Raw genomic sequence first — 118,262 nt, 5'->3', positions numbered from 1 at the left:
CTGAAGGTACAGAGAGGAGTGAGTTAGTTTGAGAGACGATGCAGGAGTTTGTATGGATGGGTGTCTGGGAGGGGGTAGAGGGGTAGAGAGAGAGAGGAAGAAAAAAAAGAAACAGGAGGGCGGGAGGTGACAGGGTGACAGGAGTCTCGGATGGGGTGGCTGAAACTTTTTCACGCTTTGTGTTTGGACGAGAGGAGCAGAGACGAGGAGACAATAGCTGCTCGGTAACAATACAGGAGATTTTCACTGTGATTTATTTTTTTATTATTTTGCACATTTATTTCATCATAAAACAATTCAACAAGGAGAAAACAACAAATTCATCCAAACAGACGCATAAAAATGAATAAGAACATACATTTAATATATATAAATATTTTTGAGATGATTCACTTCTTGTTTCAGGACAGCACTGACTAAAACCTGAAGGAAAAAAGTGAATTATTCCTTTATTGTTTCTCCAACATTTAATTAATAATAATAAAAGTCCACCTTTGTTATTTTTGTTATTCTAAATGTAGCAGAATCAAAAAGAGTTTTACATTCAGATCTCCCTCTGCAAATGACCAGATTTAAGGATGGAGACCAGCGTGTCAGTCAGCAGGAACTCCAAAGTCTCAGTGCGCCATCTTGTGGTGGTTCATAGAAGACAGGCCACTTGGATAAACTGCAGGAAGATGAGGGACACTTTCCGCTCATGTATTATATTTGTTCAATCAGAATAAATCTGGATAATTAACACAGTTATCTTCAGGGCAGAGTAGCAAACTTGTTCCTTGAGACTTGGACGCAAATTAAATATGTGGCAAAGTAACAAACACATTCAAATCTCAGGTTCTGACATAATAAAATCCCCCGACATGATCCAGAATGATGAAGTTCTGGAGAGTCAAACCACAGCTAATCCTCCTCAAGGCAACAAACAACCAAACCGCAAGTCTTTTAACAACCCACTCAGTAGAAATAGCATTAAAATTACATACTTTATTACCTCTGAAACAAAACATGTTGTCCGTGTGGTAAAACAGATAAAAGTGAGAAATCCAGCTCGATTAAAGAGCACGTTACTGGATATATGAGGACGATGTAACAGTCCTGTTACATGAGAGGAAACGTCACATTTTATCTTTATTCTTATATGAATAGTAGAGATGAAGTCCAGTTGTCTAATCGAGGCTCTGAGGACAGAGGATGTCTTTCACTGAACACACTGTAAAACCAGCTGAGGCAATGTGATTGTGATTTTTGGTCGATGTAGATACAATTTATTTGATTATCTATTTAAAAAGTTTGGGTTTTTTTCTCCCTGGAGACAGGCATGAATGGGGACCTTTCATTTAATCACTTTAAAATTGGTTCTTCTGTGGTTTTCTTGTAATGTTTTTAATGTTATTTCTTCTTCCCCTTCCTTTTTATAGCACTTTATAAAAAGCTATTTAACTATTTGATTGCCTTTTACGCACTTCATCTTCACACCTACACAATTTAAAATCTCGTTTGTCATGTGATTCAGGACGGTTGAAGAAAAGCCCTTGAAGGCTCACAACTTGACTTAAAAGCTGCTTATGAAGACTTTTAACTTCAAAAGGACGAGTAAGTATTTTTAGTAGCGGCCCACAAATTCCACTAAAAAAGAAAACAATGCATATCTGTCTCTTGATACTTCTTGACTTTCCCATCCAGTCTGTGGCTAAAACTGTGACAAATTCAACCTGAGACTTGCTCTGACAGACTTAACTTGGACTCGTTAAGACATAAACTGGATCTCGGTCCAATTTCGTGTGATGTTTAATGTTCTCCATCTTGTCTTTGTTTCTAAATGGTTTGGCACCTTCCCACCTGTCCAGCCTCATGCGTTCATATTTCCCCAGCTCGTTCACTCTGCTCTGATCTTCTTTCAGTTCCTCCCTCCAACACTTTGCACCACGAGTCACAGAGGCTTCAGTGCGGCCGGCCCCGCTCTCTAGAGTGCCGTCCCTCAGGGACTGCACCGGCACACATCTGCTGCTTCCTTTAAGAAGCGAATGTAAACGCACCTGTTCAGACCAGCCTTCTCTAACACTCCTTAATGTGTACACTACCATTTTGTTTTACTGTTTCTGATGTGGTTTGCCGTTCTTCTATTATTATTATTATTATTATTATTCTCTTCTTTATGTATCGACTGTTTATATTTGCTTCCGGCTGAAGCGTTCATCAAATAAATATCACTCATGACCAGACACACATTGGCAGGAAGAGACTGCTTGGCTTTCTAACAAAATAGCTCTTTATTAAAGGCATTAACATTCACAATTCACATGTAGGATGCTGTCATTTCAGAGCACAGCCTTCTAAACATTTACATCGTTTGACACAGAAAAATATGTTTGTGCATCATGATTTTCAGGACTATCTGGTACTTAATTTCCTTACAACAAAGTCTGAGACAACAGACACATTATTCATGTCAAGTAACAAACACAAGTTTGGCTTCAGTCACGGCTTTCTTTGTTAATTCATTTTTAACTCCGCACGTTAAAAATAGTCCAACAAAGAGCTCACTGTGTCAGTCTGGTTTCACTTCACTCCCACCGACTTCTTCAGGTTCCTCATGCAGCTCAAAGCTCCTTTATCGTTTCTTATCATGTCTCCGATCTCCAGTTTACAGGCCGGGCACTGTTCCGCCACGGCGCACAGAGCTTCCTCCAGCGCCCCCTGTGTGTGCTGGTCGGGCAGTGCGCTACACTGACCGAGCATGGCGAGTGTGTGTTTGAGCCAACCTTCCTCTCTGACCAGGGCGATGATCCAAGGCTGAGCGCGGACGCAGCCTCCCAGAGCCTGCAGGCCCAACCTCCAGAGCTCCGCGGCCTCGTCCCAGCTCTCCGCCCAGCTGAGGCTCACCTTGACCGGGCCGGAGCCGGAGCCGGAGTCCAGGGCGCCGCGGAGGAACCGGAGAGCCGCGGAGAAGAAACGCCTCTGACTGGCTTCTCCTGAAAAATAAGAAATTGTTAGTTTTATGCCTCTGAACCAAAGATCACAATAACAGACATTTTGTGAACTGTCTCTTTAAAGACAAGCTCAGTTTACAGCCACAACTCTGCCCAACTTAGATCCCACATGATCTACATTCCCACAGGCCTTTTTCGAAGCGAAAGGAGGAAACAGGCAAAGGGTAACTAACAACATTAGTGATGGCTGCGTTTAAATTTGGGTTTGCCGGTTCCACAGTCCTGATATAGCTTTATTCACAGAGGACCTTTTGACACGTCACAGCCGGAAAACACAAATTAATGACGGGTGATTTACATTTATATGCGTCTGTTTCAGGGTCCCGGTGGTGTGAAGGTTAGCTCACTGTCACCTGGTTTCCTTGTATATTTTAAGAGAACAGATTCTTTTGTTAATCTTATTGCTATTGCCTGCGATTTTTTTTTGCGCTTAAATGTGAAAATGTCTGATGCTACTAAGGTGTCAGAAAATACTGAATAAAAACATAAGCGCTCGCTCAACATTGCAGGTCTGCTGTACTACACTATACCTAACTGAGCTAAAATTAGCATCGCAATCAGCCAAACACAACTGGAAAAGGTAGTGAGCGTGTGATTAAGCAAAACAAAAGAACACATTTTCACCTGAAGGAGCTGATTTGAGTCTGCCAATCATTAATCCTAATGTGCAGTAATTTGCTGCGAGCACCAGCAGATGAGGTTTATGAACCAGAACAGGAAGTGCTTCACTCAGAAGGGCCTCCAGCGCTCTGAAACACGGGTCCTTCCTAGACAACAAATCAAAAAAAAAAAAAAGAAGAAAAAAAGTACGCCATCATGAGCAAACTGTTGTTGGTGTTGACTTGAAAAGTACAGATCATTGCAGGCTTCTGATGAGTGTTTCTCCTGGTAAAGCGGCTACCTGACTCTCTCTGGCTCCGTCACGGTGAAGTTCAGGAGGGCGGAGCAGGCCGTCTCCATGCTGGGGTCCCTGCTCGACCCCACCCCACTCTTCCCCTTGAGGGAGCTCCAGCACTGCGACAGGAAGTCCACCAGCAGGGCCGGGGTGTCGAGGGTGAGCAGCACCTTCCTGGGACCTTCCTCTGCCGACAGGTGACAGAGAGCTGGGAGGAGATACCTGAAGAGAGAGAGGAGGATTTCAGAAACAAATCTATGGATACATGTTTCTTTTAAATGTATTGTTATGACTGATTCTTTCCATAATGTCACCTTTACCTCAGAGCTTCTTTGCCCGTCCACGTCCCCCCTTCCTCTCTGACGGACATCTCGGCCATCCAGTCAGACAGGCCCTGCTCTGGGCTCTCACCCTGCAGGTGGCTCCGGCAGTATCCGATCAGGAAAGGCAACAGTCCAGTCACTTCCTCCTTCAGACAGGAAGTCTCCTCGGCCAGCCACGAGCACAGAGAGCGGAATGTGGCGAAGATAAAAGGGTCACCATAGCGACTCGGATCCACCTACGAGAACAGGAAGAGTATTAACGAAAATAATTAATGTTCCCCAAGAAACCATAACAGAACCTCTAACTACTAAGTAAATCATATATCATTTATACTCTCTGGTTCACTGGTATAAAACCAAAGTATTTTTAACATGTACCAGGAAATGTTTCACACATGCTGTTTGGAAATCTTCCTGGTCTGCCAAAATATTTAATTCCTACTTTATTCCCCTGGCAGTGCATCTCGGCTCGTTATTGTCCTGCCAAGAATAAAAACAAGCCTTTTTTGCTTTCTTATTGCTACATTCCAACATAATAAAAAATAATCTATAAAAGAACAAAAGAGAACAATTTCTTCTTATTGAAAGGAAAGAACAGGGATCCAGTCGTAACACTGCCTGCTAATGAACAGATTTAACACTTGTTTGGAAGTGGAGCTGTAATTATCAGCTATTTTCATTAGTGTTTATTTCCTTGTTAAATGATTTTGTCACACATAGCACATCAGAGAACAGGGGAGAATGTAATTTAGAATGTCTTCATTTGTTGCAGTCAACAGCCCGAAACTAAAGAAATACTCAGTATACTGTCGAATGTGATGCGGTAAATCGTCCCGTGTGGAGAAGCTGTCGCCAAGAAATGTTTTTATGACTTCAAACATTAATCGGAAAGTAAATAAAAATCTGTCCCTCACATATGACTCGTCTTCTTGTTTATCAGTCTTTCTGGTGAAGACTAGTTATCTGTGAGTTTTGGTTGTGTGCTGTTGTGATGTCCCGTGTCCTTTTCTTATTGTGTTTGTGTTTTTACCCACTTCTGAACATCAAAATTCCCCTCGAGGAATAATAAAAGTCCAAACTGATTTGTGAGTTCCCCATTGCAAAATAAAACCCCCTGTTACGTTGTCAGCTACAGTACAAACTACACTTATCATTTACTAAACATTTATCCACCACTCATAATTCCTCGGGGAAGAACCGTACATTTTTTTGGCACAGCACGAGGAAGAACCCTTTTGTGCACAACAAGTGATTATATATCCAGAAGCGGCAACAAGTAGCTTTCTGGTATCAACAGAGGCTTAAGCGTCTTTCCGCTCACCTGCTGCAGGTGATACATTAAAGCAGAGAAGGCTTCCTCCAACACCCCGAGGACCTGCCTGCTCTGCTGCAGACTGAGAGAAGAGGTGGAGGTCTGAGGAGGAGGCGCGGTGGTCTGTGACACACCCTGACAGCAGGCCTGCTCGATGGCCGCCTCCATGATTCTGTAACAGCCTGTGATGAAGAAGAAGACGACGACTGGCTTTAAGTTTTCACAAGGAATCAAACAATAAACAGAACCTGTTAAGGTGGATCCTGCTTTACAAGTTACACTATCTCAAATAGGTACATTACCTGTGAGTGTGTGCTGCAGCTCCGGGCTCAGTTTGTTTCCAGGTGGTTCCTCCAAACCCATTCTGACCTCCACACAGGCCCGGTTCACCAGCAGGCAGCAGAACTTCGGCGGTCCTACCAGCTCCCACCCGAACAAATCCAGCAGACAAGCACTGAGGCGCAGGATCGGCCCGATCTGTCTCGGCGTCAACTTGGCCTGCAGCATTGGTCTCAGAACCCCCCAAACACGAGCGACGACTCCCTTCAGCTCCTCGCTCTCGAGTGACGCTCCTGCTGGGGGGAGAAACTGCACCAGCTGGGCACACATGTCCAGTTTGGGCTGATCTTTGGCTTGACAGAAGTCTTTGGAGAGCCTGACAAGAAGACTGAGGAGTTCTGCAGGGTGTTTACTCCACACTTTGTCTTTGGTTTTGCCGGAGAGGAGGCAACCAAGCAAGGCGAGCCCCTTCTCGTGGCTGAAAGTCTGGTTTTGCTCCACTGCTTGGCACAGAGCAGGAACAGCACCCCTGCTCAGCAGCTGGTCAGGACCTCTGGGTAAGGCACACACAGCTGTGAGAATCTGGTAGCAGTCGGCAGCCATGGCCTCATCCAGCTTGGAGGAGTTAGAGCTCTGTGGAGATGATGAATCTTGGTTTGCTTCACTGCTGCTGTCACATTTTTGCTCACTCTCTTCACTTTTCTTGCACTCTCCTGCTGATTTTGCCAAATTAGCAGGACTACTTTCTGTGTTTAAACCCCCTGTTGACTGGCCTTTAGAGTCTGGACTCTGTTGGCTCATGGGACCATTTGCTAAAATGCCCAGCAGGAGTGGGATGGTGGTGAGGAGCTGGGGGTGGGAGGCCATGTCTGGGTCTGTGCTCAGGGCAGCCAACAGAGCTGTTCCCAGTGAAAGGAGCTCGTGTGGTGGTAAGCTAGAGTTGTCGTTCCGTCTGACTGCTGTCACCAAAAGTCGAGCAGGAAGGTTCAGGCCCACGGCCTCAAAGATGCGCCTCAAGGTGGGTTTGTCAAGCTGGTTTGCTGGGCACAAGCGAGTTATCTGAAGACAGGGAGAGGAAACGCAATGATAAATATCAGTGCTGAGATCTGAGCAGCAACCCTTAGACTGGTTGCACTGCTGGTTTTTTCATTTACGTGCACCCAATAATACATTTTCACTTAATTTCTCACACATAATGTAAATGATTAAAAGGTGCAAATACATGTTTTTCCTCCATGTTTTTCTAAATCACAGCACATGCAACAAGAAATGACACCAACCTCAATTGTTAACAAATACACTGCTCATATTTAGAGGTGTACCGATGCCACAAATGAATATGCTTTGTTGCACTTGAAAGATTTCTGAGTGTATGTGCAACCAAAATAGTTGCACCCTGGAGCGCTGTATTTGAATATGCTTGTAAATACTGACTTGCCTTATCATTAGTTACACCTAGCTGCATTAAAATGAATGCAACCCCTGCTCTGAATCCTACCTTCATGAAAGTTATTATGTTAATTTTCTGTTGGTTTAGACAAGTGTTTATTCAACTTAGTCATTTTTCAAGGTGTCACTCATCATTCTGATGAACTATACCGCTTTATACCAAGGTACTTATTATATTTTTCATAGTTCTATCAATAAACATAGACTGAGGTTAATACTGAAATAATGCTTTTCATGTAAATGTAGTTACCGGTTCTTATTTGGGCTGTAATGAGCAACTGCTGTAGAGTAATCTGTTGGTTTTTTTGATGGACTAATGGATTCATCAAACCTCAAGAAGCAATGAAGAATCACAGCTCAAGGCTCTGAGAAACAGCTTTGTTTAGTCTGACAAAACAACCCCAAGCTATTCCATTTCCAGTTATGTAAAATAGAGAAAAGCTAATATTACATGTTCTTATATTTTGACAAGCAAGAAACTGAGGATGTTTGGCTTTTTTATTTTAAATAAATGACTTAAACGATCGTCAGAATAGTTGAAAATGAATTCCCTTGCCATCGACTGATCAGTTTATTGACTTAATGTTCCTGCACCACTTACAGATAAAAGGAAAAAAGGAAAAAAGGAGGGGAATCATTCCCAAGTAACTCCTAGTCCAAGCCTATATTCTGTCATTTGTACTCTTAACTGCATGCATTTAAACAAATACTGAGCAGATGACATTTTCCTCTCCTTTGTGTTTTCCTTACTCAACCAAACACTCAAGCAAATATGTTTCTAGATGTCATTCACAAATATTAATAACACAAGCTACACATGTATTAGCTTTACAAGCAAAACGTTGGTAACATGAAATTGCATCCTGAATGTATCCTTGACGACTCACCAACAGAAGAGCAGCCAAGGTCAGACTGTCATTTTTAGCATGTTTGAGTGCATGAAGGCATCTCTCCAACACCTCTGTCTGGGCATCAGTCAAACCACCTCCTGCATCCATCTCTGAGCCTCCTCCACCTTCGCCTCCTCCCTGCTCCTCTATTGCAGGAGGCTGACTGCTCACCTCCACACTGTCAGCCATTGTGACCTTGGTAACTGTGGCCAAGAGAGGAATACGAAGTTAGCAAACAAAACTTAAGATGAATTGAGAATGTGACTGGTCATGTCATCCGCCCAACACCGGTGAGGGCAGCAGCCTAATTTAATGATTTCCAGGTTGTTCGTCGAGTGTTTTTTTAAGTAACGGTTAGCACGGATTTACAATTTAGAATTTGAAATTGGTAAACGTTTATAAAAGAACTTACTTTATTGACAGCCTTTCACACGCCGCAACACCTCGTGAGCCTTCCCGGAAGTGAACTGTCAAAATAACGCTGCGTCAGCCAATGAACACCGTCCAACATGTGCAAGGAACCAATCACAAGAGGGGTACTTGGAAGGCGGAGACGCCATTTTGGTCAGTGCTGAAACGTCGCAGAAACGAAGGCGCGCTAATTTTGTTAAAGGTCACGGAAGACTTTCCTTCGTCTTTCGTTCCGATTCACACACGAATTACGGCACATAAATGACAGGAATTCAGCAGGTTAGTTGTTTTTGTGGAGCTGAACCAGTTCGCCATTGACAGCAGGTCGGCAGGCGCATGACGGAAGTAGTCGGATTAGTGTTAAGCGCCTTCAGTTTAATTTAAGATGCAGTATGTACATTAATACAATTCAAGTAAGTGTCTGTGTGATATAACTCGAAGCCTCATTTGATTCATAGCATATTTATTCCTTGCAGTGTCGTTAAATCAAATTATTGCGCTTCTTTTAGCCGCGAAACGCTCCAACGGTTTTCGCCGACCTGCTTTATTCTGAAATACCTCCCACCGGAAGCAGTATATATATATCACTCTGACAGGCTTGACGGCGGTCACACAGTCACATCAGCTGTACAGGAGAGGAGAGGAACACTGACCTAATTAAGTGTACAGGAGGGGGGACAACAACAGCGACGACACAACACATCACAAGGACCGACCGAAGTGAGAGCCTGCGCCGTTTCCTGTGCCTGTAAGTCCTTGCTCCACTTTTCTGTCTTTTAAAGGTGTCGTGACAATTCCCAGTAAAACGCACAGGGTGAATCCGTGTTCGCGCACACGGTGTGTAGTGGAAGCGAGTGCCAGCAGCTGTTAGCCTCAAGGTGCTTTGGACCGGGGTGATCCCGGATTATACAGGTGAAATACCTTACGGTGCTCAAACTCAACCTTCTTGTTTCAGCACTGGGACGAAGGTATGCGTTGTAAAAAAAAAAAAAAAAAGAAGAAGAAGCGAAACGAAGAGCAGGTAGAAGAAGCGAAGTGTCATTATTGATCCAGCTGGCTCTCGTGTGTATTTCAGTGATAGTGCAGTGGACTACGCAGGCTGTCGCTGTCGGCCTTTATTAAATTATTTGACAGTTTAAGACTGCAAGACTTGAATAAACCCTGACTCTTTTATTCAGGCTGGTTAAATACATAATGCACGAGCCCACCATTTTGTATGAAACGTCTCAGAGACAGTATCCCAGTGCTTTTTGCTCATGCACTTCATCTTGATTGACAGGCAGTCATTCATGCACTTGTTTGCACTTTAATCAGTCAGTTAATCCATCAGTCAATCAATCAGTAAATTCAGCCACCAATCAGTCATTTTTATTGAGTAGAGTGTAGTCAGACTTACTGTTTTTGGAGCCGATGCTGATATTAAGGATATAAATATTCAGATATGTCTGCAGATACACATTTTGCACACACACATTTTGCAATGAATGCTCAAATGTGCTGGTCAAACACTTGTGATGGAGATATTTGATGGAGGCAGGATATTTTACAGGTTAACAGTAAACTTTATTGTCGGAAGTGACATTAGTGAACTGAGACCATGAACTTCACCTGAAGTGTGACGATTATAAATCAACCCGTAGCAGCATGTTCTGCACTTTGTTCTTCTTTAAAATGAAAAGGTTTTCATATACGCTGATGCAGATATATCTGTGAAAGGCCAGTATCGACAGATAATATCAGCCAGCCGATTTATATTGGTCGGGTTTGAGAGTAGAGCCTACCCAACAATTATTTTAATCATGGTTAAATGTGTCATTAATCATATCTTTGTTGTGGTAAATAATAATTACAAATCCAAAAACACCAGAGCCTGAAGCGAACTGTTGTGTTTAGTTGGATCAAATTAAAGTAACGTTTAACCAACATATGATTGAGATCAATGAATGACTTTCATATTTTATATTAGCCCTCTAATCAAATATCCTCGACAGTTAAGTCTTTATGGGGGTAAACACACTTGCGGCATAACAAAAACAGAGACATTAAAACCGACTCATCCCTCAGCAAGCAGCATTCAAACAATCAATTACAAAGAGGGACATCCAGCAGCAGTAAAAACAGTAAATGAGTGTAGTAAATGAAAGCAGATGTAAATGGGTGAAACCAAGAAGCAGTACAGGCAGTGTTGCTTGAAATAATATCAAGAAAAGATCAACAATCCATACTTTTAACACCATCCCTGCGTGACAATGTTGAAGCTTTGAATCAGCGAAAGAAGCTAGAATGTTTTATAGAAGGATTATTTGACAAAAGAAGCAACAGTACAAGGCAGCACGGCACAAATCTATGACTAGTTAGAGATTAATAGAGTATGTTTGTATACCATGAAAGGTTTTATTCAGTTGTAAGATTAACCTTCAACGACCTGATCGTGCATTCATGTCTTGTTTAACCTCCGATCTTATACACAGGAATTTATGTCCCTTTTTTGCAATCCATTTGAATATTATCCTCGGATTAGACTAGATGTTGCTCTAAGGATGTTTCTGTATTCGTCACAGCGAAATGCGAGGGTTGTCATTAATTTGTTTATTTCCCTTTTCAAGGACTCTGCCTGGGAGGAAAATGAAAACAACTTAACTTCCCTTCCATGTAGCAGGCAGAAGAACCTGTGCGTGGGATTTGGTGTCATTACTGAGAAAGCTCCACCAACCTGTCTGCCTAGTAGTCAATGCTGAACACTGACAATTGTGCTATTGACTGCTGAGAGAGGAAGCGGAGGAAGAAACAGCTGAGAGCAGAGAGAGAGAAGACTTGGCCTTTCCGGATATAAGAGGGGTTTTGGTCACAGAGATCATTGTTTTGCAGGAGCTTCTCAAGGGACGGGTGGCTATTCAAACATCTATAAAGGCCGAGCTGTCATCAGTCCAGGTGACCGGGTGCACCTGAGCGTAACTACTTCTGCAAGCACTCAGTCACCACCAGCCTGTGGGCATTTACTGCACAGTGAAAAAACAAATCTGCTGCACTGTGACTTGAGCGAGGAGGAATAAACGTGACTGAATCCCTCAGACCTTTTTTTGCTGGATTATTTTTACCTGGAGCTTTTTTTTTCTTTCTTTTTTTTTTGTTGTGGCTTACCTGGGAGAGACAAACAGGTGCAGGAGGACAAATGACTGTTTTTGGATTTGGGACTTACTGAGTCGTTGATAACGGCACTGAAGGAGGCTGCTGTGGCTTGAGCGTCTGTGTGCAGGAATGCTTATTTCCATATGGAGGCAGACCATACAGGTTAGTGTAAGCAGTGTGTGAGAGCTCCTGATGTGTGCACGATAACAGTTATAACTGTGGTTGAAGCAATATACCATTCTCAGGGTACGTGATTATCATATCCTGTACCCTCACTTATCTGTGGTTTTGAATTCTGCTGTGTTAGTGTAATAATTGACCAAGTTTCATGTGTGGCAGTACACTTTTAAATGAAATTATAGGGAAGCATTTGTTCAAACAAAAATACATGCAATTAAAGGTCATTTCAACTGTATGAAATGATAAAATTATTATGTAATAATGTAAAACTGTATTGGGAAGATACTGCTGCAACCCTCATTATGAAACATATACAGTGGGGTCCGAAAGTCTCAGACCATTTTGGAAATCTCTTAACATTCTCACTTAAACATAAAAACAATAAGAAAATGTGAAGATTCAGAAAGTTTATGAAGGAATCTGAAGTCAGATTGCTATTTCGAGCAAAGGTGGGCAAAGAAATACCAGGATTTAGACAAACTTCTTCCTGCAAAAGTTGTAGCACTGCAAAAAAAGTCTCACCATCTGCATGACTTAGATACTAACCTGCTGAGATAAAGTAAGATTATATCCAGCCATATGGATATGTAGCATCTAGCCAACATGCATTTACAGACTGCCTGTTCAGCAGATGTTTGTGAAAGCTGCTTGACTTTTTTTTTCTTCTTTTTTTTTTTTTTTTTTTTTTACATTTACCACATTGCTCGATGTTCTCATGGTGAGACGTGGAGAAGAGGTCTGCTGACGTTGTGAACACAGTGTCCCAGGACCTGTACTGTTCACTCCCCCCTGCCTCTTTTTCTTTTCTTTTTTTTTTTTTATATCCCCCTCAGCTGTAGAAACTTGCAGGAGAATTGGAGAAGGGGCGGTGGGCAAGTGCAGTATGGCTGTTTTTAACTATACACATTCCTCAAATTGTAAGTCAGGCTCACCAAAGAACAGAATTTATCTATTTACCTCAAGAAAACAGATTCAACGAAGCAGAACATCATAATGTTAACTCACGAGTTCAGTACAGCAAGCTGCATCTTACTGCTCCCTTTTTGCTCTGATGGATTTTATTATCGTAACTAACTGCTTTGAAATTGGAACTTTCTCATCACACTTCCTGGAGAAGAGGACATGAAGCATTAGGGAGTTCACTCAAGGATCGGGATGGCATGTGACTGTGTCTTGGATGTAATTTAATGATCAAGTAATTTTTTGCATCCTGCGTGCAGCTGATTCTGATTCATCTTTTACACAGAGTGACTTAGCGCTAACGTCACTGGGGACTCGGACTAGTGAGGGATGTAATTGTGTAATAAAAATGCTGTTTATGATTGTTGCACAGGAGAAATAATAACATCCTTCCTTAGAGCAACCTTCCAAAGTGTAGTTACTCATTTTCATGTTCAGTATAATCATACTGGCTGAGTAATAGGCTGCTGCGCCTCAAGACTACACACCAGTACCACATAGATTGAATAGATTAGATCATGTATATTGCAGAGTGTGATTGGCTGTGCCTCTTGCTAAGACAAAGTGACAAAACTGATATCACATAAGGTTGTAAATGTGGTCGTGCTTTTCCTTTCCTCACTTCTGCGTCACTTCGACTAATCGTTAAAAGGAGGAGGGAGCTCACAGGATTGTGAGTCATGTTGCTGTCAACAGGATATCAACAGAATGTTGCATAAACAAAGAGACTTGATGTGTGAACAGGGGATTTTCTTTCTATGTCAACATTCTCATTTAGTTTTATTTGTCCCTCTGTTTTCGATGGTACGGTGTTTGTTATGACCATCTTTTAATGTTCAGCTCAAATGTGTCACATACATCTTGTTGTAAAGAGGCCAACATTTCTTGTAATAACTATTCCTCGCTCTCTCTGCAGAGAGGCTTCCGTTGAATCTTATTTGCATGAAATTTTGTTATCAAGTTGAAGTTTTAGAGGCCAATTAATTCAAATACATGGAGTGCTTCTCTAAAGAGCTGGACAACTGCTGTCTGTCAGTAATCAAGACAAAGGAGGAGGAAAAAGCTGAATAATTCATATCGGAGAGGCAATATGGTGGAAATTATTATAATAATACTAAAAGGAATACTTTGCTGATAATTTCACTCATGTAAAAAGCAAGGACATCATAAAAAGGCTCACCGCCAAATGGAAATTCAGTCATTAGCTATGCAGATGGAAAGTTTGAAAGTTTTTTTAGTCTGCAGAACATTTCTGGAGCTTCACAGCAAGTCAGTGTTGCAGCATTTTCCTGAACAACTGAAGTAGATGGGGACTTGTTTTAAAACTTAAAAAAAGAGATCCCAAATTGATTTGAATGCAGGCCGTTTACACCCCATTTTAAGTTGAAATCGTCACTGTAGCTGCCAAACTGAAAATGTTAGCATGCACCCTGTCAGAAGTGGATAGACGAGCTTGATCGCATGTCAAGGGCTTTATTAACGTGTTTCAAATCAGTTTGAGATCTCAGGGCTTCAGGAGACTTGGAAAATGCCAGAAAAGGTGTATGGATCTATTTCATGTTCCTTTATTCAGTGTTTTTTAAAACAAGTCCCCATCCAGTTCAGTTGTTCAGGAGAATACTACAGTGATGTTTTTCTGTGAAACTCCAGAAATGTTTTTTGGATATGAAACTTGACTTCCCATTAGCGAGATGTTGAGGAAATAATGAGTGAGGTTTTTGTGTGTGTGTGTTTTGGTGAACTTATCCTTTAACCAATTATGTTTCATGATCCAATTCCATTAAGTAAATCACACGTATGTTCATACTAAAATAGTTTTTCTGGTCTTCTTGCATTTTAGCGTTGTGTTTGAGGAGCTGAGCCTGTGCAGGCCCCAGAGGCGGCCATGTTGGATCTCTTCCTCAGAGTGCTGGTGTTGACCCGTCTTCACCCGTCACCTCTTGGCAGCACCCTGCTGCCAACCTAACTCCTCGCTCCCTCTCTCTTCCCTGCATCTCTTTCTTCCGCTTCCTGGCCAGGAGAAAGGTAAGCGTGACGAGTTGGTGAAGGTTCTTACGCGAGCATGGCGTGTTTTACATGTTGTTTAATAGGCGTGCTCGGCTACTTTTGGTATTTAAAGTATTAACCACACACTAATGGTTGATGGGAGAGGACTGAAAAAATGGAATGTTGGCTTACTTAATGAAGTGAATGTCAGTAGTATTAAAACAACTCAGAGGACCTTTTTGAGTTTTTTTTTTTTCCTTAAAAATGATTTTCTTATGAGTAATTGTAACTGTGCTTTTGTCAGAATACCACGTTCAGTTCTTGTATACCTTGCACTGTTAAAGGAAGACACACAATTATGGAAATGGACTTAATTGCTTTCTTGTGAAATGTCAATTGTCAGCACATTGTAGTTTTACAGTTTACGGTTAGAGTTTGATCTTTCGACAGACAAAAGCTAGCTGTTTACCCTTGTTTTGTGCGATGCTAAGCTAACTTTCTGCCAGCAAATTAGTATATTTTTCAACTTTTTATTTTACATATTTTCTCGCTGACTTTGCTATATAATCCAGATGAATTATAAAAGCATACTAACATAGATCGGTTTCCCTTCCTTAGGTCCTTGGTCCTTGTGGAAAATGTCCTATGCACACCACAAGCTGTTTAGCTGGAGCTTACCTCAACTCCTTCTCCTGCCGCTGACCTACCTCTGGCTCTTTGCTCCTCCCACAGGTAAAATAAACCCATCCCCACCTGAATTCACCGGGCAAAACCACACTTGTTGACTGAGAACTGATAAGGAAATTCACATCTGTGTCTCTTAAACAATGAGCTCTCATCTGCACTTTAGGGTTGCACGCCTTTGATTGCTCAAGGTGGGTGTAAGGATGTTTGAAAAGTTTTAGGTAATTAGTTAGTGTTTACTGTTCTGCTAAACTCAGGCAGAGAAATGGAAGACAGTTGGCACCCCTACTGTGTGTATGTGGGCTGTCCTTCTGATGCCACCCCGCTCAGTGGGTTACAATGTGAAACAGGACAATAGGGTCTCTGTGTGTAGACATTGTGTATCTGTGTGTATTGAGGGGCGGGGGACAGAGTGGACAAGGGGTGGGTTGAATAAACTGAGGCCAAAAGGGTCCTTTCTCAAACAAACTGTACGGCTTTTGTGTGTTTTGTTTTTGGCAAGACCTGTGTTTTTCCAGACTTGAGTTACACTGACTGATAAAGTCAACCTCAGCTCCCTCGTTGCCATGGTAGCAGTTGTAGCTCGATCGGAGATGTTGTGATGATGAACTGTCTATGATTTTTCATTTCTCTGTTGAGGCCACCATAATTGTTGATGGCCTTGCCATGAGCAGGACAAGCACTCGACGGACTGATCTCGGACTCAGATGAATCTGAAGTTATATGGAAATGTTGTTACTTCTGTTTTTTACGGAAGAAAAAGGGTGAATTTTAAAGTGTATAATTCTTGAAAATGTCATGAATATACGCTTACCCCACTTGATACTATTTAAAGGAATATTTCTGAGTTTTCATTCTGTTATTACCTCTATGTAGTAGTAAGCATTGTTGGTGGTGGGGTCCACCATTTCTGCATGGGATTCACATTGCCTGCCTCCACATTAGGAATACACATGATATAGTCTAGCATGTAATCCAATGTTGCTCTTTGTAATATCATGTTGTCAATATCGGCATCACTGTTTGTTGTTCACTCTCCCACAGTCGTATCAGAGCTTTATTATGTGAATACAAACTAAGTGTTGAAGTGGCAAAACACGAGGTGTGAAGCCGTCAAATACATTTATCGCCAAGGTGAGAACTGAAAACAACTACCTGTCAAAAATTATTTGACTTGTATTTAACCAGACAAGTCATGCTGATGCCTCTTAAAGGAAGAGAAGTGGGGGCTAAAAAAATTAAATCTCAAAGGTTAAAAAGCAACAGTACACATCCAAAAATTCCAAGACACAAACTATTTGCACACAAGTACATGACACAAGAACTGTGTGTATGACATACAGCCAAGCACACAAGCCTAAAACTCAAGCTAGAAGACAAAAACAAACCCAGAACAAGAGCATCGTACACAAAGGCAAAACGGGTGACAGTGGCTGGTGGAATGATGTTCAAAGGAAAATTATTCACTGACATCTGAACACACGTTTGTTTCATCCTCTGTTGTATTTTTTTATCAAAGAGCAACTCAAGAAGAAATGCTGGACACACAGAGGTCAACCAGGACTGAAACCTTGAGGATTATAACTTTTTACAAACTTATTAAAAAGGATCAATGATAGAAATGCCATGTTCTGTGTGTGGGTATAAAAAGTAACTTCAGATTTTCTTGATGCACTTCAAGGAAAAAAGCATTTGGCTGCATGCAATCACACCATCTTTTCTCCATGTAGTGGAGTACACTGATCAAAGGAGGCAGCTAATAAATGACACAAGTGATCAATCCTGATATTTGCATTTGTTTATGATTTTTAGCTTGAGGTTTCGATCCACCTTCTAAAAAAAAAAACTAGTTTATTTTTATTGCAGTTGCATACAAATCACAGCAACTCTTTGTCCTTTTGCTGTTATTCACGGCTCGTTCGGTTTGGTGTTGACATTTATTTAACTGGAAGTGAAATATAACCTCCCATTTGTCCTTGTGTTACTTTAACAGTCTGTGGCATTTAATAGTCGGTGCTGTTTCATTGTGCCTGGCTACACAATGCATCTCTCATGTGGGACAATGACTGGACTGAAATGAGTTAATTTGATACTTGAAGGGCTCATACTCCTGCTAACTACCAGCGCACTGCAGTGCTGATATGAGTCTGATATGGTCTGGCTCGGAGGATGGAGTTTTGCTCGTACTGCATACTGTGCTTGGGGTTTTAATCAGTGTCTTGTTTTGTCAGGGAAAAGCCTCACTTCCTCTCTCTGCTGCTGACTTGGCTGACTGCTCAAACTGCGACTGCATGTCGGCCTTTCTGAGAAATGTTCAGTCAAAGCCTAATCTGTGAAAAGTCTCGCTAGTTGGGACCGGAATTCGCTGTGGGTTTTACTTTGCCCCTTTGCCTTTGACAATGCCAAGAGTGCCCAACAATGCCCTGATTGATATAAACAAGGGAAATCTTGAAAAGCCTGGGAATCGCTGCCCGCTGGCCGAGCTGTGATGCCGCTTGTGGCAGATCCTTTTGATCAAATTAGATGCTTCTCTAAAGTGATTCTAGAATTTCTCTGCTGGGAAATCATTTCATAATCTTCAACTCTATCATGAGTAGACATCCATCCTTTTAATAATGACCATGTTGCAAGGGTATGGATCTTTTCACGGTGAATTTTTAAACATCAGTCAGTGAAATACATTTTGTTGTCTCCCTCCTGCTGTCCCTGCCCAGGTGTGTCAGCCACTCTCTGCCGGGTGACCGGTGGGGTTCTGGGGATCCACTGGAGCAGCACCATCTCTCTCGGTTGGCACCCTCTGGCAGACGGGAGAGGCGGGGCGACGTGTTGGGAGGCCTGCTGCTTGAATCCGAACTGCAACGCAGTTTGGAGCCTCGGCGGGCGATGTGTGCTTCTCAGCTGCACACGAGAGAGGGGTTGCCTCATCAGCTCCCTGCCCGTGCCCCACCAGGAGTCCCTTGGCCTCCTTCAGCTGCTCTCAAAGGTAGAGAAAGACTACATCTAGACCAGATTTTAAAATGCCTTTTCAGATGGCACTCTCATTGATGAGGGGTGACGCAACCAGGAAAAAATAATTAACTAATAGCTGTAAGTGGACTTGGATCTTGACTTTCTATCAGCATGAAGCCAAGTAGATAATGACTGATTTTTAAAAATGTTTTGGGTGAATTTATCCTTTGTTGTGTCACATAGAATATTTCCAGTGAGAAAATGTTTTTAATTGGGAACGAAGAAGAGCACTGGCATCAGATCTGGATTTTTTTATTGGCAGATACCCTGAGTGAATATGTATTTATAGTAGTTCATACATTATTTAAAAAATGTTGTTCTCTCTTGCTTTGTTTTAAGGGTCCCGTCTTAACAAGACGTAGAAGAGCTCGTCCAGCACAGAATGTAGGGAGCCGCGCAACGCACTCAAGAAAACCTACCAGCACGGTAACTTCACAGAATATCATTCATTTTTCAAAGTTTGTATTGATTACTGCATTGTTTACATGTGTACTTAATTTGTTAGCCTTATGTACCAACACTACCTGGAGTCAGCCAATATTCTTCCCCTTTCATTCTTCTCACCCTCATTCTTGTAATCACACTTGACATGTAGTTGGAATAAAGAGCTGTTTTTTCTGTCTTTGAAAGAGAATTAATTAGCCACTAATTTGATATTCAGTTGTTTCAGTCTCCTCTTTCTTTTTACTTGTTAAATGTGCAGATTGGCTGCTTTTCTTTGTCATGTATAATTGTAAATGGACTGTTGCACAAAAGAAGCAATCTGAAGATGTGACTCTGGGCTTTGGGGCCAAACAGTTAATGGATTATTTGTAAAAACCTTTTGGCAGATTAATGGATACTGAAATTAAACTTTAATTGATGCTCTGGTGGAGTATACAAATAGAAATTAATAACACAGAAACACGAAAATGGAAATGTGAATAAAATGGCTCCTCGTTTTCCCATTATCTCATTTTTTCAGGAAAGTCCCAAACCGGAAACTGCTCACCTAACCCCAACATTTCCCAGCACCATCACACTTCTTCACACGGCCCAGAGGAACCTGAGCCAGTCAGCCAATGGGAGCGCAGACACCGCTCAAACTCCATCACAGCAGAACTCCACGGAGGACACCGTCGACACTGCTGCGTCTTCCAATAGCAGCGATGTCAGCACACCCACAGCGCCTGCTCTCATCACAGCTCCAACTCAGGCTGGTACGGAAGCCATTATCTGCCCAGACAGCGATCACCTATTTTCAGCTCGTTCAGTAATATATCTTGTCCTCATTTATTAATTATGAACTGATGTATAATGTAGCAGCACTGTGGTTTTGCAGCCTTGGAGGAAGATATCACGCGACTCTCGCGTCCTTATTTTGAAATACATCTTTATCCTTCAAGTTTGCATTTTTCTGTCTCGCACACTGAAATTTTGTCTTTGTCTATGGCTCGGCTGATGTTTGACAAAATGAAGATGTACTTTGCCCGCAAATTTTATGGCAGACTGCTCAGATGTTATTTCTCTAGATGAAAGCAGTAGGAATGTGCTGAGACATGCTGGGCTTGTACAAACAGGAATAACTTGTATGGTCAGTGTCTACTCCCTGAAGGATGATATCTCAATTTAACTGGGGTTAGAGAGAACATCGCACCAGTGCATATGCAAAACAAAGCCTGGCATTCAAGTTAAAATCTTTTTCAGCTGTCAATGTATGTCCTTCAGGAAGCAATTACATGCTGAGCTGATGTAAGTTGAAACAGGAGTTGTGTGAAGGTCAGCTGCATTTCATGTGGAGCTTAGATTTGCATACACAACAAGAACTTGTGATTCTGAAAGACAACATCTCACAATGCCGTCGTGTCCTTATGCAAATTACAGTTTGTCTTAAAGAGAAACTGATTTTACACCATGATCAGTTAATAGTCATGTGGAGTTCTGCTCCGCCTGTGGGAACAGTTGCCTTATATCTCTTGTGGTTTTGAAAGGAGTCTGATGATGGTAGAAGTTTATTTTTTTTTCTGTTGCATGTCAGCATGAGCTTGGAGACTGAAACATATTCACTGGAAAGCCTGTGTTACCAACTGGGCTGTGGAATGGGTGAAATACTACAGGTGTTTCTGGGCGGAGAAGGTCTAGTGAGATGTATCTGATAACGCCATGTTGGTGTTGTTACTAGAACATCATAATTAATGTTGCTCAAGGACCCTAATTTGAGAAAGTGATGACATCTGGAGGCAAGCTGTTGTTGCCAAACGGTTGACGTATAGTGGTCTCATTCAGGAGACGAGTGTTTGTGTCCTGTCTCGAACATCATATTATACGGTTCACCTACTATTTTTACACTAAGTTCACTCCTGTTTTTCCTTTTTCCTTCCCTGTTTTGTTTGGTTTAGGTGAGGAAAAGACTTGGATCAGGTTAAGAAAACATGGTTGGGAGAAAAATATGTGTTTAACGTTGGTTTACGGTTTATTTTAACCCAGTTGCAAAGCTGGAACATTACAAAAGTTTTATTGATCAGTTGCGATGATGGTCCTGGAGCAACATTGATAATGATTCGAGGAACAACACCAACACGTTGATATCAGACAGTGGGGGTAAAAACATTGAGCTGCAATGTAGGAGCACTATTTCGATATTTGTTTAATAATAAAATGCCTTTATTTTACATGGCAATAATTGTTAAAATGACCAACATAGGTCTTCATTTATCCACAAGTACTAGGATGCATTTTTTCCGTCATTTTATTTGGCACTGTAAAAGTATTTTGTAAACTGATCCTCCTCCGGTCTCTGAGCAGTTTTTATACTGTCTTTGTTTCTTCTGTGTTGTTTTCCACGACAGTGAGGGAGCTCGTGGTGTCAGCAGGAGAGAGTGTGGAAGTCACGCTGCCCCGCAACGAGGTCGAACTCAACGCCTTCGTGGTCCCGACATCAGCAGGTAGAAACCATGACGTTGTTATCCAGAGTGTTGCAGTTTATCACCAGAAAACAAAATGGAGACTCGTCACACAGATGCTTCCTGACGTGTGCGTAATTGTCATTAACATGTCGCACCAATTTACTACACATGGATGACGATCTAATTCTTTTCTAATATATATATATATATAGATGAAACTGAGTCATATAAGCCCTCTATGTGGCTTAATTGCAGACTGACTGTCATCAAGCATGTTGAGGTAATTTTGGTGTTCCTTGATGGAGTTATGAAGTACAACCTGCTTGACAAGATGTTTCCCTGAGTCACCATTTGCATACTGTATGTCACATCAAACACTTCATATCCACACAGGAAAGATTATTCAGCTATCAAGAGAGGAATGCACGTCATACTTCTGTTAATCCCTTGATCCCTCCTCAACAAGCTCTACTGATACTGAAATCTCTGAACTGGAAATTATCCCTATCTGTGCGATTTTAATTAAGTGCAGCCACAGTTTTGTTTAATGTATTTAATTTCGCTGCGTCTTCACAGGGACGAACTATGCATTTGACTGGCGTCTGATAACTCATCCCAAAGATTACAGCGGAGAGATGGAGGGGAAGCACAGCACGACGCTTAAACTTAGCAAGGTAAAGACGACAGGTTTCATATTCATGTTCGGCTATAAATAAAACATGCAGCTGGAGGAGCTCTGCAGATTTTAGAATCGGAAGGTTTCAGCTGTGTGTGTAAAAAGACCACTTCCTCTTTCTGCTTTGCCTAATTTGCTTGCTCTCTCCTCTCTCAGCTGACTGTGGGCCTGTATGAGTTTGAGGTGACGGTGGACGGGGACGGGGCTCATGGAGAGGGTTACGTCAATGTCACAGTCAAACCAGGTGAGGTTTGACATTCAGCAACATCTCATTTATCCTTTTAGTGGTTTTCAGAGTTGTTTGAAGGGTTGATTGTGCATCTCACCCTGTCTCAAAACAAAGTAGGGTTTCTGTAGACTTTTAATCACAAATGTATTTTTTTTTTTAATTTAATATATGATCTTGAGTATTATTTCATGGCTGTATGTAGCTGTTTGTACTGTGCTTTCCTTTATAGACCTTTTGGGCTTGATAATGACAGAGTCTAATTTGTACATGCTAATTCTAATTAAACAAAGCAGTTATATGATTGGCTGTGCTGCTGTCTTTCCTAACTGAGTGTCAATAGTATGAAATTCTCCATGCTGACTGAATAAACACTGATCTTTTTCGCTGGAAGACGAGGCTGCCTTCCTCCCACGCACAGTTGTATTTTAAAGGCTTATGCCAAAGCAGCCACTGACTTTTCATAGCGCCTCAGTCACAAATGTAGGGCTCAATAAGCGAGTTAATTTCTTGTTTTCCACCTGACAGAGCCACGGGTAAACAAGCCCCCTGTTGCCGTAGTTTCTCCGAAGTTCCAGGAGATCTCCTTGCCAACCAGCTCTACGGTCATAGACGGCAGCCGTGAGTGTCTCACATGACAAACAAGTTAAACACCAGTGAAAGGCTTTGAACATAAAATATGTTGCCATTCCCCTTTCCCCCTGTGCCTCTCAGAGAGCACTGACGATGACAAGGTGGTGGCGTGGCACTGGGAGGAGGTTAAAGGTCCCCTGAGGGAGGAGAAGGTCTCTGCTGACACACCTGTCCTCACCCTCACCAGCCTGGTGCCTGGGAACTACACATTCAGGTACAGGTGGACCTTGCACAACAGTGTTTGAACTTTGAGTCCTGAAGTTTCAGAATTCAGATTTTTAGATGGACACAATAGGTGTGTTTATAAACATCCCACTGAAGCAAGCAGTTGATGGCTACTTGAATACTTGGCTGCGTATCTCTATATTCAGTATGTCTGTTGTAATTAAAACATTCCAAGGAAAGGATTCTTGGCCGGATGTACGCCAGAGATGTTGACGGATACATCGGCACCAAATCAAGTGTTAACTTTATCTTTTACCCGATCAATTTTAGCTTCCATTTATTCAGTTCTCATCATCACTCGGCCGGTCTCCGGATCCAGATTATCTTTCCATTGTTTTCAGATTTCAGGGAGTAAGTTTTTAATGACTCAACTCTTCCGTTGAGTCACACAGGCTGTCCACTTAGAAGTTAAACTGTATTTGGAATTCAACTTCAGCATCTTTGTATTCTTTCAGTCTCATATTTGGCCTTTTGTTTGATTTTTTTTTTTTTTTTTTTGAGCATTTCCACACTTTAATTTCCTACTTCGCTTATTGCACTTGTCAAGTGCAGCTCATTAAGTTATACTTTCCAAGTAGCTGTAGAATGGCAAAAACCAAAGGCGTCTGTGAGTGCACACATTGTCTCATGTGATTTCCCTCTGATTATCTAATGAATGTCTTTCTTCAGTTTGACTGTGACGGACTCAGACGGAGCCACAAACTCGACACAGGCCACCCTCTCTGTTAACAAAGCCAAGGACTACCGGCCTGTGGCCAACGCTGGCCCAAACCAGGTCTGAACTATCCTCTAGTGTCATGGCTCCCTTCTTTAATGGCTGAAACCACCATTATTGTTGAACTTATGACCGTGAAATCAGGTAAACAAGTCATTGTTAGCTGGTAACAAGTAGCTGATCTTCTTTTTTCCAATCCAGGTCATCCAGTTGCCACGTAACTCCATGTCCCTGTACGGCAACCAAAGCACCGACGACCATGACAACCTGTCCTACGAGTGGTCCCTCAGCCCCGAGAGCAAAGACAAGGTGGTGGAGATGCAGGTGAGAAATCTGGAGTGTTAATCATTTAGTTAATGCATCATTAATTTTTTCCCTGACACCGACATCTTTCTGTGCTTTGCAGGGTGTTCGGACACCGATCTTGCAGCTGTCTGCCATGCAGGAGGGAGACTACACCTTCCAGCTGACTGTGACGGACTCATCCGGTCAGCAGGACACCGCCCAGGTCACAGTCATCGTGCAGCCAGGTAAACAAAAAAGAATACCACCTGAGAACGTTCAATGAGTATCATCAGTGCAGGTATTAATTACAGTACACTCTTAACTCACATTTTTATGATAGTGTATTTAACCAGTGTGCACTTCGTGTTTGCTCTTACTCTTTCTCACAGACTATACACAAACATACACACGAAATCTTAGGAGTCATACAGAGTAGTAGTTCATTAACTTCCCTCTATAATGTGTGAAGCTGATGCACTTAAACTACTGCTACAAGACTCTATTTGCTTAACGCTTGCTTAACAGCGTTCTGACTCAATGAATGGGAGGTGTATGTGTATGCTCAGCCTGATAAGAGCCCAGTGTAGACCACAGAATGCAAACACACCGGCAAGACGATGTTCAGTGTTTAAACAGGATCTGTCATGTGAACTCACATGCACCTGCAAGGTCAGGCTATGTCAACCGGTTGAGTGATAATATCTGAAAGAAATGTCAGCGTGTTGTTAGTCAGAGACTTTCAGAGGATAAAAAAACACTCTGACCTTTATTTTCACCATCATATTCTGTTGAAATGATTATAACGTTGCTGATCCGAACGCAGTTGTTGTTTTTTATCTAATGAGCCCCTTTCACGGCTGAACTCTGGATAATATGCGGAAAACTAGATCAGGATATTGTCCTCATTTGCTTTTTCACACATGCAGCACATGACAGGAGATTGTCCGACGTGTTCACACAAGACTACAGACTGCTCCATAATGATGTCTGGTTTTGCGTTGATATCAGTACTACATGAGTTTGGACATATCTGCAATATCACTTAAGGAGTGGAGAGTAATATACAGGCAACCAGATAAGAGTATGAAGCAGTTACACTGAAAGGTATTCTCAATTTTAGTAACAAAGTATTTGGACTTTGTTACCTCCCACCTCTGAAAGTGATCAAGCAACCAAACCTGTTAGCCGTAGGATCAAATTTAAACTCACTGTATGAAGGGTAACATTACACCATCTTCATATTACAGTTTATAATCCATCTGCCAAACTGTTGGTAGGTAGAGAAATTATGCATTTTGACCAAGTGAAGATTTTATCAAACATAATTTTTACCGTTTGAAATTCTTTTTGTGCTTTGTTGGCTTGCACTAAACATCGAAGAAATATGTATTTTTTAGTTTCCTTTTAACTCTTCGCCCTCCAGAAAACAATAAGCCGCCAGTAGCAGATGCAGGACCGGAGAAAGAGCTGACGCTGCCGGTTGATCGGACCACGCTGGACGGCAGCAAGAGCAGCGATGACCAGAAGATAGCCACCTACAGCTGGAAACAACTCAAGTCAGTCTCAGACGGACTAATGAACAGCAGAATACAGTTAAACAGCAGTGAACAAAATAAAAACTGTTCCTTCTACAGCAAAACTCTGCTTCACATTCTCTCTTTGTGTCTCTGTCCGTCTGTTCCTCCACCAGGGGTCCCGACGGTGTGAAGATCGAGAATGCAGACAGCGCTGTTGCCACGGTTACAGGTCTTGAGGTCGGCGTGTACGAGTTCACCCTGACGGTAACGGATGAAAGGAAGCTGCAGAGTAGCGACACAGTCACGGTCATCGTCAGAGAAGGTTAGGAGATTTGTGTGTGTGTGTGTAAGTGTGTTTGATAATCCGTCTCTTCTAGCCAGCAGGGGCATGGAATCAGACAGGTGAGGATTATAGATGATGTTTTTAAATATGAATTTGTAATTAAGGAAGCATGCAGAATTTTGAAGCTTTACAAGAACTTGTCCGTGTGAGCTTTTTAAAGGTGCTACATACGACATTTAGCAACATCTAGCGATAGCAACGTTTCCAGGAAGTCTCTCATAATATCGGTAACAGCTAATTAACTATCATGGCTACTCTAACCTGTAACATTATGCACATACACATTGAGTTACTTGAAGTCAAGTTGGAGCGCTTTAATGGCCTGTAACATGCAACTCATGTGCAATAACATGCACACACGACCAGCCTGGCTACCAAAACAAAGAATAGAGAAGCGTGCATAACAACAAACGTACAAAGTTAGACTTTATTCTCTGATCTTTTAGTGCAGGGCTGGTTTTTCATTAGTTGATAATAAAAATGGTGACGCTCCCTTTGGGTAATTACATGGATTGGACATAATAATATTTACTATGAGATCACAAGGATCTGAATGCTTTTGTGCTGCTGTCTTGTTGATTTGAGACCTTGGCAATGGCGCATTAATGCAGTTAAAACCTCGGACTGTCCTGTTGGATTGGGGGGGGTCACTCCCACAAGAGTAAACACCTGTAAAGTCTTGTTATGATGTTGGAAGATAATAGTCACATCTACATCTACTATGTTGCCAGTGTTTTCCCAAGTCTTTATTCAGTGGGGTTTTTTGTAATGTTTTCCACCAGAGCTGGACCAGCCGCCAGTGGCTCACGTCGTGTCGAGTCCGTCCATCGCTCTGCCCGTCAGGACCGCGACTCTGGATGGATCTCACTCCACCGATGACAAAGGTGGAGTCAGCTACCTGTGGACCAGAGATGATAGCAGCCCTGCCGCTGGGGTGAGATGATAAAACTAAACTAACCTTGAAACTAACGTCGCCAAAAAATTATGAACATTTTGTCACTTCCTTATTTTTGTTTCTTCGATAGGATGTCCTGAACAACTCTGACCACCAGGCAGTGCTGTTTCTGGGAAACCTGGTGGAGGGGAAGTACAGCTTCACCCTGACTGTGACTGACAGTAAGGGACAGACCAGCAGTAACAGGGGCTCAGTGGAGGTCAAACCAGGTAACACACATGCAGGCACAAACCTACAGTCTATACACACCGAGAGACACTTTCATAGTGGTGATGGACCTTTTTTTTTTTTGCATCTCTTTGTTGTTGTTTTTAAGCCCTTTTTTCAGTATAAAAGAGAGATATTGAAAATTAAATTACAGGATTTTATCATGTAATACCTCAAAGGATTTATTTGAGTTATTATGGCCTTCTGTCGGCCCGTGCATACAGATGGTGTCTGTTGGGAACTAATAAAAATGTCAGCATTTCATTGGAAACTGCTGATGAAGGCTTCAAACTGAAACATCGGCATCGGGCCAAAATGAATATTTCTGAAGATATGACAGGCCAATAAATGTAGTTCTCTACGTTTTCTTTGGCCCAGTAATTGTGTTTTAAAAAATAAAAAATAAAAAACCTGCATCACAATAAGAGCAGACGTAATAACATTTACAACAATAACAATGTGTTTCTCAAATATGTCATTCTTTCTTATAATCTAGATGATTAAATGTCCCACAGAGTCTGTTTTATTCCACCAGTGCACAAAATGAGTCACTAGCTTTTTAAAAAAAAAATTCTAAAATTCTTACGTATTGCCCCTTTTTAAAGAAGCGTATTTAGGTGGCATAGCTCTGAGTTAGTGGTGGAGTTATGCACTCTACTGAGTTTCATTCTTGTTCAGTGTGAAATCAACAGGCCAATTCTTACCTATTGTTATGAACTAATGCCAATTCTCTCGATAAACTTGAAGTACCGTTATGGTAATCTACAAAATAAATCTTTACAAAATTACATTTTAATCCTTCGAAAAGAGAGATTTGATGTTTTCTATATTATCTGAAAAAAAGAATATGTACATATATCAGCAGTCGGCCGGAATGAGTTGGAAAATATCAGCATGCCAGATTTTGGCCAAAATCAAATATCGTGCCTCCCTGGTTTCCACACAGCAAGAGACTCAGCAACCAACAGCAGAAGGTTGAGCGGGTCACTGTGCAGCATACGGTGAACAGACACAAACGCAGCCAGAAACTAATCCGTCTCTTGGAGCTCTGGCCTCTTTCCCAGATTTCAGTGTCAGATGGATCCAGCCTGCAATCAGCCTGGTTTTCCCATGTCAGTGTCTCCCTCTCCCTGTTTCTCTCCCTCTCCCTGTTACATTTTCATTTCCCTTCCTCCCCCTCTCTCTTGTCCATGACTCTACTGTGTTAATCATCTATTTTCTCACCTCTCTCTTTCTCTGTGTTTATCAGACATGTGGGCACGTGACCTGGTGGAGCTGGTGCTGGAGGTTTCTGTATCACAGGTCTCTCACCGCCAGCGTGACATGCTGCTGCGTCAGGTCGGGGTTTTACTGGGCGTGCTCGACAGCGACATTATTGTACGAGAGATCAGTGCATTTAATGAGCACAGGTGAGACTTTCTGCACAGGAATCATATTTTCTGGATTCATCTTTGTGGCTGGACATGCCTATAACAAAGGATTTTTCCCTCTTCCTCCCTCTTTTAGTACTCGGTTGGTCTTCCTGGTGTCAGGCGGTCCAGGGCGCCCTCCTCTGTCTGGCCGCAGCGTTGCACTTGGTCTGCGCAACAAGCTGCACAAACAGAAGAATGACTTTTTAATCTACAAGGCTCGACGGGTGGATACAGTCAGTGAGTAGAAGATAAATATAATTTTTTAAGAGCCACATACAAATTGGGAAAATGAGTAAAGAGAAAGGAAAATGTGGTTTGTGAGCAGTCCAAAGCATCAGCGCTGCTTTGACCTCATAACCTCTGTCTCTTAAGATGATGATCAGATAATGACAGGACTTAAGTTCAAGTCTCTAACATTTTTGAGCTGTTGTTTTCACCTCTGCACCTCTCCTTTTCCCTTCCCTCTTCCATCTGTGGTAAAACCTGTTTTAAAATACTTTCAGTGCACCTTCTGTGGGTAAATGTTCTATAATGCGCTTATTGTTTGTCTGTTTGCTGCGAGACAGTGCTCTGGTTTCATCTGTTGCTCTTCTTCCTCAGTCTGCCAGCTCAACTGCTCGGGTCACGGCGAGTGTGACTCGTTCACACGACGCTGCGTCTGCCACCCTTTCTGGATGGAGAACTTTATCAGAGCTCAGCTCGGTGATGCAGAGAGCAACTGTGGTGAGTTTATGAAAGATCCCCCTGTATGAAGACATACATAAAATATTTTCAGTGTGTCTTACGTAGTTCTTGCTGCAAAAAGTATAATTACAAGATTTAAATCTTTAAAATGGCACCTACTCCTTCTTCCTCCAAAATGTATGAATTTGCAGTTAATTATAATTCACTGGAGGCCACACTTGTGCCCCCCAAATATTGGAACAGTATTGGCCCAAAAACTATTTGTGATGTCACAAATCATGCTTTAAGGTCCGCCTCTTAAAAATCAAATTTTCAATGAGCGCTCAGCAACAAATATGAAAACAGACTTCTAGTGTCAAACGTCATTTATGGACTGAAACTGAAATGTTGAACTGTAGGAACAAGAAGAAAAACACATTTTTGACAGTTAGTGCTTCAGATGCAATGTGGCAGTTTTCTTTCTTCCACATTAACATTACATATTAAAAACTTGATATTCTTTTTTCAGAGTGGAGCGTACTCTACGTGACCATAGCATCCTTCATGATAGTGGTTGCAATAGCAACATTTGTCTGGGGGATAGTGTGTTGCTGCAACAGGTGAGCACAATTTCTGCAATATTAAATATTCTTGAAATTATTACTAAATGTCTTTGATCACGTACAGTTAATGTTTAATTTCCATTAAACTCTTGGGATTATATTTTGTATTCTAACTGCCTCGACACCAACTGATGTCTGGTTTGTTTTTTTTATTCCCTGAAAGACGTAAGAGCAAAGTGCGCAGAAGCAAAAGCAGGTATAAAATGCTAGAAGCTGATGAGCAAGACAGTCTGGAGCTACAGCCACCCAGAGTGGGTAAGAAACACACAAAAACACCGTAGCTAAAGCCACCATGTTGTTGTTCGCCATTCTCGGAATCACAGGTGACATCTCAGAAAATGTAAACCTGTATCAGCTGTAATGTTGTACCAGCATCTCAGACCAAAACTAAAAGGGTCAACCCGTTTCCTTCTCTTCATCTTCTCCTCCGAGCAGCCCGGCTGAAGCCCGTCACCGCTCCCACCTCCTCCGCCCTCATGCACTCGGACTCTGACCTGGACAGTGACGACGGGCAGGGCGGAGTGCCGTGGATGGAGCAGGAGCGCGGGCATCTCCTGCGGCCACAGAACGGCTCCCTGAGGAACGGCCAGGGCCCGGTGAGGGGCAAAAAGCAAAGAGACGAGCTGCTATAGCAAGGGAGGAGGGGGGGGGAGCTCGACGCTGCCCTCTAGCACTCACACCTCCTCCTCCAGCTGTCTCACCCCCCCTGCTCCTCACTCTTCCTTTTTCTCTTTTGTTGGTCTTTCAACACAAAAACCTCACACCTCTCATCCATGAGGACAGACTGTGTGATAGCTGGATTTATGAGGAGGAAAAAGAGGAAAACCATGCTGGAAACATGCTGTCCCACTGTCATGGAAAAAAAACACCACTGTACTGAAGTTCCCCTGCTCCGACTGAGCCAATCCTGAGGGGGAAAAAAAACTACAGTTTCGCTGAGAACTAGGGGTGAGCACTGTCCTATTTGAATGGATATAACGTTAGACCCCTATTATTTAACACAGAGACATAAAGAATGTACTGTTACCCCTCTTACTGACGGTTAGAGACTGGGAGAGGAAGTAGCGGAGTGACTTTCTCAGCTTCAACGACACGAAAACCAGCCACTTTGACACGCTGCTCACACCTTGCCTCTCGTAGACACGCATGTGCACACTCAAAGAAGTCCTATTCACACTGTTCCAGGTCAAACTGATGCTACCAAACACTGCCATGTTAAAAAAAACAATGGTTAACTCTGGCAAAACACAACCAAAACAGAGCTACAAAAAAAAAAAACACAACAACAAAAAAACAAGAAAAGAAGTGCATGAAGAGCGACAGATTGTCACTCTGCTCTGATTTGATACTGGAATGATCGCCTGCATGTTTGTATGTTGGGTGTATGTGTGAATTTTTTTTCCCGGCTGCTGAGCCAAAAAGATGCTTCTCCAGAGCAGTTTGTATGTTTTTACGTCTACGTAACAGCACTCAGAGGCAGAAGATCCTTTAGAAGAAGGAAAGAAAAAAAACAAGAAAACGCCATGCTTTTATTCTGAAGGCTTCTCTGTGGATTAAATTCGCTGGAACACACACTGGAATAAACAATGTTGATGAGTTCTGTCCCAACGGACACAACAAATGGGATGGACGTGAACCTGCTTCCTCACTCACCTCAATGTTCATTAATGCTTGAACCATGAAGACCACTTATGTTTTGTTTTTGTGTTGTTTGTTTTCTTTTTTTGCAAACAACTTTCAGGCTGTGATTAGACGTCGATGCACTTTGATTCCATGTCAGTCAGCTTCAGTCACATGTTGTCTCTTGTTGGTTGAAAAGAGGAGATCTGTGATGGTGAATGTTGGAAGGTTCAGCCATAAACAACACAGGACTTTACTGCGTTCAAAATGAATAAAATACTTGATTTCCTTGACTGTAAAAGAGGAATTTTGTAAGACATGGCCAGAATTTTAGTTTGAAGTATACAACGTTATCAACAGAGCTTGAAGAAATGTCAGTTTTGACGTCATGTCAACAAGTTCAATGTAATGTTGCAGAGATGTCTACGTAAGTTAGCACCACATTCAGCTGGGACATGCAGTATGTCTGTGGCAGTCGTTACGTTTCACATGCTCCTCAGCTGCTCCATAGCTAACTGAGCTGTGAGCTAATTAGCCAGTGGCAGCGAGTTACAGACGAGGATTGATTGCAAAGAGCAGCACTTGTCGGTTACATGTTGCCTACTGTGTTTTGTTTTGTATGTTTTTTTTTTAAGCTACCTATAAAAATTCTGGCCATATTCTACAAATTCCGCCTTTTTTTAAAGATCAGATGAATGAATATATTTTAGGAAATGTGAATTCAGCTCAAGTCCAGAAGCACCTCAGTAAACGTTACATAGCTGTAGGCTTGAATGGAAGTATGACTGGGTAATTAAACAGCTTCTGTGCAATATCAGCTTCAACCAGTTACAGTTTGTTTGATTAAAAACAGGATACGTGCTTCCCTTTTGGCAAAAATTACACAAAAAAACAAAACAGAAAAACAGATATTAAAATTGCCATCATTAAACTTCCAGAGTTGTGTGTCTGGAGTGACCTGAAACGGTGTCGAGTCCTGAAAACAAAATGATTTCTTTAATCTGAGGGATGTTTGCCATGAGTGCAACCCGATGCAGAGGGAAGCTGTCAGAACATGGACAAGAAAAAGAAAAGACAGCAGTTTCTCCTGCGTGTCAGTCGTAGCGACGGGCGTTTCTGTGCCTCTTCCCTGCAGCGTCTCAGTGTGTGATTGCTTTGCATGTGAAACCGGCCTGTAAGTCACTTTTTCTTTGGTTGTCGAATGTTTAAATGGTACGCCATGGAGACAGCACAGCTGGTGTGAAATAAGAAATAATCTTAAAACATTTTAAGGGAGGAAAAAAGAAGTCTGTTTCTCACAGTTGCATAATCTCATGCTGATTTCAGTTCTGCTGCAGTAGTGTGGCCGGTATGGAGATGCTTTTTGAAATATCTCTTCCAGACTTGTTGAATTTATCTGGTCATCTTTTGCTAGTGTGAAGCAAATTTAAAATCAAGTGCACCCAAGTGCCAGCTCTAAAAAAAACAAATGCCATCTCTTAAACTCTTTGAGATAATGTCATATTGTTTCTGTGTTTTGCACATCGTAGAAAATTGACTTTTGGAGTCATCGCCAAGTTTATCTGTGAACATTTTCCCCACAAAACACAGTTGATTAAGCCCTTTCAAGGATTATTTTTATTTTATTTTTGATTTTTATTAACTATACAAAACTTCTGTTACATGCACCCTCTACCAGTCACTTTGGGATTTATAGAAGTAAGTGATGACCTTGACTCTGATGGAGTCCACTGTGAAGGCAGACAGAGAAAATGGAGAGCAATTTCAAATGAAGGGACTTTAATTTAAGTTGTTTTAGATGTTTTGATGAAAGACGACCCTCCCCCCTTATTTCCTTATGTGTGACCAGACCTGATGCAACTGGATAATCTGTAAATTAAATAAAATGTTTCAGTTTGTTCTTGAGTTTTCTGAGAGAGGTGTGCTCGTTTCTCGCTATGTTTCGCTGAGTAAAAGCTTCGACTCTGATGAAAGATTGTGGCAAAACTGGACTGTCTGTCTTCATTTCTTTCTTTTTTCAGTGTGCCCTTATTCTCCTTTTCTCTTTCCATCGATGAGAGTTACGACTTCTCACCAGGCTCGACTAATAATCTCATGATAGAGGCAGAGGTCAGTGAACACACCAGAGACATTATTTTCCTCTGAGAGCAGCTTGTTTGTTCAGATATGGAAAAAAATAAATATTTCAGAGTTTGTATTATTACCTCATTAATATTGTAAATATTAAAAAGTTTGAATTTCCTTTCCAAAACTATGCAGTGGCCTTTTATGAGTAAAATTAGATGTGAAACGTGCATGTGCCCCAGTAGTAGAACTACAGTAGTTCCTTACTTCCACCCAAGCTTGTTATTTATTGCATGTATTTCACTAAATATCATTAATCTTTAAACCTCACTGTCACGCCTTTTGTACAGGTTGAATACATTTGTGAATTATATCATTTTTCTCTTTATAAAGACTACAATACTTGGGGTGGGAAAAATACTGACTAATTCTGAGCATCCACAGTGCCATCACAGATGCTTGTTTGCAGATTTACATTGTAATTTTTTATGTTTCATGAAAAAGAGATGCAGTGAGTGAAGCTCCACTCTACCAAGTGCGTCCTCACACCAGGAGAGAGGACAGCCCAGCGTGCATGTAGGAACCTGCAGCACTGAGTTTTTGTGTGAGGAAAACAAAAGATGTAGACATTGTTTGTGAAACAAACACATCTAAATGTGCAAAATCAGAAAGAAACAACAAAAACCAACCTGGAAATTAGATCGCAAGTGCAACTGTGGCTGCAACTGTCATTTTCTCTTCCCCTGACTGCTCTCCACTTGATCGGCTATAACATAAGTTTGTTAGTGATTGGGAACTGCTGCTACATCCAAGGACCAAATTAAAATATCAAATTCTTGACAAACTTTCATTTATTTTTTTGTATTATTAGGGCCTGAGCACTATCTGTGCGAGGACCATATTGTTTCTATCAGTTCAAATTGTTCATAGAGTAAAACCACAAGCCGCACACACACTTTTTCCTTTTCTGTGATCACATTAAAAACATAAACATTAATATTTAAAGTTCAGAGAGCATATTTAGGCTCGGACTGATTTAGCTGAAAACTAACAGGAGAAGTGAGAGAGGAAAAAAGTATTCAGAGAAAAATCTGACCATTACTGGTGCAGCTGAGGAGCCTGTGAACTATCCTGACTAAAAGCCCTTTCGGATTTATTTCAGGTCCCGTTTTCCCCCCCAAAAAAAGGTAATACAATAAGCTACAGATAAAAAAAAATGCATTAAATTAATGCACTTATTTGAAAGCCACAGTGAACAGTTATGAATTAAATGCACGGACAGTTTTACTTAAATGACTATTTTCAAATAAGTAACTGTATCAGAACAAACATTTTAAATAATCCTCCCGATCCCTGTACAAGTAAACCAAATGTGTTCAGTCCTGAGAACATTTAGTGCTTTACAGACCAGTGATATGATTTTAAAGTGCAGACAACAACGAGGCTGCATACTGATCATATAAACTACTGTAGCTGCTCAAAATGACCATTTATCTGTCTGCTTGGTGATGTCACAGGCAGGACTTCAGGTATATTTCATATCAGCGGCTGGTAAAACGTTATAAACCTCTCACTGAGCTGCTGTTAGCTTCGTTTATGTGATAAGAGATGGAGAGAGGCTAACTTACTCAGACATTATTAAACACATGGTTTCTAAATCAGTCATTCCCAGAATAGGAATATATAATGAAGGTAATGGAAGCCCTGCTCTCCATTACAGAAAGAAAATGTATTCATCAAATATAGTTTAAGCTTCGAAAATGCCACTGAGCTTTAAAAATTTTAAAAAAACACAATAGAGTGTAATTCAAAAAAAAGGTTTTATTATGTAAATAACCAGCAAAGACAACAGTGCTGACTGTCTGAGCAGGTGGAACCAGAGTCAACACACACCTGCAGCACCTGAAGGAGTTTCATCAGGAGACAGATCCTCAGTTTTCCTGCTTCAGGTCCTGTGGCGGCTCGTCCGTCACCTGCAGGAAGAGAAAGAGGAACAGTGGTAGTTTGATGTCTCTTTGTGGAGGTTTTGTGTTGTTTTATGTTTCTTTTTAGAGGTTTTGTGTGTTTGTTTTTAGAGGTTTTTGTGTTTTTAGAGGTTTTGTGTGTTTGTTTTTAGAGGGTTTTGTGTGTTTGTTTTTAGAGGGTTTTGTGTTGTTTTTAGAGGTTTTTGTGTGTTTGTTTTTAGAGGTTTTGTGTGTTTGTTTTTAGAAGGTTTTGTGTTGTTTTTAGAGGTTTTTGTGTGTTTGTTTTTAGAGGTTTTTGTGTGTTTGTGTGTTTGTTTTTAGAGGGTTTTGTGTGTTTGTGTGTTTATTTTTAGAGGTTTTTGTGTTTTTAGAGGTTTTCTGTTGTTTTTAGAGGGTTTTGTGTTGTTTTTAGAGGGTTTTATTGGAAGAGGTTTTGTGTGTTTGTTTTGAGAGGTTTTTGTGTGTCTGTGCAGGTTTTAATTGTTTTTAGAGGTTTTGTTTGTGTGTTGAGGTTTTGTTTTTGTGGTAGTTGTTTGTCCTCCACAAAGAGACCTGGGTCTATTTTGATGAGTTTTAAGTCTCCTTGTGGAGGTTTGAGTCTTTAACTCTGTTGTATTTAACCTGAAATCACTTTTCATAATTTATTTACATGGAGTTTTAATTTAATTTAATTCAAAAGTAAATTTGAACATTTACAGGTTTTGTTTTACTGTGCCTAAATGCATTTATTTGATCTAATTCATAAAGTATTTAACATGTGTAAACACTGAGAGTCACAACATTAGAACCAGTAACAGGTGAAATGAATAACATGGATCATTTTGTTCCAATGTCATGTTCGGTTGTGAAGCCATGACTCCTAGCATTCATGTGGATGTCTCTTTGACAGACAGCAGTCACCCAAACACAGCTGCAGACCAAGTACACCCCCTCATGGCAGCAGCACTCCTTGGTGGCAGTGCCCCCCCAGCAGGACAATGTGCCTGCAACACTGCAAAAACTGCTCAGGAACGACCCGAGGAACGTGGGAAAGAGCTCAAGGTGTCAACCTGACCTCCAGATTCCCCAGATCTCAGTCCACCTGAGCTTCCACTGGATGCAGTCAGAGCCAAGAACGATCCATGGGGGCCCCAACATGGATAGGAGTTGGTTCTGGCGCATCCCGTGGATGCTCAGTTGGATTGGGATCTGGAGAATGAGGAGGCCAGTTTGAGACCTTGGGTTCTTTGCCATGAGGGGGTGCAGTTGGTCTGAACGGTGTTTGGGTGGCTGTGTTTGTCAAAGAGGATCCACAGAAATGACAGAAGTCAAAGTTTCCCAGCAGAACATTTGATTGTAACAAGATGATCAATGCTCACTTCACTTGTCAGTTGTTTTAATGCTGTGGCTGAACAGTGTAGATATACATGTTAAATACTTTTCATATTTTGCATAAATTGAGTTTTTAACTATATTATTCATACTTTCACTACACTTTGTCTGACAGCTTCAGTTACTAGTTACTTTGCAGATTCACATAAACAATATTAAATATTCGCTGATCAAACATGATGTATTATTATAGATTAAGTTATCCAGCATTAAAAGCAGAAAGTTGAGAGCCAGTGTGCTGCATTTGGAGGACAATTATTAATCCATTGATTAATTGGGTAGGTCAGTTTACTCGTAAAGCAATTTTGTAGAAAGACAGCTCACTTTGTGGGCTATTAACAGGACTCATAGAGAGTCGAGTTGTAAACAGTGAGAAGGCTTGGGCTTTCGTATACATTTTATTTCAAGATATATATATTTTTTTATATCCAGTAGCTGTAAAAACACTCCTTGAATCCTGTGGGTTTTGAGGCGGGGCCTAAGTCTGCTCTGGTTGGTTGGTTCACACAAAACTGATAACCAGGTTTGCCTGACAAAACACTAACAACTGAACTGCTGTTACTGAACTTTTGTGCTTAGAACTCTCCGTGGTTAACTGGTTGTTGTAGCTTAGCGCGCTCAACATTGTTTAGCTAACACTGTTAGCCTGAAAAGCTTCATACTGCGATGTTTCTCCAGCAAAACAACAACTTCAGAGGCTTCATAAAGCTGATCAAACACTCTCTGAACGCACATTTGTGCGCTCGAGTGGAGATGAACCTGAACTGAAAACAAACCTTCAATACACTCAGAAGGAGGCAGACAAGCTAACAACCGCTCTAGCTGTTTGCTGCAATTCCACCATGAACATACCCACAACAACTGCTTCCAAACAAAAAACATCAGCACAACACAATCGGATCGTTATTAGTGGTCTGCTGGGCAGTGAGGCCGAGGGCCCTGTAACAGCTTTGTAATGATCTCTGCTTGGTGTTATCAAGCAGGATGCTGTTGCACACAGTTGCAAAGAATTTGAATTCCTGCAATTTTTTTTTTTTTTTTTTTAAATTTGTTTTATCACAGAGTTCAACATTATCTTCAAGCAAAGGCATCGCGCCCATACACACTGAACTCGCGAGGGGAATCGTCATGGACAGATGAGGGCAGAGATCCAAGCCGCTTTCGTGGCGTCAGGCTAGCTTCTACCGTGGCCCTGAGCATGTCCCTAGCCAGGCCGAAGCCCAAGCTAAACACGCACACTTTGTGCACGCTTCTACCATACCATAGGTGTCTGAACATGAGGGACCTGTAAGTTGGCGGGATCGCACAAGGGCTCGTAAGATACGCTATTACCAATACCAGCGGCTGATCAAAGGCCTGACTACTGCCATTCATGGAAACCACTGCTTACAGCTCCGATGGACTGCACTCGGGCATTTGCCATTGAAGATAGTTGAAGTCCGGTCAAGTTAACCTATAAATTACAATAACACATGGTTTGCCGGGCAGACCACTAACAACTGTATCACTGTCACTATACTTTTCTCCCTAAACAGCTCAATACCACGTGACCTCCAAAACAACACGTCTCCGTTCAGTTCTGCTGGTGTTGTAGCTCTCACTTCACTGCACTTCTACCACAAATAAGAACGCCAACGTTAACACCAGGCTCTGCTCATCATAGTCTATAACACTCAGAAGGACATAGACAAACTTACAAATGCTCAAGCGAAACCTTACACAGGCTGACAGAGATGAACATGTCTCCAGTCATTCTGCTGGTGTTTGAAGCTCAGTTTGCTGCACCTCTACCATGAATGAGAACACAAGAACCACTTCTAACCAAAAACTTCACTACCACACAGCTGCACACCAGAAACTGAATATAATAATAATAATAAAAATAATAATAATAATAATATAAAAAAAACATTTAAAATACTACAACATTTAAAGAATAGTGTCCTAACAGAGACACTATAGAGGCTTTTACCAACCCAAACTGTCGGTATTCACCGACCTGTGAATGAGACTCGACTATCCTCTAGAATCATTTACTGATCCCAGAGTATTAATGAACAGCAACTGACAAATCTCACACTTTCTGCCTTTAACTTTTGCACCTACACTGCACTGACCTTGTTGGACCAGGTGTCTCTCCTCTCCGGTGCTGATCACCACACAGGTCAGAGCTGTTCCACTATCCTGACTAAAAGGCCTTTTGGATTGATTTCAGGTCCCGTTTTCCTGAGAAAAAAAAAAGGTAAAATAATAAGCTACAGATAAAAAAATGCATTAAATTAATGTACTTATTTGAAAGCCACAGTGAACAGTTATGAATTAAATGCACGGACAGTTTTACTTAAATTACGTTACTGACTACTTTTGAATAAGTAACTGTATCAGAACAAACATTTTAAATATCACTCCTTATCCCCGAATCTCCCAGAATAGGAATATATAATGAAGGTAATGGAAGCCCTGCTCTCCATTACAGAAAGAAAATGTATTCATCAAATATAGTTTAAGCTTTGAAAATGCCACTGAGCTTTAAAAATTAAAAAAAAAAAAAACACAATAGAGTGTAATTCAAAAAAAAGGTTTTATTATGTAAATAACCAGCAAAGACAACAGTGCTGACTGTCTGAGCAGGTGGAACCAGAGTCAACACACACCTGCAGCACCTGAAGGAGTTTCATCAGGAGACAGATCCTCAGTTTTCCTGCTTCAGGTCCTGTGGCGGCTCGTCCGTCACCTGCAGGAAGAGAAAGAGGAGCAGTGGTAGTTTGATGTCTCTTTGTGGAGGTTTTGTGTTGTTTTATGTTTGTTTTTAGAGGTTTTGTGTGTTTGTTTTTAGAGGATTTTGTGTTTTTAGAGGTTTTGTGTTGTTTTTAGAGGGTTTTGTGTTGTTTTTAGAGGTTTTCTGTTTTTAGAGGGTTTTGTGTTGTTTTTAGAGGGTTTTATTGGAAGAGGTTTTGTGTGTTTGTTTTTAGAGGTTTTTGTGTGTTTGTTTTTAGAGGATTTTGTGTTTTTAGAGGTTTTGTGTTGTTTTTAAGAGGTTTTGTGTGTTTGTTTTTAGAGGGTTTTGTGTTGTTTTTAGAGGGTTTTGTGTGTTTGTGTGTTTATTTTTAGAGGTTTTTGTGTTTTTAGAGGTCTTCTGTTGTTTTTAGAGGTTTTTGTGTTGTTTTTAGAGGTTTTTGTCTTCTTTTGAGAGGTTTTTATTGGAAGAGGTTTTGTGTGTTTGTTTTTAGAGGTTTTTGTGTGTCTGTGCAGGTTTTAATTGTTTTTAGAGGTTTTGTTTGTGTGTTGAGGTTTTGTTTTTGTGGTAGTTGTTTGTCCTCCACAAAGAGACCTGGGTCTATTTTGACGAGTTTTAAGTCTCCTTGTGGAGGTTTGAGTCTTTAACTCTGTTGTATTTAACCTGAAATCACTTTTCATAATTTATTTACATGGAGTTTTAATTTAATTTAATTCAAAAGTAAATTTGAACATTTACAGGTTTTGTTTTACTGTGCCTAAATGCATTTATTTGATCTAATTCATAAAGTATTTAACATGTGTAAACACTGAGAGACACAACATTAGAACCAGTGACAGGTGAAATAAATAACATGGATCATTTTGTTCCAATGTCATGTTCGGTTGTGAAGCCATGACTCCTAGCATTCATGTGGATGTCTCTTTGACAGACACCAGTCACCCAAACACAGCTGCAGACCAAGTACACCCCCTCATGGCAGCAGCACTCCTTGGTGGCAGTGCCCCCCCAGCAGGACAATGTGCCTGCAACACTGCAAAAACTGCTCAGGAACGACCCGAGGAACGTGGGAAAGAGCTCAAGGTGTCAACCTGACCTCCAGATTCCCCAGATCTCAGTCCACCTGAGCTTCCACTGGATGCAGTCAGAGCCAAGAACGATCCATGGGGGCCCCAACATGGATAGGAGTTGGTTCTGGCGCATCCCGTGGATGCTCAGTTGGATTGGGATCTGGACAATGAGGAGGCCAGTTTGAAACCTTGGGTTCTTTGCCATGAGGGGGTGCAGTTGGTCTGAACGGTGTTTGGGTGGCTGTGTTTGTCAAAGAGGATCCACAGAAATGACAGAAGTCAAAGTTTCCCAGCAGAACATTTGATTGTAACAAGATGATCAATGCTCACTTCACTTGTCAGTTGTTTTAATGCTGTGGCTGAACAGTGTAGATATACATGTTAAATACTTTTCATATTTTGCATAAATTGAGTTTTTAACTATATTATTCATACTTTCACTACACTTTGTCTGACAGCTTCAGTTACTAGATACTTTGCAGATTCACATAAACAATATTAAATATTCGCTGATCAAACATGATGTATTATTATAGATTAAGTTATCCAGCATTAAAAGCAGGAAGTTGAGAGCCAGTGTGCTGCATTTGGAGGACAATTATTAATCCATTGATTAATTGGGTAGGTCAGTTTACTCATAAAGCAATTTTGTAGAAAGACAGCTCACTTTGTGGGCTATTAACAGGACTCATAGAGAGTCGAGTTGTAAACAGTGAGAAGGCTTGGACTTTCATATACATTTTATTTCAAGATATATATATATTTTTTTATATCCAGTAGCTGTAAAAACACTCCTTGAATCCTGTGGGTTTTGAGGCGGGGCCTAAGTCTGCTCTGGTTGGTCGGTTCACACAAAACTGATAACCAGGTTTGCCTGACAAAACACTAACAACTGAACTGCTGTTACTGAACTTTTGTGCTTAGAACTCTCCGTGGTTAACTGGTTGTTGTAGCTTAGCGCGCTCAACATTGTTTAGCTAACACTGTTAGCCTGAAAAGCTTCATACCGCGATGTTTCTCCAGCAAAACAACAACTTCAAAGGCTTCATAAAGCTGATCAAACACTCTCTGAACGCACATTTGTGCGCTCGAGTGGAGATGAACCTGAACTGAAAACAAACCTTCAATACACTCAGAAGGAGGCAGACAAGCTAACAACCGCTCTAGCTGTTTGCTGCAATTCCACCATGAACATAACTACAACAACTGCTTCCAAACAAAAAACATCAGCACAACACAATCGGATCGTTATTAGTGGTCTGCTGGGCAGTGAGGCCGAGGGCCCTGTAACAGCTTTGTAATGATCTCTGCTTGGTGTTATCAAGCAGGATGCTGTTACACACAGTTGCAAAGAATTTGAATTCCTGCAATTTCTTTTTTTGTTTGTTTAAATTTGTTTTATCACAGAGTTCAACATTATCTTCAAGCAAAGGCATCGCGCCCATACACACTGAACTCGCGAGGGGAATCGTCATGGACAGATGAGGGCAGAGATCCAAGCCGCTTTCGTGGCGTCAGGCTAGCTTCTACCGTGGCCCTGAGCATGTCCCTAGCCAGGCCGAAGCCCAAGCTAAACACGCACACTTTGTGCACGCTTCTACCATACCATAGGTGTCTGAACATGAGGGACCTGTAAGTTGGCGGGATCGCACAAGGGCTCGTAAGATACGCTATTACCAATACCAGCGGCTGATCAAAGGCCTGACTACTGCCATTCATGGAAACCACTGCTTACAGCTCCGATGGACAGCACTCGGGCATTTGCCATTGAAGATAGTTGAAGTCCGGTCAAGTTAACCTATAAATTACAATAACACATGGTTTGCCGGGCAGACCACTAACAACTGTATCACTGTCACTATACTTTTCTCCCTGAACAGCTCAATACCACGTGACCTCCAAAACAACACGTCTCCGCTCAGTTCTGCTGGTGTTGTAGCTCTCACTTCACTGCACTTCTACCACAAATAAGAACGCCAACGTTAACACCAGGCTCTGCTCATCATAGTCTATAACACTCAGAAGGACATAGACAAACTTACAACTGCTCAAGCGAAACCTTACACAGGCTGACAGAGATGAACATGTCTCCGGTCATTCTGCTGGTGTTTGAAGCTCAGTTTGCTGCACCTCTACCATGAATGAGAACACAAGAACCACTTCTAACCAAAAACTTCACTACCACACAGCTGCACACCAGAAACTGAATATAATAATAATAATAAAATAAAAATAAAAATAAAAATAATAATAATAATATAAAAAAACATTTAAAATACTACAACATTTAAAGAATAGTGTCCTAACAGAGACACTATAGAGGCTTTTACCAACCCAAACTGTCGGTATTCACCGACCTGTGAATGAGACTCGACTATCCTCTAGAATCATTTACTGATCCCAGAGTATTAATGAACAGCAACTGACAAATCTCACACTTTCTGCCTTTAACTTTTGCACCTACACTGCACTGACCTTGTTGGACCAGGTGTCTCTCCTCTCCGGTGCTGATCACCACACAGGTCAGAGCTGTTCCACTATCCTGACTAAAAGGCCTTTTGGATTGATTTCAGGTCCCGTTTTCCTGAAAAAAAAAAAAAAGGTAAAATAATAAGCTACAGATAAAAAAATGCATTAAATTAATGTACTTATTTGAAAGCCACAGTGAACAGTTATGAATTAAATGCACGGACAGTTTTACTTAAATTACGTTACTGACTACTTTTAAATAAGTAACTGTATCAGAACAAACATTTTAAATATCACTCCTTATCCCCGAATCTCCCAGAATAGGAATATATAATGAAGGTAATGGAAGCCCTGCTCTCCATTACAGAAAGAAAATGTATTCATCAAATATAGTTTAAGCTTTGAAAATGCCACTGAGCTTTAAAAATTAAAAAAAAAAAAACACAATAGAGTGTAATTAAAAAAAAAAGGTTTTATTATGTAAATAACCAGCAAAGACAACAGTGCTCACTGTCTGAGCAGGTGGAACCACAGTCAACACACACCTGCAGCACCTGAAGGAGTTTCATCAGGAGACAGATCCTCAGTTTTCCTGCTTCAGGTCCTGTGGCGGCTCGTCCGTCACCTGCAGGAAGAGAAAGAGGAACAGTGGTAGTTTGATGTCTCTTTGTGGAGGTTTTGTGTTGTTTTATGTTTGTTTTTAGAGGTTTTGTGTGTTTGTTTTTGGAGGGTTTTGTGTTGTTTTTAGAAGGTTTTGTGTTGTTTTTAGAGGGTTTTGTGTGTTTGTGTGTTTATTTTTAGAGGTTTTTGTGTTTTTAGAGGTTTTTGTTGTTTTTAGAGGTTTTTATTGGAAGAGGTTTTGTGTGTTTGTTTTTAGAGGTTTTTGTGTGTCTGTGCAGGTTTTAATTGTTTTTAGAGGTTTTGTTTGTGTGTTGAGGTTTTGTTTTTGTGGTAGTTGTTTGTCCTCCACAAAGAGACCTGGGTCTATTTTGATGAGTTTTAAGTCTCCTTGTGGAGGTTTGAGTCTTTAACTCTGTTGTATTTAACCTGAAATCACTTTTCATAATTTATTTACATGGAGTTTTAATTTAATTTAATTCAAAAGTAAATTTGAACATTTACAGGTTTTGTTTTACTGTGCCTAAATGCATTTATTTGATCTAATTCATAAAGTATTTAACATGTGTAAACACTGAGAGACACAACATTAGAACCAGTGACAGGTGAAATGAATAACATGGATGATTTTGTTCCAATGTCATGTTCGGTTGTGAAGCCATGACTCCTAGCATTCATGTGGATGTCTCTTTGACAGACAGCAGTCACCCAAACACAGCTGCAGACCAAGTACACCCCCTCATGGCAGCAGCACTCCTTGGTGGCAGTGCCCCCCCAGCAGGACAATGTGCCTGCAACACTGCAAAAACTGCTCAGGAACGACCCGAGGAACGTGGGAAAGAGCTCAAGGTGTCAACCTGACCTCCAGATTCCCCAGATCTCAGTCCACCTGAGCTTCCACTGGATGCAGTCAGAGCCAAGAACGATCCATGGGGGCCCCAACATGGATAGGAGTTGGTTCTGGCGCATCCCGTGGATGCTCAGCTGGATTGGGATCTGGACAATGAGGAGGCCAGTTTGAGACCTTGGGTTCTTTGCCATGAGGGGGTGCAGTTGGTCTGAACGGTGTTTGGGTGGCTGTGTTTGTCAAAGAGGATCCACAGAAATGACAGAAGTCAAAGTTTCCCAGCAGAACATTTGATTGTAACAAGATGATCAATGCTCACTTCACTTGTCAGTTGTTTTAATGCTGTGGCTGAACAGTGGAGATATACATGTTAAATACTTTTCATATTTTGCATAAATTGAGTTTTTAACTATATTATTCATACTTTCACTACACTTTGTCTGACAGCTTCAGTTACTAGTTACTTTGCAGATTCACATAAACAATATTAAATATTCGCTGATCAAACATGATGTATTATTATAGATTAAGTTATCCAGCATTAAAAGCAGAAAGTTGAGAGCCAGTGTGCTGCATTTGGAGGACAATTATTAATCCATTGATTAATTGGGTGGGTCAGTTTACTCATAAAGCGATTTTGTAGAAAGACAGCTCACTTTGTGGGCTATTAACAGGACTCATAGAGAGTCGAGTTGTAAACAGTGAGAAGACTTGGACTTTCATATACATTTTATTTCAAGATATATATATATATTTTTATATCCAGTAGCTGTAAAAACACTCCTTGAATCCTGTGGGTTTTGAGGCGGGACCTAAGTCTGCTCTGGTTGGTCGGTTCACACAAAACTGATAACCAGGTTTGCCTGACAAAACACTAACAACTGAACTGCTGTTACTGAACTTTTGTGCTTAGAACTCTCCGTGGTTAACTGGTTGTTGTAGCTTAGCGCGCTCAACATTGTTTAGCTAACACTGTTAGCCTGAAAAGCTTCATACCGCGATGTTTCTCCAGCAAAACAACAACTTCAAAGGCTTCATAAAGCTGATCAAACACTCTCTGAACGCACATTTGTGCGCTCGAGTGGAGATGAACCTGAACTGAAAACAAACCTTCAATACACTCAGAAGGAGGCAGACAAGCTAACAACCGCTCTAGCTGTTTGCTGCAATTCCACCATGAACATAACTACAACAACTGCTTCCAAACAAAAAACATCAGCACAACACAATCGGATCGTTATTAGTGGTCTGCTGGGCAGTGAGGCCGAGGGCCCTGTAACAGCTTTGTAATGATCTCTGCTTGGTGTTATCAAGCAGGATGCTGTTACACACAGTTGCAAAGAATTTGAATTCCTGCAATTTCTTTTTTTGTTTGTTTAAATTTGTTTTATCACAGAGTTCAACATTATCTTCAAGCAAAGGCATCGCGCCCATACACACTGAACTCGCGAGGGGAATCGTCATGGACAGATGAGGGCAGAGATCCAAGCCGCTTTCGTGGCGTCAGGCTAGCTTCTACCGTGGCCCTGAGCATGTCCCTAGCCAGGCCGAAGCCCAAGCTAAACACGCACACTTTGTGCACGCTTCTACCATACCATAGGTGTCTGAACATGAGGGACCTGTAAGTTGGCGGGATCGCACAAGGGCTCGTAAGATACGCTATTACCAATACCAGCGGCTGATCAAAGGCCTGACTACTGCCATTCATGGAAACCACTGCTTACAGCTCCGATGGACAGCACTCGGGCATTTGCCATTGAAGATAGTTGAAGTCCGGTCAAGTTAACCTATAAATTACAATAACACATGGTTTGCCGGGCAGACCACTAACAACTGTATCACTGTCACTATACTTTTCTCCCTGAACAGCTCAATACCACGTGACCTCCAAAACAACACGTCTCCGCTCAGTTCTGCTGGTGTTGTAGCTCTCACTTCACTGCACTTCTACCACAAATAAGAACGCCAACGTTAACACCAGGCTCTGCTCATCATAGTCTATAACACTCAGAAGGACATAGACAAACTTACAACTGCTCAAGCGAAACCTTACACAGGCTGACAGAGATGAACATGTCTCCAGTCATTCTGCTGGTGTTTGAAGCTCAGTTTGCTGCACCTCTACCATGAATGAGAACACAAGAACCACTTCTAACCAAAAACTTCACTACCACACAGCTGCACACCAGAAACTGAATATAATAATAATAATAAAATAAAAATAAAAATAAAAATAATAATAATAATATAAAAAAACATTTAAAATACTACAACATTTAAAGAATAGTGTCCTAACAGAGACACTATAGAGGCTTTTACCAACCCAAACTGTCTGTATTCACCGACCTGTGAATGAGACTCGACTATCCTCTAGAATCATTTACTGATCCCAGAGTATTAATGAACAGCAACTGACAAATCTCACACTTTCTGCCTTTAACTTTTGCACCTACACTGCACTGACCTTGTTGGACCAGGTGTCTCTCCTCTCCGGTGCTGATCACCACACAGGTCAGAGCTGTTCCACTATCCTGACTAAAAGGCCTTTTGGATTGATTTCAGGTCCCGTTTTCCTGAAAAAAAAAAAGGTAAAATAATAAGCTACAGATTAAAAAATGCATTAAATTAATGTACTTATTTGAAAGCCACAGTGAACAGTTATGAATTAAATGCATGGACAGTTTTACTTAAATTACGTTACTGACTACTTTTAAATAAGTAACTGTATCAGAACAAACATTTTAAATATCACTCCTTATCCCCGAATCTCCCAGAATAGGAATATATAATGAAGGTAATGGAAGCCCTGTTCTCCATTACAGAAAGAAAATGTATTCATCAAATATAGTTTAAGCTTTGAAAATGCCACTGAGCTTTAAAAATCTATAAAAAACACAATAGAGTGTAATTAAAAAAAAAGGTTTTATTATGTAAATAACCAGCAAAGACAACAGTGCTCACTGTCTGAGCAGGTGGAACCAGAGTCAACACACACCTGCAGCACCTGAAGGAGTTTCATCAGGAGACGGATCCTCAGTTTTCCTGCTTCAGGTCCTGTGGCGGCTCGTCCGTCACCTGCAGGAACAGAAAGAGGAGCAGTGGTAGTTTGATGTCTCTTTGTGGAGGTTTTGTGTTGTTTTATGTTTGTTTTTAGAGGTTTTGTGTGTTTGTTTGTAGAGGATTTTGTGTTTTTAAGAGGTTTTGTGTGTTTGTTTTTAGAGGGTTTTGTGTTGTTTTTAGAGGGTTTTGTGTTGTTTTTAGGTTTTTGTGTTGTTTTTAGAGGGTTTTGTGTGTTTGTGTTTATTTTTAGAGGTTTTTGTGTTTTTAGAGGTTTTCTGTTGTTTTTAGAGGTTTTTCTGTTGTTTTTAGAGGTTTTTATTGGAAGAGGTTTTGTGTGTTTGTTTTTAGAGGTTTTTGTGTGTCTGTGCAGGTTTTAATTGTTTTTAGAGGTTTTGTTTGTGTGTTGAGGTTTTGTTTTTGTGGTAGTTGTTTGTCCTCCACAAAGAGACCTGGGTCTATTTTGATGAGTTTTAAGTCTCCTTGTGGAGGTTTGAGTCTTTAACTCTGTTGTATTTAACCTGAAATCACTTTTCATAATTTATTTACATGGAGTTTTAATTTAATTTAATTCAAAAGTAAATTTGAACATTTACAGGTTTTGTTTTACTGTGCCTAAATGCATTTATTTGATCTAATTCATAAAGTATTTAACATGTGTAAACACTGAGAGACACAACATTAGAACCAGTGACAGGTGAAATGAATAACATGGATCATTTTGTTCCAATGTCATGTTCGGTTGTGAAGCCATGACTCCTAGCATTCATGTGGATGTCTCTTTGACAGACAGCAGTCACCCAAACACAGCTGCAGACCAAGTACACCCCCTCATGGCAGCAGCACTCCTTGGTGGCAGTGCCCCCCCAGCAGGACAATGTGCCTGCAACACTGCAAAAACTGCTCAGGAACGACCCGAGGAACGTGGGAAAGAGCTCAAGGTGTCAACCTGACCTCCAGATTCCCCAGATCTCAGTCCACCTGAGCTTCCACTGGATGCAGTCAGAGCCAAGAACGATCCATGGGGGCCCCAACATGGATAGGAGTTGGTTCTGGCGCATCCCGTGGATGCTCAGCTGGATTGGGATCTGGAGGATGAGGAGGCCAGTTTGAGACCTTGGGTTCTTTGCCATGAGGGGGTGCAGTTGGTCTGAACGGTGTTTGGGTGGCTGTGTTTGTCAAAGAGGATCCACAGAAATGACAGAAGTCAAAGTTTCCCAGCAGAACATTTGATTGTAACAAGATGATCAATGCTCACTTCACTTGTCAGTTGTTTTAATGGTGTGGCTGAACAGTGTAGATATACATGTTAAATACTTTTCATATTTTGCATAAATTGAGTTTTTAACTATATTATTCATACTTTCACTACACTTTGTCTAACAGCTTCAGTTACTAGTTACTTTGCAGATTCACATAAACAATATTAAATATTCGCTGATCAAACATGATGTATTATTATAGATTAAGTTATCCAGCATTAAAAGCAGAAAGTTGAGAGCCAGTGTGCTGCATTTGGAGGACAATTATTAATCCATTGATTAATTGGGTAGGTCAGTTTACTCGTAAAGCAATTTTGTAGAAAGACGGCTCACTTTGTGGGCTATTAACAGGACTCATAGAGAGTCGAGTTGTAAACAGTGAGAAGACTTGGATTTTAATATACATTTTATTTCAAGATATATATATATATTTTTATATCCAGTAGCTGTAAAAACACTCCTTGAATCCTGTGGGTTTTGAGGCGAGGCCTAAGTCTGCTCTGGTTGGTCGGTTCACACAAAACTGATAACCAGGTTTGCCTGACAAAACACTAACAACTGAACTGCTGTTACTGAACTTTTGTGCTTAGAACTCTCCGTGGTTAACTGGTTGTTGTAGCTTAGCGCGCTCAACATTGTTTAGCTAACACTGTTAGCCTGAAAAGCTTCATACTGCGATGTTTCTCCAGCAAAACAACAACTTCAAAGGCTTCATAAAGCTGATCAAACACTCTCTGAACGCACATTTGTGCGCTCGAGTGGAGATGAACCTGAACTGAAAACAAACCTTCAATACACTCAGAAGGAGGCAGACAAGCTAACAACCGCTCTAGCTGTTTGAAACTATCAGTTTGCTGCAATTCCACCATGAACATAACTACAACAACTGCTTCCAAACAAAAAACATCAGCACAACACAATCGGATCGTTATTAGTGGTCTGCTGGGCAGTGAGTCCGAGGGCCCTGTAACAGCTTTGTAATGATCTCTGCTTGGTGTTATCAAGCAGGATGCTGTTACACACAGTTGCAAAGAATTTGAATTCCTGCAATGTTTTTTTTTTTGTTTAAATTTGTTTTATCACAGAGTTCAACATTATCTTCAAGCAAAGGCATCGCGCCCATACACACTGAACTCGCGAGGGGAATCGTCATGGACAGATGAGGGCAGAGATCCAAGCCGCTTTCGTGGCGTCAGGCTAGCTTCTACCGTGGCCCTGAGCATGTCCCTAGCCAGGCCGAGGCCCAAGCTAAACACGCACACTTTGTGCACGCTTCTACCATACCATAGGTGTCTGAACATGAGGGACCTGTAAGTTGGCGGGATCGCACAAGGGCTCGTAAGATACGCTATTACCAATACCAGCGGCTGATCAAAGGCCTGACTACTGCCATTCATGGAAACCACTGCTTACAGCTCCGATGGACTGCACTCGGGCATTTGCCATTGAAGATAGTTGAAGTCCGGTCAAGTTAACCTATAAATTACAATAACACATGGTTTGCCGGGCAGACCACTAACAACTGTATCACTGTCACTATACTTTTCTCCCTAAACAGCTCAATACCACGTGACCTCCAAAACAACACATCTCCGCTCAGTTCTGCTGGTGTTGTAGCTCTCACTTCACTGCACTTCTACCACGAATAAGAACGCCAACGTTAACACCAGGCTCTGCTCATCATAGTCTATAACACTCAGAAGGACATAGACAAACTTACAAATGCTCAAGCGAAACCTTACACAGGCTGACAGAGATGAACATGTCTCCAGTCATTCTGCTGGTGTTTGAAGCTCAGTTTGCTGCACCTCTACCATGAATGAGAACACAAGAACCACTTCTAACCAAAAACTTCACTACCACACAGCTGCACACCAGAAACTGAATATAATCCTTATTAGTGGCCTGCTGGTCGAATAGGCCGAGGCTTATGCTAATGTTGAATCTACATAAATGAAGCTGTCCATTTCAAGTGTATAAGTCTTAGCTCAAAACCCACAGGGTTCAAAGGAAGAGGAAGTCATTTAAACAGGTTTTGTGTTACTGAGAGGAAATATAAACAAGTCTGGTTACAGTGCCTAAATGCATTTATTTGATCCAATTCATAAAGTATTTAACATGTGTAAACACTGAGAGACACAACATTAGAACCAGTGACAGGTGAAATGAATAACATGGATCATTGTGTTCCAATGTCATGTTCGGTTGTGAAGCCATGACTCCTAGCATTCATGTGGATGTCTCTGACAGACAGCAGTCACCCAAACACAGCTGCAGACCAAGTACACCCCCTCATGGCAGCAGCACTCCTTGGTGGCAGTGCCCCCCCAGCAGAACAATGTGCCTGCAACACTGCAAAAACTGCTCAGGAACGACCCGAGGAACGTGGGAAAGAGCTCAAGGTGTCAACCTGGCCTCCAGATTCCCCAGATCTCAGTCCACCTGAGCTTCCACTGGATGCAGTCAGAGCCAAGAACGATCCATGGGGGCCCCAACATGGATAGGAGTTGGTTCTGGCGCATCCTGTGGATGCTCAGCTGGATTGGGATCTGGACAATGAGGAGGCCAGTTTGAGACCTTGGGTTCTTTGCCATGAGGGGGTGCAGTTGGTCTGAACGGTGTTTGGGTGGCTGTGTTTGTCAAAGAGGATCCACAGAAATGACAGAAGTCAAAGTTTCCCAGCAGAACATTTGATTGTAACAAGATGATCAATGCTCACTTCACTTGTCAGTTGTTTTAATGGTGTGGCTGAACAGTGTAGATATACATGTTAAATAAAATATGATTATATCATTTATATTATATATAAATGAGATCAAATAAATGCAGGCGTTCTAAACAGACTGTTTATATTTTCTCTTAGTAAACAAAAAACATTTAAAATACTACAACATTTAAAGAATAGTGTCCTAACAGAGACACTATAGAGGCTTTTACCAACCCAAACTGTCGGTATTCTCAGACCTGTGAATGAGACTCGACTACCCTCCAGAATCATTTACTGATCCCAGAGTATTAATGAACAGCAACTGACAAATCTCACACTTTCTGCCTTTAACTTTTGCACCTACACTGCACTGACCTTGTTGGACCAGGTGTCTCTCCTCTCTGGTGCTGATCACCATACAGGTCAGAGCTGTTCCACCTGAAGCTGAAGTCCCACAGTTCACCTGGAGAGAGGAGGAAAACTTTTAGTATAACATGATGACTACATGCATATGTGTGTGTGTGTGTTTGAGTATATATATTCTGATTGTAGCAGTAAAAAAGAAGATGTAATCAGATTACAGACACATCTGGCAAAAGGGGATTTCTTATAGGATTATCATTTCATAATAAAGAATGGTATAGCAGTCTGTAACCATGTACATGACATCACTTCAGGAGTCTCACATCACTCACTGCAGTATAAAATCTGCTATAATCTGATAAACCAAAATTAAACTATATGCATTAAATCCTGAAAACATTTAATGCTTTATAGACGAGCAATATGATTTTAAAGTCTATCTTTTGACAGACAGGGAGTCAGTGCAGTGATTTAAATCACGCATTAAACCAGAACTGAGACAAACACACTGAATACATTCTGTGCAGGCTACAATGAGGCTGCATATTGTGTGTATAAACTACTTTAGCTGCTCAAAATAACCTTCTAGATGCTGACATACTAACATACTCAGACGATTATAAACACAACACTCGGAGCCTGTTAGCTAACTGTGCTGTACTCAGATATTCAGCTGTAAAGATGCTAGTTTTAACAAGTGAACTTCACACAGCAGGATAATGCCTTCATGCTAACACTCTCCAACAGACACACGTTAGCTAACATGCAAATCTGTCTGTAAAAACACGACGATTAAATGACTCAGCGTCTTTAAAAGCTCGTTATAGTGTCAGTACCCGTTAATAAAGGCAGCTGAGCCGCTGCTAACGTGTTTCCCAAACCTGCCGTGCATCTCCAACAACTTTAAAACCAGCTAGCTAGCTAAACAGCTAGCATAACATTAACACTCACTTACACTGACTAGCATAACATTAGCTAAACAGCTATCATGATGTTCCAGATAATAAATAAATTAAAAAATACTTCATGCCGACTTTACCGAAACCACCTTCTTGTTTTTCGATAGTGACCAAAGTTTAGTTAACTGTGCATTATTCATGTAATTAACATGGCAGAGATAAAAACGACCAAAATCAGGATGGAGTTTGGTGCACAAAACAAAACACAACATCCATCAAGGATTTAACTGGCTGTAATTAAAGGATTATGTTCCAGCCGAATTTATCTCATCACTGAACAGTCAAATGAGACCTTCAGTTTCTGTTTAGTTATTTCAGAAACATTTGAGGTAGAAACAAATCTCAAGGACAGGGAGGCTGGCTCCATTTTAACCCGCACACACTGGGCTGAGACAACATTAATGTAGTTATTATCTGGAGCTGCTGATATGTGAAGGAACATCACATGGGCTTATTAACTAAGACAAATAAGCATTAACTATCTGTACACCTCCCACACAGACATGAATACACCTGTACTGAGCAGATAACTGGACACACAAAGCAGAATCGTACAGAACAGTTTACTCACCGTGTTCGTTTCCTCAGAGAAGAGACCAGAATGACAATCAGTCAGGTAAATATATACACATCTAACTTTTTGGAGGGAAATGCGCTAATTTCGCGCGGGAAACGAGCAAGACCGCCCCTTTCGGCACGCACGACACGGATTCGTCAGAAAACCTCTGGGCTGGACTTATTTTACGTCATTTGGGTGCATTCAGGTAATTTGGACACCTCAGCTCAAGTGTTATTGATTTCTGTTTTGTACTTTTACCATAAAATGAATTAAATTAAATGTGAATGATGACTTCATGGGGATGATGTCACAGAAAGGGACATATTATGTATGTACTAGTGGCCCAGTATGTAAGAATCTATTTCTTACCTTTTGTTAGACATTGTTTATTTTGTACATGTATTAATGTGTATTGATTAGGCTGTTGTGACACGCAGATATCCCTGTTTGCAGGACCAATAAAGGAATTCTGATTCTGATTCTGAAACTGTATTGATCACACTCATGGGAATTGCATGGGGAGGTCACTGAAGTGATATTCTGATCAGTCATAAATAAGAAAATGTTTCTAATATCTTATCATGTTATGTTTGTTGTGGAGCTGTTGAAAAAAGAGAAAATTCTGGGAACAACGGGACAGGTGGCACCTCTAGAGAGCGACCCAGCTCTGTTGGCAGAGGAGCATGGACTGTGATTACTCTGAGCAGCATTTATGGGAATAAATTACAATACTACATTGCCCCCCCCGGCCATGCGTAGAACCGGGCCCGATCTCCACTGCGCGTCCCTCACGCATATCACAGGAGGAAGGAAAGCAGCTGTTTTCATCTGTTTTCCTTCATATTGCTGCCCTCTGCCTCTCACGCTCCTTATATGGGAAAGGAATTAGTTGCGCGAACAAGGGCGGAAACGCGGCGCGGTGGCTGCTGGGTAATTTCGCCGACATACAGGAAGAAAAAGGCGAAGCTCAGTCTGCCCGGAGAGTCTGCTCACTGCACAGCCCCACGGCGGATTTGACGGCGATATAAAACACCAAATCACTGCTTGACCAGTTTAGCAGGTAAGCTCCGTGTTGTTGTCGCGTGTTAACGGTTTGTAGCGCAGCCAACGGCTGAACTGAGGCGGGACGGTCGCGCACGCGAGCGAAGCAACGGTCTGTCGCGCGAATCATTCAAGAAACGATTTAATGGAACTCGGTGTGATGCTAACACACACACACACACACACACACACACACACCCGGCTAACCGAGGCTGCTACACCGTTAGCCACACAATCTGACGCCCAACCGCTAACTCGCAGGTATCTTTAAATGTTTCCAAGCTCCATTTCATCTCGGACTTCTTCTTTCTAGCATTAGGTCACTGAAATGTCTTTTTATTTCCTCCCCTGCGGACTACAGAAACATTAGCTAACAGAGGGAGGGGTGTGTGTAAGAGAGAGAGAGAGACAGAAAATCCAGGAAATGCCGAAACAGACAGCACACACTTAAACAGCAGGGAGGGGATGTGACAGGCTCAATCTGATCAACCAGCTAACTCGCTTTTTAACTCTTACTTTGCGTTTTCTTTGCTGATTTGTCAAACGAACATTTGATCAAGGGGTGGACGTGATTGAGCTGGCTCGCATTGTCGCCGATGGTGTTTTGACACATTTTGTACACCCTGCATAACTGTTCTCTCATCGATGAAGCAACCGAAGTTAATTGCAATTTAAAGAAACAACTTGTGTTAAAGCTGTCGAAATGCATCCACTGTCTTTATATTTCGTGAAAGATTGACCTGTGTATACATGTTTGTGAGGCTGCGGGTGACCAAACATACCGGGGGCACAGATTTCCACACTACACCCACCGGCTCTCCTCCTAACTGGCTAGCTTTAGCCTCGCTAGCAACCCTGTCCGTCTTGATTGACACCCCGGTGATCGCATTAACATCATGCGGCTTGAACTTGATTCGTCCGAGCCTTGAGCCCACCAAAGTAGGACTGCTGGGGAAAGGTTAGAGCTCACCGTCATTGCGTTGGCCTACTTGTGCCTCTGCGACAAAGAGCAGCTGATGTTTTTGTTTTATCCTATGCAAATACATAGAGGAGCTCCCTTCTTTATGTCTGAATGTCTGGCCCCTCAGGCTAAGTCAGACCCTCACACAGGCCTAACCTACTTCACTGCCCCTGCATGCTGATGGTGCTCTATGCAGAACATTTCCAACCCATGTCCACAAAAGTAGGTCTATGAATACTGTATGCAGGGTTGTACATATTGGAGGAAGACCAGCAAGAGCTTTGATATAGAGGAGGCATCCTTCTATAGATCTTTATATAAAAAGGATCATATCTTTGGTGTAACTCCTTTTTGGTACATTTTCAAAAGGCATAAAGCAGCTCATGCAAGCCTGCAGAACAAAGTATACTGGGCCTCATTTCATTATAGTAATAAGAGGAGACTTCATTGATCCATCACCAGGGAAATTCACTTGATACTGCAGCCCAAGAGAGGGAAAAACAGTGATTCAGTGAAAGGTAAAAATGAAAACAAGATAAAATAATTTTCTTTCAATCAGTTTTGAGCAGCAAGGACAGTTGCACATGATAATTGAAATAGCAGTATACTAAAACCAATGTGCATCAGTATTACTTGTTGAAAGATAATGCTGCAGAAAAACATGCCTGAGGTCATTTGTAATGATTAAATGGTATTGTTTCACTACAATGATTTCATTTTAGATCATAAAATGTATACTAAAACTGTAAAATAATCTGCTTCAATCACATAGTTTTGATAATCCCATTTGAGGGAACACCCAGAAATGTGTATAATCGGTGGAAATCAATGTTGAAATCAATGTTGAAATGTTTCACTCTCAAGCACAGCTATTTGCTGTATCAGTCAAGCTCAAATTCATGGTCTGACATCTAGTTTAAAGAATAAGGCAGGTTATGTTCTCCAGCTTTTGTTATGGAAAACAAACCCTATCAAATACACAAAAAAACTCTAAGTTCTGACTGCTCAACCCCAAATAAACTATATACAAACAAATATATCAGTTTTATTTCAATTCTGTGTTGGCGTTGGTCACTTTAGGGATTTTGTTGACAAGAAGGAAAAATGTAACGTGGAGAGCTTCCTCCACTCCTGAAGCTGTGGTTCAGCCCCAGTTTTGCACGTCTTGCCTTTTATAGTGCTTGAATCTAAGGAAAATGTTATGAAAGGCGCGACTCCCTGGCTTCAGTCAGTGCTATATCTGCCTGCCTGTCTCTGGAAAGTTGCTTCTACTTTCTTGACAGTGGTGTTTCCTTTAGGGTCAGCACTTTGCTTGAACATACAGTTTGTGGTCACTTTACTGTAGAGTGCTTGAGGAAATAAAATGATGTGGCAGGAAATCCAATAAGCTCAAATGTGTTCCACTGAAGGATTTACAATTTGTATAGGAACTGGAAGAAGTTTGTTAGTGTTGTTTTATAAACAGTTCATCATCTGCAGTGAGTTCTTTTTTTAAAAGCAACTCACACATTTAGTTGCTTGTTTCGTACTTATTCCTTACATACACCTTCAGGGGCCACTCCCTTCCTGTATTGCTGTTGACTCATCTCGTTGTTCAGACCAGGAAGTGCAGTTGAACTCTGGTTTCTGCAGGTAAACCATAAATGCCTCTCAACATGTCAGAGGCATTTAGATGAGGGATCGTAGGGTCATGTGTCCTGCTATGAGCTAATTTTCTCTCCACACGCTCTGCAGCAATGAGTGCAACTCTGTCTGAGCGAGTGAGGCAGAAAAAGGGAAGTTGAGGCATTACGAAATGGGGTTGCAACTAACGAGTCATGTCACCTTCAAATAATATGTTCGTTACTTTCATGAGTAATCGTTTAAGCTATAATATGTCACAAAATAAAAGTCAAGAATCAGTCTCCCAGAGCTGAAAACTGATGTCATAAGATTTTGAGTTTCTTTTGTCCAACAGTCCAAAACACAAAGACTCTTTTACTATCATAGATCAAAGAAAAGCCGCAATCTTCACATTTAGATAATAACTGGGCTATTAATCTTATTTTCATTGACTTTTATTAGGCCAGCTCAACTTTGAAATTTAACTAGAATACTTTGTTGGCCATCATGAGTCTTCAAAAATCTTTTTGTCTTTTTGTTTTTCAATGTGACAAGCTGTCATCACCTCACTTGCTGAACTGGGAGAAATACAATGCTGCTGATACACCACCCTATTAGTATAACTTCATTTAACAGCCATGCCACACTTCTGACCAAAGAAGTATTTAGTTTAATAGCCAGCCCTAATGAATAAGGTGAGGTAGGAAGTTAGCCTGAATTGGACCGTCTAAAATTGGCAGTTTATTTAATTAGATCAGGAACAATCAGATCAAAGAGCAAGAAAACAAGATTATGAGTTTGACTTGTCATTTTGGTGTTGTGTGTTACCCAGCCCTCCTCTTATGTTACCTAATTGAATCGCAACCCATTTACACTGCTAAAAGTCTGTCACCTCCCTTATTCTAACTGGGAAAGTGCAGGCAAACCTTCCTCTGCCTTTTCTCTGTCACAGCCAAAAAAGTTAATTGACCTCTCAGTCATTAGATATCTACAGATTTAGTTCAGTCCCTGTGTAGTGAAAGTGAGACAGCAGCTTTACCTTGCGTGGACTCATTAGTGAGAGTGGCCTGTGTGCCTCCATTCACCGTCAGCCAGGTGTAAGTACCTGAGTGGAAACACTCTCAGTCCGGCCGGCGAAGGCAGCGTCAGGTTACCGCCGTCTTATGTAATGTTAGCCTCTCATAAGGTGTGTTTGTAAGCCTATGCTAGACTTGGATAGAAGTTAGTTAATCTTGTACTTAAGGGGGTAAAGTAGGAGAATCAGTTTGCATGTTGGCACACAGACCATACAGACTATATTTGGACTATAGCTGCGCCATTTTTGTTGTGAAACGTCAGAGAATCTGCAAACGACATAGTTGGGATAACAGGGCATGTCTGCACAGTCTGCAGCAACATAATGATCCACATACCTTTACTCAGCAAGTCCTGACCTGCTTTGAGTCTTTCCTCCTCTTTTTTGTTACTCAATCACTCTAAGAGAGCCCTTTATGTGCATTCCATCTTTAAACAGTGAAAATGTACATTTCTGGGATTAGATATACAAATTCTGGAGGCCATGGTCTGTGCAGGCTGTGTAGGATAATGACTGCAGTGAATTTGCAAGTGAATTTTCTTGGCACACTCTGCAGACTGCTGATGCATTAGCCCCTCTTGCAAAGTGGGTGTTGCAAGATGTATCAGAGGGGTTACAAGATGAATAACAAGCTAGAAAAGAAGAGAAAAAATGATTGAATGAATAACCAGGTCAGAACTGACTGACAGATGAAAGTGCTGTCGAGAAGTCAGAAGAAATACATTTTCGATGAGCCAAAACAAAAAGACATTCAAGACCTTTTTACTGAAATCAAACATGATAAACACTAGGGACTGAGTCATTGGTTTAATAAAGATTTATTATTGATTCTTAAGTCGAGGATACAGTTTTTGCAGATATCACATTTTTTGCATTAATTCAAGGACCACATTCAACACAGTAATTTACCTTTCACTCCTTTTTCTTTGGCCACAAAGAAACGACACAAATAATTGTAAAGGTAACCATATGAGTGCAGTAATACACATAAAACATGACTTAACAAGAACAACTTTTAACAAAGGTCTGAAATTAAATAGTGGAATGGTTTGCTGCAGCCCTAGATTACAAGATGAGCCATGAATATCTCGTGAACCTTTGTGATATGACATGAAGCTCTAAATTGGTGGATGTCTCGCAGTGTAAAATGACCCAGAATTGCACATTCACAGGTGAGAAAATCATCTGAATTAACATCTGATTGCAGGCAGTTATACACTTTTTTTTTATCAAACCTCATAGGACTAAATCAACCAAGGGGAAAAACATGCCCAGTATCCAGAGCACTGCTGTTCGTTATCCTGCCAAAGAAGCTACTTTTTAATTGCAGTAATTGCCGTCACCTCGGGTCTCAGGAGAAATTCAGTCCCCAATTAGAAGACTACCAGAACAGGAAGTACAAACTGAACTATAGTTGCCTTAACTCCTTAATGACCATCGATAGTTTAGTTGGCACAAACTGTTGTGCAGCCAAATATTATTATCATTATAGCTTATTTTATCATTAAGTTAATTATGTCTGTATTGTGTTAATCATCTTTATCTAATCTTCATTCAAGTTGACACAAGTACTCCACAGATGCTTCTATGTTGTCACTGGCTCCTTTTGCGCTCACGCTCAACTCTTCCATTGTTTGCAGCTTTTCTTAACGACCCTCTCCGTTTCTCACAGGTATGGCTGAGTTGGCGAGTTTAGTGCAGCGGCTGGAGGTGGCAGTGAGTCGCCTGGAGTCAGTGTCAGGCCAGGGAGGCAGCGCTGGAGGTTCATCTGGTGGAGGTAAAGATCATAATTATGGACAGATGTCTGGTGATCATGTCTCTTACTTTTAGGCAGATAAATCTTTTTAAGTATTTGCATGTCAATGAAAAAGCTCAGCTTAGAGGGAGCTTTGGGGCTTTGCTGTGACATACAATAAAGACAACGAATCCTTCAGTCCCTGATAAAGTGGAATGAGTTTACATACAGCTGTTGGAGAGAAAGAATTCTGTTCAGATGTAGGGCTGGGTTTAAAAATAATAATAATAAAAAAAAATCCCAATTCAAATTGATCTACAGTTGAATAATATCCAGAGATTTTATATTTTAATATGGGCTATGCTTTTTCTTGTGGATAGGTGTTGGAGTCTGAAAATGAATGTAGGGGTTAACTACAAACAACACAACTCACTACATCATAACAATGTTATGTGTTAAACTCGTATGTTGAAGTAAACGTGTAACACTGTGATCCGACCCTCTCACTGAAGTAACACAGTACAGTAACACTTGATGGTGGGTGGAGTGGCTGAGTCAGCCACCATTCACCCTGTTACAAGACAAGTACCCTCAACATGACTTGAAGCTGTTATTTTAAGGTAAAAAAGTTGAACGATTGCTTTAAATGCCTTGTTTTCCTTCTCTGTAGCTGTATCGGCGTACGTCGAGGCCTATGACGCGATCCTCAACAGTGCCATGGCCGAGTACCTTTCCCTCAGCAAGAAGATCGGGGGCGATGTCCAGAAACATGTAAGTCACAGCTTTGACGCTAATTTGCATAAAAATGACAATTAGATACAATCAGTCTCTGCATTTGACATAAATAAATACTAAAATATGGAACATACATCTGCTTTTGATTTTAAAGAAGTACCATTTATTTTCCATCTCTTATGATGTTGTTGTTTTTTTTGTTTTGTTTTTTTTAACCTCTTCTGGTGGTTATCTCTGAAGGCATATTAATGCATCTATATTAGCAAGTGTCGTACACATGTTTGTCCTGTGAGTACTGTAATTGTTAGGAGAAAGAAGGGAGAAATATGTAAAAACCTCATCATGATCGTTCCTTCCTCACATATTTCTGTTTCATTTCCAGGCTGATATGATGGAGCGGGCGTTCAGGGCTCAGAGACAATTCCTTGCAGTTGCCTCCACCAGCCAGAAGCCCAGCGATGTGAGTTCACAGCTCGTTAATGCTCTAATCTCTAATCATATTCTCCACAATAATGACAGAAGAGTAAAAAAAGGAAAAATATACCATTACAAATATCTTTATGGAGTTTGTAAAATGTTCTTGTTGGTGTAAAAAGTCTCCTCAATATATAAAAACAAAAACCTGAAGTTGCTAAAATCCACCATCTGAGTGAAACTTTGTGGCCTCTCTCCTCGGCAGGATGTGTTGACCAGGCTCCTGCAGCCGACCAGCGAACTGATCGCTGAAGTGCAGCAGTTCCGCGAGAAGAACCGCAGCTCGCAGCTCTTCAACCACCTCTCCACTGTGAGCGAGAGCGTGCCGGCCCTCGGATGGGTTGCCATTGTAAGTTGGGAAGAATTTTGTAACTGTGGTTTGTGTGTTCCAGAGATAACTCTGTGTGTGTGTGTGTGTGTGCGCTTTGAGCGTGTGGGCAGACAAATGAGTTTTATAAAAGCCGGAAACAAGCCTCTCTTTGAAATCTGTCATCGCTGTCTGGTGAACAACAGTTTCTTGGCTGGCACCGGCAACAGAGCTCCACTGTTAGTTTGGATGATTAACTCTTTGTTTGATGTTGTTTTTGATCTTCATGAATAATACATCGGCTTTTCAAACACCCATAATAGACACATTCATTCGTTAACAGCCTACTCTAATATCTTTGGAGATCTCATTATAAACCTGTGATCTGAATTTATCACATTGAGCATTCATTTGCTGTTGTAAAAAAAATACATATAATCACCTTGTTGCTGAAAGTTTGATGAGAAGGTTGACTGCAGTCATGTTTGTAGGCTAAATATGAAGCTAGAGAACGCTCATCTAACCCTCTGTAATACAGCAGATATGTTGTAAATTCCCCAAAATGTGAAACTGCTGACTGTAATCTCAGTTGAGACATTTATTCATTGGTGTTTTTTTTTGTCTTTGTGTCCCAGGCTCCAAAGCCCGGCCCCTACGTTAAAGAGATGCAGGACGCCTCCATGTTCTACAGCAACCGTGTGCTCAAGGATTACAAGGAAAAGTAAGTTAAGCTTCATTATATTGTGTTTCCTCCTTTGTCTGCAGCAGAGAAGTTAATTTTAGCCGTTGCACAACAATCTAGTGGACATCCTTTTTGCAATTTGTTCTCTTTTAACTGCGTCATTTGTTTTTTAAATGTCGTAACGTTGGATGACTTAAAGAGTCGAGATAAACTTTCATATGCAGCCAAACCATCTGTCTTCCATCTTTCCTTCCTCTAGGCTTCTTTTTTTATTTTTTCTAAGTTCAGTTTTACTGAGTCAGCACTGCCACATGACACGCAGACGCATGCTGGCACTTCCTGTATTTAAACCTTTACCCAAAGCTCTGATGTGTTTTGCTGTCATGTTGGAAGGTAGAAGTTATTTAGACTAGAATCAGCCTGTTTATACTGATCAGCTGCACCGAAACAATGAACAAGCCTTTGCTCATTTTGTTAGTAAACTCTCTGCAGACTTGTATGCAAAACAGTAATGCTGTGTACAATCACAAGGATCAAAACGTTACTGGTGTATGAGATCTGGGCTCAGTGGTTAACGTGGGTTAGAGAATGTGATATGCTCTATTTTAAGTAGTAAATGTGTGTTCTGTTTGTGTGTGGACTGTCTCGTGAATTGTGTTTTCCTGTGGGATGTAGAGAGCCGTTAAGGAACAATAAACTGCTCGAGGAGGGAAATAAAACATAAGATGTCAAGGTTTGCATGTGAAAAGATGATCAACAGACAATCCTGTTATCTCTTCCTTACAGGGACAAGACACACGTGGACTGGGTGAAGGCCTATGTCGCCATCTGGACTGACATGCAGAAATACATCAAAGATCACCACACCACTGGACTGGCCTGGAGCAAGACTGTGAGTCCTCTAAAAATCACCTAAAATAGCTTAGCTGCGAGTAAAAATGTACTTCACGGAATGTTTTGGGCGGGACGAGCCGATCAAAGACAAGGGTTTAGCCTACTTCCTAAATGGGGATGAAATTATACAAAATTGACAGAAATGGAACTGTAAAGAAAAGCAAACTGAAGCTAGCAGACAAGAGGCATCAGAGATTTCCTTTAAGGAATTTATTACTATGTTGACAAATATGCAGAATCTGGAAGATCCCATGAAAAAGAGGTATTTATACTCACTCGAGTTTGTTTTTCATGTTTTGAAAAAGAGTTGAAGCACTTCAGCAGAGATGGAAACACCTTTACCAAATAATCTGACTTGGCAAACATTTAACTCCTATGACTGATCAGCTGTTCACACTCCGAGAGAAGAAGAAGCATTCCCAGATTATTTGCCACTCTTCTCATGGATGGTACCGTTCATCACAGCTGTGCTTAATGTTAGCCTATACTGCCATCTTCTGATGAAACTACACTTTGCACAGCCGAGCATATGTGCTATAAACTGGTTGAAAGAAATGAAGAAAATGATCTAATTTCATTTTTATGATATTTTAAAAGGTTGTGTCAAATTCGCACCACAGTTGGGATGAAAAACACGACTTTTGAAGATTCATGGAAAGTGTTAAAGAAAAGAGAAAGCGGTGCAACATCCTATCAAAAGTATTTAATTAAATACAAATATATCCTGGATCATACATATTGCTCCAGCTCTCAGTTGACAAATAACATTTTTATGATCATACAAAAACTTGTGTCAGAAGTTCCTGTACTGCAGGCATCCAGAATACCAAGTCAGTCTCTCACAAATACCCATAATTTCCATTTAAGCAGTTCAATAAAACGATCATTGTTAACTGTTAACGTCCTCCAAGCACAAATGTCGAAGCATGTCAGCTGACTCGTGTTGTGTCATTCAAATACAACATTTCTAAATTTTTCTGTCCACCTCAGGGTCCCGTAGCTTCAGGCTCGGCTGCTCCCCCCAAGGCTCCTGCCGGTGGAGCGCCTCCCCCACCTCCCCCTGGACCTCCTCCTCCCCCCATGGACCTCGGTGGATCCTCTGGCGGCGGCGATTCTGGTTCCGACAATCGTAACGCTTTGTTCGCCGCCATCAACCAGGGGTCCGCCATCACCAAGGGTAGGTAGTCTGAGTGAACTCAGCCATGAAAGCATTAGTCACAAAATGTACTCCCAGAGGTAAAAATGATCCCCGTCTGATGAATACTGTTTATGTATCAGATTATTAGATTATTCTCACTGATGCATTAACATTTTAAGTAGCATTTAAGCGCTGTAGCTTGTCGTGGTGGAACTAATATGAACTATTTCATATTTTGTTAGATAGAGAACTTAAAGTTAAATACTGTGAAAGGTCAAATATTTCCCTCTGAATTTTAGTGACATCTGCTCTCCATCTTACGTTGTCTCTCTTCCTGTCTTCCTTGCCCTCTCCAGGCCTGAAGCATGTGAACGACAGCGAGAAGACTCACAAGAATCCTAACCTGAGGAATCAAGGTCCTCAAGTGCGTGCCGGACCGAAACCTTTCGCTTCCCCTGCTGCCCGACCCGCCGCCGCTGCCACCCCGACCCGCACGCTGCCCCCTGTGTTGGAGCTCGATGGGAAGAAGTGGAAAGTGGTGAGTTGTTGGTTCACTTACTTAAAAGTTACTTGTTCCATGAAAAAGCAAAAGCATTGTAAAGGATACGGGTTCAGATTAATTAGGGTGGTATTTGTTTTTTTTTGTTTTTTTGAGGTGTTTTAGCTGTAAGACCACCACGAGTCACTGAAGCAGAAAAACAACCTGTTATGCTGTAGTGGCTCCACTGTTCCATCCTGATTTTCTAATTAACTCTTTGGCTCTATTTTCTTAACATTTCTTTTCTTCGTCTTGCCTTCTGCAGGAGAACCAAGAGGGAGCGCAGGGCCTGGTCATCAACGACACTGAGCTGAAACAAGTGGTCTATGCGTACAAGTGTAACAAGAGCACCCTGCAGGTCAAGGGCAAAATCAACTCCATCACTGTAGGTAAGAACAAAACCGTGTGTGTGGGAAATTGACAGGAAGGAAAAGTCACTCATCAGCCAGGAGGTTAAAGAGAGGGAGGCACCAGGGCGAGATGTGAGGCGAGAGGGACGGGTGTTTGTGCTCTGAAGTTGGTTGTTGTGTTTTGGCTCGCAGTTGCACATGTATTTGAATGCCCCTGTCCTTGTACAGTGTTGCCTTTGTCAACCCTTTATTTTGAAAGTACCAATAAAATACCCAAAAAGTTAGACGGTAGTGGGACAGTTCTGACAGACGCCGGTCGTCTAAATATGTGTTTTGTTTCTCTCCATCAGACAACTGTAAGAAAATGGGCCTGGTGTTTGACGATGTCGTGGGCATCGTAGAGATCATCAACTGCAAGGATGTCAAGGTCCAGGTGTGTACAACATGCAGTGTTATCAATTGAACCATGAAGTAAATATGCATACAAAAGAAAGGAGGAAAAAAAACGCATGGAAAGGTCTGGATTGTCTTGTCGCCTTAAAACCAGCCAGTCCAGCTAATTCTTGTTGGCATTTAAATATCGTCCATTTCTCCCGACATTGTTCCGTTTAACGTAACACCTGGAACAGCTGAAGTGAACAGGATGAAATGGTAAAAAGACAGCAGATGTCTAAAAATACAAACAGGAGATGAGAGCAGTTAAACTTCTGGCCACAGTTATTCAGTCACTAAAGTACAAAAGTATCGAGAGTTTACCACCAGTCTCTTTTTTTTTTTTTATTTAAAAAAAAAAAAAAAAAAAAGACTTTCTCTCTGGCCTCCAAACGCAAGTCTCGCAACACAGGCTTGTTTTTGAGGAGGAGAAGTGGGGTTGTCCCACAAATGCTTGGAGGTGTGGCTCGGCTCAACTCTGTGTGGAAAAATTGGTATTTAAAAAAACAAATCAGCGCGGCATGGTTTGACCCATCGTGGCCAAAATTGGCGGTGGAAAAGCCCAACGTGACCGACACAAGGAACTCCCTGTGAATCAGCAGGCTGCAATGAGCTGCTGATATTTGGAGCTCACCCACCAGCTGTGTTGAATTTCATGATCTAACCCAGTGGTTTCTGCCATCCCGTCACTCTTCAGCTGTTCTTGGCTGAATATCAATGCATTTTTCATGAGCACCCTGATTTATATTCATGTAGTTACACAATAAAGGCTGCTCAGTTTGTGGCTGCAGAGCAGCTCCACTGTTGCATTAAATTAAGTCCCTGCACAAGGAAATCTTGGGCTGAGTGCAGAAACGTGTTTCATCAGATACAACAGAAATGAATCCAACAGCCACCATGTTCCTCACTGTTCATTTAGTTGCCTTTTTGTGTGTGCAGGTCATGGGCAAGGTGCCCACTATCTCCATCAACAAGACGGACGGTTGCCACGTCTACCTGAGCAAAGACTCTCTGAGCTGTGAGATCGTCAGCGCCAAGAGCTCAGAGATGAACATCCTGGTACCTGGCAACGACGGAGACTTTGTGAGTATTCTTTCAGGGAGGTCCTTTAAAAAAAAAAAAAAAAAAGTGTTAGAGGAGAAGTCTGGTGATATTCTGTATTTATCTTATTGCCAACAAAAACAACAATTGTCTGTACTTTATTTTGAGTCCCACATACCACTATTTTTGTAGTCTTGGGATCGTCTATCAGCGGTGTATTTACCTCATCACACACTTGGTATTCTCATGTAGACAGGTGGACAGCTCCTCAGTTCTTCAACTACTTAAAGTACTTCAACTGGACTTCTCTCTCTTACTCCCTCTCTCAGACGGAGTGCCCCGTCCCCGAGCAGTTCAAGACCGTCTGGGACGGCAAGAAGCTCGTCACCACAGCAACAGAGATCGCCGGGTAGACCCGAGCAGCGTGGAAAAAATGGCCACCCCTCCTCGACACCATCCCCACCCTTTTTTTGCAAATGCCTTCCTGACTGATCCACCAACCCCACCAGCTAACTCTCACACTGTAGACTGAGATTTGGACCTCATGCATTTTATCTCTCCCTCCCTTCCTCCTTCCGTATCAGCCAATCACAGCTTAAGCTGTCCCTTCAATAAGCCAATGAGAGGACTGTTCGCTTTTATCTGGAGCAAATCCTCCAGCCAATCAGCAGGGAGCAGCTTGTCATTCAAATTGGTTTTCCCTCTGAGCCTGTGAGCACTTTTCAAAAACATTAGGAGTTTTGCCAATAGCTGGGATGCTCTATATATTTTTAAAATCTATCTGGATAATGCTGAGCTAAATTTATTACGTAGAATAGCCAACACGGGAACAGGGATATTGATTCCTCTGCAACAAAAAAAGCGCAGCAGCCAATCAGGACGCTTCAGGCTGCTCTTCTCTTCTTTCTCCTCTTCCTGGTCAGGAGGGGCTGGTGTGATTCCTGAGAGGTTTCTTGTCAAACAGCCCGTTTTTTTTTCAGAGGATAAAATCATCCATATCATCTCTGCTGATGTTGACTATAATAATATTAATATTCATAGTGGATGATAATATGAAAAGCACTCAAAGCACATAAGAGTAAAAAAAACAAGTTGTGTCACATCATGAAACTCTCCATTTAGGTGATGTTGGAACAATTAAAATGATCATTCCATGTGCTTTCCATTAATTCTACACATAGGACATTCCCAAGTATTAAAAACATTCCATACAAGGAGGCATGTAAGGAAAAGTTGGCGATTAAAGAGCCGAGAGATGTTCGTACAGACTGAAAGACAGAATCTTTGTTAGATGCTTCACCTCCACCTCTAGATTGGAAACATCTGTAAACATCTGTATAGATATGGATAATTAAAAACATTAGCCTGACCACCATCGTCTCTCCACGATGAAGCTCTTCGCTGAATTTCTCTTTTTCATTGTCTTTCTTTTACCTCTTTCACTTTTTTTTGGGTCCAAAAATCAGAATTCTGCTCATTAGTACTGGAGATGTCATTAAAAAAAATGTTGCAATAAAAACATCTTTTTTTGGTTTGTCTTTATTATGTACAGATGCTGTTAAATGAGGTACGCTGGCCTGTTGGAACAGAAAAAAAGTTAAAAAATAAAGTCTCAACATCTCTGAGAATAATTTTGACCTCATCAGAAGAACTCACGTTGGAGATAACACATTCTAGTGTTAGTAAAACAGAAGACCCGCTTACAAATTAGCTGCTAAAATTAACAAAGCATCACAAAAACAATATCGATATGCGACGACTGATCAGTGCAAAAGGAATGAATTATGTGGCTCCGGTTGTTACACTCATTTGCTCTTAATTTTCATCTTCTTGCTCCAGAAACTTCACTTGTTGTCTGATGTTATATTCACTTTAAGATGACGTAGTGGTAGGGTTTCAGCGTAAATAAGGCAGCAGGTTTGTGTTGAACCACTCTCTGGTGAACTGGAGGTGGTCTCCCTCCGAAGCCAGAAAAACCAGCTTCCCAGCCTTGTCCATCGCAGCCAGGCCCAGACGGTCCTGCAGGTGGACACAAATCACACCTCAGAAAGCAATTGCTGCAGAAAAAACATTTATACTCTCTGGTGAATTCAGTCATTATCTTCTCAGGTGAAGTTTTGTTGCCCAAAAAACATCTCTGGAGCTTGACAGCAGAACAGTGTTGCAGCATTCTCCTTAACAACTGAAGTAGCTGAAGACTTAAAACATTAAAAATACCCACATACAGATGGCTTCACACAGCTCTGGTTGTGTAATCCAAGTCACCACAAGCACTAAGATCCAAAAAAGGATTTGAAAAGACTTACAGCCTCTGCGCTGTCAAACTCGTGCACCAGCTTCAGACAGGATACACTTTCAGCTTTGCAGCGGCAGTGGAGATTTCCGCTTTAAAAAGTAGTATTATTAAACATCAACGTTCACAGTTTCAAGTCAGTGTGAAATCTTAGGGCTTCTGGATTCTTGGCTTGTGGTGGAAAAGATGTTTGGAGCCATTTACCATTTTAAAATAAGTCCCCATCTACTTCAGCCTTATAGGAGAACACTGTGATACCGTTTTACTGTGAAACTTCAGAAATGTTTTAGGGACAACAAAACTTCAACCTGACTTTCCATATATAAGAAAAGAAAGTTCATATGGAGGAATGAAGTTCACAGTATGAAAGTGAGAAGATAAAGTTATTAATGAACAATTCATTGACTGTAAGAACAATGATGCAAACTTCACACCTGAAAGAAGCACAAACTGGACTGGATGCAATTTGAAAATGTCACATCAAAACATCAAATTGTTTTGATGTTCTTTAGACTAAACTAATTGTCACCAACGTTTTTGTTCAGCAATTCAAATTTTATGTATAAAAGTGAGGTGAATATGGACAGAAAGTCCCTGTTTAATGATTTCTGGCTGAACAAGATTCATGTTTACAAAAACGGTGGGAATTTTTTTTTTTTTTTTTTAAATGTGCCATTTGTAAGAAAAGTAGACTTGAATATTGTTCTCAACTCGTTAACAACTGACAGGATTGTAGGACGAGTCAGGCGCCATCCAAAACATCCCTTTTTGATGAGGTGGGAGTGAGACTGAATCATTTTTACTAACACATAGTTCCTTAAACAACATTACCTCTTTGTAGAGGACGCTGTCCTGCAGGGTCTCGGTCTCTTTGGCCTGCCCAGTTTTCAGGAAGCCGAACCACTGCAGCAGGAATCAAGACAAGACGGTTTGAGATACTGCCATGTTGTTTTCAAATACTGTTCATACACAAATCAGACAGTGATGTGAAGTGTGTAAGTTACCTCTGTATCAACAGGATCCACCACAGTGTCCTGCAGGAACTTGACCATGATGAACTTCTCCAGCAGCTGAAGATTCTTCTTATAAGTCTCATTCACAGCCTTTAAAACACAGAAAATTATAGATATTAAAGAAGTGTCTGAACTTATTATACTGAATTTTGCATTAATCTGCTTTCGGTAAAGAGCTGCAGCGGCTCTCTCACCCTCTCCTGATTGATGTCGGCCAGGAAGCGGCTGTGCTTCTTGTACAGGTCGTCATTTAAAGGGTCGTGCCAGTACTGCGCCTGCACCAGGCTGATAACCACGAAAACACAACATCCAGTCAGAGCTACACATCAGTCAAACAGGACAAACAGACCATTGTTGTGGACAGCTCACGAAATCAAGGCCGGGAAACACACGAGCAACTTACTGTTTCTGCATCAGGTCGGTGTACGCTCCATTGTTCAGAGCTTTACGGATCATGTCGCAGATGTGGGAGCTCTCTCCGGGACACCTGGGCAGCCCGTACACTCCTGAGGAGGGAAGAAACACAAACACAAGGAGAGGGGAAGTATAAATAAAAGTTTGAGACAAGAATCCTTCAAATATCCACATAGAAATTATGACATTTTGAACACCTACAATTCAGTGACACTGAGCAAATTCCATCTGCTGAGGAAGATCATAATCACATTAAACTCAAATCTAACTCTATTATCCAAAAGAGGAAATATATGTGGTCAGCAGTGCAATCACTCAGTGATGACTGACACCAAAACTCAATCTGGAATTATGCTTACAGTAACTCTGTGTGATAGTTAAAGACATTAGAGGGAAGTGATCTGATCTGGTGTTCTGGCTCTCCATGGTGATGTTACCTTGGTGCTGGCCACCGATGGAGATCAGGTTTTTCATTGGTGGAGAGGGACAGCGCTGAGCCACAGCTCGCCTGTGAAGAGAGGAACCAGAAAGTGAGCTTCTTCCATTCTTGTTAGGAGACAAACACATGTTTAAAACAGAGGCTGCGACCTGAGAGTGAAGCTCGGGACTTACTGTTGTAAGAGATGCTGGTCATTTTTTTTCAACATTTCATTCACTCTGTAGTCGAATCAGGCGAGACGGGAAACCACACAAACACAGAATTTGTCCAATTCCTGCCACATTCACATAACAAAACCATTCAGACTGCAGAACAGAGGTTACGTACAGAAATTGTGCCCCCTGGGAGAAGCCCATAGCATTGTATCCTCCCTTCAACTTTGGGTCCTGAGCCAGCTGACTGCACACCGCGGACACCTGCTCATTCACGTCCGAGAAAAACCCATTTTCTGTGTCCTGCAGGAGGAGAGACATGAAAAGTTGGGAGCGTGGCGGACAGATTAAAAAAGAAGAAAACGAGCCGAGTCCACGAGGGGAAGAGCCGAGCGATAACGTCACGGTGTTACGACGGATCAAAGCACAGAGCGACAGAGTCATGCTGCTTCGCCATGAATATTAACTCTGAAATGTCACATAGTGGAGTTGTAAAGGAGCCACTTTTCTGATGTAACACGAGCCACGAGCTCTGCAAATATCACAGAATAGGAATCCTCTACATGTCATGTGGATGTATCAATCTAACCTGATGTATTGCTGCAACTAACAAAAACCCACTATGTTAGCTGAGTTGATATGCTCCTGCATCATTTCTATACTTATTTAGATTCTTATTTTTTTATTTTCTATACTTCTACAATTATTCTTTTTATTTTATCAATTTATCTGTACATCTTCAGTTAGAAACATCATACATTCACATTTTCTGTTTTGAGCTCGATAATATCTTTATTGTTGTTGTGGAAATTATTTATCTTATTATCTGTTTAATGTATCCATATAATCATCTGAATGTTTATTATGCATGTACAAAACAGATATCATTAAAATTAAAACATTTATGTCGGAATTACCGTTTATAGTGTTGATGCGTGATGTGATCCAGGAATAAAAAGTTGTTGGTGTGATTTTTCAAGTCAAGTGATTTAATAATTCATGCATGAAAGGGTTCATTTATCAGCAAAACACTTGAGATTGTTTTTCTGTCGACTAACTAACGAGCCAATCTCTGCAGCTCTACTGTGCCGATTTCTTCACTTCTCTTGTGACTGTTCTGGCTCACATGTGACACTCTGGGTTAAAAATGTCGTATTTCCACATGTATGCTGTGTTTGTTCAGGGGGGAAAGATGATCTGATGTTTCAGCTGAAGGCAGCGAATGAAATATGTACTTTTATAAAATTTTGTCTGTAATTCAGCGTTGTTTGGTAAAATCTTAACTTTGAAATTTGAAGTGGCCACTTTTCATCCACAGAAACATTTTAAAACAATATTCAGTGGATAAAACACAAATATAATGTTGAGCTCTACCACACAACAGATGCACACAACAGAAAAATAATGGAGAGAGCAGATCATGTTTTCACTTATTTCGCGTTTTCAGGTACCTCAATGACATTCTTTCCAATCATCAGTGAGATCACATAAATGCCGGAGATGTCCTCCTCGATCATCTTCTTTATCGCTCCCATGCTGAGAGGGTTACAGCAGCTGTCACCTGGCACACACACACACACATATTTACATAAACATCTGATAAACATATATTTTTATAATCAGGGAGTTTCAATGGAGCCACAGCAACAAGTGGGACCTGAAAGAGGCACCTGAGCGGCATCTAACCACTGCTGATGAGGGAGAAGAGAAAGTGTTTTTGTTTTTCACTTCCCTTGATGGGTATTTTCCAGCCACTGTGGAGTTCAAATGAGCAGCCTTCCAGTTGTAAGTATATAACTGTAAGGTGCAGCCTGAGCACACCTCTGTTACATGACAGGTTGGGTAAGGTTTGTATTTCGACAGTACTGCAGTCAGTTAAAATTTAGAGGAAGTCGTGTTTTTTGTTTTTTTGGTAGATGCTGCATGTATTATCGCGGGAGTTGCTCTCCAGGCTCTCGTGCAGTAAACGTTCCCCTTTCTGTCCTGAAGCTGTCTGAGGACCAGAAATAGAGATCCCAATTAACATTTTATCCATCTAGAAGTCTTTGAAGCAAGATGTTGAGTGTTTTCATAGAGTTTCTCGCCTCCTTACAGCCTAAGGATTGTGACACGAAGGGGACACTTGAACATGTGCATCACAAGTAAATGTACAGTTAAAAAGTCCTAATTAAACTTAAGTGACTTGTTGCCAATGAGTCCATCATTACAAACTCTTAACTCACTCGTCATCTTCAGCAGAGAGCCCAAACTTTTCAGAGTTTAAAAATAGTGCAGCTTTAATAAAGAACAGAAACAAAACTGTAAATAAGACAAATACATTTTTTTTTTCATCCTTTCCATTTAAGAACAGGCAGCACAGCCACTCACCCATCCCGTGCCACAGCACCAGTGGTACGGTCCCATTGTCCGATTTATAAACTGGGCTGCCAGCGACCAGCAGCACTGGACCAGCCAGGAGGAGACACAAGATGGCTGCTGTCATCCTGGAACCTGAAACAAATACACAGGAGGGTGAAGTGCTGCATAATACAAATACAGTCATATGTCCCGGTCTTCACTTCATATCATTTCACACATTTATAAGTCATTTATACAATTTTAAAGGCACTTTACTTGAGTATTTCCATTTTCTGCCTATATAAATATCCTCTCTGGTACACACTGGCAGCACATATTTGACTTTGTAATGACTGTTTTTATTTACAGACTGTAATTTGAAGTTACTTTGAGGACTGCATGATGCATCAGAGTCATAGCAGCACATTTATAATTAGTTTATTTGATCAGGAATCAGATAAATAACACTGATTCCAACATACAGAATAAAGCTGAACATAAGACATTTCATCATTATTTCCCTGTAACATTTCATCTTTTTTTTAAAAAAAAGCATGATTTTAGAGTACTTTGAACAACACCTGTAAAATGTAATAATGTAATAAAAATAGTTAAATCATCAACAGACATCTGTTAGGGTCATGTGAGAAACAGAAACTAAGCTGTGTGCACTTCCTGTTGTCGACACTGTTTTCACTTCATTATAACTACACGGACACTGTCTCAGAAATAACAGCACAACAACAACAAGGTTAAAACAGATGAGAAGCGCAGGCTTTGAACAAACACGAGATAAAGATACTTTCAATGGAGCAATATTAGCCTGAACAAGCTAACTAACTACACAACACGCACAGCATAAATCTGTGACTCAACACGTTTTTAATTGCGCAGGGGCATTATTGCGCTATTGAGCAGGATACAAATCAACAAAACATTCTCAAAACTAATATATTTCCAATAATAAAAGCCTAAATCGTGTTTCAACTTGCCCTAAATTTCCCAAAACATTACTCACTGTGTCTGTGCTCGGTTCTTCCGGCGTCTGTCTCGTTGGACTGCGCGTCATGTGATTATGTTTAGCGCGAACAGCCAATCAGCGCGAAGGGGAGTGGTTAGCAGCCAAGGGGGGGCGGAAGTGTCTAACTTGTGACTAGCCTTTTTCAGTAGTCTCGGTGTTGTTTTCTAGCCCGATTTAACCATCTCTCTGCCGATGTTATGAGTGTTTAGCATGTTGACATTTTTTAAATTTTAAATCCCATGAGGATACGTCACAGCCTGGCATGGCTTTTTAACATGTAAACCGCGCGCCCTGGCTGTTGGCTAACTAATTAGCTTGCCATGCTAGCTCGTTGTGGAGAGAATCGACAACAACATTCCTGTGCGGATTATTCAGCCACTTAAAAATCAAAGTTCAGACACGGAGATCGGCTTTAAGGAGAGCGTAGACAAGAGGGAGAAGGCCAGGTTGTAAAGTACAGGATGTCTATTCAGTACGAGGAGCCTGCGTTAGCGGGGAGTTACGATGTTGTGGGGTCGTTTCCTAAAAGTTTTGGTTATGGGGTGGAGGAGCCAGACATGGAGGAGAGCTCCGCATCAGCTGACAAACCGAGGATCCTGCTGATGGGACTGAGGAGGAGTGGAAAGTCGTCTATTCAGAAGGTAAGTCACCTAAAAGTGCTGCCAAGCTAACCTGGAACACACCTGTTCAGTTTCATGACAGGGAGGGGTGATGTTATGCCCTAATACTGAGAGATGATTCTAATATTTAAACTACCTTCATTGATAAAATGGGCGGGTCAAAATATCAACACCCCCCAGAGAAGTATGTCAAAATAAAGCTGGACAGCAACACAACAAACAGAAATGTGAGTCAGCGCCTTACTAAAGCAGATTCAGCAAAAACTGATCATCACAATCTTCATGACGAGATAGTACTGATTACAGGACTGTTGCATTAGACTGCATTATTTTTAATAAGCAGGTAACTGGTTTAGATTACAGCCAAAAGATCTTTCTCAAAATGACACATGTTTATTCTGTCTCACTCTGTCCATATTTCACTCAGAAGGTTTATTATCTGTTAATGTTATAAAAATCAATCAGTCAATAAAGTATATTATCAGATTTAACTCTCAAATGTCAACATCTGCATCTACCTCCAAACTAGGGGGTTTTTATTGGGCCATGACGTGTGAATTCTTCTTGTAGTTTTATAGAATCGCAATATGTTAACATACTTTTAAGTTTAGAGAATGAAGCCAGTGGATTGGGAAGACATTGTACCGAGACAATGATCCCTTGTGCTTCTCTGTGCAGGTTGTATTTCACAAGATGTCTCCCAACGAGACGCTTTTCCTCGAGAGCACCAACAAAATCTACAAGGACGACATCTCCAGCAGCTCCTTCGTCAACTTCCAGATCTGGGACTTCCCCGGCCAGGTGGACTTCTTTGACCCCACGTTTGACAGCGAGATGATCTTCAAGGGAACCGGCGCCTTGATATTTGTCATTGACGCTCAGGTGGGATGACATTTTAGGATTTTAAGGCATTCTGGTTGAGATCAATCAACACATCCCCTTTTTTCCTGTGCTGAATTTGTCTTGTGTTTTAGGATGACTACGTCGAGGCTCTCGGGCGGTTACACCTCACTGTGTCTAGAGCCTACAAAGTGAATCCAGACATCAACTTTGAGGTGTTCATCCACAAGGTCGACGGCCTGTCTGATGACCACAAAATAGAAACACAAAGAGACATTCACCAGAGGGCCAATGATGATCTGGCAGATGCCAGCCTGGAGAAGCTTCACCTCAGGTCAGTGTGTGCCACGTACCGCTGTTGGTCATTCTTAGAAACCAAGTTAATTTTTAAAATTGTAGTCTAACAGGATGGTCTTGTTCGAGCTCTTGAGAGAAGTGTTAGTGCCTCAGAACTGAGTTCACAAACTGCAGAATGTTTCTCAGAGATATTTAATGCACTGGAAGGAGAAAATTACTTTATGGCAGCAGCAGAGAAAACAGTCCCACCTTGTTCTGTCAATTCTGCCTGTTTGCTCGAATTATATTCAGCTGTTTACTGAATCTTTACAAAGGTCAGCAGTTGTTTTTTTTTAAATCATTTTCTTCACAGGCATTAAACACGAGCCTGCTGTGTGAGCTTTACTGACATTGTCAAGTCACTTTTTATTATTATCAGTCTGTGAATCTGCATAATGTGCCTTAAATCTGCACTTGTTAATGTTTTAATAAAATTGGTTTCCTGACCTTTTGTGTTTGCTCTCATCAGCCTCTTTTCCAGCAACAGACGCACAAAATGATCTACCAGCTTGTGCAGTTATATCAGCTGCTAACAAGAGACACATATTCAATACTTCCACGCTTTAATTTGCAATATGCTTGTGACTTGTGCTTTTCTTGTTATCTATAGACAGAGCAGCTGCCCCACTCTAAACTCTTGTAACATCTGACATGAGCCATAGGTTTTATTCTCACGTATGAAGTGAGAACATCTGCTTTACCAGCACCTGCTTCAAATGCAATTCGGCCGACTTCATTGACATTCAGAAGCGGAGCTGAGAGCCTCAGAACAGTGAACAGAAACTGGTCATACTGCTCTCAGTTTCCATCACGGTTAGATTTGTGGGTTTTCCACGTTGGGAAAAGGCTGTTTGACTCTGTTTTAAAGCCTGCAGTGATGTTACCCACGCCTTCACGAACAGCATCCGAGCATCATCCAACAAGACGAAAAGTTTTGCTGTGTGATGAATGGCCTGAATACATAAACAATACAGCATAATATGAAAAGGTTCCTCCATCATTGCTTGATATACACATCTTGTCATGTCTCACAGTCTTCCTGATGAAGTTCAGGGGTCAGCTCTCAAATGGAGCTGCCAGATTTGATGTGTAAGTTGGTCGAGGTTATATGACTGTGGAGCGGTTAAATCGGTACATTGTTTCATCCTCTCCTGAAGCAGACACGACATCACCAGTCTTGCAGCGTTTGCGCTGAGGCTTATTTGGTGACTTTGTTTATTTTTGTACTTCACACTTTTCTCCTTTCCCTCCTCAGCTTCTACTTGACCAGCATCTACGACCACTCCATATTCGAGGCCTTCAGTAAAGTCGTCCAGAAGCTCATTCCACAGTTGCCAACGCTGGAGAACCTTTTGAACATTTTCATCTCTGTACGTTGTTTCCTTTTATTGACATTGTTTAACTACATAATAAAGTGTCTTTTCTTAACCCACTCTAATAAATATCTTTTTGTTTAATGTTTTGCAGCATTCAGGGATCGAGAAAGCCTTCCTGTTCGATGTTGTTAGCAAGATTTACATCGCCACTGACAGCTCTCCCGTGGACATGCAGTCCTACGAGCTCTGCTGCGACATGATCGACGTGGTCATCGACGTCTCCTGCATTTACGGGTGAGAGGATTTATATTCTGCGTGTTGGCAGTGATTGTTTCCTTTCTTTTTGCGACGTTTAAAAGTGTCCTTCTGTCTTCTCTTTCTTGGCAGGCTCATGCCGGATGGCAGCGGCTGCGCCTATGACAAGGAGTCTTTGGCTATTATCAAGCTGAACAACACTACAGTGCTTTATTTGAAAGAGGTCACAAAGTTCCTCGCGCTCGTCTGCATCCTCAGAGAGGAGAGCTTCGAGAGGAAAGGTGGGTAGTTTCAGACTGTATAAATGGGTAAATCTGTGAGACAGGTTTGATGACACAGGATGTACTAAATGTCTCATTCAAGTGTGAAGCTGCCAGCTCAAAAGATATTCTGCAGAGTGTAACTTCGATTTATTCGAGTTCTGTGCTTCAGTACAAACTGAAGTACTTGTGCTTTATTTGAGTATATTATTTCATGTTACTGTATACTTGCACTCCATTACATGTCAGGGAGATACAGTTTTACTCACTTGTTATTATTTGACAGCTGTCGTTACAAATATGGATTTTAAAAACAAAACGTATGATAAAGTAAAATGCATTGACCCGTAATAAGACACAGTACAGACGATGACAGCGTGCAGCAGGGTCTGAACACGGTTATTAGTGAAGCAAAATGTTTATTTAAATGCAGACACCCTGTTGTGTTATTGAAATACGCTGTCTTTTTAATATGGCGGGCTTTATAAACATGACTGCTGATCTGAACAACCCACAAAACAAGAGAAAACACACTTCAAAGCCTGCTACACATCATTTCACACCATCTTGAGGAAACATATCACTCAGTCTGGAAACTGTAGCAAAGTGGTACATGTTGTTTTTTAGATTTTCATCTGATGCAGTTTTGTTGTTTGCTGACTTACAGATGACGGCACAGATAGTATTTCAAGTTAAGTGTAAAAAAAGCACTTTGATGTATTTATTTGCAGAAAACAAACAAAGCAGCAGAAACGCAGCAACACAAAAAAAAAACCAGAAGCAGAATGTGCAGATGACACTCAGAAGCTTGTAATTGCAAAAGTGCTTTCTCAAGGATTGTTTTTCTAGAGAAGCTGACAGACAACCAGTCAAGAAATACTCTTCATGCTAAGCTAAGCTAAGCTATCCTGCTGTTGGCTGTAGCCTCACATTTTGCGTACAGACTAGAGAGCGGTGTAAAGAGGTGGCGTTGATCTTGTTATCATACACGAATGAGATCATTTCACATGACATCATCCCTCGGACATGAAGTCAGGGCTCTGCGTAACATCAGCGTTTTCTCCAGCGGCCGAGTTAATGATACAGTCAGGGGTTGTTTTTCCCACTTTCTGCATGTGTTACCAGCGTAAATACACATTTGCAGCTCATTTAGGTCAACAGATGCTCTGTGGCTGCACTTGAATATCTAACGTAATATTATGACATGACCGCTGTGTTTGGTGGATTATTGTAGGTAATTTGTGGTGGATTTTTTTACTTTACAAATTACAGACATGATCTCTGTGATTATTACAAAATACTGGAGATCCTCATGTAATACTATTCCCATGCAAACAGGGCTTTGGAGACTGTACTTAACATTTAAATGTGTTATTCTTTCTTTTTTCTTTTTTTTTTTAGGTTTGATAGAGTATAACTTCCACTGTTTCCGGAAAGCCATCCACGAAGTGTTTGAAGTTGGCACCTCGCCGCAAGACGCCAGCTCGTCCAGCAACAACCTGTCGGGCCTGAAGTACGCCGCCATGAACGGAAGCGCCATTTAAAAGCAGCCGAGAGGAGACGAGTGTGACTCTGCGGGTTCGGACCATGCAGAGAGACGACACGAAAAGCACACATCCATCCTGTCTGTCCATCAAACGTTGCCTTCCTGTGTGAAACTGATTGTGAGTCAGTCAGAGCTGCAGCTGGACTGAATCTGATCCACCTGTTGTATCGTCACAGGTGACGTATGCCAAAAGAAACTCTACAGTAGTTCCTGCTTTATACACATTAATCGGTAGTGAAATGTCTGTCAGCCATGTTTACCTTCTCGGCCAGTTGATTCTGTGTGTTTTCCAACTTAAACATACTGCAGTGCTCCTTGGACTCCAGTTGGAACTGTGTTTCCAGGAACAGACTTTACATTCTACAAGGGTACAAACTTCCTTCATCCCCCTGCTCATTTTCTCGTGACATATTGAGTGCTGTAAGTGGATTTAATCCCCCTCCGTATGAAGAGAGAAGCTGCGTGTTTGTCCTTCAGCGTGTTTTCTGTTGATAATGACTCATGCGACCAGCGACCGGCGCTCTGCTCAGGATCTCCACGGACCAGAACTGTGCCAGCGACACCATTAGGAGCCTCGGTTGATCAACAGAGGGGAGGACGGCATGTTGGTCTTAATGGAGTCTGGAAGAAACAAGCTGCCATGACGCTGACCGACGACTTCGACCAAAATTTACTCTGCAGGTTGATATTGTAGCTTTTCTCAGTGCGAGCGATGAGTCTGACCTGAATAATAATTCACAGACCTTGATGATTTTTTTTTTTTTTTTTATCATTGTACATAATTCTTTAATAAAATATGTTTCGTATTTTTGCTCAACTGAATCTTTATTTATGTGGAAGCCCACTTGTTTTCAACTTCCGTGTCCTCAAGTTGCATCTCATGAAATGATTTAAGAATTATGAGCTAATATGTTATAATTTGGAGAAAAATGATTATGATAAACATTTGAGATATGATGATAGTTAATATTTACTTTTAATAATGAAGTGTTTTTTTCCTTCTGACAATTTCCCCTACAATTATACGAACGTGTCAGAATTGCCTAGATATTTTTGTAGATTTATGACATGCTAAGTCATAATTATGAATAAACACTCCATAATGGAAAAAAACTGGCATGACTGGGCTTCCGCATAGAGCATATTTATGAAGCAAGTCGTCATTATGAAAAAACAGAACTGTCCTGACAGTTGCTAATAATTGCAATTTTAAGAAACTGAATGAAAATCAATCAAGTTATTAAATCAAATTATGGAAAATAACAAATAACGTGACAAATAACTTTTTCCAACATGCAGAATTGGGCTTCTAGCTTCTAGACTTTTAGCTTCAACTATGTGCATCCACTAACAGCTCCACCTGTAACTCTCAGGTGTGAGCAGCAGGCGGCAGCACATTCACATGTAAATATCTGACATTTCTGCATGATGCTGATGATTTCCCCTCCTCACTCAGGCTCAGCCAGTCACTTCATATTTTCTATGAAGCTCTCCACCATGAAGCTCTGAGATCTACCAGTCCATCAACATGTCTCTGCACATAAGCATCCCGATGCCACACACATGAGTTGAAGTCCTTCATCACATCACATCCACATGTAGTAGTGTGCACCCCGAATTAATGGGTAGTGGCAGGATGGAGCCACAGCTGAAGCCTCTAATCGTCCCCAGACCTCCTGCTCACCGCCGTGGAAAATGGAGGTCAATGAGAGGGAAAATGATATCTTGCTCTCCGAGCCCCTGCAGTTTGCTCCTGACCACAGAAAACTTAACGCAGCCGAGAAAACGTTGAAGAAGCTCGAGACTTCAGAGTGAAAGACAATGCAGAGAGTTTAAAGCATCCTCATCTGTGTGGGCTGGGTGTCAACAGATGGAACATGGTGCAGTATAAATTAAATACTGAATATATTAGATTATAAATCTGATCATTACAACTAGCCTTTGGGTTGAAAGCTCTGGAGAAAATCCAGTAAGTAGATTTTGTGTTACTAATTCCATGTCAAACTGTCTTAACGAGTGTTAACACATCTAAAACCAAACCACATATGAGGGATGTGTCTTTGATGAGGTTAATAAACGTTAATAAATGCTTTGTAACATGTATAAATGGCTTGATAAATGGTCAAAAATGTTTTAGAAAGCATAAAAGGCTGCTTTATAACACACTAAGATGTGTATAAAGTGTTAATACATGCTTTATAACACATATAAGACTCAAGCGTGTTCATAAATGTTTATATAAGAGAGAGATTTATAAACCTATGATAAAAGCTGTATAACACATGTAAGATTGTTCACACATATAAACAATATGTTTTATAACTTACCATAAGATTTATTTGTGTGCTTGAGCACCTAATAATTGCTGTAATAAGCACTGTTAGATTTAAATATGTGTATAAACATCAATAAATGCTTTATACCATGTAAAAACAGTTCAGAGGTGCTTTTATAAACTATTAATAAATGCCTCATCATGCAGTGTGCTTTATAAATGCTATAAAACTCACTATAAGGTTTGTTTGTAATCTCATAGTCGCTGTATAAATATCACTGTCACAGGTACTATTGTTACATCATGTGGGTTTAAAAATGCCACGGTGCACATTAAATAGCTCCTGCTACGAGAATATTACAGGGATTTTCCATTTTACATTGATAATAGAGCGGTTTTTACATCAGCAGCTGGGAGCTCAGCGTCCACCGTGTTATTTAAAATATTCAGTTACATCCAAGAAAACACGCGGAGTGAGTCCACCGTCTGTCAGCTGAACTCCACACAAGGTGACACCGAGGGAGTGGAAACACCGGGCAGAGGCAGAGAGAGAGAGGGGGCGGTGTTTGGAGAGGGCTGGTTTGGGTTTTTTTTTTTACGCACCAGACACACATGCTTCAGTCAGTGGAGAGCCGTCAGTTCTCAGCTCGCAGGAGCGCACGAGGAGGATTTAATCATCTGTCATATTATACACGAGAGCAGCACGAGAGCACGAGAGCTGAGATCCTGCAGAGAGGGACGGACGGAGAGCGTCTCCACGGGCTGCTGATGAGCAAAGAGAGGTAGGGTTACACCTGAAACGACTGATAATAGAGCTTTGTAGTGCGAGAAAGCAGGTGATAAGTGAATTTGGAGCGTGTTTTGGTGAGTTTTCATCAGATTAATCTCCTGAAGCTCGTGTGTTTGCTCCACTGAAGGCTTGCGCAGATCCTCACCTGTGTTCACCTGCTGCAAAACAGCATTTATGGATTTCTTTTACACGCTTTGAGGCTTTAAAATAAACCAAATCAATCTAAAATGATGGCTCATAATGTTTTTTCTAAGGTTAGTAAGCCATTTACTGACACTTCATAGCTGTGTCAAATGCCATTAATGAGAAATCTTGAAAAATGATGCAGACTTCGTTTTATTTCCAACAACCACAGACCAGATTGTTCATTAGAAACTGAGAATGCAAAGTACTAATCAACACACCTGCATCAATACCATATGAAAAGACATGTGTGTGGGATTTTTCACAACCTGGCAACCTACATTTTTTCCCTAAAATACTTGAAATTCATTGCTAAAGTTCAAGTTTCAGTGATGACTTGTTAACAATCGAAACGCTGGGCACGTTAGTGGGAACAAATAAAACCTTTATTGAGCTCATGAAGTTATAAAAGTCAACTATTTGACCCCCGGACATCCAGGATGGACCAGAAAAGGATGTTCTTTCTTTAGAGGGAGGAAATAGTGGCTGTTATTGGGGGGCTGGGGGCCTGAACGGGCTCCAAAGTGAGTAACTGATACTGCGATTAAGTGTCTGCAGCTCCGTGTTTCAAGTAGGATTTATGAGAAGACGAACAAGGAGAGCTCTGAGGAAACAATCCTTTGCTTTTAATGTCTCAATTATGCTCCATCATCTTAAGAATGAAACTGTAATGTGTGTTTTTTTCTTTTCTTTTCTGTTTTATTAATTGGAGACATGTTAACAAGCCTTTCAGTCCCGTAGAGTTAGAGTGATGTCATGTCTCCTTCAGATTGTGAATTTTCTTTCTGGAGACTCAAACCACCGCCCCCCCTCCGCTCCGGCACCGCTCATAGTTTCCATCACCGCACACCAGCCCCACGCCGCCATCATGTTCCAACCCATTAGGGTGAAATTAGTACATTCAATTGAAACAATCCAGCTCTGGTTGCATTGAAGAAATGTGTGTGTTTGTGTGTGTTGGTGCATTATTTTCTGTTTCACACAGAAAGGAATTCCTGACTTTTGTCTTCTTTTCTTTTTTTTTCTTTAAAAAAAAAAAAAAACAACAAAAAAACAGAGGGTGGAAGAAAAAGGCTTTTTTTTTCTTCTTCAGAGTTGCAACCACATGATTTTGCCACGTTTCGACCACAGTCGCATTCCTCTTAAATTCTTGTGTTGGGCGAAGGTTTGAGTTGGTGCACAATCACTGGAGACGAGCCAGAGACAAATAACACAGTTAGAGGAAGATGATTTTTTTTGGACTGTCAGGCTACTGACGGCCTCATCATGAGTCAGTCACTGTCTTTTCCATTTCCCAGTCCTGCTGCACAGCCTGGGAAGAGTTCAAGAGGAGCAGGCTGACATTTAGGGAAGGACTGGGATCCAGCCTACTAGATGAAAATATTCAAACCACTTTGAACCAAATGTGAAGCTGAGGGCAGCAGCTGTTAAGCTAGCTAGCATAAAAAAGTGGAAACAAGGGGTGACAGCTAGCCTATAGCTGGCCTTGTTTACAACTAAAGCACTAATGAATGTGTTATATCTTCGATTTTTCTGATTGAAGGGATGAAAGAGGAGCAGTTTTTTAGCTAGGGACATTTACTATTAGGCGAGCAGAGTGTGAAGCTAGAGCTAGCTGGTGATTAGCTTAACTTAGCACAAAATGAAAATGAGTAGTGGGGAATATGTAGCTTGAGTCCAAAAATACGCCTAAAAAAACCTACTAATGAGTATTCAGGATCCTGTATGTTAGTCAGTAACCATATTAAAGTCTAAAACCAACTTCTGGTGAAGTGAAACAGATTTCTGTCATGCTAGCTGTTCCTGCTTCTTTTGAGTCTTTTTGCGATGCTAAACTAAACTAACTGGCTGATGTTTGTAAGTTAGGCTATTTGTACCACACAGAAATAAAAGTGGGATCAATCTCTTCATCTAACTCTTGGGGAAAAAAGCTAATATGTGTACTTCTCATATGTTTAACAACAATTTCTGGGGTTGCATGCTAAACCTGGCGGTCATTAGGAACTGTGATCTAAACACTGACTGACTAAACACATGAGCTACAGTGAGCTCAGAGATTTTGGTAGACAGATTTTGTTATCTTGAACAGAGCTAGGCTAGCTGTTCCCACCTGTTTTGAGTCTTTATGCTAAGCTAAAGCTGCTGTTGCTAGCTTTTTGGTAATATATGTTTTACCATACAGACATGAGGGTAGTATCAATCATCTCATCTGACTCTGGGAAAGAAAAACTAGTGTGTTTCCCAAATGTTGAAGCACTTTAGAGAAAGAGCCCACATTTGTTCAGTTCAGAGTATTTTATAGCCTATGGTTTCTGCTTCAGTTTGAAGCCTAAATGTGTTTAAATACACCTCTGTTGGTCCACTGTTTCTGCTTCACTTTGGAGTAAATGTCCATTTTTTGCACCAGTAAAGTGGCACGTTCTGCTGGTGTAAAAGTTTAATTTTGGAGCTCTTCAACACAACAATGAAGCTCGGAATCAAAGTCAAATAAATCCAGCCGCAAACATGAACCAGAGACAGCAGGCCCAGCAGTCTCTCAGAAAACAAACATTTGTTACCATTAACACCCAGGTCCTGACCCGCCCGATGCCAGCTGGCTGCTGATGGGAAAATATGTTTACATGTGTATTTGTTTTAGACAGTAGATCAGGCCGACTGTTTATTTGTATCGGTCAGCGTTCGCATCCAAGTGCAACAACAATGCTGCCAAAAGTAACTTCACTAAAGATCTTTAAATTTAAGACACTTCATGAATGCTCTTGGTTATTATCTTATCAATATTCCTTTTTTACTTTAATTCATTTTGTAAGCATAAAAAAATGTTTAAACTTCAATATATTTTAGCCACTCTGGTTGGCAGAGTCATTCTACTGATCTGTTCAGCATTTTGGGGCAGACTGAAACATCTCAACAACTACTGGATGCGTCGGCGGGACATTTCTTCGCACACAGTCATGATCCTCAGAGGATGAATCCTAATGATCCCACACTTTTAATTCAAACACCAACAAACTCAAATTTAATTAGTTCAGTATGTTTGACTACATTTTATGATGAGTAACAACATTAGCCTTAGTTTAGGCTAGTTGGCCTCAGACATTTCAGTGCGAAGTGGCAAATGTTAGCATGCTAAGATGCTAAACTAAGATGATGAACACTACATGAACACAAACGTAGCTGCTAAACATCTGCATGTTAGCATTGTCACAGTGAGCCTGTTAGCATGCTACCTTTAGCATTTAGCAACAGTTACATAGTTAGTTAGTTTTGTGTATTATCCTTTTGTACATTTCTGTAAGTTTCTCTTCTATAACTGAATAAACAAGCTGTTCTCAGAGGACAATAAGGTCCCCAGAACACGGTTTGAAGCCAGAGAAGGTGGCAGGGTCCGCCAAAGTAAAACAATATGAAGCTGTGTTGTCCTCTAAGGTCTGTTTGTTTGTTCTGTTTTCTCAGTCATGAAAACAAAGAAAGATTGTTTAGATGAAAACAAAGAGACTTTGTTTAGATCTTTCTCTTCTTCACCAAAACTACACGGTGCACCTTTAAATTGAGCATTTGGGATGTCAGACAAAGTAAAAATAGAAAGTATTTAAAAGGAAATCTGAGAAAAGTTCAGAAGCTTTTCTCATTTCGTACCTCAGTATTCATCTCACGACCCCTGGCGGCAACCATCGCATCTGCTTTGCCACTGTGTGATGAAGTTTCATCACGGTGGCGACTTGTTTACTTGTCGTCTGGCTGTTTGTCAGTTTAGTTGACGGCAGCAGAGGTGAAACTGCAGCTGCGGCCCACATTGTTCCACTGGATAAACAAACATGCCATCTGGAGACTCGTAAAACAAAGCCAGGCACGTATCACTGATATGCAGTGATACTGATCATGTTGTGGTTGTATTAAGAGTTACAAAAAACTCTCTACTCAACTTTGAAATAATCAGAAAAACTTCACAGATACGCCAATTTGACATCTCAGCGTAACATCAGTGTTAAAAACAGCAAGAAGTGATTAATCCTCGATGGCTGAATGTACATTTTATCATATATTTTGATCTGCAGGAACAAAACCAGACCTTAATTCTAACAGCACTTCATGCTTTATTCTTAATAAGTCTGTTTATTTGTCGCCCACATTAACACCGGTCATGTTCTGGTTTCTGAACGGATGATAACCGACATTATAAATTACAGTGGAGCCTCATTGTTGAATAACATTTCAATCTTTGCCACTGATTTATCCTAATAAGGAACAACGTTTCTCAAGTTAAAGTAACCAAACCGATGCTACAGATCTGCCAACTCGGTAAACGCAGAATATCGTCATTGTTTGAAAAAGCAGCAAGAAGCAATTTCATCCCGACGAGATCTCTAATCAGCGGCAACAAAAACGTACAACGTGTGTTCATTTTGATTTGTGTGCGTGCGGCCCGAAATTGGCCTTGTGATCTGCAGGAAGCCACACCACATTGAGCGTCTTTGTACCGGGGATGAAAGGGAGCACAGTCATCTGACAGCCATAAGAAACCCGTCTTGTTTTCTTTTTTTCTTCTTTCTGTAACAGTTTCTGCAGCCATGAGGGTGTCACTTCTCCCTCACGGCTGCAGGGCTCCTCTGTTGTCAGTCCACACAGCGTTATTGTGCCGCTGTCAATATTCTCATTCACCTCCCTCAAATCCAGGTTATGCAACGCAGGAGTCACACAATATGAGGCCTGTTCCGAGCTTCAGAGACCGTTCAGGGAACCCTAATCCATTTCACGGGGAATAGACGTTAAAGTGGGGATGGTAATTAAAAACCAACTTTGTTACATGCTTTTAGTGTTGCAAGTGAAAGCACACACAGTTTGGAGTTCTTCAATGAGATTTAAACCAGCGGGAGAGAAGGGAGTGATAGGAAAAATAAGGCATCTCCACTAATTCAAACATTTTGATCTAGTTCGTTCAATCCATACGGTTGCAGACATAGAAATCAGATGGAGAATCATTTAAATTTTTAGATTTTGGATCTTCCAACAGTTCATTCCCTTAGAACTGCTCTTAGTTAGCTTTTAAATTGGGCTAACTTTACTGGCATCATTTTTAATGTTGACTGTTTTTGTTTTTTACTCACAGTCTCAGTTCTTTCGTAGGTGTGCATGAGAACTTGGTGATTGCAAGTTTGAGCACCAGAGAGAATATGAAAACAGACAAAAAGGTTTTTTCTTAAAACAGACATCGAAGTTTTGTCTGTGTGTGCAACAACGTCATCCCCCCAAAAAAGGCCCTGAGTCTGTTTTATAAAGCATGAATTGATATTTTGTGTCCGTGACAGATTTAACACTTACCTACATATTTGTTCTGCAAGATTTTATCATGTGTGACAGCGGTTTTCATCACGGAATAATCTGGTTTGTAAACCGCAGACACAAGTCTAAATTCCTGCACTGGGAAAATAAACACTAACACGCAGCAGCGGCAGCTCTCACGGCTCGCAGAGTTCCTGGCTCCGGTCGTAAGAAACTGTCAGGTCGCCGAGGAGCGAAACAACAGCAGCGAGCCATGAAGGGACATGAGACAGGAGGCCCGGTGGCTGATCCTGGGAGACAGTTGCCATTTGGCTGCTGCTTCAAAGCCCTCTGCGCCAAGTGACTCCGGTAAATCTGTCACCGGGACGGACGGTGTATCTGCAAAGCATTCAACATGTCCACTCATCAAGGTGAATTGTGGGTTTAAATAGTTTCAGCAGCCGTGTTACCAGAGAGAGAGAGAGAGGAGAGTACTTACACGGGATTGATGACTGTTTGGATTAAGGAGGAGAACAGGGGTGACAAGTGTACCTGGATCTGAACCAGGAGGACACCTGTTGAGTAACGCGAACGCCTCTCGAACAGGCCGCTGACAACATGTGAGTCGGTGCTTTAGACTATTAATGTCAGCCAGACAGGACGGAGTGAAAGTGAACAGCTGCTCCACAGATTTTTTATTTGCAGTCAGTTGTGGCATTTAAGCGAGACGTATGGATCTTGGGATTTAAATTAGCTAATGAAAACATAATAATTAAACTTAATGACTGCTGTAGTTTAGCACTAACATAATTCACTTTTAAAATCATCTACCTGACTTCAGGTGGTCTGAATTCAGTTAGCCCTCCACCGTTGCTTATCAGGCATGTTGAATCTGAATATCTGATTGGCTGATCAGCAAAGCCAATCAGTGCCTGAGAAGAGAAACAGAAGCGAACAGAGAGAGACGACTGAGCCTGTCACTTAAGTCTCCTAAATTTTACCCATTTACGCCGTGTTTCCTTCTCCTTCTCCTCCGACTGTGAGATATCTGACGAGACTCCAGTCTTAATGCTAAGCTATGCTAAGCTAAAGGACAGCTTACGGCAGAGCTGAAAGAAAAACATGGGAGTTGCTGCCTTTGTCGATGAAAACATATCTGAGGGATCATAAGTTTAGTAACACTCGCTGACTTCCTTCTTCACATCATCTGATGTTTCCTTCGACGTCGTGATGACATGCGGCAAAATGAAATTATCTCACCATCAACCTTTGGATTTGAACATTTTTTGATACATTTAGCAGCACAAAAATATAAACATAACAGGTTGTTTTTATACATTTTTATACATATTGCATCTTCTCTCCCTCGAGAGTCGTGCCATACTGGCCTCTTGTATAGCTGACTATAAAAGTTATAATGGACTCTCCTATAGGAGCCATAAAATATTGGTTCCAACAATGATGGATTTTAATTAGACGCTGTTGTGTTTTGGCACCAGTCCCGTAAGAATTCCCTCTTGGAATTGGAAATTAACGACGGACAACAGCTGGACAACCACGGAATGCGTTCGCAGATGTTTCGGCTCAGGAAGAGAAACATAAAGCTCAAAACCTGCAGACTATGTCCGGAAGGAAAACCATTGTTCTATCACCGCATTCATCGCAGACGTGGATGCACGAGAATAGAAACCCGAACCTCTTCAGACGTTTGAGGAGGGAAGTTGGGCTGATTTCCACAGCACTCTGACAGAAAACAGACATAGGATGTGATGTTTTTTTTCGCCTCAGTTTGGTTTTTCCGCCTTGTTTTGTTGACCCGGCTTGATGCCCTTGAAGAGGAAGCGGTGCTGTTATCTGCAGGGAGGGATGTGCAGCGTGAGGGATGTCCACAGCGGTCATGCTAACATGGCAGTGGAGAGAAAAAGTCTCCAAACCAGCCGTGGAGGAGGAGGAGACGACTGAGAGCAGACTGTGTTTATCCTTTATATGTTTATCTGGAATTGCTGCATCATCGGTTATTAGACACATAATGTTTGATGGCAGTCAGACGCGAGGAATGTAAACTGGTCTTTTTCGAGACGACTCCTCAACGGACCAGATGCAGATACTTGAAGGTTACGAAGCATGAAGAGCTGTACCTGTAAAACTGAGCGCTAAAACCTTCTTTTAACCGTTCTTCACAAAGCACGGCGATGAGAGGCTGCTGTACATCGAAGACCGCAAGTGTCACAGAGAGAGTTTTAATGTAACTTGAAAAATTGGAATTCAGTTGTCATCTTCTCGCCCTTCACAGCAAAACAGTGTTCTCTAAAACAACTTAAGTAGAGAAGGACTTGTTTTAAATCGTTAGTGGCGTAATTAAATTCTGCAGAAGCCACGAGTTTCCCAAACTGATTTGATCTTTTCTAAGCCGATATCTTCCCTGTAGCTGCTGAACTAAAAGTGTACACACAAACCCCTTTAAGGTCAAACAATGCAAATGTGTCCTTGATCCCACCGGACACGTCTCAGTTACCTGCTGTGTGCAACACTGTTTTATTCCATCCTCCTTCATATCCGACTTGGAGCGTTTCAGAAGTGGAGCATCGCACCTGCCTGACACTGTTGAGCTGCAGTTTGTGCTTCTACTGTGGTTGAGTAGTCACTTTGTTAATATTTCAATCATCTCCGGCAAACTTTTCACTGCTGTAACGCGGTGCAGATGTGCCCAGTGGAGTGGGATGCAGCAAACTCTCCGATTGGTCAGAGAGCAGCACCCACCTTTTACCTCCGCTATCTTTGTCTGCTCGGCAAGAAAGACCTAAAGTGTGACATAAAGGCTAAAAGGAGAGGCCGAACGTGAATCTAACAGCTAACAGGAAAAGCTTATTCCTCGAACGTTTTCTCAGCTGCACTCTGTTGAACCCAAGTCCTCTTTTCTGACATTGTAGAAACATGTCAAAGCCACTCTGTGCCCAAAATAGGGTGGAAAGATTATAAACAATGACCGTTTCCAAGTGAAATACTTCAGTGTCTGCCTTTGTAAATGTTCCAGACGTTGTGATCCTGAGCATGAACGTACAGCAAACTCTGGAGTCTTATCCACGATCTTCATCCACTCTGTGTATATCTCTGGTAGCCCGGCCTGCTTTGTCTTAACTGTTCAGCAGGAGGGTATTTTAACCTCCCACACTTCATTTCCTCGCTCATTTCCCTCCCCTGCTGCAGAACACGGGGTCACATGGCCCGCTAATGCCTCGCTGTGGGATGATGTTATTGTCTGTGTGCCCGGCTTTGTTTCCACCTGCTCTTCCTCCTCTCATCAAACTATTAATCACATCATTTATTTAGAGGAAGACTCTTGAGATGCATCAGGTGGTTTTTAAGAGGCTGCTGATGAGTCATTACATTTAAACAACTACTGGCTGTCCGGTCGACAGATCCGTGATGAACCCAACAAAATTAAACCTGGCGTACTGGACCTTCACTGTATGCTCGCAGTTTGGTTACAGGAAAACATTGTGGTTTTAGTTTAAATGACGTTTAAAGTCAACAATGGTTTATTATCAATGCAGGTTACATAATGTGACTAAGGTTACACATGTTTAACTCAATCATCCATCCGCGACCTCCTTCCCATGTTGACTTTGTTGCTGTACAAATGTAACCTGACCTCCTCCTTTGCTGCTGTAACAACTACTATGGCCACTAGAGGTCCCCCACTTAAGAAATATAAATACGGAACGTTATGAGCTGCTTTCACAGTCGAGAGCTGAAAAGTGGCAGTATTTTTTCTTTTAGATTTAGAAAAGGGACAGTAGCTCGATTGTGCAAGCAGCTTATCATTACACATATTTGTGTTTCTTTTTAGGCGGCGCCCTCTAGTGGCTGTAGTAACTATTACGACTGAAAAGGAGGAAGTCAGGCGGCGCAGTAAAAGAACGAGAAAATCCACAGAGATAGGAGGTCCGAGATGGATTGTCGGGTTGAATGAACAGGACTTTTACACAGGAGACAGCTGTTCGTGCCTAGTAAGAGGGCAAAACTGAATGTTGAGTTATTTTCGCTCCAGTAACATACTGAATCTACGTCACATACCCGTAACTGCAGTTCTGTACGTACTGTAAATTATCTTCTCATAAAACCCACTATGTTCTCCCAAACCTAACCAAGCTAACAACAGTCTGCAACAGTCATGTTTGAACGGTGATATTGGCCCTTTTGATTCGTCAGATCAGACTTCATAAAACATCCCTTGCAATTGCTGAGTCGAAAGAGGCGATGTCTGTCATCAGCTTAACCATTCATCAAAAACAGGCTTGTCTGACTCGTTCAATGACTGAAAACAATCCTAGAAGCACCAATAAACAATGATTACAGTTCAGTAAATAAACGCTGAGATATAACTGCTGTTGTCCTATAAACAAACTTTATAAATGTACATGTTTGACATCTTTTGACCTGCAAATTATCAGAAAACCATGCACACTGAGTCTTGTTATTTTGCACCCTGTTGTTTTCTCAGTCTCATCTCTTGCTTGCTGACGTGTAGCGTTCGATTCCACACACTAAATCTCCAGCAAAAAAACAACCAAAACCATCTCCTGTGAGTCAAATCTACCCCCAAGACTGGTTGGGTCACTGATGAGCTGAGACATAAATATTCATCTTCACGGTCGATATGATAACAGATGAGGAAGTCATGCTTTGAATCAATATGGAACTAATTTTGAGAAAGCAACCCAATTTCCCCAGTGGGATTTTTGTTTAGTGTCACGCAGCCAGCCAAGACATAAAAAGCTCCGTAATGAGGCAGCTGAGATTTGAAAGATTAAAAGATTTTTATGAGAAAGTATGCTCCAGTTAAAAAGTTTTGCTTTCAGAGGAAATCCTGCTGAATTGAATAAGTGTCCCAGGAGATGTTGTTGTTTCTGTTGTTCTCTGAGACAAAAGGCCAGTTTTATTTGATAGAATAGCAGTAAAACCTGTAAAGTGCCTGATGGTTGGGCTAAAGGTGACTTTGGGAGAGGCTTATGTAATTTTCTGAGCCAGATATAATCATCCCTGTGAAATGTTCACAGCTGTCACAGGGAAAAAAAAAAAAAAAGAAGAAAACTTTGCAGCAATAAAACATCTTGATGTCAAATCACTGATAACAGGGAGAAAATGTTATGCCTTTAAGAGAAAGCTGAGCACAAAAGGAAGAAACAAGTGAAACTCAAGCCAAACACAGATGAAAAGCCCCTGAGAGAGCCTTTGAAACGGAGAACGGTTTTCACTTCAGCTCCCAACAATTAATATTGTTTAGTTGTTCTTTCTCAATGCCAAACCGCCGCGGGGGGCTCGGTACAAGAATGAGGGGGAGGAGGGGGGACGAGCTTTCACTTATTGGTGAGTGATGATGAAACGGGAGAAGCGGTTACATCATCTGGGCCGATTTACAATAAGTCAGCTATAACTCTTCAAGTTAAAGTGTTCACTCAGCCCTTTCTTTGCTGCCAGGGAAAACTTTCTGGATGAGAAACACTTTGAACAATATTTAACCGTTAGCTGCTGTCGAATGTCTTTAAGTAAACAGTCTCCATTTCTTACATGTTGAAAGTTATTTTAAGTAGGATTGTAAATTATTCTGTTGGGAAGTTTCACCAACAATCTCTCTGCTCTCCTGTCTGTCTCTCTCTCTCCGACACATTCTTCCTCTTACCTGTCGTGCGATTTATCCAACTACATTGTTTTGCATCTCCTGGAATAAATTCAAACTAGATGGTACTGGACTTCACCTCAAGTCTCAATGTCTCATTGAGACTTGAGGCGAATGTCTGTGCAATGTCTGTTTTTCCACCAAAGCACCTGTTTTTTTTATTTTATACGCACAAAGTTATTGTGAAAAAGGAAATAAAGAACTATAATCAGTTTTTGTTCCTGTTAATATTAAACAGGGTATTTTAAGATCACAAAATCAGCTTATAAGAGCCCAAAACCACTCCTGCTTTGAATTTACTTTGGGCTGAACTGTGACAGGCGTTTTAGGATGATTTTACATACATTTCCAGGAATAAACTCACAAAGCCCTCCATAACCAGCTCTTCTTTGCTGCCACACTCCCTCCCACGGCCTCCGTTCCTCTGACGACAAAGTTCTTCTGTTCCCACTGTCCAGGAATAAGCAGTGAACCTGGACTGTTTGAAACTCCCAAAAACATCCGTGACTGGAAGGATCTTCTTACAGCTTTGAATGTTTGATTTGAGGTCCGGTAGTCTGTGGTGTGTTTTTAGTTGTTACACATCCTGTAACGTGTTTCACACTATTTTTGAAAAGTGCCCTTAAATGTTTTTTTTTTTTTTGTCCTCCCATCTTTGTCTCTCCTGATGGTCTTTATTTCCCAGCTGTATATCTAAAACTTGTCAGCCTCCCTTCATCCTGCTTTCTCTCTCTGTCTTTGCTAATCTCACTCCTCTTCCTCCTCCTTCCTGCGCCTTCTTCTCGCTGATAGCGAACACTAAACATTGCCTGTGATTCCTCTGTTTTGCAGGAGGTCGGCCAAAAGAAGACATCATGAGCGACCAGTTCGACTGCAAAAACTGCAAGGAGTCCCTGAGCGGACGCAAATACATCCAGGTGGAGGACAAGCCTCACTGCATCCCCTGCTACGACCGCCTGTACGCCAACACCTGCCAGGAATGTAAAGAAATCATCGGTCATAATGCCAAGGTGAGCTCGAGTCATACGGGAGGAGTTCCTTTGTCAAACCAGCTGGGATTCCTGGAAAACATAACTGCGCTTAAGGAACATCAAATTATCTGTAATCCCCTCTAAGTTAAAAATTAAAAACAGTGTAGTGAAGGAAACACCCACAGACGCAGTGAATTATGGACTCCCTGCGAGGGACCGGCTGTAAATTACACTCCTGCTTGCTTTGGCCGTCCCTCCTCCACACAAGACATAACAACATTCATCCTTCACCCTTCTCGGTCCCTCGGTTTTCTTGTTTCTTTTACCGTGAAACCCCACGCCTCAACTGTAAGTTTTTCACCCGCCGTTCAATGGGGCCATTTATCACAGAGCTCGCCTGAACTGCAGATGAACTGGAACACAAGCAGCTGTTCGAGAAAGAAATCACAAAGTGGGCTATTCTCATTTTTAAAAAAGAAAATAACGATGACAACGTGGACAGCAGGGTGTCGTAGAGAGTAGGAAACTTTGAGTTTAGACCTCCGTGTCCGCAAAACATCCAAAACTCTAAACTGTCCTTGTGCAGGAAACTGAATCTCGCGGTCGACCGTGACCTCTGACCTCCAAGCAGATGGGGGGGCTGAAAATAGAGTAACTCCCTGTGAGGAATGATAACATCGAATGTTTTTATTAACTCATTGTTTGGGGAGTTCCTGTATCATTCACTGTTACGGGGTGAAGGTGGCATTATGTGATATTTTTCTTCAAGAACAAGTCGAGCATTTAGCTGAGCTTTTTTCCTGCGGCAGTTATGAGACACGCACAATAAATCACGTCAGATCGTTAGCGCAGCGTAACCACGGTTTTGCATTGAATTTTGGTTATGTTTCGATTAAATATCTTTAACCGTGACTGCTTTCACCACCTCCAAACACTCACTCTGACCCTCTCCTCTTCCTCCAGGAGCTATTCTACGAGGACAGACATTACCACGCACACTGTTTTCGCTGTTTCCGCTGCGACCGCTCGCTGGCAGACGAGCCCTTCACCAGCCAGGGCGACGCTCTGGTGTGCAGCGACTGCTACTGCAACGAGTTCTCCTCCAAGTGCGCCGCCTGCGACAAGATAGTCATGCCAGGTAGCGACAACTTTTTTACCCTCCAGCGCTGAGTTCACCGAGCTCCTTGAGGACAAATTCTTGAGCAATCACTGAGTAAAGTTCACGCCCTGTCTTTGCAGGGATAAAGACTCTAATGAGGTTTTGTTAACCCGGGTGTGACAGCTTAGATGTGACAGAATGATTGTTTCCTTGCTCTGCTGAAAATATCTCCCAGCAGGGCTTTCAAAGCTCTGGGCGCTGTGACATCACGAGAGCAGCAGCGGTGTCGGATGACTGAAAATTACCCGGGCCTGTGGGTACTGTGGGATACTATAACTCACCAGTTCTCTTCTGAGCCGAGCAGTCATTTTTCTGCAGTTTCTGTTCAGCCTGGAATGCCTTTAAACGCAGCTTCTCTGTCCTAGGGTTCAAGTTCAAATCACTGTCACGCCTTCGGGCGGCATTTCAGGCCCCAAAAGTCGTAAAACAAGAACAGTGATTAAAGGATCTGATGTCCGATTCATGAGCATAACCGGCTCCTAGCTTTTATAAACCTCTGAAGTGAAGCATGTGTTCCTGAGAAAGCCGTGCACGCAGACATGTGTAGGTCAGCTCGAGTGTTGCTTTGCTGCAGCTTGTCAGATTGTTTGGATGCAAGATAAGCTGACATAATTTGATACTCCAGGAGGGCTGTGTAAGAACAGGTTGAGCCGTCAGACTGAATCATCACTTTTGGTCTTCTCAGTCTCAGATTTCTTTTGCGGCTTATAGTAGGGCAGAGATCAAAGATAGTGACACACAGCTCTTTAAATGTCAAGAGAAGATATCAACAAACAATCACAAACATTTGTCTGTATTCTTCTTCCTCTCTGGCAGGATCGAGGATGTTGGAGTACGACGGTGCCGCGTGGCACGAGGACTGTTTTACTTGTCACGGCTGTGAGAAGCCGATCGGTGCCGAGGCCTTCATCCCCGACAAAAACAACTACTACTGCGTGCCGTGCTACGAGGGCAGGGTCGCTCCTCAGTGCAGCCACTGCAACAAGGTGAAGCAGGCCTCACATATAGCTCAAGTAGAAAACATAATAAACGTAAATCAATCAAAACATACTCGATACCAATACTAAAATGGCACTCAGTAGATTGCATACCTCCGCCAAGACCCAACAGATACCAGTCACCTAAATACGCCTGACTTTTCTCATCAAGATACATAAATTATTCTTTGAGAAATTCATGAAAATGTCAAAGAAAGTAAAAATTCCTGATCTGTCCGTTTATCTGAATCTGCACCAAAAGTCACTGGGGTGTTTTTCTTTCAATCAAGTTTTGTAGAAATCCATTCAGCCATTACATTCTGTGTGATCCTGCTGACAAACCAAACCAAACACCACGAACAATTAAACATCCACGAGTCAGATTAAAGGATCAATATGAGTCAATAAGAAAAAAGCCATCTGAGACATCACAGCAGTAAAAACCTAAATGTTTCCAGGCATTACACATAAATTTACCGCTAAGCCGTATTTGTATTGCAAATTGCAGGCTCTGACTAAAGGAGGGGTGACCTACAAGGACGAGGTGTGGCACAAGGAGTGTTTCGTCTGCACGGGCTGTAAAGCTCCTCTGGCTGGTCAACCCTTCACCTCGCAGGGCGACAGTCCGTACTGCGTCAAGTGTTTCAGCAGCCTGTACGCCAAAAAGTGCGCCGGCTGCAACACGGCCATCACAGGTCAGTGACGTCTACACAACCACCAAGTGAACCCTCCAGAGCTGATGTCTGCTGGTGAACAGTAAAGCTGTGGTTCAGTCCTGTTGTTTATCAAATCCAAATGTTGTCCCGATGATTCCTGTTGATCTTGTCTATCTACTATCAGTTAAATGCCAAAACAATTATCTTCAACAGACAGGTGTCGGCAGACAGTTGACTCCGGTTCTTTAAATCTTGGCTCTGATCCTTCCCGTGGGGTTTGCATATATCCTGTGTTGTGTAGTTTGCTCCCACTGTCAAAAGAAATCACTACACAATAAAAGCCAGGCATGGTTGGGTTCTGCCAGTTAAACTCTTTTAAGTGTATATTACCGACCTTGTTAGGAAACAGTTGCTTATTTACACAACCAAGAGTTTACAGAGCAACATTATTATTCCATTGCAGTAATGTTTGTGTCCATCTGTTTAATGTTAATCCGATATTTGCACTCTTTTAGCTCTGTTTTTGGTCTCCACCACCTCCTGAGCTCCAGCTCGTTAGCTGTTAAATGCTCCGCTGTGTTTAGCAGTGTGACAGCCAGAACAAAACACACATTTGGCTCTACCTTGTGACCACTAAACAATACCACAATTAACCAAAACTATGAGAGTCTGGAGGCCTGGACTAAGTGAAAAAAAGATGGGGGAAGTCTGGGGCAGCCGCAACCAGAATTTCCCTTTCTAAACTAAGAGAAGACACATAAACCAATCCAACAAACAAAGCCTCTAAAAACAGAACTACCAGACCTCCATTTTCAAAAGAAAAGAAAATAACCAACTGAGGGAAAAAGACAGAAATACTCTGCAATGGTCAGGACTACTTATTCTGTGGAAGAGAGAGCAACTTCTCCTCCAGCCTTCCTTCAATATGGGACTAACTGACTAATGAGGAGCACCTGAGACAAGAGGAGAAAACGTGACTGAGCTTACGTGTAAAGTAGCTTTTTAGAGCCTTTTCTGTGAAAATAGCCGCCCTTTGCAGTCGAAAACGACACTGTGAGAGCAGCGAGACTGATACAAACAGTTAAAAAATCTGCTTAAATTTTCAATTAAACTCCATTAAACCAAGCAGAGCTGCCGATTCAGGTCGTAATTCTCTGTTGGTTCATCAGTGAGCGATCCCTTTCACACAAAGACATTTAATTCAATGTATTGTCGTTGTGAAAACATCAATTATTGATGTTCTGAAGACAGTGTGTAGCTCCAACCTGGCAACACAAACAACAACCCTCCTGAAAGAGTTTGCCCAGGGCTGAAAAAACAAACACTTCATTTAGAAAGATGCTGAAAACAGATACAAACTTTAAGTGAACACAGAGGAACAAGAAAATAAACAAAAACACAGCAATACATGTCTGACAATTATCTTCCTTATCTGTTGCTTTTTTTAAGGAACTTCACAGTTCGATGACATTTTGAATTAAATTCTTTTGACCACAGCCATGAACTAGAATACCAGCACCACTGGAGCTGGCAGCGTTTTCTTTTAGTTACTGCCAGCTGCTGTTGTTCTCTTGAATTCATTTACGTAGTTTCCGCAGCGTTATTAAACTTTATTTTCCGCCTCTAGTAAAACATTCCTCCATTAGTTGCTCATGTGTTGTGTTTATGTCTCTCAGGATTCGGAGATGGGAAGTACGTCTCTTTCGAGGACCGGCAGTGGCACCAGCCGTGCTTCAAGTGTTCGCGCTGCTCCGTGTCGCTGGTCGGCTCCGGCTTCTTCCCCGACCGCGACCAGATTCTGTGTACAGACTGCAACAACGACGACTGACCGCCAAAACTAACCACACCTGCAGACATCAGACACTGCTGACCGACACCAGCAGACAAACATCTAAACCTCAGCCTGGCACATGAACACTGCAGCACCACTAACTCACTCACGGTGTAAAGCTGAAACAAAGCTCAGTATTTACAGCTCAAAACTCTCATCAGCTTTCAGCACATTCAAATGTTTGTATAAATTCGGCACAAGTGTCTCATTGTTGTCTTGTGTATGTGTGTGTGTGTGTGTGTGTACGACGTTTTTTCTTTATTTTTTATGTTTTGCACATCAAAGACTAAATAAAATATTCAAAAGATACATGGAAAACTTTAAATTAAACCGTTTTAAACCATTTCACAACACTTTTCTTTCATGACTGCTAGATAGAACCAACATTTGAATGTTATGACCTATGCTAAGGCAAACATATTTATACTTTATATACTTTAAAAAAGCTTCCAATTTATAGTAAGCTTCCTCCTCCACTGCTTGTCTTATACTGTATGAACTTATCTGCTGAAACAAACTGTTGGAAAAATGTATATTTTGTTTTCTTTTCAGCTTAGACAGTCTTTACTAGTAAACATGCAATAAAAATGTCATAAAACAAAGAGTTGTGTATAGATTAATGAATGAATTGAAATACACTTGAAATATATAGGAGGTGTCAGTTAGCCTGTGCGTTTCCTCTGTCTATTCTCATGCTTTTCTTCTCATGAATTACTCTGTAAGCTGCTTTCATTCATTAGTTTTGACATCCAGCCAACATAAAAAAGACAGCACGTACTGCACAACAGGGAGTGCTACAATTCAGCAGCTGTAAAGACTTTTTCACTCTTAACCACAAATGTGAACCTCAAAAGTCAGGGGATAATCAGCGTCATTAGGATGCAGCATCTGGGAAACATGAATATTAAAACCATCCTTCATGGCAACACATCCAACAGGTGTTGAGATATTTCATCCTCTGGACCAAAGCTAAAATTGGCATCAGAAGAGCAACTTAGCTTGTGTAGTCTTGATTGAGGTGGTCGCAAAGTGAACACGCTGGTGAATCACTGCTCTACGATACACTCGGGAAAGGCAACAAATGAGAAATAGTATTCCGTCAAATTAAACAGTGTATTCAAAGATTGCTCTTTGTAGAGTTTAGTTTTCCTGATTGACAAAGAAACAAATAATCAAGCTATGATATCTTAAATTGCTTTTGCTGATTTTTAATGAAAACCATTTTATCTTAAACTTACTTGACAAAAAACCCTCTTTCTCAGGGGTCTAGTGTGTAGGATCTAATGGAATCAATCACTCTGCCCCTCGTCTCAGGTTTTTCTGTGGGTACTCCCATAAACTTTCCCTCACTGCTACTTCAATAATCTACATAAATATTTACAGTTCACAACCTCTGTGCTGATCTGCTCTGATTGTGTTTATATGGAGGCTGTGCCAGGCTAGTGTCCATGTCAGGAGGAGGGATCAGGAAACCAGCTGAGACGATGGACTCCATGAAAGCGATTTTGGCATATGGTATGTTTGTTCTTATGGTCTTGATGCTGACTTAAATACATTTTACGTGTGTTTTCTAGCGTTAAAGTGTCTCACAAATATCTTAAATAAACAAAAATCAAGTGGCACTTTCATTGAAACAGTACGAGACTTTTAAATTTTTTAATCTTGAAAACAGCTGTGGAGGACTCTACTAGGATTATTTAATCAAATTTAAAAACAAATACGATGAAAGATAAAATATATATACTGTATATTTGGTCCTGACAGGCACTAATGTGAAAATACGAGCTCTCTTCTCACTCCGGGCCCCTGAAACTCCCCCATAAACTGAGAAATGCAGCTGTCAAGGAGTGATATACATCCCTGTTACTTCCTGCTTTTGATCATCATTTATGACCGAGTGTAAAAGTGTTGACTTGCTGCAACAAGCCTGTTCTTCATACCCTGTTAGAATCTGATCACAAGATCAACTCCAGATGAAATATAAAAGGTCCATGTGGCGCTGTTATTTGTTTGAGCTCGTTCCCATGACTCTTCCTGAAATATTTCTGACCTTGTTTGCGGGGATGAAGGAGATCAGTCTTGTTTGGTCCCAGGAGGAGGCGGAGGAGGAGGCAGGATGGGGGTCCAGGCTCCTCAGTGAATATTTAAGATTTCACGTCACCCCGCTCAGCCCTCCGAGGGGCCGGGGACTCAAACTCAGCTGGATCCCGCTGGTGGAGGCTGTTAAAGTAATTAGACGACATTACTCTGACTGACAGACCACAGAAGAAGGAACAGGGGCTACGCCTCGCTGGAGACCCTGCAGCTTCTACAGTCTTCATTCTCAATATTTCTTAAAGTCATCTCAGGTCTTTAGTATCTGAAGGGAATTTACATTTGAGCATTTTCCAGCTCAAAGCGCTCTCTGTTTCTGTGGGATTTAGCCTGTAGTTACTTTTGATTGATGAGGAATATTCTAAAAAGGGTCACTTAGCTTAAATTACAAAAACACATTTGTCACTTGCTGAGCCAGGCTGATCATTTTGGTTTTTTACGTCCCTGGTTTTCAGATATTCCTGCTCTCTGTCTGCCTCGATACAAAGACTGTATAAAAGACGTACCCTCGACGTCTGAGAGGTAGAGCCAATTAGAAATGCCTTAAAAGTGCATTTGTTTTAACGGCCAGCAGGGTGCAACTCTACTGGTTGCAAAGGTGGTCTGTATGTAAGCTTATGAAAAAAATCACCCAAATTCTCATTTAATTTATTACCTAAGAAGTTTATGGTCTCAGTCATTAGTAACAAGTCTTCTTCAATACAGCATGATGTTACTTTTATGAATTATGGTCCTATTCATAGTATAATACACAAAAAAGCAGGACACACTTCAGGGTGTGACTGACAAGTCTATTAATGGCGACCACAGCGTACATTTAGATTGTGATCAATTTGTTTTTTACCCTTTCAGTGTGTTTGTAGTTAGTGAATGTTAACCAAACCAAAATACCAAACTTAAACCTTCAGATAGTACTCAACAGCAACAAGTTTTTTGAGTACCATTTGGTGGACAAAATGGTTGATGTGGCGGTGGCTACATCCACTCCTTGTTTGTCAGTGATTGTCTCTGTACCAATAAAATGGCAATTAATTTTATCGATGGTGCACGTAGCACTAAAGATGAACTGTGTCCCTGTTACTTTGTTTAATCAACTGACCTAGAGACTATTTCTTAATATAGTTCCAATGAAACTGCTGACAGGGACATCTGTGGTTTATCTACAATGTTCTTCTGCCCTTTGTTTGTTCCCGTTAATTTCTTCAAAGCTGTAAGCAATACAAAGGAAATCCAATAAATGTCCACTGTATAAGAACTGTAGCAGACATTTTGGAAAACTTTAAACCTCTGCAAAACCTGCGCTGTTAGAAACCACATGGAGTTTGTCCAATCTAGACAGTAATTACATGCTTTTGGCCAATCCAAAGAATTAAATACCTGATGAGTTGTGAAAACATTACCATAAACCAGGCCAAAACGTTGGGCTTTTAACCTGTTTGTCTTGTACGTCAAACAAAAACCTTCGTGCTGAGCTTTAACAAACTTCTCTGTGAGTTATGTGATTTATTTTTTTATTCATTCTTTTAAACTTATTTAAACTTATGCTGTTTATTTACCCGTATCTGTATCCGGTGCAGCACTTACTTACTTACTTACTTACTTACTTACTTTAGGTGTTTCTAGATCATTTGTTCAAGATGAGCTTTCGTTTCTGGTTCTTAGAAAGTCCCTTTTTGAGAATCTACTGTATATCTTAACAATATTTGAGGCTATTTGAAAGGAAGATATAAACACATCTCCAATGTTTTTAATCATACCCTGACTGGCCTTCATCGGGCAGTTGTTACAACACCAAGAAATGACAAACAACACAGCAGATTAGTTATTAGTTTCCAGTAAAAGGTCAGAAAGATTCAAATTAAGTCCATTTTCTGTTGAAGGAATCATTATTCATAGCTGCTGTTTTTCTCTCCTTTGGACTGACGCTTGACTGAACACACATGCAGGTTTTCAACAACTCAACAAAATCATTCATTACGATCAGGGAGCTTCCCCCTGAGAGCCGTGGTGATCCACTTTTGGACACTTACCATCCTAACGGGAAATATTTGCATGTTAAGAGTCAAACTCAAGAGCATTTGGCAGCAAACCAGATTCCTTTAAGCCCTATGCCGCAGTGTGCACTTTACACATTTGCGGTAAATCACGTATCTTGACTCAAAAATACAAGAATGACCTAAACACTATACACGTGACTCATTTTTAGTTTAACTTCTGGAATCCTGTTTGGCTCCAAACAGCGCAATTAAAGTTTGCCTTGGTCAATTCTTTCCAGATAATTTCCTGGAGTGGCAGGAAATGAAACAAAGATTTTGCTGTTAAGTGGTGAAACACATATTGTACATTCATGCCTCATTACTCACACACCCTAAAGTTAAATGCGTGGAATGCATTCTGGTGTGAGTGCGAGTTTCCAGCCAGATCGCATTACGTAGTGGGTGATGTTGAGCAGTTTGAATGTGACTTGTGAGTGAGTCACGTAACCTGGTCTCAGTCACGGCCTCGACAGTATCTGTGTGTTGGATGGCTGAAGCAGACGTGGGAGGAGACGAGTAGATAATGCCGCTGGGAGAAAATGCGCAGTATGTCTCCCAGCGTGTGTTGAAGCTCAGTGCACTGTCATTAGCTATGAATCACAAACAGGTAGTCAGGTGAAGACACCGGTGAAACCTACTCGTGAGGCAACACCTCTCAAAATGATATCTACTACTTAAAGCAACAAAGTAGTGAGAAAAGTAAAGTCCTGAAGAATTTAGAACCATTCTTGCAGCTCTGCTAGCCTGTAATTAAAGCTTAAAGCTAACCTCAGCATGTGAACATACTCAAAATGACAACTCTACATTCATTGCATATTCTTTCTTTGCCAACTGACGGCCACCTTGGTGTTATTGACGTAAGTGTATACTGTGTGAGAAGTAATGGTTTCACACAAAACTAAATGACACTATAGATGAAACTCAGACGTTCACTTCAGTAGGATGGTTCCTCTCAGGAACATGAACGTCTGTGCCAAATTTCATAGCAATGCATCAGTTTTCTTTGATATTTTGCTACAAACTAATCACACCAATCATACTAGTGCTCAAGGAAAGGTTGGGGGATCTGTAGACTTTATTTACAGCATGTAAGATCACCAATTCATTAGGAATTTATCCTCCTGGGACCAAAAATGTCTGCCAAATTTCATACCAGTGCATCCAATTGTGCAGAAAGTTTGCTAAAGAAAAAATTAGGTCAGCCTCACTGGTGCAAAAGCAAAACGTCGGGGTATGTATAGAACTTATGAGATCACCAAAGTAATTAGGATTCATCCTCCTGGGAACATGAATGTCTGCCAAATGTCCTTGCAATACACCCTTCAGATGCAATATTTCAGTGCAAAATGGTGGCCCAATGGACCAGCATTGTCATCCATCATCATACAGCTAACTGCCTGCTAGAGAAACAATAAAAAAAAATGGCCATTGTGTCATTCATAGCTGATGAAATGTGACTCTGGAGCCGTGGTGGAGCGGGATGAAACCGAGGAGTGCATTCCAGGGACGGACTCATCCCAGCCAGTCTCTCCATCATCGTGTTTGTCAGCAGCTCTGCTTCCTCGGGGCGCCCGTCTCCATCCCCCCATGTGGTGATGTTTCAGACCACTTGTGACTAATGTGCTACTCATAGAAACATTCAAGTACTTCCAGTTTTGGATTACTGTAGGGGAACTTTGAAATATATGTGTTTTGGATCCAGCTCAGGAAACACGGAGCAATGGCTCTCTAAGACAGCCTTAAAGAAAATAGTTTGACATTCAGGAAAATCTGCTTATTTGATGTCTTGCTGATTGATACGACTTTAATGTCTGTCTTTTAAATATGAAACTACACTAGCTTATATAATTCTTGGCTGGAATCAGGTAGAAACAAGGTAAAGTCATGTTTTTTATAATATATACACAAACTGGAATGTTATAATAAGTTGTGGTTTCGTTGACTTTCACCTTTAAAGAGAACCAACTGTCTTTAGTATTAATGCTTCATATGCTGACGGACATTAACAGAGTGGTGTTGATCTTCTTAACTGATGACAAGAAAGCAAACGACTGAATTTCCCCAAATGTTTGCAGAAATGCGAAGAAACTGCTGAAAGTTAAAGATATTTCTCTTCTGATTAGGATTTCTTCCACAGAACTACATAGTGAACCTTAAAAGCAATGAATAAATAATTAGTGTGTATTATTCTATTCGCCTCACCATTCAGCTTTAACTTTTAATTCTCCATTCCTTTGATTTTATGATGGGGAGTATATTCCTTGAGTTACAAATTAAATCCTGAGTATCTACATCACATTAACATCCAAATGACAAACGTTTAGCTCGTCCTTTTAAAATTGCTTCTACCTAGACACCGTCTTTGTTTTTTGTTTCTACACTTGCATTGTTCTTTGGGCGCTTTAATGTTTTGTGAGGAACCTGGTGTTAGATCCTTTTGTATCTAATGTGCTATAATTAAAAGTTTTGTCATCATTATATTGTCTATAATCACTGACACCACAAATTGCACAAATTTTTGTATATTTGTTACAAGTTTGTGTCATCTATAAACATTCAGTAGAAATAATTATTGCACAGTATTTATACAAGAAAAACTTTGACAGTGGGTTTAAATGCCCAACTGAACAAGTGAATAAACATGAATAATATAAAAGTATTCAAACTTATATGCCATTATTCACAGTAAAACCATCCATGTGCTTTGGCGCTGCCTGCTGAAAAGTTTGGATACTGCATGTCGACAGGAAGTGGATGATAAACAAGTTAAAGGCTTTAACTTTCAAACATTTTGTTGACCAAATCGTTCAACAGAAACAATTTTCCTTGTGTTTAAATAATCTATTTGTTAAGAAAAGCATGAGATATTCCAGTTTGCAGCTGATAAAATCCAGACAACACTGTGTAAACATGATGCTGTCATTGGCTTTTGCTCTGAGAAGCTTGTTTATTTAACTATTTTCATAAACTGAGAGAACTGTCAGGAGGGAATGTGCTTGCTGTTCTCTATAATAGTTAGGTAAACACTGATATTTAGACTGTTCCATCATATGACTTTTTATGGATCACATGTGTGGGAACAAATGGTCAATGTCAAAGTTTCACTGGCACGCATCCGCCAAAGAGAAACAAAGATTTTGGGTGAGCCAATTCACAACATCCAACAGTCCCCTAACTGCTGCGATGATTGATGCAAAGCATTCCCTCCACTAACATTTTAATAAAAAAAAAACAAAGCATATTCACGTTACTGGTATTTTTTATTTTTTCTGAAAAACAAACCATATAATAAAAGAATCCGGGGTATTCGAGGGTTAAATGACCATATGACGCTTAACAAAAAGCAAATCTTTCTCACAATGGAAACATGAAAATGATCTACATAATAAATACAATCTTTTTTTTTTTTAACACTATACAAGATGGTGTGTTACAGGAGCTTGGCCTCAACAGGCCTCAAGTAACATGCAACACCGTATTTTTTACTTGATTGGTAGGTCAAAAAAATCTTAACCGTGACCAAAGGTAGGTGGCAGGGGGGAATGTTTCAAGCAATACACACAGTACAGGCTCAAATATGACAACTTGGAGGAAAAAAAAAAAAAATGCAGAAAAAGTTCACAAAGTCCAGAAATCTTGTGTTTCTCTTCACGTATCATCATGTGTCCAAGTGTTCCAGTCGTCTTTGTTAAGTTGAGTAATCCTGCAGGAGAACGGAGGACGGAAAAGATGAGAACAATCACTGTGGTGATCACAGATGGGGTTCATTTGAAGCAAAAATTGTCAAATACTTGCCAGTTATAGCTTCTAAAAAGTACAAATTTCACGCTTGTTCCTTTCATACATGATAGTAAACTGAGTATCTGGATAAATTATACTTTTCCACTATTTTCTGACATTTATAAATCAATTAATTGAGACAATATTTGTCAATTTAATTGTTGATGAATGTAGTTGTTTGTTGCAGACCGATAACATAAATAGATAAAAAGATGAATAAAACAAGTAAACTCAACTTACAGCTCTCGGTTTCTTGTTCACTTTCATGTCAAATCTGCGAGAAAAAAAAAACAAAGTTAGGCTGCATTAGATAAATAGAACAGATAAAGAATAAATAAACCTGGTGTTGATGGGAATTACGGTAAAACAAGCAATACCACTACTGTATCATGACGAAGCCTAAAACAAGCCCATAACAAGAACACTAAATGACGATGTGTTTGTTCTTGTTTGTGCACAAAACTGTTGTCAAACCAACATCTGACAAGACCGGCAATTTTTTTTTTATTCAATTGCTGGAATTGTGGCGACACACTTGAAAAGAAGCTGGGATAAGAAAGATATGGAATTACCCCAGTAACAAGCAGGAATAACTAATGAAGTTTAGAGTGCTGGATGCTGATGTGAATTCAAAATTAAAGAAAGAAGAAGTGTTGGACATGCAGTATGATTGAACAACAGGCTGAAACTCAAACTCTGGGTCAACAGAAGCAGACAGAGAGCAGGAGAAACAGTGGAAAAGTTGAGGATGGGGGTTTTAGAGCAGGCAGGATGTTAACACGACAGGAGCAGGAAGTAAAATTCAGACTTACTCAAAGTCATAATCAAACATGGCAGAAGGACTGAGGGGGGAGCGGCATTAGGGGAAGGAAGAAAGCAGCAGCTGTTAGTTTACCAACCTGAGTCTAAAACCCTACGTCTACTTTATACTGCAGTCCAGACTTTTCTGAGTGAGAGAATCATTTCTTCACAGTGAGTTAGGAGGAGCACCTGCTGTGTTAATATGTGGTTACAACATTAAAGCCAGAGTCAGGAAAAAAAACAGGTCGACATTAAACAGGTGGGTAAAACAGAGACATTTAACTCTGCCAAGGAAATCTTCTGTGTGTTCTTGTGTTGTAAAAGTGTAAAGAACAATTCAACTAAACAAACCAGTCATTTGTTAACCTTTTGCTCACCCGATCAGAGTAATTTGCCTGTTGTAACAACTAAAACAGAGCTGGATTCATCTATTAGAAAGGTATGAAGGAGGAAAAACATACTGCAGCTGCCCAGAAATTAACATTGTTTTCCTGGAAATTACATTTGAACAAGCACAACGTTGCCAAGAGACAATGGGGGATGAGGAATGTTGTATTTTCCATGTTTATTTTCCACAACACAAGTGCTGGAAAGCTGTGAAAACTTCATTTTAGATTACGGCCACTGTGGTTTTTTTTCTCTTGAGCAAAATTGGGTATACTTTCATTAATTTTTGTCTAATTTGAAGCTTTATCTGATAAAGGCTGAAAGAATACATTACCCTCTCAAGCTGGCTCAATTGCTTATTTCAACATTGTAAGTCTACACAGTCAACCACCTTATAGTAGTGTTTACTCACAAATCATCTCACCTTGAATTCCCTTCACTTCTCTCTCCAACTCCCGCTGGCTTGCCCTGTGTCTAACTGTCCATCTTTCCTTGTGTGTGTCTGCTCTGTCGGCTTTCTTCATCAGCAGTATGTTTTATGACGTTGTTTTGGATTTTTCACCCGCAATTTTGTGTTAACAATAGCAAATGGGCCGCATATGGAGGAGGCTCCTTGTGAACAATGCAGCCTCTCGTAACAATCCAAGCCAAAACGGTACAGAACCACATACACTTGCTAGTTACAAAACAGTGCCAAAAGTAAGCCTAGTTGGCCGAATATAATTTAGCAGACTGTCCAAGTACAATCTGTGACCAGGAAACACACACAGTGATGTGTACATACAACATACTAATCAGCTAAGAACAGACTGAGCTCCTTAATGACAAAATCCTGACATTGGGTGACAATAAACAGCACACTAAGAGGAAAGACGTGTTCCCTAAAACTTAAGTTGTGTACCTGTGTCTGTTTTTGTTCTTCCTCTTCTTGTGACTCCCGTGATGGCTGCCTGAGGAGGATGAGGAGGCTGCCTTCTGAGGCTTTAGGTCCTGAAGCGTCGAGTCAACGTCCTCTGTGTCCTCCTGGCTGGGCTCGTTCTCTTGGTTCTGGAGATCTGGAGAGGCGTCGCTTTCAGTACCACTGCCTGCTTCACCTTACGCATTACAAATAATAACATAAACTCAGTGTTGGAAAGTACTAAAGACTACACTGGAGACACTTTTTCAACTTGGCTTGAGAAACTACTCACGTTTTTCATTCATGTGATCTGGTATTCCACCAAGTGCACAAACAGCCTACAAATCAAAACCCGAGATCACGCTTAGAATTTTTTCTCGTCAACTGAGCAAATGAGCAACCAAGAAATTTTGCTGAAAAGTTTCAGTGAGAGAGGGACTTACTGCAACTGATGTGACTGATGATTTGCTGAACAAACGCTCTGCTTCCTTGAATTTCCTATTCCTTCTATCAGTCTTACTATTGGAGTTCCTGTTAAAAATTGCAGACATATATTTAGGTAGGTAGCCATGATCAAGTGAAATGATGGTTTACAGTCAATTTTCAAAAGTCTGGTTTACAATTATGTAATGAAATGGCTTATACACATCTTGAGTTTATGTATTTTGAGTTGATTGTGATCGCTCATTTTCTTGACTTGTATATCATTGAAAACAAAAATCATTCACGCAGTCTTAAAATGACTGTGTGTGACACTTACTTTTGGTTGGTGAGGTATCGGTCCCATCCTCTGATGATGTTGCCATACATCTGGGTGTCTTCTAGGTAGCTGCCTTCAAATGCATATATTTGCCTTTCCAAATTCACCAGCGTCTCCTAAGACATTGAAGAAATTAAACTTGGATTAATTGACAATGGGGAGTAGGTTTGCACTGAGGATCAGACAGATGTGTAGACATGTTTTTCCTACTGTTAATTTGAGGTTAATTAGCTTTTATTTTGGATAGTTTTGAAATGATGGTTGAGATAACATCAAAGAGACAGACATCAAATCTAACAGTTTTACTATTAATCTGTCCTTTACTGTTTTTGTTTATTGTCCATCTTTTTATTATTCTTTGTTTTTTCTTCTCTAAATGTTTTTATCCATTTTCAATTCCTGTGACGTGATGTTGTCCTCTTATTGTCCTTTACTGATTTATTTCTAATTTTGCATTCCTTTTCCTTTCTTTTTCTGTTGTAACGATATAAATTGTATTTCCTTTACTTGTAATGACTTATGCCGACTTTTTTGTGTTGTACGCATTTTCTGTTCTTCCTTCTCGTTTAAACTCAACTTAGTCAAGTCAAACACAAGTAAGTCTGTTGACTCAACTGTTTTGAACCTGGACAGGTGAACCAAAGCCAAACAAATCTTGAATTTAGCTACGGTATGCCAGTGAATTTAACATATCGCGAGAACTTCACCAAGCCGGGCGGCGGCTTAAAATTTTAGCTATGCTAGCTGCCTAGCATATTCGGATAATAACGCTGCAACAACGCCTGTTAGCACAACAATCTCTAAAATAATCAAATAAAATATTCTCGAAAAGGCTGTGAAACGTGATTGTGTTCACTCAACATTGCAAGTGGAACCAGGGTTAGATAATTCGTTAAAGAATGGCTAATAACGTTAGGCTCGCCAACAGTATAGGTAGCTCGTTAGAAGAGTTAGCAGGAGCTACTAGCCCTACTGGAATGAATTGTGCAGCACTTAGCATTAGCTAGCTAGGCCTCGGCTAGCAAACGAGCGCCGACATTAAAGTTACAGTTAGCTGTAATTCTCATTGCTAAAACACCAAAAGTCCGTTTCTTCTTGTATGACATTGCGGCAACGTACAGCAAGTTCTTGTTTCCTCTTCACCAGTTCAGCGAGCTCCCGGCGGGTATCTGGGATCTGTGGCGGGGTCGTCTTCGCATGCATCGCCATGATGGATGTAGCTTTCTAACCTAGAAACAAAACAGAGGCGGGTTGGTATAAAGCGACCGACAGGCCGCCATTTTACCGACAGAGGGCGCCACGAGACAACAGGAAGTCAGATTCAACCAGCCTGTTTTTGAGTCGCCATAGCAACAGAAAGTCTTTTCTGATATCCAGCTGAACCATGGGGAACATGTACCGATTTAATAACAGTGAGTCAAAGTGGGAATGTATTTATAATTTATTTATCTTTAAATATATAATGTGATATTATTGTTCTTTTGGTCTGACAGCTGATATAAGTCCAGCCTCAATACCATCAAAATACCAAAGAGTGGTGATAATAACTCAAGAGAAGAAGGGGTTTTCTTCTCAAGCTAAGAGATTTCCCTCACAAGACTGCCTGGTAGGGGGATCTAACTCTTTAAATAAATCAACAGCTAAACATAACCGACAGTGCAAAATAAATGTGATGATGACATGTGGATTTTTTGTTTCAGGATGAAAGTCCAGGTCCGGGCAGTTATGACTGTGTCTCCAGCGCTGAAGTCAAAAGTCCGTCCTTCTCAAAGAAAGGCACCACAGGCTTTGTTCCATCCAAGGTTAGGTCTCGAGTGTAGCGGATGAATTTGGTAAAGACGTTTGTGGTCCATAGAGGATGAACCTTACTGACAAAGGGCATTTATTAAAACACACTTTAAAGTATTTATTTTGATTATTTATTAATTCCTTTTAAGATTCCCTCCCTCTCAAAACCCAGCCTAGCACACATTCTGCTTATTGCCCGTGAATATGTCACATGTTATTATAAACACTAATATTACCAGAAGCATTAAAATGATTTTGTCATATCTTCAATAGGGTGCCAGACCATCCAATAACCCACACAGAGAAAGCCCAGGACCAAACGCATACAACCTACAGAGCTCCTTTGTAGACAAGTATGACTTCAACATTGGATCTTCCAGAGTGTTCAGGTTGCCTGTGGCTGTGCAGCTGGATGGTCCAAAGTACAATACTCCAGCCCCGAATCAATATGATGTGTGTGTGAATAATACAAGTTCTTTAAAAGACTTCTGAGACGGTGTTGTGCATCCTGTAGTACATGTTTATCTTTTTGTTTCCTCTGTATGGACAGGTCAGCTGTGGTAAAACACCAAAGAGCTACTCCTCTGTCGTTGGTACATCGGCTTTCCTGTCAAAAACCGGACGCTACTCTTTTTACCCAAACAATGATGGGCCATCACCATGTAATTGTTACCTTCTATTTCTCTAAGTTCTCTATGTAAAGCCATGCATAATATTCCTTTAATTTTTTTGATACTGGACATTTTCTACCCCACTATCAATATCTTTTTTTTCATTCTTATTAATTGCATTTAACCTAGATGTAATCTCACATCCTAAATTTGTTGAAGGTCACTATGAAGTGAGAAACAATGTAATCCAGCGCGACACCCAGGCCATCGTGTCCCCCTTCAAATCAAAAACTCAGAGAATCCCTCCTCCTGTGGACCACCATGTTCCCGGCCCAGGGGCCTACAGTCCACATCAGACCCCTGCACTGGAGAAGACGACCATCCAGCCGTGAGTTAACACTCAAACATTTGTGGCTTTGGGTTTGTGCTCACTTGCTTCGCTTGATTGTTTAATAATGAAAATTCTGTTAACTGTGTTTCAGGAGGGGGTATTATTTAGCGTTATCAGCGCGTCCTCTCATTGTTCCCAAGTTCCCTCCCTTACCAGGCCCTTGGAAGTACTGCATGAGGAGTTATAACGGCCCGTCTAAGCATCCCGTCCCCGCTGCTGTTTTTTCATCCACAGCTAAAAGGATATCCCAACGCTCACGAGCCGCATGAAGCCACTTACAGGTAATAAAAATAAACAAATCCAGTTAATAAAACATAGAAAACATGCATTTCACAGGACATTTTAGTTGTTGGTTGGTATGTATCTTAATTCTGTGAAAAACTAGACAAATACATGTGATCTATCCAAATCTGACTATAACTATTTCAAGATTCAAGTCTTTATTGTCACTGTGTAAAACATCGAGACAGTAAAGAATCTCCATGAGCTGCACAGTGCAAACATGTAAGATTACTAAGAATAAAACAGACTTTAAAAAGGTCATTTTTTCACACACTCGTTTGCTTATCATAGTCACCTGCTCATTTGTACATCTTTAAATTGGGATTAGATTACGTTAGCAATAAATTTGCATCCCTGCTGACTTGCGGGGGCCGTTGTTCAAATTGAGTGTGGAAAATGTAGGGAATTGCTGACTTAAGTAATGTATATGTAAATGAGGCAGGGGAGGGAAAGTAGGTGTGCATAAAAATTTAATGACAGCATTTCATCAGAAGGTAACTTCTGGAATCTGCCTAGGATTTTAGCTTTAACTCTATAAATCCCATGTTTTATATGTCTCTGTTTAGCTACATATTAATGGTCTTCATACCTGAAGCGCAAAGTAATCATGCCTAGTTGCAACTTATCTGTACATGTTATGTTTTAGAGTAGATTGTTTCAGTTGTGCCTGTGATTGCAAGTATGAAAGTGTTAAGTTGAACTTTTTCTCCCTTTTTCCAGGTTTCTTTAATCCACAAATTTTGCCGAAGCAGACTCCGGAGTGTGGATTCCTGTTTGAAGCTTTCAAGGAAACCTGCACTGCAGATACATAAAAAATTTCCACCCACACAAACTGATCATCTGTATCAAAACGCTTCTCAGCAAGGAGCAGTCTGTCTTTCTGTGTGTAAATGTAAATGGGTTCCTGTATGTGTGACATTTTTTCAGTGTTTGTTGAGAAAGAAAGGATAAAAACTAAATGTTTTTAGTCTCTGTTTCTATGTTTTAAGCAGGCCAGTGAGAAACTGCTGAGATAAGTTTGGAGGATGAGCCATAATCAGTACGTAAGGGAAACACCCAAACACTCCAAAAGCCATATGTGTCATCCTCACCCCAGTTTCCTGATGCTCTCTGCCGGAGATGATAGAGCAGCGAGGGTTGCTGCTGCAGTCCCCAACAGCTGCTGGTCCAGTCAGTGGTACGCCACCGCAACAGCTGAGAGCTTGAGATGACACCGCTGTGCCAACTGCCAGAGGGCAGACAGAGGGGTGGAGTGTGACTGTATGTGAGCAATGTGACTGACTGGGCATGAGGCAGGGATGGTGTTCAACCCCAGAGACAAATGGACACATCAGTCACTCCCTTTATCCGATGTTATATTGTTGGATCAGTGGCTATAACACTTTACTGAACTTGTGTTTTGATGTTTTGATTCTCATATTCTAAATAGAGAATTTAAAAACCAATCTGCAGCTCCCTAAAGCTATACAGCGATTTGTGTTGAGTTTGAGTTCAATATTTAGCCGTCCAGCTACAACCTGACCATTATGGGTCACTCTCTTGGCTCTCAGTGTCGATTGCACAGGCGCAAGCAGCTTTTTTTCAGTGATAAGGCTCTAAAAAACATGGCAATACCTGCTCAGCACCAAAACACTGGACTGACACAGGTAAGAACTAGCTAGTGGAGCATTTAGCTGCTAAAGAACCAAATAAGTTAATTCTCCAGTCAGTGCCCTTGACCAGGCACTAGCTAGAACTTGAGTTGCTGCCAGTAGTTCCTCGTTCACATGACCCCACAAATCTAGCTAACTCCCAAGATAAGAGGTAGGTGCAGGTATTTTGTTATCTTTAAACAGGGCCAGGCTAGCTGTTCCCACATGTTACCAGTCGTCTGTATGCTAAGCTAACCACCTGCTAGCTGTAGCTTCATATTTACCATACACATACAAAAGTGGTTCTCGTGTAGTTCTCCATCAAAATGCACACTTTTGAAGGTGCAATGCGTACGAATTGGCCTCCTGTTGTACTCAACAGTTAGTGGCAGCATCACCTGAGTAACTCCCGCTAACTGTATTCTGTTTACACATCCATAAGCATAGCTACTGTTAGCTTCTTGGCTCAGTTAGCCATGCAGCAAGCAGAATTACAAGGGGAGTGTTGGATTTTACGTTGCAAGCTCAGGAGCTGAAAGAGGTTTTCAGATCTGGAGTTAGCTGGTTAGCATGCTAATTTCAGTAGATGTTTCTGCAACACTGGAGTTTTCACTCTGTACAGCTGTTTCAAACATTGACATAGTGATTTGTGTTCACCAGATGTGGCTAAAACTACAGAATAAAACAACATGGTGGCCAAAGAGTCATCATTTATACTTGATGTTTATTTCCATCTGCAAAGACAAAGGATGTGATCCAGTTCAAACCCTGGTGTCATCTGCTGCTGGAGAAATCACTTGGAGATTTTTTTCCCCCAGCTCTGCTCACCAACTGCAGACATGCTTGCCTCCCACACTGTAGCAGCTGTGGTTATATTCAGACTCTGACTTCAGCAGTGCGCTCTCCAAATATGTGCACTCGCCCTGTAAATCCAGACCATTGTGTACTTGAGGGTTTTACAATGAAAAGAGCATTTTATAACTCCCCTTTTGCAGACAGAAGTGTGCACTCCCCACTGGCAGGGAGGATCCAGACAAATGTTATGTGTAACTGCAGGCATTTTTTTTTTTTTTGCTGGTAGTCTTTTTTGTTGTGCTTCTGTGGTTGTGTGTAGGAGGGGCAATCAGCTGCATGCCTCCATGGGTTTATAGGAGGCTCTCTGAACCTCCCTGTGTTTCTGTCAGGTGCAGGCAAGTATGGACATGCACTCCCTCAAAGGAAGTCTCATTGACAAAACCTTTTGGTGGAAGACAATGTCTAAGGACACATCAATCTTCTACTTACTCATCCATTCGAATGCTCTAACCTGGTGTGATTGGTTAGATTCGGCTCTAAATGACGCCAATAACAGTCTGAGGGATCCTCTAAAACTAATTTGTTTTGCCAAAGTGATGCTGCCGGCAACAGAGTGAAGAGCTTATGTCTGTTGCTTGGCAGCACATCAGGTACAATTCGTTCTGCAGTAATTTCATAAGTCCGGAGGTTTAAAAGGTTTAAAGACACATGGTGTGCTTATGGAGTCCTGGAGAATCAGAACACGATGGTTTGAATATACGAGGAGAACTGTTGAGGATTTTTCTTTTCAGCATGTTTGCAGCTTTCGGAAAGACATGGTGGGTTAGTTGCCGGGTTGACTGTCAGACTGAATTAACTTAAAATAACAACTGACGGACAGATTGCCATGAAATTCATACATTCATGATTCACAGACAATGATTTTTCCTCTACTGCAATAAATATATATTGCATAGATTGCAATAAAACTTGGGGTCCCAATGGTCTCCAAGCAAATGTTAGTAAAAGTGTTGATGTTAATGAGATATGAAAACATCAAACATGCATTTCAGATAAGTAAGTTGCATATACTTTGAAAGAACATTATGAATAAATACAAACTGTATGTAAGACGGTGTGTAATGCTGGAGTTTACCACTCATTAGTAATTGTAAAGAAACATTGTGATTCCTTCTTTACTTTATAAGCAACTGTTAGCATTCTTACAAGCTAAACCAAGAACAGGAACAGGGTATACATTGTACCAGTTAAATGTCAGCGTGTCAGAATTTAGCCCAAAGCAACTGCTGATCCTGCTGAAACATATTCGGCCTATGGCAAGAATACTGTCATCACCACTGGAGAAGAAAGTGTTTTGGACTCAGAGCGTGCTAATGTTCGGTCCCAGGAAAAAGAAACGGACAAAATGGGACTCAGGCTGGCAAAACAACATGATATCAGAGAGTGTTGTGCCCACAAAGACCCGTCTCCACCACAACATCTCGGATCAAGCTGTTTCACTTGATGGGGTGGACTCTGTGTTTACGTCAGTGATGCTTGGTGCTCACATACTGTCAGAGCTGAGAGACGCAGATTCAAAAGACGCACTACATGTTGATGTATATTTCATACATCAATAACTGTATACATGTTCCTGAATTTGTGTAGCACAACGGCGTCTCCAAACTTTCGTTTCGTTACACAACCATGTGTTGCGTAATGATGAATAAATTACCTCAAACCTTTTATAGAGAGCGCGGCTGTCTGCAGATTTTGTGCAGTAGACTGTAGATAGATGGGAGAGAGACCTGAGGGGAACCTAAATGTTTTGACACACTGCTATCTGTGTCTGAAAAACCACCAGTGCAACAAAGAGGCCGTTCAAGGCTGAGCAACTGGAACTTTAATATATTAAGCAATTTATTTATTTTGTGGTTAAAGCCTTCAAAATACGACCCCAACCCCTCATATTCTCAAGTTTCAACAAGTTCACCGTGTGATCAGTGTCATTATTCGCCTCTAAACTTCAATGAATAGCAAATAAAGATAGAGTTTGTGGTGGCAAACATGGAAAAACATCAACAAATACTTCATCCATCGGTCCGTCTTTTCCGAGATCAAGATGCTGCCTGCCTCTCTCCCCCTCCGGACACTATATTAAATTTCCTGCCATCTCAATTTGAAATCTCATTACCGCATCAACAAATCATTTATCACCGCAGACTCAACAACAGGGCCGCTCGCTCCCTCACAGGCACCATCAGTTCGGATCCAACTCCATTAGTCCCGCTGGAGCTGCTTCCCTTCAACTTCCATATGTCGCGGCCCGCTGGATTGATTAGCTGTGTTTCAGCACACCACGGGCTATCTTTAGCATCCGTGAAGAAAGATTTAGTTTGAATGGGTAGTCTTTGGGCATGAGAGATTTGAGTTTTTTTCCTGGCATGTTTGATTTAAGGCTGAACTAAAAGGAACAGTAAAGCGATGGAGAAAAGAGATCGACCAACTCCAGTGAGTGATCTTGTTGTCAGGATGTCTCTAGAATCAGCCGGAACCCGAGTGTTTAGAGACCTGAAGTCTGTGAAGTCTTTAGCGTCTTTACTAAGCTAAGTGGGTCATGCATATTTTATCTCTGTGGTAACACACATACTGTACATTTGGCCTTTTAGTATAGTCAGTATAGCTCTGACATCATGTTAGATTATCTATCCTGCTCCTCCAAAGAGTTTAAAATGAGCATTAAGGGAATTTTTAAAAACATGTATTTCTACTTAGTCTCCATCCTTCACATCCTGCAGATTAAAGAGGAAAAAAATGATGATGACCTCATGTATAATTAATCTGAATTTTTTATCCAAATGACCGAAAA

At 41.2% G+C, this 118,262-nt stretch overlaps 8 protein-coding genes and 1 long non-coding RNA gene across 15 annotated transcripts; 5 read left to right on the top strand and 4 right to left on the bottom strand.

The window, feature by feature from the left end:
* Nucleotides 1-2,246: 2,246 nt before the first annotated feature.
* ncdn (neurochondrin) lies at nucleotides 2,247-8,693 on the bottom strand. The gene is made up of 8 exons (XM_037092471.1): nucleotides 8,551-8,693; nucleotides 8,136-8,341; nucleotides 5,823-6,858; nucleotides 5,530-5,702; nucleotides 4,206-4,444; nucleotides 3,892-4,107; nucleotides 3,615-3,757; nucleotides 2,247-2,972 (listed from the first exon to the last, which is right to left on the bottom strand). Exons 2-8 carry the CDS (start codon nucleotides 8,325-8,327, stop codon nucleotides 2,560-2,562), a joined length of 2,412 nt encoding a protein of 803 aa, XP_036948366.1. The 5' UTR covers nucleotides 8,328-8,341; nucleotides 8,551-8,693; the 3' UTR covers nucleotides 2,247-2,559.
* Nucleotides 8,694-9,158: 465 nt separating this feature from the next.
* kiaa0319l (KIAA0319-like ortholog) lies at nucleotides 9,159-33,468 on the top strand. The gene is made up of 26 exons (XM_037092470.1): nucleotides 9,159-9,297; nucleotides 11,156-11,840; nucleotides 14,659-14,843; nucleotides 15,423-15,536; nucleotides 18,203-18,471; nucleotides 18,837-18,923; nucleotides 19,462-19,696; nucleotides 21,326-21,421; nucleotides 21,959-22,056; nucleotides 22,215-22,302; nucleotides 22,813-22,905; nucleotides 22,999-23,131; nucleotides 23,812-23,917; nucleotides 24,059-24,181; nucleotides 24,264-24,387; nucleotides 25,566-25,698; nucleotides 25,833-25,981; nucleotides 26,785-26,936; nucleotides 27,028-27,166; nucleotides 28,414-28,573; nucleotides 28,671-28,813; nucleotides 29,177-29,299; nucleotides 29,769-29,859; nucleotides 30,026-30,117; nucleotides 30,298-30,485; nucleotides 30,569-33,468. Exons 4-26 carry the CDS (start codon nucleotides 15,443-15,445, stop codon nucleotides 30,740-30,742), a joined length of 3,090 nt encoding a protein of 1,029 aa, XP_036948365.1. The 5' UTR covers nucleotides 9,159-9,297; nucleotides 11,156-11,840; nucleotides 14,659-14,843; nucleotides 15,423-15,442; the 3' UTR covers nucleotides 30,743-33,468.
* A 1,879-nt stretch (nucleotides 33,469-35,347) lies between these two features.
* LOC119016566 lies at nucleotides 35,348-52,072 on the bottom strand. The gene is made up of 8 exons (XR_005074193.1): nucleotides 52,024-52,072; nucleotides 47,618-47,697; nucleotides 47,087-47,195; nucleotides 43,703-43,782; nucleotides 43,164-43,272; nucleotides 39,536-39,615; nucleotides 38,999-39,107; nucleotides 35,348-35,519 (listed from the first exon to the last, which is right to left on the bottom strand). It is a non-coding gene; the product is annotated as an uncharacterized LOC119016566 (long non-coding RNA).
* A 2,361-nt stretch (nucleotides 52,073-54,433) lies between these two features.
* cap1 (CAP, adenylate cyclase-associated protein 1 (yeast)) lies at nucleotides 54,434-68,055 on the top strand. 2 transcript variants are annotated; one of them, XM_037092472.1, is made up of 13 exons: nucleotides 54,434-54,589; nucleotides 59,881-59,985; nucleotides 60,614-60,714; nucleotides 61,061-61,138; nucleotides 61,358-61,501; nucleotides 62,095-62,180; nucleotides 62,928-63,033; nucleotides 64,026-64,212; nucleotides 64,530-64,711; nucleotides 64,977-65,100; nucleotides 65,412-65,494; nucleotides 66,433-66,576; nucleotides 66,864-68,055. In XM_037092472.1, exons 2-13 carry the CDS (start codon nucleotides 59,883-59,885, stop codon nucleotides 66,945-66,947), a joined length of 1,422 nt encoding a protein of 473 aa, XP_036948367.1. In that variant the 5' UTR covers nucleotides 54,434-54,589; nucleotides 59,881-59,882; the 3' UTR covers nucleotides 66,948-68,055. The 2 variants fall into 2 exon arrangements, with proteins under 2 accessions (XP_036948367.1, XP_036948368.1); XM_037092473.1 differs by lacking the exon at nucleotides 54,434-54,589 and adding an exon at nucleotides 54,811-54,831.
* ppt1 (palmitoyl-protein thioesterase 1 (ceroid-lipofuscinosis, neuronal 1, infantile)) lies at nucleotides 68,056-74,221 on the bottom strand. Its single transcript, XM_037092475.1, has 10 exons — nucleotides 74,201-74,221; nucleotides 73,213-73,335; nucleotides 72,297-72,406; nucleotides 71,021-71,148; nucleotides 70,692-70,762; nucleotides 70,244-70,346; nucleotides 70,035-70,125; nucleotides 69,832-69,930; nucleotides 69,659-69,730; nucleotides 68,056-68,553 (listed from the first exon to the last, which is right to left on the bottom strand). Exons 2-10 carry the CDS (start codon nucleotides 73,325-73,327, stop codon nucleotides 68,431-68,433), a joined length of 912 nt encoding a protein of 303 aa, XP_036948370.1. The 5' UTR covers nucleotides 73,328-73,335; nucleotides 74,201-74,221; the 3' UTR covers nucleotides 68,056-68,430.
* A 404-nt stretch (nucleotides 74,222-74,625) lies between these two features.
* Nucleotides 74,626-80,182, top strand: rragcb (Ras-related GTP binding Cb). The gene is made up of 7 exons (XM_037092474.1): nucleotides 74,626-74,844; nucleotides 75,502-75,705; nucleotides 75,798-75,997; nucleotides 77,255-77,369; nucleotides 77,467-77,609; nucleotides 77,703-77,851; nucleotides 79,232-80,182. Exons 1-7 carry the CDS (start codon nucleotides 74,665-74,667, stop codon nucleotides 79,372-79,374), a joined length of 1,134 nt encoding a protein of 377 aa, XP_036948369.1. The 5' UTR covers nucleotides 74,626-74,664; the 3' UTR covers nucleotides 79,375-80,182.
* A 2,068-nt stretch (nucleotides 80,183-82,250) lies between these two features.
* Nucleotides 82,251-99,764, top strand: fhl3b (four and a half LIM domains 3b). The gene is made up of 6 exons (XM_037092327.1): nucleotides 82,251-82,433; nucleotides 94,398-94,576; nucleotides 95,501-95,675; nucleotides 96,513-96,682; nucleotides 97,182-97,368; nucleotides 99,006-99,764. The coding sequence occupies exons 2-6, from the start codon at nucleotides 94,421-94,423 to the stop codon at nucleotides 99,155-99,157; spliced, it is 840 nt and encodes a 279-aa protein (XP_036948222.1). The 5' UTR covers nucleotides 82,251-82,433; nucleotides 94,398-94,420; the 3' UTR covers nucleotides 99,158-99,764.
* A 1,036-nt stretch (nucleotides 99,765-100,800) lies between these two features.
* meaf6 (MYST/Esa1-associated factor 6) lies at nucleotides 100,801-114,225 on the bottom strand. 6 transcript variants are annotated; one of them, XR_005074171.1, is made up of 9 exons: nucleotides 111,036-111,260; nucleotides 109,917-110,032; nucleotides 109,600-109,687; nucleotides 109,449-109,494; nucleotides 109,160-109,352; nucleotides 108,683-108,776; nucleotides 107,883-107,912; nucleotides 107,311-107,344; nucleotides 106,532-106,993 (listed from the first exon to the last, which is right to left on the bottom strand). XR_005074171.1 is itself a non-coding variant. In XM_037092328.1 (9 exons), the coding sequence occupies exons 2-7, from the start codon at nucleotides 111,123-111,125 to the stop codon at nucleotides 108,695-108,697; spliced, it is 615 nt and encodes a 204-aa protein (XP_036948223.1). In that variant the 5' UTR covers nucleotides 111,126-111,145; nucleotides 114,080-114,225; the 3' UTR covers nucleotides 106,532-106,993; nucleotides 107,311-107,344; nucleotides 108,683-108,694. The 6 variants fall into 6 exon arrangements, 5 of the variants coding, with proteins under 5 accessions (XP_036948225.1, XP_036948223.1, XP_036948228.1 ...); XM_037092328.1 differs by lacking the exon at nucleotides 107,883-107,912 and adding an exon at nucleotides 114,080-114,225 and having other exon boundaries at nucleotides 111,036-111,145; XM_037092333.1 differs by lacking the exon at nucleotides 107,883-107,912 and having other exon boundaries at nucleotides 109,160-109,313; nucleotides 111,036-111,264.
* Nucleotides 111,170-113,955, top strand: stpg1 (sperm-tail PG-rich repeat containing 1). The gene is made up of 8 exons (XM_037092326.1): nucleotides 111,170-111,328; nucleotides 111,410-111,522; nucleotides 111,617-111,718; nucleotides 111,978-112,157; nucleotides 112,255-112,366; nucleotides 112,535-112,703; nucleotides 112,798-112,987; nucleotides 113,709-113,955. The coding sequence occupies exons 1-7, from the start codon at nucleotides 111,301-111,303 to the stop codon at nucleotides 112,973-112,975; spliced, it is 882 nt and encodes a 293-aa protein (XP_036948221.1). The 5' UTR covers nucleotides 111,170-111,300; the 3' UTR covers nucleotides 112,976-112,987; nucleotides 113,709-113,955.
* Nucleotides 114,226-118,262: the final 4,037 nt, after the last annotated feature.

The sequence above is a fragment of the Acanthopagrus latus genome, chromosome 3 (genome assembly GCF_904848185.1).
Source record: "Acanthopagrus latus isolate v.2019 chromosome 3, fAcaLat1.1, whole genome shotgun sequence".
NCBI classification, from domain to species: Eukaryota; Metazoa; Chordata; class Actinopteri; order Spariformes; family Sparidae; genus Acanthopagrus; species Acanthopagrus latus.
This window is presented reverse-complemented; position numbering and strand designations above follow the sequence as displayed.

Coding starts and splice junctions, on each gene's coding strand:
- fhl3b (XM_037092327.1), top strand. CDS start 94,421: ATGAGCGACCAGTTCGACTGCAAAAACTGCAAGGAGTCCCTGAGCGGA. Junction 94,577..95,500: donor TCATCGGTCATAATGCCAAG/GTGAGCTCGAGT, acceptor CTCTTCCTCCAG/GAGCTATTCTACGAGGACAG. Junction 97,369..99,005: donor CTGCAACACGGCCATCACAG/GTCAGTGACGTC, acceptor TATGTCTCTCAG/GATTCGGAGATGGGAAGTAC.
- kiaa0319l (XM_037092470.1), top strand. CDS start 15,443: ATGTCCTATGCACACCACAAGCTGTTTAGCTGGAGCTTACCTCAACTC. Junction 21,422..21,958: donor CGTGGTCCCGACATCAGCAG/GTAGAAACCATG, acceptor GCGTCTTCACAG/GGACGAACTATGCATTTGAC. Junction 30,118..30,297: donor GCTACAGCCACCCAGAGTGG/GTAAGAAACACA, acceptor TCCTCCGAGCAG/CCCGGCTGAAGCCCGTCACC.
- meaf6 (XM_037092328.1), bottom strand. CDS start 111,125: ATGGCGATGCATGCGAAGACGACCCCGCCACAGATCCCAGATACCCGC. Junction 110,033..111,035: donor AGAGGAAACAAGAACTTGCT/GTACGTTGCCGC, acceptor TCAATGTCTTAG/GAGACGCTGGTGAATTTGGA. Junction 109,688..109,916: donor CGATACCTCACCAACCAAAA/GTAAGTGTCACA, acceptor AATTTTTAACAG/GAACTCCAATAGTAAGACTG.
- ppt1 (XM_037092475.1), bottom strand. CDS start 73,327: ATGACAGCAGCCATCTTGTGTCTCCTCCTGGCTGGTCCAGTGCTGCTG. Junction 70,763..71,020: donor TCCCAGGGGGCACAATTTCT/GTACGTAACCTC, acceptor CTCTCTTCACAG/GCGAGCTGTGGCTCAGCGCT. Junction 69,931..70,034: donor CCGACATCAATCAGGAGAGG/GTGAGAGAGCCG, acceptor TGTGTTTTAAAG/GCTGTGAATGAGACTTATAA.
- rragcb (XM_037092474.1), top strand. CDS start 74,665: ATGTCTATTCAGTACGAGGAGCCTGCGTTAGCGGGGAGTTACGATGTT. Junction 75,706..75,797: donor TATTTGTCATTGACGCTCAG/GTGGGATGACAT, acceptor CTTGTGTTTTAG/GATGACTACGTCGAGGCTCT. Junction 77,370..77,466: donor TTTTGAACATTTTCATCTCT/GTACGTTGTTTC, acceptor AATGTTTTGCAG/CATTCAGGGATCGAGAAAGC.
- stpg1 (XM_037092326.1), top strand. CDS start 111,301: ATGGGGAACATGTACCGATTTAATAACA. Junction 111,523..111,616: donor TTCCCTCACAAGACTGCCTG/GTAGGGGGATCT, acceptor TTTTTGTTTCAG/GATGAAAGTCCAGGTCCGGG. Junction 112,704..112,797: donor GAGAAGACGACCATCCAGCC/GTGAGTTAACAC, acceptor ACTGTGTTTCAG/GAGGGGGTATTATTTAGCGT.
- cap1 (XM_037092472.1), top strand. CDS start 59,883: ATGGCTGAGTTGGCGAGTTTAGTGCAGCGGCTGGAGGTGGCAGTGAGT. Junction 60,715..61,060: donor GGGGCGATGTCCAGAAACAT/GTAAGTCACAGC, acceptor TTTCATTTCCAG/GCTGATATGATGGAGCGGGC. Junction 65,495..66,432: donor GCAAGGATGTCAAGGTCCAG/GTGTGTACAACA, acceptor TTGTGTGTGCAG/GTCATGGGCAAGGTGCCCAC.
- ncdn (XM_037092471.1), bottom strand. CDS start 8,327: ATGGCTGACAGTGTGGAGGTGAGCAGTCAGCCTCCTGCAATAGAGGAG. Junction 3,758..3,891: donor ACGGAGCCAGAGAGAGTCAG/GTAGCCGCTTTA, acceptor TTTGTTGTCTAG/GAAGGACCCGTGTTTCAGAG. Junction 2,973..3,614: donor ACTCAAATCAGCTCCTTCAG/GTGAAAATGTGT, acceptor CTTATTTTTCAG/GAGAAGCCAGTCAGAGGCGT.